We start from the raw sequence: 144,179 nt of genomic DNA, 5'->3' as shown, positions 1-144,179 counted from the left end.
GATGGATTCCCTTTGACACTGAGCGATCATCGCTGACATGTTTTTCCGCCTCCACCGCTCTCTGCTGTGTTTGTGTGTTGTGCTTGCTGTGCTGTTAATTTCAGCTGTCACAGGTGAGGATGACTCAGAGTACAGACAGTGGACTCAGGACTTTGTGGACTGGTGCCAGCGGAACCACCTCCTGATCAACGCCGCTAAAACCAAGGAGCTGGTGGTGGATTTCCGCAGGCGCAGACCCACCACACGGACACCGGTGAACATCCAGGGAGTGGACATTGAGATAGTGGACTCTTATAAGTACCTGGGTGTTCACCTAAACAATAAACTGGACTGGACTCATAACACTGATGCGCTCTACAGGAAGGGTCAGAGCAGACTCTACCTGCTGAGAAGGCTGAGGTCTTTTGGAGTGCAGGGGACACTCCTGAAGACCTTCTATGACTCTGTGGTGGCATCAGCCATCTTCTATGCAGCAGTATGTTGGAGCAGCAGCTTGTCTACAGCTGAGAGGAAGAGGATAGACAAGCTCATCAGGAAAGCCAGCTCTGTCCTAGGATGTCCTCTCGACTCAGTGCAGGTGGTGGGAGACAGAAGGACTCTGACCAAAATAACATCACTGATGGACAAGGTCTCCCATCCCATGCATGAAACTGTTGCTGAGCTGGAGAGCTCCTTCAGTGACAGACTGCTGCATCCTAAATGCACAAAGGAGCGTTACCGTAGATCCTTCCTCCCAGCAGCTGTAAGACTTTATAATCATCACTGCTCCCAACAAAAACCACAATAACCTACACAATGTAGGATAATATATAATATACTGTAAATAGTCCGGCCTGTTAAGGTTCAACACACAGGCACATCATGTACATTGTATATAGTGTTATTAGTATTAGTAGTATTAAGGTTAATATTGTTTGTTGATTTTATATATATTCTTTTCTTAATAGTGTGAATTATTATATCTTTATTTATATTTATAATAACTGCGGCTGCTGTTACACCCAAATTTCCCCTCTGTGGGACAATAAAGGCTGTTTCTTCTTCTTCTTCTTTATTTTTTTCTCTACTTCAGCTCTCCGGACCTACTGCTAACGAGCGCAGCTATTAGCACTGGTGACCGTCCGGTACCGGTGTTTCATCGAGTCGCGTTTCCCCATCAGATACTGTTTCCCCACCGTCTCCTCGCCGCTCCACGCTGCCCAAGCACCGCCCACGCGGCAAAAAGCGGTATCTGATGGCTGTCATTCGTTACCAGTTACCGTTCACCCAGTTTATTATAGGGGGAACGGTATCTAATGGGTGACATAAAGCAATCACATACCGTTCCCCCGGTAATAAACTGGGGGAACGGTAACTGATGACCCAATGACCGCCATCAGATACCACTTTATGGCGCGTGGGCGGCGAGGAGACGGTAGGGAAACAGTATCTGATGGGGAAACGCGACTCGACGGAACACCGGAAGGACCCCTTCCCCGTCAAAATATTTTTGATACTTTAATCCCTGATTAGTGACTAAATATAGACCTGAAGTAGCAACGTATTTAGGTAAATGCTTGTGAATATAAAGCATTACAGGATTACGCTCACGCAGCCCCCAGTTTTTCAACATAAACACTGATAGCACAACAACAGCAGTCAGCTGTTTTATGTGCAGTCTGTCTGCACAAGCACAAAGAGGCGGAGCCGGTGAGCTCAGATGGAGTGGACGAAATGTTTTTCTAGCGTCCAGATCAGTGTTAATTTTGTTGACGAAATATTTTCGTTATAGTTTTCGTAGACAAACCTTTTTTTCATGACGATAACGAGACGATAACTAAATAAAAACTATCTAAAATGATGAAAACGATAACAAAATTAATTGACATTTTCGTCAACGAATGAAAACGAGACGAAAATGCTTGGCGGGGACGAAATCAAATCAGAACTTATTTAATTTTGTGAAAGGGCGGGACAAGTGAGGAAAGCATCCAATCAAAACTGAGTAAATTTTGTGACAGGGCGGGACAAGTTAGGAAAACATCCAATCAAACGCACAGATGCACAAATTTGCTCTAAACCTGGGAAGACCAAACTAGCCTGTGATTGGTCGTTACTTCCGATAGAACTAAGTTATGTAAACAATGTCAGCAGGGAGAAAGAAGAGCCGATGTATGGACACATTTGTCCTTTGACGTTGTGACAAGCAAAACGATGTGTAAACCATGTGGGGCGACTATCTCGGGTTAAAACATGACAATTTTTAAACGACATCTGCAAACCAGTCACCCAGATCTCCATGCAAAGGTCAGCATTTTAATGTCATGCAGGGTAAAGTGTTTTTCCCAGTTTGTGTTTAGAGAAAATCTCCACACCGCGGTGGATTAGCCTTTATAATCTTAGTCCTGAACACTGCCCTGTACCTTTCAGAGCGTCCTGCTGTAAAATGTTCGTATTATCTCAGTAAGGTGGTGTTAATGACCAGGTGTGCAGGTGAAACACTGTTAATATTATTAATAATATTGCATAACTTTTAAAAAATGTTTAATTTTGTGTAAGTGTGTATAATGACTAATTCAAGGGAACTGAAGAAAAAGCATTTACATTTTACACCCTTTATATTTTAGTCCACTAAATCGACTGTAGATTTAGTCGACTATATTCTTATGATAATTCTTCGACTAAAACTAAAACTATTCAGATGACTAAATTATGACTAAAACTAAATTACATTTTCGTCAAAAGACTATGACTAAAACTAAGTCAAAATTTGCTGTCAAAATTAACACTGGTTCAGATGAAGCCTTTCTCCCTGTAACCTCCATTAAACCTTTACTGGGAAACAGCTGGAGGTCCTTCATCAACCACCTGATCAGTAAGTGACGGAAAAGAGAACTTTGTAGCTGCTCCATCCACCCTGTTTGTTTCACACAGAGAAAAACTGCAGTACAGAAGTTAAAATATGCAGATGAACTGTTAATACGAAAAAAGTATTTCTTGTAACCCAGTTACTCGGGTAATCAATGGAATAATTGATAGAATACTTGATTGTTAAAATAATCAATAGTTGCAGCCCTAATGAAATTTGCAACATACCATAAGCCAATACATCACCTTCTTACATAGGAGCAGCAGCATTCAGGTGATAGAGCGATTAGTAAAGTTTATTCACATAGCGCTTTACACAGACAAAAAGTCACAAAGTGCTGTACAATAATTAAAACACAATATCAAAAAAAACCCCAGATAAAACACCATGTTAAAAACATATTAACATTCCCATATTAAAAGAAAAAGAATAAAAATAAAGTCAACAGAAAGCCTGGTTAAACAACGGTTTTCAACTGTTTAAGACTCCACAGAGTCAGCTAAATGGAGTTGGAGTGGTAAACAGTTCCAGAGCTTTGGTGCCACTGCCTGAAAAGCTCTGCCCCTCCCTGGCTCTTAGTTTTGTACGTGGGACAACTAAAAGATGTGCCATCCCTAGTTGTGATGGCCTTTTCTTGAATAGTGAGTTTGGATGGAGGAATTCTTGCACTAGAGAGGGTAGCTGAAACTTCCATCCTGATTTGCTCTGCTTCAGGTTGTGATAGTTTTATTTCTTATTGCTGTTTCTGTGGCCATGATGAGATCCACTATGGGCAGCTGTTGTGGGGATATGGCAAAATTGAGCCCTTTGGCTAGCATATTTTCTTCTGGTCTAGTGAGGACCGGTCTGATAGGTTTTTCACCCACTTCTCCTGGTTGTCATTGATTATGGTGTCTTCCTTTCACGTCTCATTCGAATTGCTTGAATGAGACGTGAAAGGTAATGTTACTGTAGAGATGCATGGCTGTATGTGTAGTGCTGCCCTTTTTCCTTTCTCCTCCTTTCTCATCCACCCTCCCCTCTCTAGGACTCAGGTGTCCCTCATTTCCCCAGTCTGCACCTGGGGTCACTCAACAATTAGGCCCTGAAATTATAAAAGCCAGTGTGTGCAGAACCCAGGGGAGGGAATGGTGAGATGAGAGCACCAGTAATGACTGAGAGCAGTGTGGACTAGTGATGTGTCTGTATACTCTCTAAGGTGTGCAGACACATTTGTCCCAGTTTTTCCTCTTTTGTTGCTCCCCATGTTACCCCAGACCTCAATGTGGGTATGTAACAGGTAACATTTTTTCTGAAAAATGTGCTGAACATACTTTAAACCAGAATGATAAAGATCTCAACATTTTCTTGCCATCTAAAGCTCTTTCAGACCACTATGGCTCACTTTATGTAAAATATCACAGACTGAGTCTAACATCTGTGGCCAAGGGAATCACACAGCACATTAAAAATGTCACAACACATTCTGCTCACCAGATTATACTCACTGAAACTTCATCCTCCTCTCCAAAATAAAATTTAAACTGATGCAACACCATGGTGATCCAGTGATTATCACTCACTGATGCATGACTTCTAACCTGGAGGTTTTGACCAGGATGTGTCCTTAAATGCAAATGTAGGACTGTGTTCTTGCATTTGCACAATATTTTTAAAATTAGAAAGATCGTGTCTCAGAGTGATGCTGAAAAGCTAATTCATGCATTTATTACTTCTAGGCTGGATTATTGTAAGTCTTTATCAAGATGTCCTAAAAGCTCCTTGTCACGGTGCGTAGAATAAATGCACAGAGGGAATGAGGGGTCAGTGGAAACAGCTGAACAAACAGGTGAACAAAATGACACTAACAAGACTCAGGGAAGTAAAACAAAATGCACAGGACAAAAGGACTGTCAAAATAAAGCAGGAAGTAACCAAACATTGTACACGCACACTTGACACATGAGGAGACTGGCACACAGAGGGAATCCAAATGTGACTAAACAGAACCCAACTACAACACATAGGCTGACGCAAGATGGGGAAACAACTAAACAGGGAAGACACAGACACCTGAAACACAAACAACGAAGACTTGACATGGAAGGAATAACAGACACCAGCATGCAAGAACACAGGGAGACAGATACACAGAGGAGCACAGACACAGGAGCACAAGGAAGATGAGAACACAGTGTTACACCCCAGTCTAGGGGTAAGGAGTGCAACACAAGGCTTGGATGGGTGACCCAGCCCCCAAAACTACAAACACAAACTCCATGTATAAGGTCAAGCCAGTTTATTTACTACCTTTTACCCAGGCACTAGGTAAAAGGATGCCAAACAGGAAATTTAAAAAAAACTAGAAAATAAACAGAAGCTTGGGCTCCGGGATGAGCCATGGCCGAAATAACAAACAAAACATCTTGTTCCCCAAGAAAGTGCTACCTAAACCCTACAAAAACAAACAAAAGACAATCACTAACCCTAACTCCCTAGCACCAAAACAGGAGAAAACAGTGCAAAGAAAATGGCAGCTCACCCCTTCTGCTTCACAAATCAAAAGAAAGTATTTACACATGGAAAACACAGGTTTTGAAGACTGAGGCCAGGACGGCCACACACTCTGCTGCTGCCCCTCAGGTAGCTCTCATCAACTGCCTTTTAAGCTGTCAGCTGGCGTTAAGGTCCAACCAGCAGTCGCCACGTTGTAAGCTGACCCTCCAGTGTCAGCCAATCATGAGAGGGGGGGGGTAGTGTTGTAGTCAAGACCACCTAACCCGAGACCAAGACAAGACCAAGACTTTTAGGGTCCGAGACCAGTCGAGACCAAGACCGAGGGGGGGCGAGACCGAGACAAGACCAAGACCAGTGCCTGACACTACATGACACAATAAAATGTGAAACATGATCAAAATCACTTCTCAAATTGATTTGAAAGATCCGCATTCCCATAAAATCATCCTGATATTAAACACTCACAGCTCAAATAAATATAACCATCTTTATTTAATACTCCTGGGTGACTTCCATCATTTATCACAGAATGTAAAACAATTATTCATAGTTCATCACAATAGTCTTAACTTTTCTCTGCCTTTCATAAACTATGCATAAAGTTGTGTTGTTTTTAAACCAACAACCTTTGTAAAAATGGGTGCTTTTTCAAAACCACATAGCTAAATGTGTAAAACTGAAAAAATGGCAAACACTCATCAACAGTAGGAACTAAAGCCTTTAATCTTATACAGATTAAAGCTGCAGGATGTAACTTTTATAAAAAATCTGGTTTTTACATATTTGTTAAAACTGTCACCATGTCAGACAGTATGAGACCGATAATCTACGAAAAATATGGAGCTCCTCCACCTCCTCCCTGAACCGCTCCCAGTCAAAAACAACCAGTCAGAGCCAGGAGGAGGGTCTTAGCACTGTCAATCACTCCTGGTGTATGCTGCTCAATGTAGTTGTGTGCGACACTTCAAGATTTGGTATCGATCCTATGCCAAGTAAACACAGGGCCATTATCACCAATACTGATACCAATACTTTTTAATAATTATGAAGAATTTCCATGAAGTTTAACTGGTTTGAGATTTTTTTCCTTTGGATCATTAATTAGTTAAAACCCAGGATAGAATTGGGCAAAGTTTATATGTAAGTAGAAAATACTTTATCAAAATAAAAGTTATTGTTCTGAAACAATAGAACAAAACAATTTTCCCCATACATTGATGTCTGGATTTTTTTTTCATAAATTAAGTGTACAAAATCACTCAAGAACAAATGCAAACTTTTTTCCAGGTAGATTTTTCAGAAAGTATAATAAAAAAATTTAATAAAAAATGTCCCTTCATTCACTAATTTTCTACAAATTTACATTTATCCATCCATCCATCCATTCGCTTCCGCACATCCTGTTAAGGGTCGCGGGGGGGCTGGAGCCTATCCCAGCTGTCATAGGGCGAGAGGCAGGGTACACCCTGAACAGGTCGCCAGCCTGTTGCAGGGCCAACACAGAGGGACAAACGACCTTTCACACTCACATTCATGCTCTCATTCACACCTATGGGCAATTTAGATTAGCCAATTAACCTAACCCCAGTAAGTGCATGTCATTGGAATGTGGGAGGAAACCGGAGTACCCGGAGGAAACCCACACAAGCACGGGAAGAACATGCAAACTCCACACAGAGAGAGGGAGAGGCCTGGGCCAAGGTGGAATCGAACCCAGGCCTTCCAGATGGTATTCTAACTGTGAGGCAGCAGTGCTAACCACTGCACCACCGTGCAATTTAAATTTTAAAATTTACATTTAAATTTGATTTAAATGTTTCATAGCAAAATCCTTTTTTTTTCCCAAATAAAATATGTTATGCATCACATGACAGTATAACAAAACACTGTGGGGAGGGGAGGAGCAAAGTGCTCTGTGCTGTGACAGGAGCCACACTTAGACAGTCAGCTCGCATCTTTGATGAAACCGCAGCACTGCATACAGGAGAGAAACTGAAGCCAAAGTATCGATCTCATCACACTGATATTGATCAATACCAATACCAATGTTGGCATCCATATTATCGATATCAGGATCAATCTGCCCACCACTAGCTCAATGTACTAATGGCGGAGAAACAACTTACTTACTTCTCTGCTGTTACCATTGGTGGTGGCCATGGTAACTTCAGGGTTCTAGCAAGAAATATTTCTCACCCCAGCGCTAACGCAAATGCTAATTAGTAAGCTAATGCTAACCACCAAATGCCGCTCCCACTTGTTAATTGAGTGATGGGGCCTAAGACATAACCAGAAAGCAGTAATCAGTTTTTTTGGACATGTAGTTACATTTCTCAAGGTGCATGTCAGGTTTGCTTCAGAGAGGATTTTCAGTTATACACAAAGGATCAATGCAGAACTCTAAATCAGGCCTTATTAGATTGATAGAATGATCATTTTTGCATATAATCCAGAAAAGTTACATTTATACATCAAGTAGTTAATGTGTCCCAGAGTGCCGTTTCCTTCCACTGTGTTTGCAGAAATCACATAAAAAAATACACAACAAAAACATAATCCAGATTCCTCAGCTGCTAATAGCATTTCCTACATTTGAATATCAGCCACCATATTGTGAGCATAAACTATCACGTTTTTAATGCAACAATAGGAAGTGACATCATCTTGCTGGGAACTGTAATATTTTATTCTTGAAGGCCTCTCATAGCTCTACTGGTGCTGAAAACTAATGTTTGACTATGGCTTTCTGAATACAAGTAGGGCTGCAACTATCAGTTATTTTAGTAATCAAGTATTTAATTGATTACTCCGTCAGTTAATCAAGTAATTGGATAAGAAATAATTTTTCATTTTAACAATTCATCAGCATATTTTAACTTCCGTACTGCAGATGTTTCTCTGTGTGAAACAAACAGGGTGGATGGAGCAGCTACAAAGTTCTCTGTTCTTCATGTTGCTGATCAGGTGGTTGATAAAAACATTTTGACGGATCCCCTCTGTACTGATGGTGGTGGAGGGGGCACCGAACGATTGCTAGTGCTAATGGCAGCCCCCCTTTCCCCAGTACACTGTGGTTATAGATCTGTTCTGGTGGCTACAGCTGACGTAAAGAAAAAAATAACAGCTGACATCCTCTGCACAACACTCGCGCACATTCAAACATGCGCACTCACAGCACAGAGAAGTGGGGGCGTGAAAAAACATCTCAGCGATCCACTCGTGTTAAAGGGTTGTTTTTGTTTTTTTTGGAAATGCTCCGCTTACACGGAGACACCTGAGCTGCAGAGCTGAAACCAAACATCAAAGAAACAAATTTGTGTCGAGGATTTTTAATAATCGAATTGCGTTATTCCAAGAATCGTTGCAGCCCTAAAACTTGCATTAAATTTTTAGTTTGTGTATCAAAATACATGAAGGTTGGTATTTACCTTTCATGCTGGGATTTTTTTGTTGAATCGGAAGCCTGAAATTTTCCTTTGATCTTCATTTTCCCTCTTACTTCTCTTCGTGTTCATGCGGTTATTTCGATTTATGCAGCACACGCGTGACCATAGTGAGATCAAACATACACATTGTGAATGAAACTGTCCGTGCTCTGTGGGAGATTGCAAACTGCGGTGAAATGATACATGCGTAAGCAGCGATAATAGCAGCGACCTAGCCGGGGCGGAGTCTGTGAGGTGCGCTCCTTTGAGAGGCAGAGGAGCGCAATCTTTGTGGGATTTGAATCAGTACGATTTGCATCCAATAAAAGCAAAGATGTTAACAAATAAATTGGACAGTATTCTGGCAATTTAGTGATATTTCCACAGCTGTGGTCTTGACTGGTCTTGAAATAAAATCCCGAGTCCGCAAGGTCCGAGTCCATGACAAGACCGAGACCAAATGCGGTCGAGTCCATGACAAGACCGAGACCATCAAAAAGCGGTCTCGAGACCAAGACCGATCTCGAGTACTACAACACTAGGGGGGGGGGGGGTCTGCAGGAACTCCCAGCCCCTTAAAGAGACAAAAACAACAGACACTGAAACAACAGCCAGGACCGGGGCACTGCAGAAGAGAGCCTTAGCGGACTGAAAGGTTGTTAACATGTTGGTGAGCAGACAAAAGGTTTTAACATGCTGGTTAGACTAGTGAGGGGCAAAACTACATCAGCGAAGTTTTTATAAAAACCACGATAGTAGCCAGCCATCCCGAGAAACCGGCAAAGCTCACGCGTAATGCGAGGCATGGGGAAGTCCACGATAGCCTGAATCTTGGCAACGAGGGGGCACACCTGCCCTTGTCCTACCTGCTTCCCTAGATAAGTTACTGTGGCCTTACCAAAGTCACACTTAGCCAGGTTTAAGGTTAAGGATGCTCCCTTCAGCCATTCGAAAATGTGTTGGAGGTCTTAATGTGTTCAGGCCAGGTGCTGTAGTAGGCTACAATAACGCCTAGATACACTTCACAGTTCGTAACACCAGCTAAGACTAGATGCATGAGGCATTGGAACGTGGCAGGAGTGTTCCAGAGACCAAAAGGCATGACCTCGTACTGTAGGAAATAGTCAGGGGTGATGAAAACAGATCTCTGATGCACGAGGCGTTAAAGGGCTATTGGCAGGTTCCCCTAACAAGTCAAGCTTTGTGACAAAGCTTGCAGATCCAACCCTCTCATTCGAGGTAGAGGGTAGGAGTCAGACTTAGTAAAACTCTTCACTTTCTGGAAATCTTGACAGAAACAAGGCATTTTGTTAACTTTCGGCACGAGGAGACATGGAGAACGCCATGCGCTGGAGCTAGGGATAGCTAAGCCGTTTTCTAGCATGTAAGCAACCTCTTGCTGGAACAGTGCACATTTGGTAGGGTTCACTCAGTAACCATGCTGTTTAATTGGAGGATGATTCCCTACATCAATGTCATGTTTAGGACATTAGTGTGAGATGGAGTGTCGTCAAACATAGGAAGATTATTTTTAAATCAAGTGGCACACATCTTGTTGTGCAGATTCATTCAAATGTCTCAGGTGAGATCTAAGATCTTTTAATATCTCAGAGTTTCGGAGGCGGGAGCAAGGCTCAACACAAGTGAAATGCAAGCCATCACTTTCAGGGGTATACTGAGATGGTGGTGCTGGCACAGCAGCAGCCAAGGCTGACAGTGCCGCGGGAGACAACGAAGCATTTTCACCTGCACTGCAAGTGATATAAGATATAAGGCTTCATTATGTTGATGTGGCATACACGAGATTTTTTCCTGCGGTCTGGGGTGCCTACTGTACAACATAATCAGTGTCACTCAGTTTCTCTTTCACTATGTGGGGCCCGCAGAATTTTGCCTGGAGAGAGGATCCACGGATGGGCAGGAGAGTCAGGACTTAATCCCCGACCTGGGAATGTCTCTGTACAGACTTTTTATTAAAACTTTTTTCATCTTTCCCTGTGATGCAGAGAGAGTACTGTGCACTGTTTTGCATGCTTTATGCAGGTGCTCCTAAAAGCCGGTCGAGATAGATGACTGCCCCTCCCTGAGCCTGGTACTGCTGGAGGTTTATTCCTTTTAAAAGGGAGTCTTTTCTTCCCAGTGTCACTAAGTGCTTGCTCATAGGGGGTCATTTTGATTGTTTGGTTTTCTGTGTAATTATTGTAGGGTCTTACCCTTACAAAATAAATAAATAAAGCACCTTGGGGTGACTTTTTTTGTGGTTTGGTGTTTATATAAATAAAACTGAACTGAATTGAACTAAACATTTAAAATGTTTAAAAGTGAACCTGAGTCTGTTCTAAAAACAAAAATGTAGAATATAATAACGTGTAAATAGAAAACTGCTATAACTTTGACAGAGTCACAAAAGAGCCCGATCAAAGCATGAAGCTTCCACTGATTTTCCTGAAGTCAGGATTGTGTTTGCAAGCGTGGCAGGAAAGTGCAGCAGATGGTTGAAATCAGTACCTGGCGGCTTAGCGGTCTGTGTGCATGTTCTGCTTAGTGTGGCATGTTTTCTGTCTCTGCTGCTGTTCTCTACAAACAAGACAAAAACTGAACAGAGTGGCCATGGACAGAGCAGTGCCATCAGTCAGGTGCTGCTTCATGTTTATAGATGACTGCCAACACCCACATCTCTGTCTTTGTCCTGTTCGACCCTGCTCCTTTTCTGTCTCTTTGTACTTACTGTCCTCCGTCAGTTACGACACACTGTTTAGTATTCTTGTCAGCCACAGTGTTTGGCTTGCAGTCCATCACACACAGGCTGGAGGAGCCAGAGCTGATGATTTATCTTTTCTAACAGGAAAAACAGACAGGACACACAAGCTCACTGTGTCCTCTCCTGTGGTTTCATTTGGAGGACGACATGTTGTGGTCATGTCCAATGTCACATATCAAGATTAAGGGTTTCTACATCATTCCCGTTGGGATCAATGTTTTCTCACAGGTATTAGGAAAGATGAACAAGGGGTGGACCTGACTGAGAAACTGTGGGACACTGCACACCCATGCACCCATTCAACTTGAGCCTGAGACCAGGGAAGTGTTTACTGAGCACAGAATCACGTGAGCAGGAGGCTCATTTTCTCAGACTTCTATACAATCAGACTTCTTTTTACAACTATAGGCATCACCCACCAATGGACATTAGAAAGAATGCAGTCTTTTATTATCACTATTTTTTTCTTTTTTTAAATGCAGGTTTCTGGTGTCAGCAGCTCAATAAAAATCTCCAAAAAAAAAGCAAAAATAAATTAAAACCGCAAGCAGTGATGATCGGGCCCTCGCACCCGTGGCGCACGTCAACCCGTGGCGCAGTCAAAGGTTTTTTGATTGTGATGGTGTACAAGTCTGTAGCAAGTTTATGTCGTTTATGGGAAAATATCTCTTTTGCTCTCCATATAGACCCAATGGAATATTTGGGGGGTGCTCACGGCTCCAGCGTGCAAAATAGGGCATGGGTTTTAGGGTTAATAAAATCCTCTGAATTGCTTGTACAGTGGGTGTATGTGTTTGAGTGCGTAAGGCCCATTTGGAACATCTTTTGTCCAGTATAGTGTGTTCTATGAAGAATTTTATATTGTAAAAGTTGTACTTGGGGTCTTTTAGTCATTTTGAAGATATTTAAACATATTTCTGTCCATAAATTTTGATCCAGGTTAACAGAAAGATCATGCTCCCATTTTGCAATTGGGAGGGAAAATGAATCATCAGTTTTTAGTAATAATTTATATAATTTTGACAACAATTTTGGCGTACAGAGGTTAAGAAATTCTGTTACCCATGTAGGCATTTCTAGATTCAATTTATTAAGGTTAAATCTTCCCTGTAAGATGGACTTAAGTTGTTGATATTCCAGAAATCTACCGTTGCCAATTCTATATTTTGATGTAAGTTCTTGGAATGTAATAAGGTTTCCATCTTGGATAATATGTTCTAACTTATTTATCCCCTTATCATGCCATAATGGAAAATTCAGCATTTTCTTTTTCTGACAAATATCTGGATTGTTCCAGATGGGTGTTAGTGCCCTCCTGATATTGTCGTGGGTTTGTCGGCCCTCTATTTTTAATAAGGGGATATGATTTAATCGTACCAAGTCTGAGAGCCTGGCGGAAAAATTTATGCCTAAATATCTAATAGTTCCTGACTTTAGTGGGGTCCTAGAAGTTCTATGGAAATTACAATTCAGGGGCAAAACTGTTGATTTACTCCAATTGATAGAGTAATCAGATATCGATGAGAACTTATCTATTAGTGTGATAGTCTTCAAAAGAGAAGCTTGTGAATTCCCAGGGAAAAGTAATACATCATCAGCATAAAGGCTAATTTTATGGTCCATATTTTCAGTTTGAATTCCTTTAATATTTGCATTTTGACGAATTGCTGCTGCTAGTGGCTCAATGAAAATGATAAAAAGAGAGGGAGGGAGTGGGCAGCCCTGCCTGGTGCCCCTCTGCAGACTGAAGCTTTGGGAAATGAGATCATTTGTCCTAACACGTGCATTTGCGGAGCTGTGTAGTGTTGTGATCCAGTTTATAAAGGATGAACCAAATCCAAATTTTTGTAGAACTGCTAGTAATAATCTCCAATTTACCCGATCAAATGCCTTTTCTGCATCTAAAGACACAACTGTCGTCTCTAATTTGTTAATAGAACAATAGTCTATTATATTTATCAGTCGACGTGTATTATTAGCTGAGTGCCGACCCTTGATAAAGCCTGTTTGATCTGGATGTACAATAAATGGAGTAATACTTTCTAATCTTTTGGCAAGGGCTTTGCAGATTATTTTAAGATCTACATTAATGCGAGAGATTGGGTGGTAGCTGGATGGGAGTGTGGGGTCTTTGCCTGGTTTAAGAAGCAGGCTGATGTTAGCAGAGTTCATGTTTGGAGATATGTGATCATTCTGAATCTGAGTTACCATTCTGAAAAAAATGGGTGCTAGCTCAGACCAAAATTCTCTATAAAACTCTGCTGGAAAACCATCTGGGCCTGTGGCTTTATTATTTGGGAGATGCTGTACTGCTTCAATAAGTTCAGATAATGAAAGAGGTAAATCCAGAGCTGCAGCCTGTTCGTCATTTAGTTTTGGTAGATTTATATTGTTAAGAAATTCTTCAATTTCAGTATCAGATGGATTAATCTGTGGTGAGTACACTCAAAAAAAGGAATTTAGGTTGTCATTACATTTTTTTTTTTTTATTCAATTTATTTCGAACAATCAATATAAAATAAAAAAAAAAACAACAACGAAAAATAAATAAACGTTTAGGAAAATAAAACATACATATATCCATATATGCATACATACACATATTCACCTATATATCAAATGCAAATCAAACATCAATAAATAAATAAAATAAAATGACATATAACATTAAAAAAATATGTTCTTTTAACAAAATAATTTCATGTTTCAAAGGCAAACGTGATAAAATCATGTCAGATAAGCATGAAATTTAACAACCTAACGTTCATGAAATTCAGTCATGTTGAGATAACATGATTCAATGTAGTCAGATGATCTTCTGCCGAAGACGGAGCAGCGAGATCACGGGAGCTCACACGAGTTGACAACCCATTTGGTGTGCCCGGGAAATTTCCAGCAGCAGTTATCAAGCGAAGAAGGAAGTTGGCAGACTTTTAATCATTTTCCGCAATATTTGGTCGCGTAACATGTTTATGTTAGCTAAAGTGACGATAGTTAGCTGGCAATTATTCGTGTTTCTCCACCATTTGCGCCAACATTTTGCCTGTTCCATGCTTGTATGTGGCACATTATTTTATGTTGTGTAGATTAAATAGGTTAATTTTAGGCACAAACAATGCTTCGTTTTAACTGTGCAGCTCCTGGAGCGATGTCGCTCGCGCTCCATTCATTTTTTCCTATAGAACTTGTGTGATGAGGCCACCATGGCTTAACACAAGTTCCATAGGAAATGAATGGAGAGGGAGCGACGGATTTCCATCATTTGGTCAAAACGACCCTTTAACACGAGTGGATCATCGCTGACAAGTTTTTCCATGCCTCCACAGCTCTGTGCTGTGAGCGTGTGTTGTGCTCGCTGTGCAGAGGTCAGCTGTTATTTTTTCTTTGTCAGCTGAAGCCACCGTTAGCAGCCATCGTTCAGTGCCGGTCTTGTACGAAATTCTGTTCCCATGTGAAAATCTGTTCCCCCTGTGTCGGGAGCATGCACTGCAGCCAGAGAGGCGGATCGAACTGTCTTCAACAAACCTTATTTGGTATTTTCCCCAGTGATTTATGTACAACCTTCCCTATCACCCCTAAAGTGCTCTATATTTCCAGTTATTATCATGAGACCTATACCAAAAGTTTGAATACATGTATAGATGCACCTCTGCTCAGGATGAATTAAATATTTAATGGTTGACAATTTATCTGATCTCTTTCAGAACATCACTTGTCTGTTGTTCATCTGCATGAGTACCGGTGAAGGGAGTCATCGGCCATCAAGTTTTTGATTTCAGTGGTTAACAGTAAGTTTTACCAGATCTGATTTGACTAATTCTAATGTTGGAGTGCTTATAAAGCTAAACCTGCATGTGAAGAAGCCAAAAAAAGCAGAAGTAAATTACTGCCCCAGCTATCCAGCCGGTGAAACAGCAGAGACACTGGAAGAGTTGAGAGTGACGCTCCTTTCAGAAGTAAAAAAGAGAAACAATCATCAGAAGTTGGCAGAAATGATGGACAAGACCTTTGCACTCAGAAGGCAAGAGGTATTTGGAGAGGCCCCCATGATAGCAACAAGGTGGCGAGCTCTCTTCCATGTTTGTGACATAAGTGGATGAATGCATAAAAGAACAAGCCCCACTGCATGCAATGTGTCACAATACATATTGGCAGACTCTGAGAAGTTACTCATACTGATGTGGATTCACTGAAGGCCAGCAACTGTAGCCTAAGGCTACATTCACACTGCAGCCTGAAGTGACCCAAATCTGATTTTTTTTTTTTTTTTTTTTTTGCCTGTATCTTATCTTTTCATGTCAGTCTGAACAACACTGGATTTCACAAAAAAATCGGAATTGAGCATTAAGGCCTGCACTGTGAATGTAGCCTTGTTCTTTCTGACAAAGAAAGTTCATGTATAGATAAATACATGTATTATGCATTTACATTTCTTAAACAGAACTGCTATCTCAAATGTGTACCAAAGGTGACGGTACAGTGCCAAACTAAGTTGTGTCTACCTTTTTGTTTTTTTGTAGGTGAGTGCAGAGTTCAAGAGAATCACAACAATCCATTTGCAGTCAACATTCTTCTCCAGGCTTGATGTTCAATCTGCACACCTAATGAAGGCGTATGCCAAGAAAGGAGGAGTTCAAGGGAGAAGAATCAAGACGATCCTGGCACCCATAACCCAGGTATGATACCAGTGTAAAAGTGACATTACTGAAAACTTGTCTATTGTAGAAATGACTGAGCACCACATCCTTTGTTAAACTAGAAGGATGTAAACTGTTTTGGAGTGGTCTACTTTTCACATATTTCAGGCATAAATATTTCTTAGATGACATCTTCAACTAGGTGTTAAAATAAAATGTTAAAATAATTCATTTTAATCATGGCGTGATGAAAGGAAAACACAAAGTAGTAAAAAGAGTTAAGTAATAGATTCTTAAAGATCTTTTAAACAGACTATCCCTGATCAAACAATCTAAGCTGTATAAAATGTTAGCCACTGATCACTTTTATGTTATGACTTCCTTTGAATTTAGTTAAGTTTCCAAGTGTGTGAACCTACACTGCTGGATTGTTGAAATTGTGTTTTCACTGTTTTCTTCTTTTTCTGATCTGCATATTAAGAATGAAACTATTGAAGTCAGAAGAGAATGCATCCTCAAAGGTCTCTGCATGTACCTGAATGAAGACCCAGAGAAGCTGGTGAAGGAATAACTGGTATGTTAATTTACCTATGTGTTTATGATAGAGATGATCAGAGGTGGAGTTAATTGGGCTTCCTGTGTATTCCTATTAGATTTAAAATTATGTTAAGAGAAGGTCATTAAAACTCTTCTTTTTCTTCTTTCTCTTGGTTAAATTTCCAGTTTCCAATTTATTTATAATGCACATTTAAAAATAACAAAACGTTGACCAGACATTTAAAAAGCTCTTGTTAGAAACTGAGCTATCAGCATCTACTGCTACGTTGCCAGTTTTGGAGGCTTCAGATGGACACTGTTTCTCTCTGGCACCTACAGGTGGCACGAACTCTTATTTTGAAAGGAAACTGACATCAATTAGCACCATACTGTGGCACAATCGCAAACCGCCCCTACATACTAGACATTTACAACCCATTGTTACTCTAAATTGAATCACTTGCTGTTGTTGAGGGTCACTTGAAGAAGGGGGAAGGTACAAGCACCGACTTGTGGGGGCTGGGTGATCGAGTTTTTAAGAAATCTCGATATATTTTCATATGCGATATAAGATGAGACAATATCATTTATATTGATATAGTCATGTTACAATCATACTTGTTTGTCTCTGAAAAACTTCACACTGCCTCACCTCTCTCCCTCACCGCTTCACCCATAAATAATGCAGGAAGCGACAGCATGGCAGTGTTGCCAAATTAGCGAATTTGTCACTAGATTTAGTGGCTTTTCAGACCCCGCTGGTGACTTTTTTTTTTTTAAAAACCAAAAAGCAACTCGCGACCAATGTAGCGACTTTTCTTGGTGATGTCGCCGATTTTTGGAGAGTTTTGGAAACCTTAAATCCTCCGCTGTCGCTGTGTTTTGTGTACATAACAGCCTACTGTGTCCATTTATATGCTTTGGCATCGCCTGGACCCCCAAGAGTCCCTGGCCATACCACAACTAGATAGCATAATTTAGTTTGTACTGTAAGTCATGTGACCTTAATAGCGGAGGTGGGTCTTTTTTGTGTGCATGCATTGTCATGGCATTTACTCCTTCATGGGAACAAGACAGGTTCTGCACATGGAAGATGTTTGGTTTGTATACAGAGTTGCTATGGTGGGCTTTGTACTCGCCCATAAGTATGACTGTTTAGGAATGACAGGCAATGTGGCAGGCCCTCCAAGCAAACTTGCAAATTGAGGGTGGCTGGCCATGGAATACTGGGCCTGTTTGGGATTCAACCTCTGTCCTTGTCTTTCTGACAATAACAAACACACATACCCTACTTTAGCTCCTAGTTTTTCCTGTAATGAGTCAATATACCTTTTCCAAATTGGAAAATCTAACGCTGGACTCACAATTACCACAGACAGGCCTACGGTGGAGCTTAGTTGTTGGAAGTATTTCACCATGACTCAGTCAAATTTTTATGTTAATTGGTTATTTGATTACATGTTTTTTGTTATGAATATGGATTAGGGTAGTGAAAGCTGTTTTACATACTGTAAAGATTGTGTACTGTAAATATGAATGCAGTGCAAATCAATTTAAGAAATCTTTATTCTTTTTTGCAGGATGTCAATGAAGGTGCTCAAACGGCCATAGCAGAGACTGCGTTTGAAATCTTTGTCCTTCAAGCAGAAGGTGCAGAGCCTGGTGATGACCCCATGGATGTTGGGAGTGGAAGTGATGAGTAACTTGGACAGTGTATCTTTTGCTGTAGTGATGTTGCTGGGTCTTGTCTATGCGCTAAGAAAGGCAAGAGAGTTTATTCCTTGCCCATGTAAAAGTAAATCCATTACATTTTTGGAAATAAGATAAGATAGTGTTTATTCGTCACATGCACAGTTATACACAGTACAATGCACAGTGAAATGTATTTTGTACCTGCAACCATATATACACACATATAAATAAGAATAAAAATAAAAATAAGTAATTCACACTATACACTATACTCTATATACTATATACTATACACACTTTTACGTGGAATTAAAGATTATAAATTATAATATTTACATTGTGCAATGATAGTCCAGTTAGGGCTCAGAGTTGAGCAGACGGATGGCTTGTGGGTAAAAACTCTTCTTCAACCTTTCAGTCTTAGCCCTCAGGCAGCGGTAACGCCGGCCTGATGGGAGCAGGGAGAAGAGAGTGTCCGGGGTGGCTGGGCTGTTTTAGGATCTTCATGGCCCTCAGCCTGCTCTGCTTGGTGTAAATGTCCTGCAGGTTGGGGAGGGTGGTTCTGATGGTCCGTTCAGCTGAACGAACCACCCTTTTTAGGGCCATGAAGTCCTGCTTGGTGCAGTTTCCCATCCAGGTGGTGATGCTCCCACGCATGATGCTCTTGATGGTGCAGGTGTAAAAGTTCCTGAGCACCTTGAGTGGGAGCTTGAAGTCTCTCAGCCGCCTGAAGAGGTAGAGACGCTGTCTGGCCTTCTTCACAGTGATGTTTATGTGATGAGTCCAGGACAGGTCCTGTGAGATGGTCACTCCCAGGTATTTGAAAGTGTCCACTCTTTCCACCTCAGCACCACTGATGACAAGTGGATGGTAGTCCCTCTGCTGCTTCCTGCTGAAGTCCACGATCAGTTCCTTCATTTTGCTGACGTTGAGCAGGAGGTGGTTCTCCTGGCACCAGTTCTCCAGGCGGGAGACCTCTCTCCTGTAGGCTGTCTCTTCATTGTGGGAGATCAGTCCCACAACAGCAGTGTCGTCAGCAAACTTGATGACGTTGGACTCTGACGTGGCCTCGCAGTCATGGGTGTACAGTGAGTACAGCAGAGGGCTGAGCACACAGCCTTGGGGGGATCCGGTGTTGAGGGTGAGGGAGGATGAGGTGAGGTGACCCACTCGTACCACCTGTTGTCTGCTGGTCAGGAAGCTGTGAACCCACCTGCACAGGGATGGGCCCAGGCCCAGGTCCAGCAGCTTAGAGACCAGCCCGCAGAGAACTATGGTGTTGAATGCTGAGCTGTAATCTACAAACAGCACTCTCACATAGTTCCCCTTACCACTGTCTATGTGCGAAAGGGTCTTGTGGAGGAGGAAGTTTATGGCGTCGTCTGTGGATCTGTCTGGCCGGTATGCGAACTGTAGTGGGTCCAGGGTGGTGGGCAGTGAGGAGGTGATGAATGTCTTGATGAGTCTCTCAAAACACTTCATCACCACAGAGGTGAGTGCTATGGGCCTGAAGTCATTGGGGCTGCTGGGGTGTGGTTTCTTTGGGACAGGGACTATGATGGACTTTTTAAAGCAGGTGGGAATCTTACACAGTTTCAGTGAGAGGTTGAATATCACTGTAAACACAGGTGCCAGCTGGTCAGCGCAGGTCTTAAGGACACGTCCACTAATACCGTCTGGTCCAGCCGCTTTCCTGGTGTTTACACGTCTAAACGCCCTCCTCACGTCGCGCTCCGTCACAGTGAGTGTCTCCGCCCCTCCGGCCGGGAGCGCAGCGGGCTGTCGACTTCCCGACTCGAAGCGCGCAAAGAAGTTGTTGAGTTCATCAGCCAGAGAAGCATCGGCACTCACCGGGGGTGTGTGTGGTGCTTTGTAGTCCGTGATGGTGCATAGTCCCTGCCACAGTCCCCTGGAGTCAGACTGTTGTAGTTGCTGTTCCAGTCTGCGGCCGTAGCGATGTTTGGCCTCTTTCACAGCTCTGCGGACATTGTATGATGCAACCTTGTAGTCCTCCATGTTCCCAGAGGCGAGGCCAGAGTTGTAGGCAGCGGTGCGGGACCTCAGGGCGTCGCGGACAGGTTTATCCACCCACGGCTTCTGGTTGGGAAAAGTCCTGATGGTCCTCCTAAGTGAAGTGTCATCAACAACTTTCCCAATAAATCCCACAACAGTTTCCGTAAACTCCTCGATGTCTCCGCCCGCGCTGCTGCGAAACATGTCCCAGTCGGTTGAATCCAACGCACCCTGCAGAGCGGCCTCTGTTTGATCAGACCACCGTGTCACTTCTCTCACAGCAGGGGGTTCCTGCCTGAGCTGTTGTTTGTATTTCAGCATGAGAAGGACAGAGGTGTGGTCAGACTTCCCAAAAGGCGGAAGAGGCTTTGCTTTGTAGCCCTCTTTGAATAGAGAGTAGCAGTGGTCTAGGGTCCTCTCTCCTCTGGTGGGGCAGTCTATGTGTTGAGTAAACTCCGGTATTACCTTTTCCAAGTTTGCACTGTTAAAGTCCCCGGCTACGATGAGAGCCGCATCACGCTGGTTAGCCTGATAGGTGGAAAGCCTCATGTAGCTCGGATAGTGCAGTGTTTGTGTCCGCCTGAGGTAGAATATAGACGGCGCTGAAGATGACCGAAGTGAACTCGCGGGGCAGGTAGTGGGGGCGGCATTTCAGGGTTAGGAGCTCCAGGTTAGGCGAACATGATTGTTTCAGAGGGACAACATTCCTACTGTCACACCAGTTGTTATTAATCATTAGGCACACACCTCCTCCTCTTGATTTTCCAGACTCACTCGTTCTGTCCGTGCGATGAACACTGAAGAACTCCGACGGCTGTACGGCGTGGTCCGGTATGAGGGGGGTCAGCCATGTCTCCGTGAGACAGATGATGTTGCAGTCCCTTATGTCCCTCTGAAACTGTATCCTGGCCCTGAGTTCGTCCAGCTTGTTATCCAGTGACTGGACATTAGCCAACAGGATGCTCGGCAGTGGCGTTTGGTGCACTCTGCGCCTCAGCCTCTCTCTTACGCCGGCTCTTTTCCCTCGGGGCCTTGTCCGTGACCTGGGTGCTCCGCGCCATCCTTTGTTTGAGCTGGCCCACTGGAAACGCAGGATCTCCTGGGGCCAAGCCGGGTCGGGAGAAAAAGGTGTCAGAATACAGCCAGAGTGCTGTATTCTGATATTAAAAAGAGTCTGTCTGTCATACGTGATATGACACAGAGCAGGCGGAATTATAAAGTCCAGAATTAAAGCTAAAGCTAATAGATACAAAGAAAGCGTAGGAGCAGGTACGAGGGCTGCTGACCTCACCGGCGCCATCTTGTTCGTTATACAATTGTATTTTTTCTAATTTGTTGTGTATTCTTTCCACCCTTTCAACCAGTACTGTTAAAACACTTAATTTATTAACACTAAAAAACTATTCTTTAAAGTAGCATAATTCAATCATGGAAAGTATTTCCACAAGATTAAATTGCTTTCTTTCAGCATAAAGCAAATTTGTTAGGCTAACTTAATTTCCATGAATTGGATCAAGTTAATTAAGTAGTGTAGGTATACCACTGTAAAATAAGTTGAATTCAACTAAATTTGAATTCATCTGAAACAAGTAAATTCATTTAGTTGGTCCAAAACGTTACAAATTAGTTGGGCTGGCTCTATTAAATTAAATTGGGCCCAACTATAGTAAATAGGTTGAATCAACCTTAATAAAATTAAGTTGAACCAACACAGGTGCTTTAAATTGGAGCAACAGAATTACATAATGCTGAAACAAAGTAAAGTAATCATGTGGAAATCTTTTCCATGATTTTTTTATGTTAATCCAAAGAGTTATTTTTTTGAGTGTATAAGACTTCGTAAAAGTCTTTAAAGGAGTTATTTATTTGTTGTGGGTCATGAGTAATGTTACCAATTGGGTCTTTAATAGAAAAAATAGCTGTTTTTTCTTTATTTAGTTTTAATTGGTTGGCCAGGAATTTTCCAGATTTATTTCACACACACATACACACACACACACACACCCTTAATCACACATTAAGACTTTAAATTCGAGATCATCTGATATTTAAAGAGAAGAATTTACAGCAACCCTGCTTAGTGTTTGAAGCTCCACCAAATCCACAACAATGCCACATTAAAATTCCAGATTAATAATCTTTATCTCCAATGTTTTAGTCCACCAGGCTTCATGCTGCAGGTCAGTTTCCTCTTCCTGTTTCTTTGATGTTTAAAAAATAAAAATCTAACATCGCTGGACTTCCCCAGCATAATGACATTATTGTACTCCTGCAGTCATTTCAATGGAAGAGCTGCACAAACACTTCTGAATAAACACATTTTTTAGAGTTCTTGTTACTAAATGGTGGTTCCTACTAAAGCTGATAATGAATCTGAATGTTTTACATTTTTTGGTTTCATTGTTTGCTAGAAATCAGGAACCTGTGTTTCAAGAGGTTCTACAGTTTGGGGGAGAGTTTGCTTGACTTTTAGACTGTGAAAAAATATTTCAGTTTGCATTGACATCCATTTGCCAAATCCAAATTTGATTTGGATTTGACTAGATTTGCATCTTTTTCAAAGGCTGAATGTAATCACATGACAACTTTGGTTCATGTTTGTTCTGACAACATTTAGGAAAAATTGAGTTTGTAAAAGACAGAGACAAAGCTTCCATCATCATCACTGATGGCCGATCATCTTCAGTATAGACAGAGATTAAACTATAGATTAGACTTTGTGAGCTCACCTGTGCGAGGCCAAACCTGCCCTGCAATGATGCAGTTTTCCACTGGATGACCATCTGACTGCACATGATGTCTCTTTCTCAGTCTCTGAAGTTCAAACCATCAATGTTCATAATCCACAACAAGAGCGCAAGGTCTCCAAAGGTACTCCCATAGAAGCTCGGAATAGTCTTTGAATTAAATACAATAGCTGGCCAGCAATAAAAGAAAATAGAGCTCTATATACACTGCTCAAAAAAATAAAGGGAACACTTAAACAACACAATATAACTCCAAGTACATCAAAATTCTGTGAAATCAAGCGTCAATCAGTGTTGCTTCCTAAGCAACACTGATTGACAATCAATTTCACATGCTGTTGTGCAAATGGAATAAACAGGTGGAAATTATTGGCAATTAGCAAGACACACTCAATAAAGGAGTGGTTCTGCAGGTGGGAACCACAGACCACTTCTTAGTACTTATGCTTTCTGGCTGATGTTTTTGTCACTTTTGAATGTTGGTGGTGCTTTCACACTCGTGGTAGCATGAGACGGACTCTACAACCCACACAAGTGGCTCAGGTAGTGCAGCTCATCCAGGATGGCACATCAATGCGAGCTGTGGCGAGAAGGTTTGCTGTGTCTGTCAGCGTACTGTCCAGAGGCTGGAGGCGCTACCAGGAGACAGGCCAGTACACTAGGAGACGTGGAGAAGGCCGTAGGAGGGCAACAACCCAGCAGCAGGACCGCTACCTCTGCCTTTGTGCAAGGAGGAACAGGAGGAACACTGCCAGAGCCCTGCAAAATGACCTCCAGCAGGCCACAAATGTCCATGTGTCCGCACAAACGGTTAGAAACCGACTCCATGAGGATGGTATGAGGGCCCGACGTCCACAGATGGGGGTTGTGCTCACAGCCCAACACCATGCAGGATTGCTTGGCATTTGCCAGAGAACACCAGGATTGGCAAATTCACCACTGGCACCCTGTGCTCTTCACAGATCAAAACAGGTTCACACTGAGCACATGTGACAGAGTCTGGAGACGCAGTGGAGAGTGATCTGCTGCCTGCAACATCCTTCAGCATGACCGATTTGGCAGTGGGCCAGTAATGGTGTGGGGTGGAATTTCTTTGGAGGGCCACACAGCCCTCCATGTGCTCGCCAGAGGTAGCATGACTGCCATTAGGTACCGAGATGAGATCCTCAGACCCCTTGTGAGACCATATGCTGGTGCGGTTGGCCCTGGGTTCCTCCTAGTGCAGGACAATGCTAGACCTCATGTGGCTGGAGTGTGTCAGCAGTTCCTGCAAGATGAAGGCATTGAAGCTATGGACTGGCCCGCCTGTTCCCCAGACCTGAATCTGATTGAGCACATCTGGGACATTGTGTCTCGCTCCATACACCAGCGTCACATTGCACCACAGACTGTCCAAGAGCTGGCGGATGCTTTAGTCCAGGTCTGGGAGGAGATCCCTCAGGACACCATCAGCCACCTCATCAGGAGCATGCCCAGGCATTGTAGGGAGGTCATACAGGCACGTGGAGGCCACACACATTCAACTTGGTACAGAACAAAGTATTCAATGAGAATATTTCATTCATTCACATCTAGGATGTGTTATTTGAGTGTTCCCTTTATTTTTTTGAGTAGTGAATATTGAACCTGATTGTTCCATTTATGTTTAGTTATCTATTATTTATTTTTAATTTTGTGAAGGGAACTAAAAATTTCATTGCTCAGTCTAACCACTGTGTTTTGCAATGTACAATAAACTTCTTGAATTTTGAATCTTAAATCTTGAATATATTACTATGAGGTCATTATCATTCATTATCATTATTCAAGACCTTGTATGTGAGAAGAAGGATTTTAAATACTTTCCTGGCTCTAACAGGGAGCCAGTATGAGAGAAATATGCTCTCTTTCTAGTCCCTGTTTTGGATCAATTGAAGGCTTTTCAGAGAACTTTAAGAGCAACCTGATAATAAGAATAATCAGTAAACAAGAACAGAACTTCTCTCCTCTCTACATTTAAGATATCATTTTGAAGCATTTAACATGTTAGTGATGTGTTGTTTTTTCATTGCTCATGCCTTTTGGATTAAAGGTGTTTACATGTGGTACAAGTTGTTTTATACAAGAGTTTGTGGTAAAACATCAACTTCAGTGCTCACAGTTGAGAATTTTCTGATCTGAGAAACATAAGCATCCCTTATTTAATCAGACAAACTTCTGAGTCGGACCTGATGTGACCTCCACATACTGAGACTTTGTCTAGACGCCCATTAAGTGCTTCCACTGTCTGTCAATCTGAGTTAGGTCTATCTCCATAATTAACTTTCCCGCTCTGTTTCTCTTTTCCATCAAACTTCTTCCTGCCTAAGCCTCCCGCTCTCACAACCTTCTCCCTCTCTGGAGGCATAAAATTGGAGGAGATAATGGAGGATCACAAATTAAAGCTTAGACCTGATGAGCACACACACATTGATTTAGTCCAAGTGAGTCATACTAAGAGCACTTAGCTTAGCATGGATGTTCAGTCTAATCTGTGTTTAAGTGTGAAAAACAGGAGGAAGTCCTCCTCTATATGGTCAAGCATTTAAATAAATTAGATTTGAATCATTAATATTTCTATCAAACAAGCTCAATGGTTAAAAACAACTGTAAAAACTTGTGTAGAACAGAGTTTTCCTCCCTATTCAGTTCAAAGAGTTATTTGAACCTGTTGACTTAGAAAAGTTTCCACTGGTCAGATTAATAATGCAGGGTTATTTATCTGAAATCTGAGCTGAAAGGCAAACAGATTCTCCTCAGGCTTTAAAGAACAGAAGAATTATTTTATGATAAAAAGTGATGTGATTAGAAATCAGTTGACTAGATTATAGTATCTATCACATAATGAATAACATTATTTTTTTTATTTTTTTTATTATTATGTGGAAAATCAAGAGGAGGAGGTGTGTGCCTAATGATTAATAACAACTGGTGTGACAGTAGGAATGTTGTCCCTCTGAAACAATCATGTTCACCTAACCTGGAGCTCCTAACCCTGAAATGCCGCCCCGACTACCTGCCCCGCGAGTTCACTTCGGTCATCTTCAGCGCCGTCTATATTCCACCTCAGGCGGACACAAACACTGCACTATCCGAGCTACATGAGGCTATTTCCACCTATCAGGCTAACCAGCGTGATGCGGCTCTCATCGTAGCCGGGGACTTTAACAGTGCAAACTTGAAAAAGGTAATACCGGAGTTTATTCAACACAGCGACTGCCCCACCAGAGGAGAGAGGACCCTAGACCACTGCTACTCTCCATTCAAAGAGGGCTACAAAGCAAAGCCTCTTCCGCCTTTTGGGAAGTCTGACCACACCTCTGTCCTTCTCATGCCAAAATACAAACAACGGCTCAGGCAGGAACCCCCTGCTGTGAGAGAAGTGACACGGTGGTCTGATTAAACAGAGGCCGCTCTGCAGGGTGCGTTGGATTCAACCGACTGGGACATATTTCGCAGCAGCGCGGGCGGAGACATCGAGGAGTTTACGGAAACTGTTGTGGGATTTATTGGGAAAGTTGTTGATGACACTTCACTTAGGAGGACCATCAGGACTTTTCCCAACCAGAAGCCGTGGGTGGATAAATCTGTCCGCGACGCCCTGAGGTCCCGCACCGTTGCCTACAACTCCGGCCTCGCCTCTGGGAACATGGAGGACTACAAGGTTGCATCATACAATGTCCGCAGAGCGGTGAAAGAGGCGAAACATCACTACGGCCGCAGACTGGAACAGCAACTACAACAGTCTGACTCCAGGGGACTGTGGCAGGGACTACGCACCATCACGGACTACAAAGCACCACACACACACCCGGTGAGTGCCGACGCTTCTCTGGCTGATGAACTCAACAACTTCTTTGCGCGCTTTGAGTCGGGAAGCCGACAGCCCGCTGCGCTCCCGGCCGGAGGGGCGGAGACACTCACTGTGACGGAGCGCGACGTGAGGAGGGCGTTTAGACGTGTAAACACCAGGAAAGCGGCTGGACCAGACGGTATTAGTGGACGTGTCCTTAACACCTGCGCTGACCAGCTGGCACCTGTGTTTACACTGATATTCAACCTCTCACTGAAACTGTGTGTGATTCCCACCTGCTTTAAAAAGTCCATCATAGTCCCTGTCCCAAAGAAACCACACCCCAGCAGCCCCAATGACTTCAGGCCCATAGCACTCACCTCTGTGGTGATGAAGTGTTTTGAGAGACTCATCAAGACATTCATCACCTCCTCACTGCCCACCACCCTCGACCCACTACAGTTTGCATACCGGCCAGACAGATCCACAGATGACGCCATATCCTTCCTCCTCCACAAGACCCTTTCACACATAGACACTGGTAAGGGGAACTATGTGAGAGTGCTGTTTGTAGATTACAGCTCAGCATTCAACACCATAGTTCCCTCCAGGCTGGTCTCTAAGCTGCTGGACCTGGGCCTAGGCCCATCCCTGTGCAGGTGGGTTCACAGCTTCCTGACTAGCAGACCACAGGTGGTACGAGTGGGTCACCTCACCTCATCCTCCCTCACCCTCAACACCGGATCCCCCCAAGGCTGTGTGCTCAGCCCTCTGCTGTACTCACTGTACACCCATGACTGCGAGGCCACGTCAGAGTCCAACGTCATCATCAAGTTTGCTGACGACACTGCTGTTGTGGGACTAATCTCCCACAATGAAGAGACAGCCTACAGGATAGAGGTCTCCCGCCTGGAGAACTGGTGCCAGGAGAACCACCTCCTGCTCAACGTCAGCAAAACGAAGGAACTGATTGTGGACTTCAGCAGGAAGCAGCAGAGGGACTACCATCCACTTGTCATCAGTGGTGCTGAGGTGGAAAGAGTGGACACTTTCAAATACCTGGGAGTGACCATCTCACAGGACCTGTCCTGGACTCATCACATAAACATCACTGTGAAGAAGGCCAGACAGCGTCTCTACCTCCTCAGGCGGCTGAGAGACTTCAAGCTCCCACTCAAGGTGCTCAGGAACTTTTACACCTGCACCATCGAGAGCATCATGCGTGGGAGCATCACCACCTGGATGGGAAACTGCACCAAGCAGGACTTCATGGCCCTAAAAAGGGTGGTTCGTTCAGCTGAACGGACCATCAGAACCACCCTCCCCAACCTGCAGGACATTTACACCAAGCAGTGCAGGCTGAGGGCCATGAAGATCCTAAAACAGCCCAGCCACCCCGGACACTCTCTCTTCTCCCTGCTCCCATCAGGCCGGCGTTACCGCTGCCTGAGGGCTAAGACTGAAAGGTTGAAGAAGAGTTTTTACCCACAAGCCATCCGTCTGCTCAACTCTGAGCCCTAACTGGACCATTATTGCACAATGTAAATATTATAATTTATAAAAGTGTGTATAGTGTATAGTATATAGAGTATAGTGTATAGTGTGAATTACTTTTTTTATTTTTATTCTTCTTATTTATATGTGTGTGTATATATGGTTGCAGGTACAAAATACATTTCACTGTGCATTGTACTGTGTATAATTCAATTTCAATTCAATTTTATTTATATAGCGCCAAATCACAACAAACTGTCGCCTCAAGGCGCTTTGTAATGTGGGTAAAGACCCTACAATAATACAGAGAAAACCCAACAGTCAAAACGACCCCCTATGAGCAAGCACTTGGCGACAGTGGAAAGGAAAAACTCCCTTTTAACAGGAAGAAACCTCCAGCAGAACCAGGCTCAGGGAGGGGCAGTCATCTGCCGCGACCGGTTGGGCTGAGGGGAGAGAAAGACATGCTGTGGAAGAGAGCCAGAGATTAATATCAATTAATGATTAAATGCAGAGTGGAGTATAAACAAAGTAAATAAGGTGAATGAGAAACAGTGCATTATGTGAACCCCCCAGCAGACTAGGCCTATAGCAGCATAACTAAGGGATGGTTCAGGGTCACCTGATCCAGCCCTAACTATAAGCTTTATCATAAAGGAAAGTTTTAAGCCTAATCTTAAAAATAGAGAGGGTGTCTGTCTCCCGAATCCAAGCTGGAAGCTGGTTCCACAGAAGAGGCGCCTGAAAGCTGAAGGCTCTGCCTCCCATTCTACTCTTAAGTATCCTAGGAACCACAAGTAAGCCAGCAGTCTGAGAGCGAAGTGCTCTGTTGGGGTGATATGGTACTATGAGGTCTTTGAGATAAGATGGTGCCTGATTATTCAAGACCTTGTATGTGAGGAGAAGAATTTTAAATTCTATTCTAGATTTAACAGGGAGCCAATGAAGAGAAGCCAATATGGGAGAAATATGCTCTCTCTTTCTAGTCCCTGTCAGTACTCTAGCTGCAGCATTTTGGATCAGCTGAAGGCTTTTCAGGGAGCTTTTAGGACAGCCTGATAATAATGAATTACAATAATCCAGCCTAGAAGTAATAAATGCATGAATTAGCTTTTCAGCATCACTCTGAGAAAGGATGTTTCTAATTTTAGAAATATTGCGCAAATGCAAAAAAGCGGTCCTACATATTTGTTTAATATGTGCATTGAAGGACATATCCTGGTCAAAAATGACTCCAAGATTTCTCACAGTGTTACTGGAGGCCAAAGTAATGCCATCCAGAGTAAGTATCTGGTTAGACACCATGTTTCTAAGATTTGTGGGGCCGAGAACAAGAATTTCAGTTTTATCTGAATTTAGAAGCAGGAAATTAGAGGTCATCCAGGCCTTAATGTCTTTAAGACATTCCTGCAGTTTAAATAATTGATGTGTGTCATCTGGCTTCATTGATAGGTAAAGCTGAGTATCATCTGCATAACAATGAAAATTGATGCAGTGCTTTCTAATAATACTGCCTAAGGGAAGCATGTATAATGTAAATAAAATTGGTCCTAGCACAGAACCCTGTGGAACTCCATAATTAACCTTACTGTCTGAAGAAGACTCCCCATTTACATGAACAAATTGGAGTCTATGAGATAAATATGATTCAAACCACTGCAGTGCAGTACCTTTAATACCTATAGCAAGCTCTAATCTCTGTAATAAAATGTTATGGTCAACAGTATCAAAAGCTGCACTGAGGTCCAACAGGACAAGAACAGAGATGAGTCCACTGTCAGAGGCTGTAAGAAGATCATTTGTAACCTTCACTAATGCTGTTTCTGTACTGTGATGAATTCTGAAACCTGACTGAAACTCTTCAAATAAACCGTTCCTCTGCAGATGATCAGTTAGCTGTTTTACAACTACTCTTTCAAGAATCTTTGAGAGAAAAAGAAGGTTGGAGATTGGCCTATAATTAGCTAAGACAGCTGGGTCAAGTGATGGCTTTTTAAGTAGAGGTTTAATTACAGCCACCTTGAAGGTCTGTGGTACACAGCCAACTAATAAAGACTGATTGATCATTTTTAAGATTGAAGCATCAATAAATGGAAAGACTTCTTTGAACAGTCTAGTAGGAATGGGATCTAACAAACATGTTGCTGGTTTGGAGGAAGTAACTATTGAAGTTAACTCTGAAAGATCAACTGGAGCAAAAGAGTCTAAACAAATACCAGCAGTGCTGAAAGCAGCCGAACATGAAGAATAATCTTTGAGATGGTTATGAGTAATTTTTTCTCGAATGTCTAAAATTTTATTTGTAAAGAAATCCATGAAGTCACTACTAGTTAACGTGAAAGGAATACTCGGCTCTACAGAGCTCTGACTCTTTGTCAGCCTGGCTACAGTGCTGAAAAGAAACCTGGGGTTGTTCTTATTTTCTTCAATTAATGATGAATAGTAAGATGTCTTAGCTTTACGGAGGGCTTTTTTATAGAGCAACAAACTCTTTTTCCAGGCTAAATGAGCATCTTCTAATTTAGTGAGACGCCATTCCCTCTCCAGCTTTCGGGTTATCTGCTTTAAGCTGTGCGTTTGTGAATTATACCACGGAGTCAGGCACTTCTGATTTGAAGCTTTCCTTTTCAGAGGAGCCACAGTATCCAAAGTCATACGCAGTGAGGATGTAAAACTATTGACGAGATAATCGACCCTTGGCCCTCAGGAGGGATCATCAGCCCTCCTTTGAATTGATTTTCCAAGATGGCGCCACTGTGTACGGGCTGCCGTCAGCTGTTCTGTGTATTGTTTGCTGTCGCTCTGTTCCTGGTAGTCATCTGCCCAGATGTCTCCGCTTTGATCACCTACGATCGGCAGACACTTCTAAACCTCCAGTTTGTTTTGGTACCAGCATATACTGTAAAGAAAAACTCAACGATTTTTCCTCCACACCTATCGGATGTACCTGAGAATTTGCGCCGGCTGCCCAGTGCTCCGGTCCCCAACAAACGCCAGAGGAGACGCGGAAAGCGGGGAGGTATCGCGGTGCGGGTCAAAACTTACCTGAGACTCCTAGGTTTGTCTGTTCATTACCCCCTGGATGGTGGTCTTTGCCGCCTCAAGGCTGTTGGGCTGCCTGTGGATTTCGGGCGTCGCTGGATCAGGCCGATTGTCCCACCTGTCATCCTGGAGACTCGGCGTCCCTCGTCCTGGCGCAGGATGCGGGATCGTGGAGGCGGCGTAAACCATGCTAACCTTCGCCTGTTGAAGCGGGCCCCGGCCTCAGCTAACAAGGATCTGGTCATCCGAATGGCCCTACTAAATGCTAGATCGTTAGCCAACAAAACTTTCCTTCTCAATGACTTTTTCATCGCACAGCAGTTGGATTTTATGTTTGTGACTGAGACGTGGCTTCATGCTGGTGAGTCTGCACCTTTTTCCGAACTTTTACCTCCCGGCTGTTCTTTCTTCAGCTCCCCGCGGATCTCTGGAAAAGGTGGAGGACTTGCTTCAATATTTAAATGCAGTTTTCGCTGTCGTCAGGTCTCGGCAGACCTGTACGCCAGCTTTGAACTGCAGCTGTTGGAGATAAACTCTTCCCCCTCGGTGCTCTGCGCGGTGATTTACCGACCACCGAAGTGCACGAAGGACTTCATCGGTGACTTTGCTGACTTGCTGACGGGTCTCATACTAAAATATGACCGTATTTTAATTGTTGGTGACTTTAATATTCATGTGTGTTGTGAGAGTGGTCCACTGGTTAAAGAATTTGCCTCGCTTATTGACTCTTTTAACTTAACACAACTCGTGTGTGGTCCCACTCATGAAAAAGGTCACACATTGGATCTGGTGTTGTCTTATGGACTTAGAGTCTGCATCACAGAGATACGTGACTGTGGTATATCGGACCATTTTCCTGTTTTATTTACAGCAGCGCTCCCCAGCTCTGGGATAAATAGAGTATCCTCTACACGTCGTGTGCGCTTGGTTAACTCTTCATGCGCTGCTGATTTTGCAGCTGCTTTTAAAAACTCTGACTTAAGCAATTTGGATTTTTGCTTGAGCCTGAATACCGAGGACTTCACTAACTCTTTTATATCTGCTTGCACTGCTGTACTGGACTGTATTGCCCCTTTTACAACCAAACGCACCAAACCTTCCTCCCAGCCCTGGCTGGATGAGACAACCCGCGCTCTCAGACGTGAGTGCAGACGCGCTGAGAGAAGGTGGAAGAAGGATAAGCTCCATGTCTCCTTAGAGATCCTGCGTAACTGTTTATTGAAATACCAGAAAGCAGTAAAATATGCAAAGTCTGCTTATTTCTCTAACATTGTTTCAAGTAACAGTCGTCTCTGGAGCTTGAAAAAGGCGACTGGACTTCTTTTTGTTTCTTGAAGACGTTTCACCTCTCATCCGAAAGGCTTCTTCAGTTCTCAACCAAATGGTGGAGAGACCCAGGTATTTAAACCCCTGTGGGCGTAGTCCCCTGGAGGTGGTTATGACCCTCTATTGATCATGTGCTTGAACACATGTGCCCAGGTGTGAAGGGGGCGTGGGTCATATTTAATCAGTGGTTTCAGTTGAAACCAATTTAGGACTCCGCTCCATTGTTTCCTGTGGCCTATTGAGGTCACTGGAACAAAGGTGTGAATGGGGGTTGAGACGTCTGGGAAGGGAGCTCAGGACAGCACTGTAAGCGGGGGAAAGTTGGTGACGTAATCCACCTCCTCTGTTCAATGATGGTTGTTCACAGTGGACATAGATGGCTTCTTTCACTCCTCTTTCAAACCATCTGTTTTCCCTGTCCAAAATGTGGACATTGGCATCCTCAAAAGAGTGCCCTTTTTCCTTCAGATGCAGATGTACTGCTGAATCTTGTCCTGTCGAGGTGGCTCTTCTATGTTGTGCCATTCGTTTGTGAAGAGGCTGTTTGGTTTCACCAATGTAGAGGTCCGAGCATTCTTCACTGCACTGAACAGCATACACTACATCGCTGATCTTGTGTTTGGCGGGTTTGTCCTTGGGATGAACCAGTTTTTGTCTTAGGGTGTGACTTGGTTTGAAGTATACTGAGATGTCATGCTTGGAGAAAATTCTTCTGAGTTTCTCTGACAAGCCTGACACATATGGGATGACAATGTTGTTCCTCTTGTCCTTCCTATTCTCTGTAGTTTGTGTTTGGCCTTCATTCCTGTGCATCTTAGCTGATTTGATGAAGGCCCAGTTGGGGTAACCGCATGTTTTGAGGGCTTTCTTAATGTGTGTGTGTTCCTTATGCTTCCCTTCTGCCTTAGAGGGAACACTTTCCGCACGGTGTTGTAGGGTCCTGATCACCCCAAGTTTGTGTTCCAGAGGGTGGTGGGAGTCAAAGAGGAGATACTGGTCTGTGTGTGTGGGCTTCCGATAAACTTCAATGTTGAGGCTTCCATCTTCCTCGATAAGCACCGCACAGTCCAGGAATGGTAACTTGTTATCTCTGGTGTCCTCCCTGGTAAAACGTATGTATTTATCCACTGAGTTAATGTGACGAGTGAAGGCTTCTACTTCTTGGGTTTTGATTTTGACCCAGGTGTCATCTATATATCTGTACCAGTGGCTAGGTGCCTTCCCTTTGAAAGAACCAAGGGCTTTACTTTCCACTTCCTCCATGTAAAGGTTGGCTACAATGGGAGACACTGGGGAGCCCATGGCACATCCATGCTTCTGTCTGTAGAATCCATCATTGTATTTAAAATATGTTGTGGTAAGGCAGAGATCTAAAAGTGCACAAATCTGATCTGGGGTGAAGCTGGTTCTGTTCAGTAAGGAATCGTCTTCCTGTAGTCGTCTTCTGACGGTCTCCACTGCCTCAGTTGTAGGTATGCAAGTGAAAAGTGAAACCACATCAAAGGACACCATGGTTTCATCTGGATCCAGTACAAGATTCTGGACCTTGTTAGTAAAATCTGTAGAGTTTTCAATGTGGTGGGGTGTGATGCCAACAAGCGGTGATAAGATGGTGGCGAGGTGTTTGGAAATGTTGTAGGTGACCGAGTTTATACTGCTGATAATGGGTCGAAGTGGGACTCCTTCTTTGTGGATCTTTGGGAGTCCATAAATGCATGGAGTGGCTTCTCCAGGGTACAGGCGGTAGTAAGTGGGGCGGTCAATGGCTTTTTCCTTTTCAAGTTGTTGCAGGCAGCAAACAACTTTTTTCTTGTAGTTGCTTGTGGGATCACGTCTCAAGACCTCATAAGTATTGTTGTCACTGAGGAGTGTAGTAATTTTGTTGTGGTAATCCGATGAATTCAGCACAACCGTGCACCTCCCCTTGTCGGCTGGCAGTATGGTGATGTTTTGATCCTTGCTTAGGGCTGTGATGGCCTTCTTCTCCTGAATGGTGAGGTTGGATGGAGGAAGTCTTGCACTGGAGAGAGTGGCTGAAACTGTCCATTGACCGCCCCACTTACTACCGCCTGTACCCTGGAGAAGCCACTCCATGCATTTATGGACTCCCAAAGATCCACAAAGAAGGAGTCCCACTTCGACCCATTATCAGCAGTATAAACTCGGTCACCTACAACATTTCCAAACACCTCGCCACCATCTTATCACCGCTTGTTGGCATCACACCCCACCACATTGAAAACTCTACAGATTTTACTAACAAGGTCCAGAATCTTGTACTGGATCCAGATGAAACCATGGTGTCCTTTGATGTGGTTTCACTTTTCACTTGCATACCTACAACTGAGGCAGTGGAGACCGTCAGAAGACGACTACAGGAAGACGATTCCTTACTGAACAGAACCAGCTTCACCCCAGATCAGATTTGTGCACTTTTAGATCTCTGCCTTACCACAACATATTTTAAATACAATGATGGATTCTACAGACAGAAGCATGGATGTGCCATGGGCTCCCCAGTGTCTCCCATTGTAGCCAACCTTTACATGGAGGAAGTGGAAAGTAAAGCCCTTGGTTCTTTCAAAGGGAAGGCACCTAGCCACTGGTACAGATATGTAGATGACACCTGGGTCAAAATCAAAACCCAAGAAGTAGAAGCCTTCACTCGTCACATTAACTCAGTGGATAAATACATACGTTTTACCAGGGAGGACACCAGAGATAACAAGTTACCATTCCTGGACTGTGCGGTGCTTATCGAGGAAGATGGAAGCCTCAACATTGAAGTTTATCGGAAGCCCACACACACAGACCAGTATCTCCTCTTTGACTCCCACCACCCTCTGGAACACAAACTTGGGGTGATCAGGACCCTACAACACCGTGCGGAAAGTGTTCCCTCTAAGGCAGAAGGGAAGCATAAGGAACACACACACATTAAGAAAGCCCTCAAAACATGCGGTTACCCCAACTGGGCCTTCATCAAATCAGCTAAGATGCACAGGAATGAAGGCCAAACACAAACTACAGAGAATAGGAAGGACAAGAGGAACAACATTGTCATCCCATATGTGTCAGGCTTGTCAGAGAAACTCAGAAGAATTTTCTCCAAGCATGACATCTCAGTATACTTCAAACCAAGTCACACCCTAAGACAAAAACTGGTTCATCCCAAGGACAAACCCGCCAAACACAAGATCAGCGATGTAGTGTATGCTGTTCAGTGCAGTGAAGAATGCTCGGACCTCTACATTGGTGAAACCAAACAGCCTCTTCACAAACGAATGGCACAACATAGAAGAGCCACCTCGACAGGACAAGATTCAGCAGTACATCTGCATCTGAAGGAAAAAGGGCACTCTTTTGAGGATGCCAATGTCCACATTTTGGACAGGGAAAACAGATGGTTTGAAAGAGGAGTGAAAGAAGCCATCTATGTCCACTGTGAACAACCATCATTGAACAGAGGAGGTGGATTACGTCACCAACTTTCCCCCGCTTACAGTGCTGTCCTGAGCTCCCTTCCCAGACGTCTCAACCCCCATTCACACCTTTGTTCCAGTGACCTCAATAGGCCACAGGAAACAATGGAGCGGAGTCCTAAATTGGTTTCAACTGAAACCACTGATTAAATATGACCCACGCCCCCTTCACACCTGGGCACATGTGTTCAAGCACATGATCAATAGAGGGTCATAACCACCTCCAGGGGACTACGCCCACAGGGGTTTAAATACCTGGGTCTCTCCACCATTTGGTTGAGAACTGAAGAAGCCTTTCGGATGATAGGTGAAACGTCTTCAAGAAACAAAAAGAAGTCCAGTCGCCTTTTTCAAGCTCCAGAGACTACTATGACCTGGATAACTGAGAATCTACACAGTCAAGTAACAGTCACAGGCCTCATTTTCTTTTTAGTGTTTTTAATTCACTCGCTGATCCTCGCTGTAATGTGAACCAAGCGAAGGTCTGTCCTGCACTGAGCGAAAACTTTAAGAAATTTTTTGTGGAAAAAATTTCTTCCCTCAGGCCTTCATCACCTCAGCCTGAAACAGACTCATCTGCACCTCCTCCCAGCAGAGCTGTCTTTGAGCAGTTTGAGCCTGTCACACTCTCCACACTAAAGGAGGTGATTCAAAATATGAGACCTGTAAACTCTCCCACAGACTGTGTTCCATCTCGCCTTTTTAGAGAGGCTTTTGATTCAGTGGGACCAACTATACTGGCTCTAATTAACAGTTCTCTTGCATCTGGTTGTGTTCCAGCTGCCTTTAAACATGCAGTTGTACAGCCTCTAATCAAGAAGAAGAACCTTGACCCTGATGTTCTTTCAAATTACAGACCAATTTCTAAATTACCATTTTTATCAAAGGTTCTTGAAAAAGTTGTTTTTAAGCAACTTCAAGCATTTTTAAGTGAACATGGAATGTGGGAAAAGTTTCAGTCAGGTTTTAGAATGCGTCACAGCACAGAGACAGCTCTTTTAAGAGTTTTTAACGATCTGCTTTTAACTGTGGACTCTGGTAGTCCTGCAGTTTTAGTACTTCTAGATCTGTCAGCTGCCTTTGACACTGTGGACCACAAGATCCTTCTATCCCGCCTAGAACATGAAATTGGCATTAAAGGCACGGTTCTGACTTGGTTCAGATCTTATCTTACTGATAGAAGTTTCTCTGTCCATCTAGGAAACTGTTTTTCTACCACAGCAAAGCTTTCTTGTGGAGTGTCTCAGGGGTCCATTCTGGGCCCAATTCTTTTTTCATTGTATATGTTGCCTCTAGGGTCGATTTTTAGGAAACATAATATTTGTTTCCACTGTTTTGCTGACGACATCCAGGTGTATATGCCCATCAAACTGAACAGCAGAGATCCATGGGAACCCCTGCTGAACTGTCTCAGTGACATTAAGTCCTGGATGAGAAACAATTTCCTAAATCTTAATGAAAGCAAAACCGAGGTCATATGCTTTGGTAAATTTGACCCCTCAAGCTACTCCTCTGGCACTCCGAGTCATTTGGCTCCTCACTGTCGTGATGCTGTGAAAAATCTGGGTGTCATTTTAGATAGTAGTTTTAAAATGGAGAAGCAAGTAAGTGCTGTTACCAAAATCAGTTTTTACCAACTCAGAGTCATTGCCAAGGTAAAACCTTATCTCCCACAGCAGGACCTGGAAAAAGTTATTCATGCTTTTATTACTTCCCGCCTGGACTACTGTAATTCGCTGTACTTTGGCATAGATCAGTCATCTGTGCGCCGCCTGCAGGTAGTCCAGAATGCGGCAGCTCGTCTTTTAACCGGTTTAAAAAAGCATGAACACATTACCCCAGTCCTGTCATCCCTTCACTGGCTCCCTGTCCGTTTTAGAATCGATTTTAAGATTTTATTGCTTACTTTTAAAGCCTTAAACGGACTGGCACCTTTGTATCTGTCTGAGCTGCTTCACTGTCACACCCCTGTAAGAGCTCTGAGGTCATCGAACCAGCTGCTCTTACAGAGGCCTAAAACTAGACTAAAACAGAGAGGTGATCGAGCTTTTGCAGCAGCAGCACCAAAGCTATGGAACGATCTACCTCTCCATATCCGCACAGCTCAGACGATACACACATTTAAATCTCTATTAAAAACACATTTCTTTTCCTTGGCATTTGGCTGCAGTGCTACCTCCTTTTAGATGATTGTTTTATGGTATTTTATGGTACTTGTTTTAAACGTTTTAATTTTTAATTTTCTTATGTTATTTATTGTTCTTAATGTTTTTATTTATTTATTTTTATTTTATTATTTTATTTATTTATTTATATATTTTTATTTTTATTTAGTATAGTCCTTGGGGTTACAGATCTTGTACAGCACTTTGGTCAACGTCGTTGTTTTAAATGTGCTTTATAAATAAACTTGACTTGACTTGACTTGACTTGACCTCACTGGGAGCAGAGTTTAGGTAGCTGCTCTGCACTGTGTTGGCACTGAAGAGCATAACAATGAAGGAATTAGATCCTTAAACTTAGTTACAGCACTTTCAGAAAGACTTCTACTGTAATAAAACTTATTCCCCACTGCTGTGTAATCCATTAAAGTAAATGTAAATGTTACTAAGAAATGATCAGACAGGAGGGGGCTTTCAGGGAATACTGTTAGGTCTTCAGTTTCTATGCCATATGTTAGGACAAGATCCAGAGTATGATTAAAGTGGTGGGTGGGCTCCTTTACATTTTGAGAGAAGCCAATTGAATCTAACAATAGATTAAATGCAGTGTTGAGGCTGTCATTCTCAGCATCTACATGGATGTTAAAATCACCCACTATAATTATTTTATCTGAACTGAGCACTAAATCAGATAAAAAGTCTGAGAAATCAGACAGAAACTCTGAGTAAGGACCAGGTGGACGATAGATAATAACAAATAAAACAGGTTTTTGATTTTCCCAATTAGGATGGACAAGACTAAGAGTCAGGCTTTCAAAAGAATGAAAACTTTGTCTGGGTCTTTGATTAATTAATAAGCTGGAATTGAAGATTGCAGCTAATTCTCCTCCTCGACCTGTGCTTCGAGCATTCTGACAGTTACTGTGACTCGGGGGTGTTGATTCATTTAAACTAACATATTCATCCTGCTGTAACCAGGTTTCTGTAAGGCAGAATAAATCAATACGTTGATCAATTATTAAATCATTTACTAATAGGGACTTGGAAGAGAGAGACCTAATGTTTAACAATCCACATTTAATTGTTTTATTCTTTGGTGCAGTTGATGAAGCTGTATTATTTATTGTTTTTGAATTTTTATGCTTAAATAGTTTTTTGCTGATTTTAGCTTTGGTTTTTGGTGGTCTGGGAGCAGGCACCGACTCTATGGGGATGGGGTTTTGGGGGGATGGCAGGAGGAGAGAAGCTGCAGAGAGGCGTGTAAGACTGCAACTCTGCTTCCTGGTCTCAACCCTGGGTAGTCAGTTTTTAGGAGGGTTAATAAATTTGGCCAGATTTCTAGAAATGAGAGCTGCTCCATCCAAAGTGGGATGGATGCCGTCTCTCCTAACAAGACCAGGTTTTCCCCAGAAACTTTGCCAATTATCTATGAAGCCCACGTCATTTTTTGGACACCACTCAGACAGCCAGCGATTCAAGGAGAACATGCGGCTAAACATGTCGCTCCTGGTCTGATTGGGGAGGGGCCCAGAGAAAACTACAACTGTGCATGTGACAAATAAACACTATCTTAATCTTAATCTTAATCTTATTTTTGTGTACTAAGAGCTGTTTTTTGTCAGCACAGGCTGTCTTATACAAAAATGACCTTTTCTTTTTCTCCATGCTACAGTTTCATAAAGCTGTGCATTGTCCAAATAAGATGAACTTACCACTTAGCCAATGAAAATAAACTGATACCTGCTGATATTTGGTGCTTTTAGAGCTCCTGAGGATTTGTCGCTACATCAGCTCAGCCCCAATAAACGGTCAGTCTGTGGGCCCTCTTGAAGATGCTGCAGTGACGTTAGTGAGCTGTGTGTCATTTTGTGCTGCACTGTAAGCTGCATTCAAACAGGATTAGTGTTTAGAGGAGGTCAGTTAATTTCATTTCTGCAGTGAAGATGTTAATCCTGTCCAGATCAACCCTGGCTGTGTTTTTCATCTATAAACCTCAAGATGTTTCACATACCTGTTGCAGACAGATGGATGTGTGTGATAATGTGTTACTTTAAAATGTTTGCATTCTCTTTCAGTTGTATATGACAGGCTAGACGTGGTGAGGCAGAAGACAACATCTAAACACCAAATGACAGGATGTACTGATTTATGATTTTGAACCACCTACATGTACCAGACACTTTTTCTACATTCCCTCCTTCCTGCTCACATACCGGCCTTCATTCCCCTAACTTTCCAAATCCAACTACTATACCCTACTTACCTCCTTACCCACCTACTTTCCTGTCTACCTTCAGTCCCTACCTTCCTTCAAACCTGGTTAAGACTCTGATCACACAGTTAGGTTCATTTGCTACCCTGAGGAGTCTGGGTATATCTTGTACATGCTTTGGCTTTACATTCTGATTGTAATGGCAGTCCATGTTTGAGTTCACTTGTCTCTCACCTTAAATTTATAATTGGTGTACATGAGTGTGCAAATGAAGACTGGAGGATGAGTTGCACAGTAGTGTCATGCCTGAAGTGCAGTACAGATATTTATGTGCATGTATGTAGCCATTGAACACATCTGTAGAGTCTGTTCCCTGCACTAATGATGAGACAAGCATCTGCATTATAATTAGATCTGATAGATCAGGGTTTGGCCACTGATATTGGCTCTATAAAGTTGATGAAGCCAACACAAACCAAAATGAGGCAGGTTGGTTTTATTTTGACGTCACCAGCTATCCACCATACTTGTCTTTCTGGGGTTTGATGCAAAGAAGGTATTCATACAGCAGCTAAATCAGAGCTTTTCACCTTAAATAGTTTCAGGAACAAATAATGCCTTAACACTAAAAATATGAATTATTAAGGATAATTCTATCTTCCACTTTAAGTCTTTGTAAATTCTCAGTCATCCAGGAAGCCTCAAGAGCTTGAAAAAAAGACATTTCTTCTTCAGTTCTAAAACCAAATGTCGGAGAGTCCCATCACATGAACCAAGGTATAAAAAATGTGGCAGGTTTCTCAGAGAAAGTCAGGAGAAATGTCTCCAAGCATAACATCCCTGTCTATAACATATTATTCTAGGATAAAAACTGGTCCATCCCAAGGACAAAACTCCCAAGCACAAGCTAAGCACCATAGTGTCTGCTGTGTAGTGCAGTGAGGAGTGCTTGGACCTCTACATTGGAGAAACCAAACAGCCTCTTCACAAATGCATGGCAAAACATAGAAGAGCCATCTCAACAGGACAAGACTCAGGTGTACATCTGCACCTAAAGGAGAAAGGGCACTCTTTGAGGATGCCAGTGTTCACATTTTGGACCGAGAAGACAGATGGTTTGAAAGAGGAGTTAAAGAAGCATTTATGTCCACTGTGAACCACCATCATTGAACAGAAGAGGTGGCTTACAGCACCAGTTGTCAGCCACCTATAATGCAGTCTTAAGTTTCCATCCCAGGCATCAAACCCCTGGTAACATTGACCCATGCCTTTTTTTTTGCACCTTGGTTCACGTGATGACATACATGATTAATAGTGGGGCAACGACCACCTCCAAAGGAGACAAGAGTTTAAATACCTGGGGAGTCCCAGGTATTTAAACTTGGTTTTCACCTTTTTTAAGCTCTTGAGGCTTCCACTCTAAACCTTAACAGCTGAAAGTGTGCTCACATAGAGTAACATGCTAAAAACTGAACCAATGTGCAAAAAACAGCAAAGCATGCTCCTCAGAATTGGAGATAATTATTAGATTGGATAATTATAGGATAAAGATCTCTGTTATCTGGATTCACTTAACGTAATATCAGGAATCAGGATCAGTAGTCACATGATGCTGGTTATCAGCTCACTAAGTTAACCCAGGGTTTAACCTGAAAGAGGCAGGGCTGGCATCTGACCAATTGCAAACATAGATAAGTGGACTGATTTTACAAAGCAAGATAAAACTGTGACATTAGAAAAAGGTTACACAGACTACAGATTGAAAGTAACACAACTGTCAAGTTGTCTCAAATTTTTGTGCAACTTTCCCCAACTTGAAAAAAGGAATACATCTTCTGGAGTTTAGGATAACTGTGTTTCACTCGGAATGACTTCACACTGAACACCCTCCTTTTTGTTTTCCTTTCTTATATTCGGAATTTACAAGGGGTAATATGCAGTCACCTTCGTAGTGCAGTGAGTTAGGTGAAAAACATTTAAAGGAAAAAAAAAAATACAAATACAAGCAATCAACACAAGCCCGTGCACACTTACACGCACATTGCTTAATATAAATAAAAGTATCCCACCTACAATACACAAACCTCCGTAGAAAAGTACTCCCATTAAAAATATGCCCGTTTAAAATGACCGCTTCAATATATATATAAAATTCACCTGGACATATAACCAACAACCTTAATTGTGACATCTCATAGCCATATTACAAACATTGTTTAAACTATAACCCGAATCAATTTACAACCGAATACGACGATAACTAAACCAGCGCGATCTCAGACTTAGCGTCTGAGATCGCCACATGTAAACAACATGTAAACAACAACACATGTAAACAACAACAACCGTCAAAGCACATTCACATGACAGAGTATTAGCAGCGCTGCACCTATGAGGCCCACTTCAAACAGAGGCATTGTACGCTCTTACCGGCTGCCTCTCCAGTGTTTAGATGTATTGTTTGCACAAATCCTCCGGCGTACTCCACTCTCGTTCTGTTTTAGCTTCCGTGTTAATTTGTTTGAACGGCGCGGGGCGGGTCATGTGACATTGCGCACTAAAATAGAGTCAGCTGTAATATTACGTAACACCCGACTCAGCTGTGAGTCACGTGACATCGATTCAGATTCCCCTGCCCACTATTATTTATTTACATTTTACCTTATTATTATTTTTATTTTAATTTTCCTTTATTATATATTTTTTCTTTTGTTCACCTATTACCCTTTTTCCTGAAACAAAAGTTAAAAATCAGGTTTGACTTGACAACAACAGTGTGTGTGAAAAGAAAAGCTCTGGAGAGCAATATTATAGTAAAAGTAAGAGCTGCTAAAATTTAGCCTGTTTGAAGCCTGGAAATAAAGCTGGTAAAAATGGCGACTGTGTGAGTAAATAGACTGATCAACATCACAGCTGTGTAATTAAAACATGGAAGAATTTGATGGATTCTAATCAAGTCTTCCATTAAATTAATGAAATTAAGATGGATGGATGATATTTTTTGTGAAATATTTCAGAGTTTGCTGAGGAGGCTCTGATTGGCTGTAGGAAGTAGATGATTGAGTCTTCTCACTGGGATGTCTTGGTGAATACGACTGCTCCGAGTCATCAGTCTTTAAGTATCACTAAATCAATGCCGACTGCAGCATAAAGTTTACTACTGTTGTTACATGTTGTTCTGGTTATGTGTTGAAGAAATCCCTCGCCGACACAGTCTCAATGAATAACATAAGGTTTATTACAAAAAAGACAATGTCAAACAGACATTGTCTTTTTTGTAATAAAAAAGACAATGTCAAACAGACGCTCGAGACATCTGGGTGACAGAAAGCCAATGATCTTCTGCACACTGAACAAAGAAACTTACAGCCTTATATAGGCTTTAACATCTGATAAACATGTTGTCACACCTAGACTGGTTTCTACCAGTTTTTGGTGGGACTCAAAGACCCCCAATAAATACCTTTCCTTTTTTGGTAAAGATAAGCAATGCAGATGAGCTCCCAAACTGAGAGGCCCCTTGCTGGAATTTTCCTACACCTTTAGGAGACAACATAAATGCAGTTTCACATAGGCATTTCAGACACTACACTACTGCAAACTGAAAATTTATTATGTTTCTTGAAACAGGTTGCTCTTGCAAATGAGACACTGAGTCTCAATGGGACTACCTGTATTTAAAAAAAAAATTAAACAAAAGAGTAAGATGAAGGAAAAATACTTTTTGCGCTCTTGTAGGATTGTGCTGATAAAACGTGTGTGTGTGTGTGTGTGTGTGTGGTGGTTGGGGGCGGGGGGTGTCTCTCCCTGAACTTTGCTGCATTTGGATTCTTTGAATGTGTCAGATGAAACGTTCAAGTTAAAAGTGTGTTTGTGTAGTTTCTTCATGTTTGTCTTCTTGCTGTCAAGTCAAACTTGACCTACAGTACACACAGAGACTTTTATCTACTTTTTAATTGTTCTGCTTTTTTGAACCTTTTAATATGTCACCTTCACCTGAAACAAACGGGTTACATACAGATCTAAAGAAGAGCTCCATGCCCCTCATGGGGAGGTCATTAACAGCATCAGGGACTGCATCATGGATTACATCAATTTTTGCTTGGAAAACACTGTGCCCATCAGGAAGGTATGGGAATGACTTGACCCAGTTTTTTAACAGGTTTTAACAGTCACCCACCTCTCCTCTAGTCCAGTCCCCCCTGCTATCAGCCCCACCATGTTTTACTGACTGCCAGCCTTTCTTCTTGGGACCTCATACCTCTCAGCTCTCAGCCATTATCCACATCCTTCACTTCAGAGGACTCCATCCCACAGCCCCCCTCTCCCACCTCCATCTTGTCCCTCTCAACTCTTCAGGTGAGAAACAAACTTTGAAACCTCAAGGTGCGGAAGGCTGCAGGTCCAGCTGGCATCAGCTCCAGGCTCCTGAGGTGCTGCGCAGATCAACTGTGTGGCATCATGGGATACATGTTCAACCTAAGCCTGAAGCTGGGGAAAGCACCACAATTGTGGAAGACCTTCTGTGTGGTACCAGTACCAAAGACCAAGCATCCAAAGGATCTCAGCAGCTACAGGCCAGTAGCCCTGACGTTGCATCTAAAGAAGATCCTCAAGAGGCTCTTCTTGAGGAAGAGCCTCTAACCCTAACCCTAACCTGGTGAAGTCTTCATTGGATCCGCTGCAGTTTGCCTACCGGCCTGGCATCAGGGTGGATGATGCCATCATTCTGACCAACCCGCAGAAGCCCTGTGAGAATCATGTTTTTTGATTTCTCCAGTGCTTTTAACACCATTCAGCCAGGTCTTCTTTTTTTTTTAGAACTTTTTATTTAAGTTTACACAATTAACATTACCAGGGACAAGTGATTAGACCCACACAAGTCACAGACAAACCGAGAATAACTCAAAAAAAAAAAACGAAGTAAAATGGGAGATTAATATATATATATATATATATATATATATATATATATATATATATATATAATAAAGTAAAAAAAAAAACAAAGCACAGATTTCCTTTTTGATGGAGCCCATTTCACAAACCTTTGTGTTACCTATATAGGTTAAGGACAAAGGTATACTTTACCCATGTTCCATCTCTGATTAAAAAGATCCATTTTCATTTGTAAAGATGCACTCATTTTCTCCATTATATACACCTTTTTCATGCTCTGTTTCCACTCAATTACAGTTTGTGATTTCACATTGTTCCAGTTATAATTTTCTTGGCAATTAACAATAGAATGTAGAATATATCTTTGATAAGCATTGAAACCATCATCTGGCATAACACAAAACAGGTAGAACAGAGCACTTTAAGGGATTTCCCTTTTTACAATTTTCTCCATCTCTTCCTTAACATTTTTCCAGTTCTCAAAAATGACTGGACAATCCCAAAAAATGTGTGTGTGTGTGATCACCCATTTTGCCGCACTGTCTCCAGCATAAAGCTGCTGAGGAACCCTTTACAAATTTTGAAATAGTCGGAGGTGTATGAAAGTATCGGATTTTGAGTTTCCAGTCGAATTCTTTCCACTGCTGACTATTTATTCCTTTGTGACTGCGGTCACAGAGTTTAACTCACAATTTGTCTTCTATTATTGTATTAGTTTCTAATTCCCATTTTTCTTTGCTTTTATTTGTATTTGCAAGTAGATCTGTTGAGAGTTTTTTATAGAGATGAGAGACATGTTTCAGTCTCTCATCTCAGTCGGCACCCCGATTCCCCACACCCCAGCACAGGGCAGGCTCAGGTGGACCCGGGGCCCCGGTGACAGCACCATGGAGCACCGCAGAGCCCGAGATCGGCACCACAGGCCCCGCCACAGAGGGCAGCATGCTCCACTCCAGATACTCATTCACTCAACGAGGGACACAAACAAGAGACAAGACAAACTGGCCCAATCCAGCCAAGGCCAGCAGCCATCACCCCAAGCACCCCGGCCACACCCCAAGACCGTAAGGCAGCACCCACACAAGCCCCCCACCACCATCAACCAGGACAAGCACACGGATGCCACAAGAAGGCAGCTGCAGGATTCCAGTCCCAGGGGCTATTGGACACACACGGGCCCCGGGAGTCCGCCCCAGACCACCCACAAAGCACACCAGGAGCAGAGCCCTCAGCTCCTTTTTTTTTTTTTTTTTTTTTTTTTTTTTTTTTTCTCAGCTCTCAGCGGAGACGGTCGCACTTTTCTTCTCTCCCCAGCCCTTCCTTTTTCCCCTGCTTTGCTGCTTGCTGCTTTAGAGCCTCTCTTCACACAACTTCCGAACTGGAATTTATAATTATGGATCTGGTCAGCTGGTCTCTCAACGCCATTGTTTTTGATCAAATTTTCACCATGAGGAGATTTAGGGAAGGAGAACCTTATTCCCTCTTATCAATTGACATTCCAGCTGGCTACGTTATGGATTCCTGTGTGGTGTGGAAGATGACGTGCCTGGCCATATTGTCAATGGAATACACACACATTTGGCTTATTGACACTGGGGTTTCTCCGAATTGGACCGGGAGATACCTGGTTTGTCGTTGCAATTCAGGAAGTCTAGGCAGCTGTCTGGCCTTGGTAAGGCTGCTTATGACGAGAACGTGGGAAGGGTACAGACTCAAACTCAGACTCTGTATATCTGGAGCTGATTCTGAGGGGTAAGATCTTGGAGATGTATGTATCTGTTTCTGCACGGCGAAGGAACGAACCAAGAAGATTCGGATGAATTGGATTTTTCGCCACAGAGAGGTGCCAGTAAGACTGAAGGCTGTCAACAATTTAATCAGTACAGTCTGTACCAAAACAAGTCATAGAATCAGGAATTTGGCTCCCTGACGTTCTTGGACTGCCGCTTATCAAATTGTCTCCGGGATGTTTGTAAACAGATGCTCTACGCCCCCGCCGTCCTGTCTTCTTCTGACCTGTGTTGGACTGATCTCCCTGACCTAGCCGCTGATGAACTCTACATCTTATCAGAACTGTTAGCTGAGGAGGGAGTTTGAGTCAGCCCCACAGTAGCCCGACCACCCCCCCTCACCCCCCGCCTCCGCTGGCTCCCCTGTCCATCCCTCCCCACCCTAGTGCTCCCATGCTATATGTTTCTGCTCTGTCGCAGAGGTTTTTGTAACCTTATACTGTGTATGTGTGAATGTATACAAAGTATGAGATGATTTTTTTCCTCACTCATCCCTATATGTTTTCACTATTGTTTCTGTCTTTTTAATGGCAGCGCCTCCAGAAGGGGGGCAGCATGGCCACAGTTCACCTATCGCCCCATGTTTGTTCTGTTTGTCTTCTTGGATGGGTGTTCTGTTAACTGTAATTTCCCCATTGTGGGATCAATAAAGTATCATCATCATCATCATCATCATCATCAACCACCCCCGCTAAGTAATGGAGCTGATCAGTGGGAACCAGAGAGTCAAATTCATCCAATTGGTTTTTAGCAGAAGAAGACATTCTCTCTAAGCTAACATGATCTAATAGTAGATTTCTGTATTGAGTAATACACAGTTTATTTTTTGATTTCCAATTCATGAGGATAGTTTTCTTAGCGATGCACAAGGCGCTAAGAACTATGTGTGATATATATGACTCCATCACTAATTCACTGACGTCACCTAAAATACACAGTCTGGGGGAAGTTGGAACACGACAGCTAAACCATGTAGATAGATCTTTGCATATCCTCTGCCAGAACTTCTGAACAGGAATACAAGACCACAGAGCATGCATATAGTTCTCTGAATTGCTTGTGCAGTGGGTGCATATGTTTGAGTGTGTAAGGCCCATTTGGAACATCCTTTGTCCAGTATAGTGCGTTCTATGGAGAATTTTATCTTGTATAAGTTGTAATTGGGAATTTTTAGTCATTTTGAAGATATTTAAGCATATTTCTGTCCAGAAGTTTTGGTCCGGGCTGATAGAAAGATCACGTTCCCATTTTGTAATCGGGAGGGAGACTGAATCATCAGTTTTTAATAATAATTTATATAATTTTGATAACAATTTGGGGGTACAGAGGTTTAGAAGTTCAGATACCCATGTAGGTATTTCTAAATTCAGTTGATTGAGATTAAATTTTCCCTGCAGGATAGATTTCAGTTGTTGATATTCGAGAAATCTATTGTTGCCCATTCCATATTTTAATATAAGTTCATGGAATGTCATAAGGTTTCCATCTTGGATAATATGTTCTAACTTATTTATCCCCTTATCACGCCATAACGGAAAATTCAGCATTTTTTTTTTCTGACAAATATCTGGGTTGTTCCAAATGGGCGTTAATTTACAGGGGATAAGTGAAGACTTAGTTATTTTTAAAAATTCCCACCAGGCTGACAGAGAGGTGTTAATACTAAGACTTTTAAAGCAGTTATGATGCTTAATACTGGGGCTAATGAAAGGTAGATCTGAGATTTTTACTTTTCCGCAGAGTGCCTGCTCTAAATCCAACCATGGGTTGTCTAATGAATTTGATTTGATCTACTTTGAAATGTACTGCAATCTACTGCCTAAGAAATAGAAATAAAACTTTGGTAGCTCTAGACCACCATAGTGTTTTGGCTTTTGTAAAGTTTTCAAACTAATTCGCGATGGTTTGTTTTTCCATAGGAATTTTGAGATGTTTGAGTCTAGTGACTTAAACCAAGCAACAGAAGGTTTATTAGGGATCAGTGAGAATAGATAATTAATTTTTGGTAAAACCATCATTTTAATGGCAGCAACTCTCCCCATAAGTGATATAGGTAAACTATTCCAACGTGATAAGTCATCCTCTATTGTTTTTAACAGGGGGATATGATTTAATCGTACCAAGTCTGAGAGCCTGGCGGAAAAATTGATGCCTAAATATCTAATATTACCTGATTTTAGTGGAGTCCTGGAGGTATTCTGAAAGTTACAATTCAAAGGCAAAACTGTTGATTTAGCCCAATTGATAGAGTAATCTGATATAGATGAAAACTTATCTATTAGTGAGATTGTCTTCAGAAGAGAGGATTGTGAACTCCCAAGGAAAAGTAATACATCATCAGCATAAAGGCATTTTTTATGATCTGTATTTTCAGTTTGAATCCCTTTAATATTTGCATGTTGACGTATTGCTGCTGCAAGCGGCTCAATAAAAATGATACAAAGTGAGGGAGAGAGTGGGCAACCCTGCCTGGTACCCCTCTGCAGATTAAAGCTTTGGGAAATAATATCATTTGTCCTAACACGTGCATTTGGAGAGCTGTATAGTGTTCTGATCCAGTTTATAAAGGATGAACCAAATCCAAATTTGTGTAGGACCACTAATAAAAATTTCCAGTTTACCCTGTCAAATGCTTTCTCTGCATCTAAAGATATAATTGTGGTTTCTAATTTGTTAGTAGAACAATAGTCTATTACGTTTATTAGTCTGCATGTATTATTGGCTGAATGTCAACCCTTGATAAAGCCTGTTTGGTCTGGATGTATAATAAGTGGAGTAATATTTTCTAATCTTCTGGCCAGGACCTTGCAAATTAATTTAAGATCTACATTAATAAGAGAGATTGGGCGGTAACTAGATGGGAGTGTGGGGTCTTTGCCTGGTTTAAGAAGCAGGCTGATGTTAGCAGAGTTTATATTTGGAGATAATGTGTGATCATTCTGAATCTGAGTCACCATTCTGAAAAAAATGGGTGCTAGGTCAGACCAAAATTCTTTATAAAACTCTGCTGGAAAACCATCTTGGCCTGGGGCTTTATTATTTGGGAGATGCTTTAAGGCTTCCTGGAATTCAGACATTGAAAGTGGTGAATCCAGAGCTGCAACCTGTTCCTCATTTAGTTTAGGTAGATTTATATTGTTAAGAAATTCTTCAATGGTAGCATCAGATGGATTAATCTGTGATGAGTATAAGGTTTCATAAAAAGAGTTATTTATTTGTTGTGGGTCATGAGTAATGTTACCAGTTGAATCTTTAATGGAATAAATAGCTGTTTTTTCTTTGTTTAGTTTTAACTGGTTGGCCAGAAATTTTCCAGATTTATTTCCATGCTCAAAGTTTTCCAAACGCAGTCTCTGCAACATAAATTGTGTCCTTTTATCAATTATTTCATTTAACTCCAGTTTCAGTTTCCTCAGGTTTTTAATTATATGTTCTTGTGGTGAAGCAGCATAGGCTGTTTCTAAAGATTTAATTTTCTGTTCTAATTCTAACACAAGTATGTTTTCTTTATTTTTCCTATGCGAGCAGTAAGATATTATTTTGCCCCGCATTACTGCCTTTCCTGCTTCCCAAAGAACACATGTTGGTATTCCTGGCATATCATTATGTCCTAAATATGTTGCCCACTCTTTTTTAGAATAATAGAATGCCTTTATTGTCATTATACAGGATGTACAATGAGAGTTTGAAATAGTTAATGAAGTCTTGTTCTTTAAGTAATGATGTATTAAATCTCCAGTTCCTGGTTGGTGGTGTGACTCTCTTCTGTGTCAGAGACATAGACACCGGTGCATGATCACTGATCGTGATAGGGTGAATCTGGGTGTCTGTGATATCCGTCATCATGGAACTGCTATAGAAGATAGTCTATGCGAGAGTGAGACTTGTGCACTGCTGAGAAAAAAGTAAAATCTCTCAGAGTGGGGTGATGTGAACGCCAAGCATCGCAAAGACCAAAATCCTTCATGTACTGTTTAAGAATGTCTGCAGACTGCCAGCTCCTCTGACTCACTGCTGTACTGAGCCTGTCAATATCTGGATTAAGTACCAGGTTGAAGTCTCCTCCTATTATAAGTGTGGCGTCAGAGTGATCAGAGAGTGAGGTGAAAAAAAGCATGGAAGAAGGAGGGGTCATCAACATTTGGCCCATATATACTAGCAATACAAAAATCTATATTCTGGATGGATAAATTGAGTATTATAAATCTACCATCTGGGTCAATTGTAGTGTTGTTAATGTTAAAGTTTACCTTCCTGTTAATCAATATAGCTACACCTCTTTGTTTGGAATTGTAGCAGGCTGAGTACACATGAGGGAACTGTGGAGAGGAGAGAGTGTGTGCAGATGTTTTGGACACATGTGTCTCCTGTAGAAACACAACATCTGCTTTTAAGTCTTTTAACTGATTACAAATTTTTAGTCTCTTTTCCCTCGAACCAGCGCCGTGTACATTCCATGAGATAAACCTCAGTGTGCTCATGTTTAAACTAACTGATGGATTGTTGTGCGTTTACTAAAGATGGGTATGTGTGTGTATGCACATTGTATATTGGTGTGTGTGTGTGTATATGCTGTATGTTGGTATCTGTGTGTATACGCTATATGTTGGTGTGCATGTGTATACACTGTATGTAGATGTGAAAACTGCAGCATTGACAGTGAAGTAAGCATATTGTTGAGTGCAGAAAGACGTGAAAAAGGAAAAAGGCTAAAAACAAAAAAGTGATCTAAGTGAAACAGAACTTTGTAAACACCAAAATACCATTTTTAAAAATACAAAAGGGGAAAGAAAAACTACAACAGCAACAAAAGATCACGGCACTATGCTGATTAATCCGGCGTTAATGATGCTATTTAGACAACTGTGTATACATTTCGAATACTAGTAGAGAAGAGACTGGAAAAAACAAAAACCTCAGAGAAAGGTGTGGACACAGATCACCCGTTTGATCAGTAGAGCCATGGCGTTGTACTCTGGTCTCGGTAAAGCTGACTGTTAACATAAAGTTTATCCACCGCGATCACAGCCCGGGAGCATCCCTGCATGAACTTCTTTCGGATCGGGAACAGGACCTTGCTTTGCTCCAGGATCTCTTGGAAACTGATCGTTGACGCTGAAGTCGGTTCCTCTCAGCTCCGGGCCGCGGCTCTTCACCAGCTCTTTTTGTTTGTAATGCTCAAATTTGGCCACGATCGGTCTGGGTCTGCGTCCGTCGGGTCGCTTTCCTCCCAGGCGGTGGACACTGTGGAAGGCGATGGTCTTCACGGTGTCCTCGGGGAGCTTCAGGTGGGTCTGAATGAAGGATTTCACCATTACTTCTGGGTCTTCTTCAGCCTTTTCTGGGATGCCTGAGAACACGAGGTTGTCTCTCATGCTGCGGGCCTGGAGCTCAATAACGGTTTCCTTTATTTTTTTATTTTCTTCCGAGAGCTGGGTCATTCCCTCGGTGAGGGATTTCACCGACTCCCTGAGTGCGGCGTTTTCAGCAGCGAGTGTTTCCACCTGCTGCTGACTGAACTCTACAGACTCCCGCAAGGCCTGAAACTCCTTGTGGAGGATTTCAACCAGGGCCAGGTGGGCATCAAAGCTGGACAGTTTGTTATTTATGGACTCCAGAATGTCCACCACGTTGCTGGTTTGTGGAGAAGTTGCCTCTGGGGAGTCTTCAGGGCGACTTCTTTTGGTGGATGGAGCTCCTTTGCTGCTGGAGGGAGTCGGCATCCTGTCCAGTTTGCCCATGATGATCCGCTCGAAACACTCATCAACATACACCTGCAAGCCGTCCAGATCCTCTTTGTCATGCTCCAGAGTGCTAAAGTCGGAGAAAGAGAAAAAAAAAGTGAGTAGAATTTTTAATTGCCTATGACACTGTCTAACAAGGCGTTTGGCGGAGAAAACTAATCAATAGAGTTGTAGCAGTCAGTGACGGATACTGCCGAGATCTCGCGGGTTCTCACGTTACAGCATACCCCCCCCCAGGCATTCCTCATTTGTTTAATTAGTTTATTATAGTTTGCATCAAACAGTTTTGTCGTTTCAGTTGTTAGAATAATTCCCAAGTACCTAAATCCATGTTTGGATCAGTGGAATGACACAGTTTCATCGAGTTGATCTGGCCATCTGCCTGATATCGTCATGGCCTCTGATTTAGTTTGATTTATTTTGTATCCAGAGATGTCTCCATACTCTTTTACACACTGCAAAAGGCAAGGTATTGAAGTAAGAGGATGTTTTATAAAGAGCAAGATGTCGTCGGCAAAGAGGGAAATTTTATGAATTCTCCCCCCACCGTCTTTAATCCCTTCAATTAGAATATCTTGCCGTATAGCCTTCACTAGCGGTTCAATGCTGAGAGCGAAGAGGATGGGTGAGAGAGAATCACCTTGTCTCACTCCTCTCTCTATGTCAAAAAAAATCAGAGCAGTGTCCATTAACTCTAATTTTTGATTTGGGATTCTTATTCAACAACTGAACAGTTTGCAGACGACATGACTCTCATCGGACTCATCTCAGACGGGGACGAGTCGGCCTACAGGATGGAGGTCAAACGTCTGGTGTCCTGGTGCAGCCACAATAACCTGGTACTGAACGCCCAGAAGACAGTGGAGATTATAGTGGACTTTAGGAAGCACACAGCCCCTCTACCCTCCATCATCCTGACTGACACCCCCATCACCACAGTGGACTCTTCTCGCTTCCTGGGAACTACCATCACCCAGGACCTCAAGTGGGAGCCCACCATCACCTCTGTCATCAAAAAGGCCCAGCAGAGGATGTACTTCCTGCGGCAGTTGAAGAAATTCAACTTGCCAGCAAGGACCATGGTGCAGTTCTATACTGCCATCATTGAGTCCATCCTTACCTCCTCCATCACTGTGTGGTACGCTGGAGCCACCACTAGGGACAAACAGAGACTACAGCGCGTTGTGCACTCTGCTGAGAAGGTGATTGGCTGTAAACTCCCATCTCTCCAGGACCTGTACACCTCCAGGACACTGGGGCGTGCAGGTCGGATCACAGCCGACCACTCTCACCCTGGGCACAGACTTTTTGACCCTCTCCCCTCAGGCAGGAGGCTACGGTCCATACGGACCAGAACCTCCCGCCATAAGAACAGTTTCTTCCCCTCTGCTGTTGGACTCATGAACAATTACCCTAAGACTGTTACCACCACCCTCCACAAACGCTGATGACCCTATGTCTATGCACCTGTCTGATTGCACTGATGTACATATTAGTGGAATATAGCTTACATTTTTTATCTTTTAATTAGTCTCTGCACTGTATATTTTGTAATTTTGTAATATTGTGTTATAGTTATAGCTCTAGTATCTCTGTATATTTGCAATTTGTATACTTGTATATTGTCTTATAGTTTTTATACTTATTTGTTTTTTTCTGTAAGCACGAAGTACCGCAGCAATTTCCTAATGCTGTGAACCTGTTCACCCATATGGCAATAAAAACCTTCTGATTTTGATTCTGATTCTGATTCTGAAACCAACTAGTAAACTTTTCTCCAAAGCCCATCTCAATTAATGTTTGTTTAAGAAATTGCCAATCTACCCGATCGAACGCTTTCTCAGCATCTAAGCTGAGAAGCATTGATGTATGTGCATCTTTTGCCATAAATGACTCCAAGTTTAATGCTCTCCTTATATTATTTATCTCTTGACGGCCTGAAATGAACCCTGTCTGATCTGGTTTTATTAATTTCGTAATATATTTTTGTATTCTACTTGCTAAAATAGATGTTAATATTTTATAGTCCACACATAAGAGGCTAATAGGACGGTAGCTAGAGCAGAATAGTGGATCTTTTCCTTCTTTATGCAAGACTGTGATGATAGCCTCCGACCATGACTCTGGAGGATTTCCTGAATTTAACACATAATTATATAGTTTGCATAGCACAGGGATAAGGTCATTAACAAACACTTTATATTATTCTCCTGCAAACCCATCTATTCCAGGCGACTTATTTTTTTTAAATGAACAATCATTTCTTTCACCTCTTTTTCTGTAATTGGTTTTACTAGCATAGAAGCTTCCTCGGCTGTCAGTTTGTCTAATTTAACATTTTTAAAGAAATTACGTATTTTTTCTTCTTTTAATTTCAGAAGTTGACCTTTTACAATTGTTCATAATATTTAGCAAATGTGTCTGAAATTGCTTTAGGGGAAGTTTATACCTCCCCAGAATGGAGTTGTCTAATTTTAGGGACTATATGGCTAGCTTGTGCTTTTTGTATTTGAAATGATAATAATCTACTCGCTTTGTTTCCAAATTCATAGTATTTCCTATCAATAAACCTAAGGGCACCCTCTGCCTTGTAATTCAATAACTCATCTAATTTTATTCTGTTTTCTTTGAGTTTATTAAGTATTTCTTGTTTTTCACCTTGTTTATGTTTATTTTCCAATCTCTTAATTTCATTTTCTAATTCTACTTGTTCCTTAAGTCTGTCTTTCTTCAACTTTGATCCTATAGATATTTTGCCTCTTATTGTAGCTTTACCTGCATCCCACAAAATAGAAGAAGACACCATTCCATTGTCATTTGAAGTAAAATATTCAAGTATCGCTGATCTTATTTCTTCTCTTCTGCCTGTATCTGCTAGTAACGAGACATTAATTCTCCAATCCCAAGTCAAGTGCCATTGTAACTGGGCTGTGGTCTGAGATGGTCATTGGCTCAATCACACATTTTTTAACTCGGTATACCACTGTTTTTTAAATTAAAAAATGATCTAACCGCGAGTAGCTCCCGTGTACTTGTGACATAAAGGTGAAGTCTTTCTCACTAGGATGCAGGTGGCACCATGCATCTGTCAGTCCTAATTCCTTTATCATATTTAATAGACCTTTAGACATTCTAGATTGGGGTTTAGAAGATGTTGGTAATTTATCTAGTCTATTATTCAGTACACAGTTAAAGTCTCCACCCATCAAAAATAAACCTTCACAGTTATCAGCAACCAAATGGGCCAACTTCCTGAAAAAGTGTGGGCAGTCTTCATTCAGTGCGTAGGTATTCAAAACTGTTATTTTGAGTCCATCGATTGTCCCTATGACCATAATATAGCGTCCCTCTTCATCCTGATAAATCTTTTCACAATGGAAATGTACAGATCCACTAAAAAGTATAGCTACCCCTCTCTTTTTGTATTTCTTATATGAACTGCTGTAAACCTGATCTACTCATCCTCTTTTGAGATTCTATTTCTGTGAGGTGTGTTTTTTTTAAGTAGAGCGATATCGCACTGCATTTTTTAATTGACTCATTATCTTTTTTCTTTTAGTTGGGTTATTTATTCCTTTTATGTTATATGTACTTAGGTTAAGCAATGTCATTATTATATTTGTATCTTTTCATATATCAATCTCCTGTCCACTCATCAGCATCTATTAGACATAGAAAGTAAAAATAATATAGCTCCAAGAATGTAAAACTATACAAAGAAAAAAAAAATAAACAAACAAAAACCACTAGCCTCAGGTAGAACACAACAAATCAGAGCCAGGCTGGGGGCGGGGCAAATGACCAGGCCCTTTATACCCAAATAATAAAGCTCATCATAACATCATTTTACAACATACACATATCTACAACAGTGTGCATGTGTATGTTATGAAATGCCACTCATGTTAGCTTAGTCCGAAAAAATGCTCCACTACGTTAAAAATATTTTTCCAGACTTGCCTGTTCTTAATGCAGCCGTTCACACCAACTGCGTCATTTCACAGGACGTATTTGCGGCATTTATTTTTTTGGATCAAGTTTGATTTTTCTGACTTTTGCAAGCGAACAAACAGATCTGACCAATCAGAGCGCTGCATTTAGCAACATTTGAGTTCATAGCTCAAAACACAGCGATGTACTGAATATACAGTGATGTGGGAACAGTAAACTCATACTATTTTACCTCAGACACACAGCTACACGCTGTTCTGAGTCAGTCGGCTCTCTGAAATTATTCTCTGCCTCCTCACATGTGATCCCAGCTCTGCCAACAACAACTGCCCACTGACATCCTAAAGTATGCGCGAAAGCGGCCACGATGCAGCTTCAACTCCGGGATCAAACCATGAAACTCTCCCTGCTGCTGCTTTCTTATGAGTTGGATGAACCCAGAGTCTCTGCTTCTTCCTTCTCTTGTTTAGAAACATCACAACCTCATTACATCATCATTTGATGTCGACTTCCCTTCTTTCACAGTGCGTTTTATGAGGGCGATTTATTCGCAAAAACGCAACGCATCCGGTGTGTATATAGGTTACACTGTAGACATTTAAACATAGACGCCTCGTTGACTGGGTTGGCCTGCTGATGTTACGTAACTGTGTGTCCGCCATATTGGAGGAGGCAAAGCTGCACTGTGAACTAATACAAGTGAATGGACTGAACTTCATAAAGCACCTTTCTTAAAGTGTTATTTAAGATAAGATAAGAGATAAGATAAGATAAAACTTTAATGATCCCAAATTTGCGCATTACAGCAGCTCAGTACAGAAAACTAAAAATAGAATAGAATAAAATAAAATAGAAAAACACTATACACATATACATAAGCACTATATACAGAAAATATATAGTCAATACCCACATGTACATATACACACATATACACACACACATCAAAACACTATATACAGATATCAAAATATTATATACATTTGTAGCCGGTAAGGTACACAGCATACACGGTATGCATTATATGGGTGAGTGTAATAAATAAAATGTATCTGGACTGTATGGATAAAGTGATGCAGAGGAGGTAAAGTGTCCAAGTGACTCAAGACATTATGAAGTGTTGTACAGTCTAACTGCTGTTGGGATGAATGACCTGCGAAAGCGCTCCTTCCTGCAGCGAGGATGTTTCAGTCTCTGACTGAAGGAGCTGCTCAGTTCACCCACGGTCTCATGCAGAGGGTGATGGGGGTTGTTCATGATGGATGTCAGCTTTGCTAACATCCTCCTCTCACCCATCACCATCACAGACTCCAGAGGACATCCCAACACAGAGCTAGACCTCCGCACCAGTTTGTCGATCCTGCTCCTGTCCCTTTCGGTGCATCCACCCCCCCAGCAGGCCACTGCATAGAAAAGGGCAGATGCTACCACTGTGTCATAAAAGGTCTTTAACAGAGTCCTGCAGACACCAAAGGACCTCAGTCTCCTCAGCAGGTGGAGTCGACTCTGGCCCTTCTTATACAGGACATCTGTGTTTGTACTCCAGTCCAACTTGTTATTGAGATGAACACCCAGGTATTTGTAGGAGACAACTGTCTCAATGTCCTTTCCCTGGATGTTCACCGGTGCTGTAGGGGGTGGCTTCCTCCTGAAGTCTATGATCATCTCCTTCGTCTTGCTGGCGTTGATTTGGAGTGCGTTGTTCTCACACCAGCCGACAAAGTCACTGATGACCCCCCTGTATTCCTGGTCGTTCCCATCTGATACACATCCAATGATGGCCGTATCATCTGAGAACTTCTGTAGGTGGCAGTGGTCCGAGTTGTACCTGAAGTCTGAGGTGTACAGACTGAACAGAAAGGGTGAGAGGACCGTGCCCTGTGGCGCCCCCGTGCTGCAGACTACCACATCAGACATACAATCATGGCACCTCACATACTGTGGTCTGTTGGTGAGGTAGTCGATGGTCCATGCCGTCAGCTGACTGTCTACTCCGGCTCCCTCCATCTTCCCTCTCAGTAGTGCAGGCTGGATGGTGTTGAAAGCACTGGAGAAGTCAAAGAACATGACCCTCACAGTGTTTCCTGCCTGCTCTAGGTGAGAGAGGGATCTGTGCAGCAGGTAGATGATGGCATCGTCCACCCCAATGCCGGGCTGGTAGGCGAACTGCAGGGGGTCCAGCGCTGAGCTCACCAGTGGGCGGAGGTGATGAAGGATGAGCCTCTCCATGGTCTTCATCAGGTGAGAAGTCAGGGCCACAGGTCTGTAGTGGTTGGACTCCCTGGGCTGTGCGATCTTTGGCACTGGAACTATGCAGGAAGTCTTCCACAGTTCAGGAACCCTCTCCAGATTCAGGCTCAGGTTGAAGATATGCAGTACCACCTGACAGAGCTGGTCTGCACAATCCCTGAGCAGTCTGGGGCTGATTCCATCTGGACCCGCTGCCTTCCTGATCTTCGTCTTTCTGAGCTGACTTCTCACCTGGTCAGTTGTGAGGTGGATGTGAGGCTGGGTTGGGGTGGGTGATGGGGCTGGCTCCGCTGTAGGTGAGGGTGAGGAGAGTGCAGGCAATGATAGCACTACACCAGGAGAGAGGGGGGTCAGCATACGGAGGGGGGCAGATGGGAGCTGAGGGGTGGGGGAGGTGGTCAACGACCCAGAGTCAAATCTATTGAAAAACAGGTTTAGGTCGTTAGCCCAAGCCCCGGTCAGCAGACACTGTGGCTCCTCCATTGTCCTTGAAGTGGCCAGAGATTTTTTTCATGTTTCTCCAGACTTCTCGGACTTTGTTATGTTGGAGCTGTTCCTCCATCTTCCTCCTGAAGCTCTCTTTGCCTCTCCGGATCTTGTATTTCACATCCTTTTGCACTCTCCTCAGTTCCTCCTTGTCTCCAGATCTGAAGGCCCTCTTCTTCTCGTTCAGCAGGGCCTTCAGCTCTGGGGTCACCCACGGTTTATTGTTGGAGAAGCACCGTACCTTCTTGGTTGGCACAGTGTTCTCCACACAGAAGTTCATGTAGTCTGTGATGCAGTGGGTGAGGGCGTCAATGTCCTCACCCTGAGGCCTGCAGAGTTCCTGCCAGTCTGTAGATTCAAAACAGTCTCTCAGGGCCTCACTGCAGTCCTCAGACCACAGTCTTATTATCTTCTTGGTGGGGGGTTTCTTCTTCACAATGGGGGTGTAGGTGGGGTGAAGAATGACCGGGTTGTGGTCTGAGTGGGAGTACATCCGCAGGATGATTTGACCTGGAGTATCAATACGACCAGCATTGTCAGGAAGGCCCAACAGAGACTGCATTTCCTGAGGGTTCTTAGGAGCAACTATCTGACCCAGAATCTGCTGGTGTCCTTCTACCGTTGCTGTGTAGAGAGCATCCTGACCTACTGTCTGTGCGTGTGGTTTAACAGCTGCACAGCAGCAGACAGGAAAACACTCCAGCGAATCATCAACACGGCTCAAAAGATCATAGGCTGTCCCCTGCCCTCCCTCCAGGAACTGTTCAATGCCCGCTGCCAGAGGAGGGCACAGAACATCCTCCAGGACCCCTCACACCCTGGACACTCCTTGTTTCAGCTACTGCCATCAGGCAGACGTTTCAGGACAATGAAGGCCAGAACAAACAGACTGAGGAACAGCTTTTATGCCAGGGCTATCATTGAACTGAACTCTGTGTGGTTTGGACAGTGATGTGGGGTGGTAGTGCTGACTGTGTGTGTGCGTTGGTGTGTGTATTGGGGCTAGATTCATCTTAATTTACTATTGTGCACTGTATTTTAGTAATCATTTTTATCACTCATATTTTTATTATTTTATTAATTATTGTCTGAGGCACCTACAAAGGAATGCATTTTAAATTTCGTTGTGCAACTTCTGTGTACAATGACAATAAAGATTCTGATTCTGATTCTGATTCTGAGTGGCCAAGTGGGGGTAGAGGTGATGAGCTGTAAGCCTCCTTTGTGTTGGCAAACAGCAGGTCTAGAGTTTTATTGTCCCTTGTGTGGCAGTCAACATATTGGGTGAAGTTAGGGAGAGATGATAATCAGGGACTGCGGATGTGCCGTCTGTAACTGAGAGACGGTGGTGTGGATGTCCTCACAGGCTGCTGTAGCGTCGGCCGACGGCGGGATGTAAACAGTTAACACAATAACATGTGAAAACTCCCGGGCCAGGTGGTATGGCCGAACACTAACCGCTAACAGTTCAATGTCTTTGGTACAGCGCTGCTCCTTCACAGTGATGTGTCCTGGGTTACACCATCTCTCATTAACGTACATCGCCAGTCCCCCACCTCTCCTCTTACCACTCTCCCTCATGCTCCGATCCGCTCTCACCAGCTGAAAGCCCTCCAATGTTACGACGGAGTCAGGTGTGTGATCCGTGAGCCAAGTCTCCGTGAACAGCAGGAGGCTGCTCTGCTGGTACTCCCACTGCAGTCTGGTTAGCGCCGTCAGCTCTTCCATCTTGTTGGGTAAAGATCTTACGTTGCCCATGAGAATAGATGGAATGCTCGGTTTGTACCGTCTCCTCCTCTCCCGGTACTTCGCTCCAGCTCTGCATCCCCTCCTCCGACGCCGTAATTCCTTCGGAATCTCGGGTCTCTCCTCCAGGAGTATGCTCCTGTTGCACAGGGCTAACAGCTGATCCCGGCTGTAAACAATAGAGTGGCTCACCGGTTCTCCAGATGAAGTGGTGAAAAGTCCCAAAAAGAGTATAAGGAATGCCACTACTCTAATGAAACTTTGCAGGTCCATGGCGGGTTTGATATCCGATATAACTACGAAACTAAGAGTCTGAAAGAAAACCTTAAAATACAAGAAAAACACACAAGAAAGGGAAGTAACCTGGGAGCTGCAGTAACAGGCTGCCTACCGTGGCGCCATCATGGAAAAAAAAAAAAAAAAAAAAAAAAAAAAAGTTTAAGTTAATGCATTCATTCACACATTCAAATATGCACTAATCTACTCTGGGAAACTGTTAGGCACAAAAAAAATAATTTGGTTTCAAAATGTTAGAATGGCCAAATATGATCAAAAACAATTCCTCAGTCTTACCTGTGAAAGGTAATCCCATGTGATCCCGTTTTCACTGTAAAATGGTTCGAACAACTCCATTCAGCACCAGAGTGCAGCATCTCTCTCATGTTATGTTGGCCGCTTTTGCCTCCTCTAATATGGCGGCGACGTTGGCGTATGAGTCAGCGCTCAATGTGGCGTCTACGTATATATGTGTATGGGTTATATGACAAGTTTGCATCCGAAAGATTCGGAATTTCGTGTCGTTTTTATGCAACGCATCCGGTGTGAAACAGCCTTTAGTTTACAATCTGTTGCCAAGTGACTGATGATGACGTTGGTGGACGGTTGGTGACGCGTTTTACCCACAATACACTCGGAGAAAATATCGGCGATTCACTTGAAAATTTGCGTGTCATAAAGTTAAATGTAAGAGTGAAAATAAAGCCAGTCATGCAGCTACTACACCTACTACATCACTAAAGTCAGTCGGTCTTATAAAGTTTTGAGCAACCATGACTCAGTCCTGACTGTGGCAACCTTTAAAACCCCTGTGTAAAACATGAATGATGGGTGATGTACTGTATAGTGGGCGGTATACTGTGCACATCATGATACAATCAGGAGAGGGCCCACCTTCTCCACCTCGCCTCGGACGCAACAGAAGCCTGGCTACCTGAAATCTTATCCTCCTCCTTCTTTCTCCCATTCGGGCCCCCTCTAGGCCCAGGCCGGGGGCTTGTCGCCCTCCCAGCCCCCCCAGAAGCTCCGCCCCTGCTCAGCACTATATATTACCTTAATAGCTTCTGTCCAAAATCCTATTTATGCAATTGTTATACCTCTGCCCTCTTATTATTCGTTTTCCTCTTCCTCCTCCATCATGGCCTTCAGCTGGATCTGCCGGTCTGGACTGGAGTGAACGGTGCGCTCTTTCAATTTTGAAATCCAAATTGGGTGGTAACTTTAGGAAGCAGGCTTTTCACAAAGGCTTTCACATCGCCATCTTCTTTCCCTTCCGGTATCTGGAATATACGTAGGTTGTTTCGTCTTAGCCTATTTTGTAAATCATCACATATGGCTGTGAGTTGTTTTTCACATTGAAGCAGATATCGCATTACACGATGCTGTCTTGCTCCTGTTTCCTCCACCTCGCTCATTCTCCTTCCAGCTCACAAATTCTTTGCTGATGGTCACCAAGTTGGCCTTTAATGTCGGTCACAGCTTTTTCTAAGCGCTCAAGTGTCTGTGCTGTTTGTTTATGTCCCCTGTTTCCTCAGTTTCTCTATTAGTCTTGGTCTCGCACATTGCCTGCACCTTGCCGCTAGTAGTATCCAAGCTAGCGCTGTCCTCGCTCGGTGTTTTATCAGTTTCTTTCAAATACTTTTGTTTTCCATGTCCTCTAGTTCTTAGGGCAGAGGACATCTTGTTTGATAGTTAAATTATTTTCTGAGGGCCTTAAATATCTGCACTTGTCACATTTTTCTAGTTTTTTCTGATGGAGCCTAAATCCTAGCCTCTTACTCTTATCATGACGTCACCGGAAGTCCTCTCAAACAGGACTTCTGAGGGACAAGCTGGAGCTGTCAGGAGTTGACCACCACATGTCCCAATGGATACTGGACTACAGCAGTGGCCGCCCAGAATATGTGAGGACACGGGGTTGTGTTTCCGACAGGCTGGTCTGCAGTATGGGGGCCACACAGGGAACTGTGCTGGCACCGTTCCTCTTCACCCTCTACACTGCAGACTTTTCCATCAACGCCCCACACTGCCATCTACAGAAGTTCTCTGACGACTCTGCCATAGTTGGCCTCATCACAGGTGAGGATGACTCAGAGTACAAACAGTAGACCCAGGACTTTGTGGACTGGTGCCAGCGGAACCACCTCCTGATTAACGCTGCTAAAACTGAGAAGCTGGTGGTGGATTTCTGCAGGTGCAGACCCACCACATTGACACCAGTGAACATCCAGGGAGTGGACATTGAGATAGTGAATTCTTATAAGTACCTGGGTGTTCACCTGAACAATAAACTGGACTGGACTCACAACACTGATGCGCTTTACAGGAAGGGTCAGAGCAGACTCTACCTGCTGAGAAGGCTGAGGTCTTTTGGAGAGCAGGGGGCACTCCTGAAGACCTTCTACGACTCTGTTGTAGCATCAGCCATTTTCTATGCTGTAATATGTTGGAGCAGCAGCTTATCTGCAGCTGAGAGGAAGCAGTTAGATAAGCTCATCAAGAAGGCCAGCTCAGTCCTAGGATGTCCTCTCGACCCAGTGCAGGTGGTGGGAGACAGAAGGACTCTAAACTAAAATAACATCATTGATGGACAATGTCTCCTACCCCATGCACGAAGCTGTTGCTGAATTGGAGAGCTCCTTCAGTGACAGACTGTTGCATCCTACAGTAAATGCACAAAGGAGCATTACCGCAAGTCCTTCCTCCTATCACTGCTCCCAACAAAATCAATAGGTATTATATCAATGTTGGCATTTGCACAATCATTTACTCTGTTCTTACTTACTCTTAAATTACATTCTGCTGTTATTGCACATTTCGACTCAGTTGCACATCCATGGGATTGTGAGTCTGATATAGTCTTGTATATTGTATACTAATAATAATAATAAGGGTTAGGGTTTATTATTATTATTATTATTATTATTATTATCCCTGTTATTGCCAAACTTGTTTTTTATATATTGTTTTTAACATTTTAAGAACTTCTTGTGTGAACGTTTATATCTTTTGCTGCTGGTACACTGGAATTTCCCCTTTGTGGGACAATAAAGGCTGTTTCTATTCTATTCGATTCTATGATCTCCATAAACAGAAATCAATGAGCATGCGGATTTTTGATGCAGGAATCTTTCTGGTTTCTGTTTGCAGTGCTACTCACCAATCATGTTTGAGCAGGTAAACGGGACATGGTTGAAATACTGTTTTGAAACCATATTATCAATGCATGCCTCACACTCTGGAAGCCACACTCACTAGAGGCAAAACAGACCGTAAATATGCAAATGAGAGCTGAAACATGAAAACGCCTTTATTCAGTGCAAAGTCAATAGAGAGCCCAGTGTGGGCGGGGCTTAAATGTTCTCTGTCTTTATTGGCTGTGGTCTTAAGATCATTTAGCTTTTCAAATTTATTATCAATATTCTCCAATCTCATTGTACATTCTGTATAATGACAATAAAGGATTTGTTATCCTTTGGCCACAGTGTCAGAAGATCAGCTGATTTTCATTCTTTTGAAAGCCTGACTCTTAGTCTTGTCCATCCTAATTGGGAAAATCAAAAACCTGTTTTATTTATTATTATCTATCGTCCACCTGGTCCCTACTTAGAGTTTCTGTCTGATTTCTCAGACTTTTTATCTGATTTAGTGCTCAGTTCAGATAAAATAATTATAGTGGGTGATTTTAACATCCATGTAGATGCTGAGAATGACAGCCTCAACACTGCATTTAATCTATTGTTAGATTCAATTGGCTTCTCTCAAAATGTAAAGGAGCCCACCCACCACTTTAATCATACTCTGGATCTTGTCCTGACATATGGCATAGAAACTGAAGACTTAACAGTATTCCCTGAAAGCCCCCTCCTGTCTGATCATATCTTAGTAACATTTACATTTACTTTAATGGATTACACAGCAGTGGGGAATATGTTTTATTACAGTAGAAGTCTTTCTGAAAGTGCTGTAACTAAGTTTAAGGATCTAATTCCTTCATTGTTATGCTCTTCAGTGCCAACACAGTGCAGAGCAGCTACCTAAACTCTGCTCCCAGTGAGGTTGATTATCTCGTCAATAGTTTTACATCCTCACTGCGTATGACTTTGGATACTGTGGCTCCTCTGAAAAGGAAAGCTTCAAATCAGAAGTGCCTGACTCCGTGGTATAATTCACAAACGCACAGCTTAAAGCAGATAACCCGAAAGCTGGAGAGGGAATGGCGTCTCACTAAATTAGAAGATGCTCATTTAGCCTGGAAAAAGAGTTTGTTGCTCTATAAAAAAGCCCTCTGTAAAGCTAGGACGTCTTACTATTCATCATTAATTGAAGAAAATAAGAACAACCCCAGGTTTGTTTTCAGCACTGTAGCCAGGCTGACAAAGAGTCAGAGCTCTGTAGAGCCGAGTATTCCTTTCACATTAACTAGTAGTGACTTCATGGATTTCTTTACAAATAAAATTTTAGACATTAGAGAAAAAATTATTCATAACCATCTCAAAGATTATTCTTCATGTTCGGCTGCTTTCAGCACTGCTGGTATTTGTTTAGACTCTTTTGCTCCAGTTGATCTTTCAGAGTTAACTTCAATAGTTACTTCCTCCAAACCAGCAACATGTTTGTTAGATCCCATTCCTACTAGACTGTTCAAAGAAGTCTTTCCAATTATTGATGCTTCAATCTTAAAAATGATCAATCAGTCTTTATTAGTTGGCTATGTACCACAGACCTTCAAGGTGGCTGTAATTAAACCTCTGCTTAAAAAGCCATCACTTGACCCAGCTGTCTTAGCTAATTATAGGCCAATCTCCAACCTTCCTTTTCTCTCAAAGATTCTTGAAAGAGTAGTTGTAAAACAGCTAACTGATCATCTGCAGAGGAACGGTTTATTTGAAGAGTTTCAGTCAGGTTTCAGAATTCATCACAGTACAGAAACAGCATTAGTGAAGGTTACCAATGATCTTCTTAGAGCCTCTGACAGTGGACTCATCTCTGTTCTTGTCCTGTTGGACCTCAGTGCAGCTTTTGATACTGTTGACCATAACATTTTATTACAGAGATTAGAGCTTGCTATAGGTATTAAAGGTACTGCACTGCAGTGGTTTGAATCATATTTATCTCATAGACTCCAATTTGTTCATGTAAATGGGGAGTCTTCTTCACACACTAAGGTTAATTATGGAGTTCCACAGGGTTCTGTGCTAGGACCAATTTTATTTACATTATACATGCTTCTCTTAGGCAGTATTATTAGAAAGCACTGCATCAATTTTCATTGTTATGCAGATGATACTCAGCTTTACCTATCAATGAAGCCAGATGACACACATCAATTAGTTAAACTGCAGGAATGTCTTAAAGACATTAAGGCCTGGATGACCTCTAATTTCCTGCTTCTAAATTCAGATCAAACTGAAGTTCTTGTTCTCGGCCCCACAAATCTTAGAAACATGGTGTCTAACCAGATACTTACTCTGGATGGCATTACTTTGGCCTCCAGTAACACTGTGAGAAATCTTGGAGTCATTTTTGACCAGGATATGTCCTTCAATGCACATATTAAACAAATATGTAGGACCGCTTTTTTGCATTTGCGCAATATTTCTAAAATTAGAAACATCCTTTCTCAGAGTGATGCTGAAAAGCTCATTCATGCATTTATTACTTCTAGGCTGGATTATTGTAATTCATTATTATCAGGCTGTCCTAAAAGCTTCCTGAAAAGCCTTCAGCTGATCCAAAATGCTGCAGCTAGAGTACTGACAGGGACTAGAAAGAGAGAGCATATTTCTCCCATATTGGCTTCTCTTCATTGGCTCCCTGTTAAATCTAGAATAGAATTTAAAATTCTTCTCCTCACATACAAGGTCTTGAATAATCAGGCACCATCTTATCTCAAAGACCTCATAGTACCATATCACCCCAACAGAGCACTTCTCTCTCAGACTGCTGGCTTACTTGTGGTTCCTAGGATACTTAAGAGTAGAATGGGAGGCAGAGCCTTCAGCTTTCAGGCCCCTCTTCTGTGGAACCAGCTCCCAGCTTGGATTCAGGAGACAGACACCCTCTCTATTTTTAAGATTAGGCTTAAAACTTTCCTTTATGATCAAGCTTATAGTTAGGGCTGGATCAGGTGACCCTGAACCATCCCTTAGTTATGCTGCTATAGGCCTAGTCTGCTGGGGGGTTCACATAATGCACTGTTACTCATTCACCTTATTTACTTTGTTTATACTCCACTCTGAATTTAATCATTAATTGATATTAATCTCTGGCTCTCTTCCACAGCATGTCTTTCTCTCCCCTCAGCCCAACTGGTCGCGGCAGATGACTGCCCCTCCCTGAGCCTGGTTCTGCTGGAGGTTTCTTCCTGTTAAAGGGAGTTTTTCCTTCCCACTGTCACCAAGTGCTGCTCATAGGGGGTCATTTTGACTGTTGGGTTTTCTCTGTATTATTATAGGGTCTTTACCCACAATACAAAGCGCCTTGAGGCGACAGTTTGTTGTGATTTGGCGCTATATAAATAAAATTGAATTGAATTGAATTGAATTGAATTGAATTGGTTCACAGATTGTGATGTCAGGCTGGGAAATGTTTCAAATATTCATAAAATAAAAAGGGGGAGCTGTGTTATTTCACAGCTCCCACCATCAATCAATTTTTGTTTCTTGATGATGTTTCACCTCCCATCCAAAAGGCTTCTTCAGTTCTCAAACCAAATGGTGGAGAGACCCAGGTATTTAAACATCTGTGGCTGTAGTTCCCTGGAGGTGGTTATGACCCTCTATTGTTCATGTGCATAATCACATGTGCCAAGATGTGAGAGGAGGCGTGGGTCATTACAGTCAGTGGTTTTAGATGAAACCAATTTAGGACTTCGCTCCATTGTTTCATGTGACCTATTGAGGTAACAACAAAGGTTACACCTTTGTTCCAGTAAAAAGAAGTCCAGTCACCTTATTTCAAGCTCCAGAGACTACTATGACCTGGATAACTGAGAACCTACACTGACATACATGTTGGTCTAAAAAGTGCTAAAGAACGAAGGAGAAACCTCTCACAAGCTCCTGTTGGGCTGAGATTATAAATGCTTCTTGCTAAGTTTCACATTCATTTGCAAAACTACTTTCTGTCTTTTTTTTTTTGGCTGCAGAATCTGCTGCATTTTAACGGTCAGATGTGAAGAGCTGCCTTCTGTGACGAAGAGAAATGTGGACTGGTCCTGTTCTAAGGTGAAGTAATGAGTACAATATCCTGACTGTACAGGCAGCACACAGGTGAATCACATTTATAAAAACAGATTCAGGATCAGCTGTTTGGAGGTTCCTGAGTGAAACTGCTGGTAGATATTTGGTGAAGAAACACACCTTCTGCATTCAAGGCTGAATGTGTCAGCAACTCAGTGTGCAGCATCAGTGCCCCCATGTGGTGACAGGAAATACCGCACAGTGTGCAGGTGGCAGTTCACCTGTGACTCAGTGTATATAAAAAAACACCTGAGAAATGCCTTCCAGCTGAGTCAGTGTGTTTAAGTTCTCAGTGACCAGCAGATAAACTGCAGGTGGTGGAGCCACATTCGATATCAGAGCTCAGAGATATGATGCAGGCTGAGTTCAAAGGTCACTCTGATATCAGTCAATGAAGGCTGCGCTCCAGAAGGGGGCGCTCTACTGCAAAACACAGCCAGATGCAGGTAAAGGTTTCCTGTTTTCTCCAGCAGACTTTCTGTGGTTTTTCTGTGTCTGGGAAACAAAAGGCAGGTGTGTGATGTCCTTCAGGTGAGTCAGTGACTCCACCTCACCTGTGCACATTTCTACAATAATGTTCAATGAGTCGAAACAAGGCAGGAAACACTTCAGCATGTAAAAAAATATCAGGAAATACAATCTTGAATATTTTTGAATCTCCTATCTTCGGTCTCACTCTCTCCCCCTCTTTCTGGTGTATGGCGCCCCCTCCTGTCCCTATATGTGTCTGTTTATCCTGAAAGAAGTTGAAGGGAACTCTTCAGCTGTTTTCTTTGTTTTGGTTCTGAATGATTGACATGTTTTTGTTTCGGTTAAAATGAGCAACTCCAAAGCAACAGCATCTCCACTGAAACAGAAAATCTCGGGAAGAAACTTTAAAAAACGAACAAAGCAGATGCTTTTCTGTAAAACGTTCTCTGAAAACTATATTTCATGGTGACATCACTCCATCTCCTCCCAGATTAAACAGATGGTTTTATCTTTTTATCTTTGATCTTTCTGTCCGATGAGTTAAAAATAAACGTGATGCAGAGTAAAATCCAGCTCTGCATGTGAGGGACTTTTTTTTTTTTTTAAGAAATAAGAAACTGAAGAAGAGAAGCTGAGCAGAATGAAGAGCTGAACAATGATTTATGGTCACGTTGCTTCTCAGTTTTTTTTTTTAGTGCAAAAATAAAAGCATAAAAGAAATCAAACTGGTAAATCAAAAGGTGAGTACTCATTAAGCAGTGATATTCAGCCAGCAGATATCACAGCTGCTGAGATTTCTCCGTGTTTTTTGCTCTTTTAATTTTAAATGTTGAAAACGCTGTTACAAAGAGTTGACTGTAAAACAGCTGTGATTTTAATTTAAAAGGAGACAAACAACACAAAGCTGTTGGTCAAATTTCAAATTAAATATCAGAATCCGATAAAAAAAATGGTGTGCCCTTCTTATTCTTATTCTTCTTATTCTGGTCTCATATTAAACTTGTATATAAATCATGATATAGCTGCAGGTGGTTTCCTGCTGCTCAGGTGTTTCATTATAACCAAAACACACACTGTCTGAGGTGCAATAATAAACCACGTGATTCAATAACGTGAGTAGGCAGCTGATAAAGTTTTTTTTTAAACTCCAGCTCTCCTGTCTGCATGGACATTATGTATCTGCGCATGCGCTGTGGCGCCCGTCTCTGTGATCTCTCTCCTCGCTCTGTGTGGCTGTCTCTCTCTCTCTCTCTCTGGGAAAAACCCGAGCAGGAGGAGAGCAGCAGGAGGGGAGGAGGAGGAGAAGGACTCCTTCTTCTTCTTCTTGTTCCGATTCGGCGGCGGTGAAGCGTTATTGGAGTAAATGACAAAAAGCTCCCAGTGCGCGGCGGTGAAGGCAGACAGACGCACGCGGATGTGCCTCCGGAAGCGCAGCGGAAACCGCCCCGCGGACCTCCTTCATGCTGCCCAGATTGTGAGTATGAGCTCGGCTGCAGCGGAGGCAGGGACGGAGGGCGCTACGTTCACTTTAAGCCCCTGTGCGGGCTCCCGTCCACGGCCGCGCTCCTCCGCGCTCTGCCGGAAGGTCGCTCTCGGTGATTCCTCCCCCCCCCCTGCTAATAAACGGGCAATTTACAGGGAGGAGGAGGAGAACTCGTGTCTTTTTTCCTGCTTCCTCTGTGAATGACATTGGACCGACAGCTCGCAGGGGGAGGAATGGAGGAGAGGAAGTGGTTACTACTTTATTTCTCTTTCTTTCACTCAGTGTTTTTTTTTCTTTCAGCTCTCATGTGTGCGCTGCCAAAGTGAGGAAGACCTCCACTGTTTAACTGAGGAAGGCCCAGTCCAGACAAGCAGGAACAAACTTTACTCAGTCAGGCTGGAGCTCTGTTTGGATCTGCTGGTGTTTTGACAGAGGCTCAGATGTTCTGACAGATGTTCCGGTTTTCTGACAGATGTGATGTTCTTAGAAAGAACACAGTTAAGATGGTCAGCATTGTTCCACGTCTGATGGAGTTGATTTTGTTGCATCCTTGTTGCATGTGCAGCTCCGGCGTGAACTCACTGGCTGCTCAGGGCAGATCTTAAATTAATGCAGTGGTTTCCCGCATACAAGCTTTACATGGGCAGTGTTGTTTTACTAGCAGACAATCTCCTCGCTCTTATTTTGAAAGTTCAGTTACTGTTAACCAGCTAGCTCTGCCCCTTCCTGTCTTGATTGCCTTTCTGATTATGCTATATATCATTCAGCTTCCTCTGTCAGCCTGCTCTTCCTCCATTGTTGGACTGCAGCTGGTGATGGTGGTCCTGGTTCTGTTCTGGAGGGTCACTCAGACAGAACCTGCAGCAGATTGAGTCCTGAAAGTGGAACCAGGACCAGCAGCTGCAGGTCAACATGGAAAAGAGGCTGATAATTGATTTAATAATGTATTTGGGAAAGCGTGTGCATGCATGTAGCCCGTCACCCCAGGATGCACCCTGATGATGTGAACCAGTATGGTGTATTTTGATTGGGAACATGAAAACATTTAGAGGTGTAGTTCTGAGTGATTAGTCTAAAACAAACAATAACAAGTCTTAGTGAACAGGATATTAATCAGTCCTGAGACCCCTGCTTTCGACATATCATTGGGAGTACCTGAGTGGATGACTCAGTTTTAAACGTTTCACTTTTTAACCATAACTTTATTCATACACACACAGTGTTATCTATGATGGCTCACTTTTATCAATGCAACTAAATCCAAAATACTCCCAAAATAAGGGCAGAGAAAGTTTTGCAATTTTTTGGCCCTATGCCACTGGTCTGCCTTATATGGGCTACACCTGGCCCACAGAATGTGTCAGTACCATAAATGAGCTGTAAGTGCCAAAAGTGGCCCAGATGAGATTTTTAAACACTGACAAGCTCAGTCCTGATTTCTGCCTATGTGGAAAAAGTCTGAAGCTTTTTGTGAGCTGATTGAAATTTGAGTGAGATATCAGCTGGGCCTGAAGAAAAGTTTGAAATAATAAATAAATAAATTTGTAGGTGTAGAGTGTAAAAGAAGGTGATCAGATCCTGACGGAGGCGAATAAAACCAGAGCAAAGCTGAAACTCTGAATTCTTATGATAAAGTTGTAGAATTTGTTGTAGGAAAGAAGAAAGTTTGGAATCAATCATAGTCACTGATATAGTCTTTTTTGTGTGTCTGTGAGGTATTTTGAAACGGTTAGAAATATTACTAATGCAGTAACTCTTATTATGATTATGAGCTTTGTTGAATAGAAAAGGTTAACCCTGCTCGTAGGATGATCATGTGTGTCTAACATGGAATTAAACCATAAACCCTGGCAGTGTCGGTGCCTTGCTCTGTCCAGGTCACAGCAGAGAGTTGAATTAAATTCAGAGAAACGTTTGGGACAAACAGACATGAAGTATTCCTTCAGCTTTCCTTACAGTGGTCAGGGTGCACTTCCTTCCTTTCCTCAGTGCGTGGATGTATAACTGATGATGACTCCTACAGCTCATGTCAGGATAAGCTGCAGTATGGGGATTTATAGGAATGTTGTTGTTATGACCATATAAGGTGCTGGCTCTGGTTTCAAGAGGAAGAGACACTGAAAAGCAGAAATGAATGTGTTGTTGCGTTTAAGGAATCATTTTTCGAGCACAGATTTTACATGTAAGCCCTTCTGAGTCAAGTAAACACCTGTCCATTATCATTACTGCTTCATGTCCACCCTGCTTCCATTCTTATGTGTCTGAGCATATCAAATGTCAGCATGCATCCCTTCTTTATCCTCATTAACTCAGGTCTTTGGGTCCTTCCTGTTGCTGTTTCAGATTACATATTCAGCTTAAAAAAACCTGTCAGAGGTGATGTTTGGAGGTCATTGCAGTGATGTGTGTTGGTGTGAAAATTGTTTAAGGTTTCATTAAACATGCTGTGCTGCTCTTCATGAGGATATTTTCATCCAGTCTGTGGTTAACTTTCAGACTGGACATTTAGATTAAAGCACCTCTCAGATCAGATCGGAGGAGCAGGAGGTTTTTTTCTGTTTTCCTGTTGCCAGTTGGTACACACTTCCTCTTCCTGTGTCTTTCTTCATTGTGTCTGTTGCTTACTTCCTCTTTTTCAGACTGGTCATGTCCTTCCCTTCTGTCTCTCTGTTTCTGCCTTTCAGGCCATCTTTACTGATGTATGTGTGCGTGTGTCTGTTTCCCTTCCATCAGACGCTGCTGCTTTATCAGCCTTTTACAGTGACGGCATTCAAACACAGTAATAGTCATTCAGAGAACCATAACAGTGATGAGAGAGCCTCACTCTGCATGCAAAACTGGAGAGTACATTAAGCAGCGGTGGGACTCATGGAGGAACTCGTGATAACCATATGTTACTCAAGATGACGATCACAGTACCATGACTCTGTGTTACTCAATGCACTGCATACAGGCAAGGAAACTGCTAAAGAAAAACACCTAGAGTGGGTTCTAAATAAGGCCTTAAGTATTTTCATCTCCTCTCAGTCCACAAATAAACATTGAAACAATATGTAGTTATTCATATTACAACATATACATTGAGTCAGCTTGCATTCATCTGAATTAATGTTTGGAGGCTGTGGCTCAGCTGTGGTAGAGTGGATTGTCTTCTAATTGGAAGGTCAGTGGTTTGAGCTCTGGCTCCTTCATTCTGCATGGTGACGTGTCCTTGGACACAATACTGAACGCTGAGGTGTCCCTCAGTGTGAGTGTGACTGTGGCTTGTAGTCAGAGTAGAATACTGGAAGGAAATGAGGTGCAGTTTGCAGTGAGAGTCCATTTTACAGCCTTAATTTCCCCAAAATGGTCATTATTAGTTTTCCTGTTGAAACAGATATGAACAGTGATGAACCTCAGTGTCATGTTTCAGGAATTTAAACAGATTTTACTCTGTTAGGAGACATTTTTGTAAACAACCACTCAGGTTAGGGCAAGGTTGTGTTTCAGCCACATTACCTTTCCATTCCATCCTTATCATTTTATTTTATTTATATTTTTTATTTTTATTTATTTATTTTCTTATTTCTACCTTGTATTATTTCTTATTTCGGCACGTGGAGAATGGCTCCAACAAAATTTCATTGTATTGTGCAATGACAATAAAGATATCTTACATCCTTTGTCCTCATCCCCAATCGGTCGCAGCAGACTGCTGTTTGATGACTGGACTTCTTGAGTTTGTATTTTTGGTGTGTGTAGTTTCACCTCATGTTACCCTTCACTAATTTCAGTCCAACTGATGGCTGGAATCATTTAACAGAAAATGAAGTCCTGTTAAAGTCAAGTTGAATTATACTCAGCCCCAGCTGCTCTCAGACAGCAACAGTAAGCTCCATCTCCATTTCTGATGGGGAGGGGGTGGTGGTGTTCAGGAGAGTCTGGGGCCTGATCAGCTTTTAGTGTGAAGTTGAAATAAATTCATCTCTGCTTTGCAGATGCATATTCACCTCTGTTTGTGCCACTCATGAATCTGCATCAGTTCTGGTGTTTGCAGAGGTTTTGTATGAAATCGCACTGCGTGGAAACTTCACTGTGTGTTTGCTTGAACACTATTAAAGTTTTAACTGATTTACAAAGAAAATAAAAGAGTCGTTGTAACTGCTGTGAAAGCCTTCGACCCCCTTCTGGGCCCGGTGTCAGTGTTCCTGTGTTGCTCACTGAAAGTTCTATAAGTTTTTCAAAATGTCTTTACTGTTTTCACACTTGCGTACACACAGACTCACTGTGGCCTTTTTTCTCTCCTGTGTGTGTGTGTGTGTGTCTGTGTGTATGTTTGTGTAAACTGTGTTTTTTCACATTCATTCATGTATATCTGCATGTTTTTGGATTGTATGTGTGTTTATGGCATGTTTGCATGTGCATTTGTGCATTTCCCTTTTTGTGTGTGTGTGTGTGTGTGTGTGTGTGTGTGTGTGTGTGTGTGTGGGGATAAAGCAGAGGTCCGGGCCTGAAGGGTGGATGACATGCATGTGCCCGGCCTGCTAACATCGCTGAGGAAGCGCACTAACCGACTGGCCGCTCTCTCGACATGGCGGATGTTCTGGTAAAGCCCTCTGACTGTTTCTCCTCTCTGTGTTTATCTCTCTCTGAATATCAGAAACAGGTCCTGTCTTATCAGAAGCTGCCCCTTTAGCATTAACGAGGTCACACTAGCTCTCAGCCGTCCAAATTAACTCAAAGGAGTTCAAGAGCTGTCTCCTGTACTCACTTGCCACACAAAGATAATCATTACTTTATGGATATGACTTTGCAGCAGTAGCCTGGAAAAGCTCCTTTCCTGTTTCAACATGCACAGAGTTGAAACTGAATGTAATTTGATGCTCATGATTTCATCTGTCTAATTGAAATGAGTAAAACTCAGCCCAGACCAGAAGTACATGTAAGGAGTTTGTACATAATGTCATGTAGAGGAAAGAGGACTTGAGTCAAGCAAACAGCTGGGCTGTGAAGATGTTCTGATCTGCTGTGTAGATGTAGCTTCAGGACTGTCGGGTTCCTTTTCCTGCGAAAGAGAGAAACTTTGACAAGTTGAGACTGGACTGACTGCAGAGATGTGCAAGTTCAAGAATGTAAGTGCTGCTTTTTAGCAGCTTTTCCTTCTTTTCATGCCTTCATGGTGTGAATAGGGCCATGCAGTCATCACGGCAGGGTTGGGTTTGTGTGTGTGTGTGTGTGTGTGTGTGTGTGTGTGTGTGTGTGTGTGTGTGTGTGAGTGTGTGGACACCAGGTCTGATTCATCAAGTTTCAGAGAGAAACCAAGAACCCCTGTGTGTCACAATACCTCTGATTCCGCTTCCTGTCCCCCACCCTTCGTCTCTTCCTCCTTTACGGGAGTGAAGGCGTGTTGACTGATGGGAGTCATTGTGGCTGTTAGCAAGCGGCTCAAAGAAAAGAGAAAGAAGGACTTGTTTGTTGGTTGGTCCACCGTTGAATCGTCTTGTCTTTGGTGAGTGGCTGAATGCTTTCTGTGTGCTGGGGTTTAATGTAGCAGACTCTGGTTACTCTGGGCACTCCTGGGACCTTAGATCTGATAGATGCAGATCCAGTGTGCTTCACTCTCTGCTGTCGATACTGGTGATTGTCTACCAAAATGAAGGTTCATAATGCAGATTTTAAAATTATTAAAAAAACCCATCTATCGGTCACTGGGAAAGGCTCTGACAGACGTCTTTAGATAATGTGGAAAATGCGTCATCATCAACCGTATTTCTCAGTTCCTGAAAAGCTACAAACTCAGAGGTGCTGATTTTCATGTTTTGGCTCATAAACAACAGTTAGCATGTTCTGAATTTGAAAGTTCTAGATAGATTTCACAGTTTTTAGATGAACTTTCAGGGACTGAAATTCACATTTCAAAGCTGTGGGCATTCCACCTTAAATGATTTATACTCTGAGCAGGGATAGCACATGCCAGTCTTTACTTAGAGTGTGATTTGCTGTGTGTGTTTGTGTTTTGTGGGCTTTCTCTCTCTTGCCTGGGCTTTTACAAACCCAGCATTTTGTTTCACCTTTAGAAGCTTGAGCTGCAGCTCGATTCTTTGGATTGTCGCTTCACTTTAATAACATTGCTGTTACGTGTCTGAGGATCCTGACGAACAGCACTGAAGCTGCTGCTTGTTCTGGGGTCCCATTTTGTTTTGGTACATGAAATGTTTGTTTGTTTTGCTTGGAATAGATGCAGTTAAAAATAACAAGTTAATTCTAAAATCAATCACTACGAGGTGCTGAAGATAGAGCTGAGTGTGAAGGTAAAGCAGTCTATCTATGGTCCTGCACTCCCCGCAGTTCGTGTGGCCATTAGCTGTGGGTAGTGACGTGAGATTGAGGCATTAGAAAGATGCCCAGAGTAGAGCAGCTACTCCTCTGCATTGAAAGGAGCCAGCTGAGGTGTTTCATGTCCAGCTGAGTTCCAAGGGCACTGCTGCGTCTGCTGCTTAAATCATAGGAGTCTTTTTGTAGTTCTTTCTTTCTGAGGGTTAGCTGATGGAGAAAGAGTGTGTGTTTATTTCTGGAGTCAAACATTAAGTAAATTTCTTTAACAGTAACTTTTCTATAATTCTGTCTGTTTCTTATTTTGGACAGAAGCTGTGCTCAGAGTGTTTCAGTGGGATGTTAACATCCTTGTAGTCTTAAAATGGGCTTGTGGCAGCCTGTTTGGTTGCAGACTGTGTGTGTGTGTGTGTGTGTGTGTGTGTGTGTGTGTGTGTGTGTGTGTGTGCGTGTGCGTGTGCGCACACGTGCTCTGTATAAACGTGCAGTAGCCTAGTTGTGTGTATGTTTAGACAGGCATCTCCTTATAAGGAAAGGGGGTGAATCTGGAGTTTGATGTGGTTTGATGTGGTTTGTCGATGCTCAGCTGAAAACCTCGAATGTGTCACCTCAGAGCAGTTCGGCTGATTTAGAGACCCACTTACTGTGTTTGAGTGTGACTGCTGGAAAAGAAAAGTGTGTGTGTGTGTGTGTGTGTGTGCGTGCGTGTGCGTGTGCGTGTGTGTCTGTTCAACATGTCGAGGCATGAGGTTTTGGAGGTGCTCCTTTCCTTTTTTCTCCCCCAGGTGACTCGCTGAAGTCCACCTGTGCTGTCAGCCTTGTCTCTTTTATATGGTGAAACATAAAAATGTGTCTTGTTCATATTTTTCCCTTCGAAACGAACCTTTCATGTCTGCAGCAGCCAGGAAAACTGAGCTGTGAAAAAAGTGACAGCCGTTGTATTTTAAACCAAACCAAACACTTTAACTAAGTAATTTTATTGGCCTAACAAATGAAGACAAACCACAAAAGAAAACATATTTTAGGTCTAAAACTGATACTAAATTACTGATATTTTCTTTGTGGGATTTGAGTTGCAGCCTCTGGAGTGAGCGCTGGAATGAGCACCACCCAAGCCTATCCCAGCTGTTGTAGTGTGAGAGGCGGGGTACACCTGGACAGGTCACCAGTCTGTCGCAGGGTTAACACAGAGAGACAGACAACCATTCACACTCACATTCTTACCTACAGTCAGGTTAGCATCACCAGTTAAGATGAACCTATGCATGTGTTTGGACTGTGGGAACAGAGTGCCATCTGTGAAACAGGAAACTGTTTGTAAACTGTACCTGCAGCAAAGGTAAAGGTATTACTCTAATTGAGAGGACATGAAGAAGCAGATCAAACATCAGATGGCATTTTAAAGGTTCGCATGGTTTTTAATACCTTCTGCTGAAAACGCAACATTCAGTTGATCAAATGACTAATCAACGATCAGTCGATCAATTGATCGACTGATCGTTGTCGCTACCAATCTCTGAATTTCACTGACATTCCGACTCTGATTCGTGTTCCTGGACAGAATCTGTAGATTTATGTCCTTTATCACTTTTGTCTTCAGCTAACTGCTGTGTCAAAAAGACGCTTTAAAGATTAGAAACAGAACAACAGGAGTCTGTCTGTCTTTTGATCTGTCAACACACGCACGCACGCAGAGGGTGGTGAGATTATGACATGATAATCTTTCAGATTAATACTTGAAATGAGCACTTAATTACTTAAACCCTGTTGGCAGGCACAGCTCTGTGTGTGTGTGTGTGTGTGTGTGTGTGTGTGTGTGTGTGTGTGTGTGTGTGTGTGTGTGTGAGCCCAGCTGTGCAGAGACAAACTGTGATCACAGTGAAGGTATAAAAAAGATTTTAAATCCCAGCTTGCTCATGTGGCGAGCGTACGGACTTTTACAACCAAACACACATCATGCGACCATCAGGCTTCAGGTCACCACTGTGCACCTTGAACTTCACATCACATTAACTGTGAATAACAACTAAACGTTCACGCAAAAACTTATGTTCTAGTTCAGGATGAATCTGGTGATAGTGAGCACCGATCAATAATCTCTAATTCTTACTGTGAGATGGGGAGTCATTCTTTATGTGTAAGAAACATCAGGCTCCACTTAAACACTTTGCTTTAATAAGTTTCATTTATTTTCCCTGGTGTAATTTAAGCTCAGTGTGAGAGTCTTTTCCCTGCTCTAATAACAATACTACTAAATACTGCTAATACTACTAAACTAAATATTATACTTATAGTAATACTAATAAAAGTTACAAAGTGTTTCACAAGACAACATAGAAAAGAAACAGCAACTGGCAGTAAAGAGGTTAAAAAGCAAAAATTTAAATCAAAAACAGGTCAATTTAAAGCAAATATAAAATAATTAAAAAGATCGCTGATGAAACATAGAAATAGACAAAATAGAAATGGCTGAAAGTGGAGGCCCAGAGAAGGCCTGCTTATAAAAATATGTCTTTAAAGACAAGAAGGAGCTCATCTGTGTTTAATCAGACACAAAAAGAAAAACCTCCAGCCTGCTGACCCTCTGCTGGCAGCTTCAGACACACAACAACTTAAGATCAGCTATGTCACTGATACCTGATCCAGCTTTTTGAGCCATGATCTGACCAATATGTGACAGATATCAGAGACTGACATCTTTCTGCAGAAGCTCCTGTGAGACTTTCCTGGACTCTGTCAGAATAACCTGATCCAAGTGTTCAGATTTCACTCCATTAGTTGACTTTGTTAAACCTCATACCAGATCTATACTACAGTCGCTGCAGATCACTTCAAAGATATTCTGGTTGATCATTTTTTTGTCCTCTGACTGTGATACAAACAACCTCAGTATGGCACCGCAGTTCTTCCTATACTCTAGCACATGGGGCTTTCTGAATGGTGAAAGCTGTTTAACATTTGTTCAGGTGATGACTGAACTGGAAACATCAGAATGGTGACATTTGTTTTGATCGCACTGTAGTGGACGGTTATTAATCGTCTCTAAAACAAATGAACCGTTATACATGTCTGGCCTCTTCATTTCTACATGAGAAGTAAAAGTAAACTAGTGTGTGTGTGTGTGTGTGTGTGTGTGTGTGTGTGAGAGAGAGAGACACAATATGGGTGAAAAGACTGAGTGAGTGTGACTTCATGTTTTCTAAGAGTTTCATTTAGACAGAATTTTTAGAGAAAAACTAAAAAGAAATCCATCTCTCGTCTTTACCTCTAAACAAAACTGGTGTGCCAGGTGGAGAGGTTACACCTCTCATGGAGGGAGATAAAGAAAAATGAAAGAAAGAAGAGAAAGAAAGAAGAAGCTAATGGGCTCAGTATACTTGCCACTGTTGCACTTGTAAACTGTACTGGACGCCAAAAGTGATGTCACATCCTCTGACACCTTCTGCACTTTGGTGTTTCAGCCAGTCGTGCAGCTCAGTTTTTCCTCAGCACCAGGCTGAAGACACAAATGTACAATTATGTTGGTTTGTACCACCATTTTAATGACATATCAGAGATTCACAGATTACACAGATTAGACAGAGGGAAATGTTGCAATAGTTTGAAAAGATGAGACTTTCTGGAAAAAAATGAAAAAAAAAAATAAAACAACTCTGTGATTTCTTTAGTTTTGACATCTTCTGCTCTTGTACCAGCACTGATATGGAGGTTTTGTCTGAGTGGCGATACTTATCATTCAGGAGAATGCTGCAGCGAGTACATGCACCCTCAGCGCTGTATAAACGGTACAGAACTGTGGCGACATCACAATTTGCGTGCGACTCGAGCAATGTGGCGAGTGTAATGGGGCCCATAATGTGAGCAGACATATCACTTCCTCTTTTTCTTTTCTGTGTGTGTTTAATGGGATCATCGGGTCAGAGTGTTAATCTGATTAAACTGGAAGCCTTAAAGATGTCTTTCTCACACACACAGAGTGTTAAAGGAGATCGGGTGAGTGATGAGAGTCTGTTTGGTCTTCTTTTCCTTAGATACTTCAGGTTAACTGTGTGTTTGTGTGTGTTTCAACCATGAATGTACTCATACACTGAATTTGTCGGCAGACACATGTTGCACTCTTGTTCACACACTAAGGAAAATACTGTCATGTCCATAAGTTTTGGACAAAGACACATGATTTAAAACCACAGTGGTTTTAAATCTAACCATCAGAATGTGACCGAAGTGCAGACTTTCAGCTTTGATTCAAGGTGTTAAATTACAGTACTGCATTAACTGTTCAGGAATTACAGCCATTTTCATACACAGTCCCCCGTTTTCAGAGGCTCGAAGTATTCAGATAACTCAACATAATTTTAAATATAAGGATTGTTTTTAATACTTGATGAAACCTGTGGACATCACCAAATGCTGTGTTCCCTACTTCAGATGCTCTTCATGCCTTTACTGCAGCACCTTCAGCTGCTGCTTGTTTTTTTCTTTGGGGGACGTCTGATTTGGTTGTGAAATGGTTGTGATCAGACAGACACATAACATTAACTCCAGGTACACAGACTAGTTTTATCAGATGGTCATTTTTTAAATCTAAAAACATGTTTCTATGTTTATCTGTCAGCTATAACTGATGTCTGTGAATCACTGTGAGCTGCATGCTGAGATTATTCCTACGAGCCTCTGGTCAGTCTGAACTTACTGTTCAACATGCCTGGGCAGTACCGTGCTGCAGAGGTTAGTCAGAAAAGTCTGGGTTTGAATCTGCTGCTTGGAGGAGTTTGTAAAGCTTTAAGTTGAATTTCTGCAGTGTTTATGACTGTCACAGCTTTGTTTACATATTTACATATTTACTCATCTCCTGCTCTGCTGCACGCTCATGCTCTCTGCAGCATCTCTGCAGCATTGGCATCAAAAACACGGCTGTCCTGAGTGAACAGCTGGAGATTGACATTAGCTGAGCTTCATTCAAATTTAAATGAAACAAATACACCCAGCTTGATGATGACAGCTTTGACCTGGAGTTAAACACCCTGTGTGTGTGTGTGTGTGTGTGTGTGTGTGTGTGTGTGTGTGTGTGTGTGTGTGTGTGTGTGTGTGTGTGTGTGTGTGTGTGAGTGTGTGACTGTCAGTGTGGACTGACTGAGATTATTTCAGAATTTTACTGCAGTGCTTTCATTCTTTATTTACTTACAAGTTGTTACATTTTTCTCAGTTTTTTGTTTTCATACGAATGCAGCTGGTACAAATTCATTCAGTAAAATAATTTATAAACTAAGACTCCTCTAACACATGCTAAACATCAGACTGTGTGAGTTTCATCTGATGGTTTCACATGATGGTGCAGAAGTCTGAAGTAGTCTTCCTACGTACTTATTCCATCCTCTCTGTTTAATGGTTTCAGCTCCACTAGCAGACAATCAGCACACAGCAGGATGCTTCCTCCACCAGCAGCTACACTTTTCTTTCTGAATGCCTCCTGTTTACTCCTCCAATCACACATCTGCTTACTGTGATCAAACAGCTCCATTTTTGTCCCCTCTGACATTAACACTTTTGAGCAGAACCTGTTTCTTGTCCTTGTGGTCAGATACAAACTGAAGGCAGCTTCTCAGTCATAGACATGTAAAACTCTCTGATGATCCACTGATTTCGGTTCATGTTGGGCCTGAACTTTGCTGGTTTCTGGTTTCTTTGATCATCTGAACTGTCTTCCTGTCAGCTGGATCACTGTTTAGGTCTTTTTTGAAGGCTACAGTTGTTTATAAACTTGTCATTCTTAGACCTGCTCTACGCATTGTTTGCATTTAACTGAGTGTTTCAATCTAGTTCAGTGGAACAAACATTTTCTCTCTCAGCTGCAGTCATAACAGGACAGAAAGTGCAGAGGCCTTAAAAAAGATATGTTGGGACTTTCTTCAGTTACTAAGTTAATATCAGGAGGGTGTTACAGTTTTAACCCTTTGCTTATTTCAGAAAACCCCAAAGAGTTTATTTTCAGTCTTAAAGCTATTTGTTGTCTTAAAGCTTAAAGTTTTAAGTCTTAAAGCTATTTGTTGTCCAGTCATTCAGACCCACACAGAAATGATTTCAAACATGATGTTACCAAACTTTCACGTCCACGGCAAGTGTAAACAGTTTGTGGCCGTGATTCTCCTCAAAATCATGTTACAAATCTCAAAGTAATGTGACTTTCCATCCATCCATCTTCGTCTGCTTCTCCAGTTCGGGGTCGTCGGGGGGCTGGAGCCTATCCCAGCTGTTATGGAGAGGCAGGTATACCTGTACAGGTCACTTTTCTATTACAGGGTTAACACAGAGAGGTTATCCATACGTGTGACTATGCGTGTGAACGCATAGTCACACGTATGGATAATTTAGAATTACTAGTTAACTTAGCATGCATGTCTTTGGACTGTGGGAGGAAGCCGGAGAACCTGAGAGAACCCACAAAGGCACAGAAAGAACCCACCCAGCAGGTGAATTCAAACCCAGTACCTTCTTGCTGTGAGGCAACAGTGCTAACCACCAGTGGAACTTTTATTTCAAGAGAATAAAAAAACTAAAGCATATCTATTTAGATGTCAGAAATAAAAATGTGATTCAGAATAATTTAGACATTTTAGTCCAAAAGCATTTGTGTGTGTGTGTGTGTGAGAGAGTGAGAGAGAGTGAGAGAGAGTGTGTGAGAGAGAGAGAGAGATCGCAACTTGGTCACATGTTGGGTCTCTCACTTCCTCTCTTCTATTCACACCCTTTATTTTGTAAATCTCAGGTTTCTATTTCTTCTTTTATTTTTCATCTCTTTTTATATCTCGTCCTATTTTATGTTTGTCTTTTTTCCAAAGAAAGATTGAATCAGAGGTTCTGATTTCAGATTTTATTTTCACCTTCATGTTGTTTCAGATCAGCTGACTCTGATGTGATGAAGCCTTCAGGTCACTGAGATAAACTTTTGTTCTTCATCTCATTGTCAGATGATGAACAGGCAAACATTCCAATCTTGATCACTTCCTCTGGAGTTGACAGTCTTACATGGTAAAATGTTAAACGTATGTATACAGTGGCTTGCAAAAGTATTCATACCCCTCGAACTTTTTCCATACTTTGTCACATTACAACCACAAACATAAATATATTTCACTGGAATTTAATGTGAAAGACCAACACAAAGTGGTATACAATTGTGAAGTGGAACAAAAATTATACGTGATTCAAAACATTTTTTAATTCAATTCAATTTCAATTCAATTTTATTTATATAGCGCCAAATCACAACAAACTGTCGCCTCAAGGCGCTTTGTATTGTGGGTAAAGACCCTACAATAATACAGAGAAAACCCAACAGTCAAAACGACCCCCTATGAGCAGCACTTGGTCAAGTCAAGTCAAGTCAAGTCAAGTTTATTTATAAAGCACATTTAAAACAACGACGTTGACCAAAGTGCTGTACAAGACAGTGGAAAGGAAAAACTCCCTTTTAACAGGAAGAAACCTCCAGCAGAACCAGGCTCAGGGAGGGGCAGTTTATTTTTACAAATAAAAAACTGAAAAGTGCGGTGTGCAAAAGTATTGAGCCCCCCTGAGTCAATACTATGTGGAACCACCTTTTGCTGCAGTTACAGCTGCAAGTCTTTTAGGGTATGTCTCCACCAGCTTTGCGCATCTACAATAGTGACAGAAATTTTTGCCCATTCTTCTTTGCAAAACAGCTCAAGCTCAGTCAGATTAGATGGAGAGCATTTGTGAACAGCAGTTTTCAGATCTTGCCACAAATTCTCGATTGGTCTGAACTTTGACTGGGCCGTTCTAACACATGAATATGTTTGGTTTGAAACCATTCCATTGTAGCCCTGGCTTTATGTTTAGGGTCGTTGTCCTGCTGAAAGGTGAACCTCCGCCCCAGTCTCAAGTCTTTTGCAGACTCCAACAGGTTTGCCTCCAAGATTGTCCTGTATTTGGCTCCATCCATCTTCCCATCAACTCTGACCAACTTCCCTGTCCCTGCTGAAGAGAAGCAGCCCCAGAGCATGATGATGCTGCCACCACCATATTTGACAGTGGGGATGGTGTGTTCAGAGTGATGTGCAGTGTTAATTCTCCACCACACATAGCGTTTTGCATTTTTTCCTAAAAGTTCAAGTTTGGTCTCATCTGACCAACGCACCTTGTTCAACATGTTTGCTGGTTCCCCAACATGGCTTCTGGCAAACTGCAAACGGGACTTTTTATGGTTTTCTTTTAACAATGGCTTTCTTCTTGCCTCTCTTCCATAAAGACCAGATTTGTGCAGTACATGACTAATAGTTGTCCTGTGGACAGATTCCCCCACCTGAGCTGTGGATCTCTGCATTTGGTCCAGATTCACCATGGGCCTCTTGGCTGCATCTCTGATCAGTGCTCTCCTTGTTTGGCCTGTAAGTTTAGGTGGACGGCCTTGTCTTGGTAGGTTTACAGTTGTGCCATACTCTTTCCATTTCCAGATAAAAGATTGAACAGTGCTCCGTGAGATGTTCAAAGCTTGGGAAATCTTTTTTATAGCCTAAGCCTGCTTTAAACTTCTCCACAACCTTATTCCTGACCTGTCTGCTGTGTTCTTTGGACTTCATGATGCTGTTTACTCCCCAATATTCTTATAACCAACCTCTGAGGCCATCACAGAGCAGCTGTATTTGTACTGAGATTAGATTACACACAGGTGGACTCTTTTTAGTCATTAGCAGTCATCAGGCAACTTCTGAATGCAATTGGTTGCACTCAGAGAAAAGGGGGCTGAATACTTTTGCGCACCGCACTTTTCAGTTTTTTATTTGTAAAAACTGTTTTGAATCATGTATATTTTTTTTTTCCACTTCACAATTGTATACCACTTTGTGTTGGTCTTTCACATTAAATTCCAGTGAAATATATTTATGTTTGTGGTTGTAATGTGAACAATAAGTTTGGGTTAAGGGTTTGAATCCCAGTCGGGGCATGCATCCAGTAATGCTAGACCCCCATGCTACCCAAACCTACCTTGGAATATGAGTGAGAGACATATAACTGAAGCCACACTGGCTTGGATTTTACCCGAATTAACAAGGTCCGTGTCAGGTGTTGAGGAACCAGGGCATACTGATGATAAGTGGGCTACTGAAACAAGAATATGGCATAAATGGACACGAGATGAGAATTGGGAATTGTTGGAATGCTACTATGCATGTAATCCCAGTGAAAGGGGTTACATAAAGAGGATGTGGGACCTATGGGTTCTTTGACATCCAACATACAGACTGACATTGACACAGCTAGTAGCTCAGTGTTCCAACATCCACAAGAAGCAACTGCTATCACAGCTAGAGATTGATGTGGTGCAATACAAATGCTACAGCAAGGGGGAGCAGAATGTCCAGCCAGGGGGGGAGATATCATCCCCACACTTCAAGATTGGGTACCAAGCCCCAAGAACAACTGGTACATTGAATGCCAGAGCAGCTGATCTGAAAGAGAAGATCATGGCTGGAAACACTGATCCTTAAGAAGTTTGCCTATAAGATGAACAGACACGAGGAGCAGTACTCTCCATGGAAAAGAAGACCAGAAGCTAAGATCAAGGCAGCATGGAGGGAGGTTAGCCAGCTATCAGAGCTGCAGAAAGGTGTGATGAAGAAAGGGATGCCTAAGAAGTACAACAAGCTGTCCACATCTGAGGCCATAGAAACTGACTAGCAAAGACTCTCAGTCTTGGCTAACCACTTGAAGAGGTATACCAGAGACATAGAAGCCAGGAGAATAAATCAAATGTTCCTTCACTGAATCATCTAAGGTGTACTCTCAGAGGCAGGGGAACAATATAAGAACAGCCCCCCCCCCCCCCCCCCCACTCACTAAGGCTGGAGATGAAGAAATACTGGAAGAATATACGGGAGAAGGAGGGATGCAACACAACAACACTGCTCAGTGGCTAGTGTATCTAAGAGAAGACCACAGCAGCCTCCCTGAACAGGATCCAGTAACCATCACAGTGGCAGACATCCAAGAAAGAGTCTAAAATATGAAGAGCACAAATGAACCAGCTGCTAATGGCTAAGACACACCCTGAATGGCTGACCAAAGGCCATGCTGATCCCCAGAAGGGACCAGTCCCATCCAACTACCGGCTAGTAATCTGTCGCAGTACCGCATCCTTTCAGGCATCAGAGTACCGAAGATGAACAGGCACATGGCTCAATACATGAGTGGGGCCCAGAAAAGAATTGGTAGAAGTACCAGAGGAGCAAAACACCAGCTACTGGTAGATAGGCCAGTCACTCAAGACTGTAAGACCAGACTGACCAACCTGTGCACCACCTGGATTGATTACAAGAAAGCATATGACTCAGTGCCTCACACATGGATCCTGGAATACCTAGAACTATACAAGATCAACAAGACCCTAAGACCCTAATCATGAACTCAATAGGGATGTGGAGAACAACACTAGAGGCCAACTTCAAGCCAATTACACAAGTCACAGTCAACTGTGGGATTTAACAAGGGGGTGCTCTGTCCCCGCTGCTGTTCTGCATAGGCTCGAACTCCCTCAGCCATTAACAAGACTGACTAGGGATACCAACTATGGAATGGAGTAAACATCGTCCATCTCATATATATGGACAACTGCTATAAAAAATTAAAAGAATACTTTGAAAACATATCAGATCTCAATGGGGGGGAAAAATTGTGTTGTTAGGAATTAAAGGATTGCACATTCAATTCAATTCAATTTTATTTATATAGCATGAAATCACAACAAACAGTTGCCTCAAAGTACTTTATATTGTAAGGTAAAGACCCTACAATAATTACAGAGAAAACCCAACAGTCAAAATGACCCCCTATGAGCAAGCACTAGGCGACAGTGGGAAGGAAAAACTCACTTTTAACAGGAAGAAACCTCCGACAGAACCAGGCTCAGGGAGGGGCAGTCATCTGCTGCGACCGGTTGGGGCTGAAGGAAGAGAGACAGGACAAATGACATGCTGTGGAAGAGAGACAAAGATTAATAACTAAAGATTAAATGCAGAGTGGGGTATAAACAGAGTAAAAAGAGGTGAATGAAAGAAACACTTGGTGCATGATGGGAACCTCCCAGAAGCCTAGGCCTATAGCAGCATAACTAAGGGAGGGTTCAGGGTCACCTGATCCAGCCCTAACTATAAGCTTTATCATAAAGGAAAGCTTTAAGCCTAATCTTAAAAATAGAGAGGGTGTCTGTCTCCTGAATCCAAGCTGGGAGCTGGTTCCACAGAAGAGGGGCCTGAAAGCTGAAGGCTCTGCCTCCCATTCTACTCTTAATTATTCTAGGAACCACCAGTAAGCCATCAGTAAGCCACAAAGGTGAAGGTAGTTCTTATACACTTTCCTGTGCACTGTGCAGGAAACAGCATTAAAATAGAGCCATCACATCCTGACTGGTGGCATGGTGGTTAGCATTGTTGCCTCACAGCAAGAAAGTCCTAGGTTCTGTGTGGAGTCTGCATGTTCTCCCTGTGTCTATGTGGGTTCTTTCCGGGTACTCCAATTTCCTCCCACAGTCCAAAGACATGCAGTTACTGGGGTTAGGTTAATTGGTGATTCTAAATTGCCCATAGGTATGAATGGTTGTCTGTCTCTCTGTGTCAGCCCTGCAACACGCTGGCAACTTGTCGTGGGTGTACCCTGCTTCTCTCCCTATGACAGCTGGAATATTCTACAGCCTCCCCACAACCCTGAAAAGGATGAGCGGAAGAAAATGGATGGATGGACATCCTGGCGGAAATGAAGATAATCAGCTAAAGCTTTGCAGTTTTAAACTCAAACTTTTGTCTTTTTTTTCAAAGGAAAGCTGGTTCACCGTGTAAACTGCTTGCTCCCAGGTGGGGATGGTCCAGTTTGTTTGAAGTGGGCTTGTTTTAGGTTCCACGCCTCAGCAGTGCATTACCTGCAGCAGGTGGCAGTAGGCCATGCCCTCCAAGCAGACATAGAGTAAAGCCAGTATTGCCGTGGACACAGATTTTACACACCTGAAAGAATCAGTATGTAAGTGGATATGCTGATTCTTCAACAAAACAAACAAACAAACAAACAAAAAACACTTCGTTAATATAAACTCTATAAAAACTTCTGTTTCTCTATTGCAAATAGATTTACCTTAAAAAAGATCAAAAATATTGCTTCCACATTAACCTCTGAAAAGGGTTTCACCATAATGCCTTTTCTGGTATTACTGTGAGTATCTTTCTGTACAGTACACAGGTCCAATCCCGGCTGAACAAGGGGCAGAGCTCACCATGGGGGGAGGTCGCAGCGAGACCTCGGCACTGACCGGGACGGGAGGGGGGCGAGGCACGGCTACTATCCAAAATTCTCAGCGGTCAAACGCCTGTTGCTTCTGCTGGTGCTGCTGCTGCAGCTGTTCATGGTGAGACACACACCTGCCTTCCCTGCTGTAAGCACACCTGTGGTCAGTGCTGTCTTTAAATGAGGCCATAACCTCATCATGTGTGACTGTTTTTTGTGTTGTTTTATACATATGTGAGCTTGTGTGTGTATGTTTCCTGTCTGAAATGTCAGTCTCACTGTCAGGAATGAAGAGGAGAGGCGGAAGTGGAGGAGGAGGAAGAAGATACCACAGGATGCCAAGATGGAAACCATACCAAACTGTGAAGCTTGGTGAGTTGTTGCGATTGTTCTTCATTTGAATGTGACAGCAGTGTGTCACAATGATGGGATCTTTCTCTGCTAGACTTCAAAAACATGAACAAGAGGAGGTGTATGGCATCAGTAGGCATTTATCACAGTAACCATGTGTGCTGTGTCTCACAGTGCACTGCAGAAAAATGCCACCAGAGGGCAATATGATCTCTGCTGAGCTCAGTGAGCTGTGAAACATGGTGACTGAGTATTACACAGTTTGGGAGTATTTTGGGTTTAGTCCTGCTGAGTAAAGTGGGCCAGAACAACACAGGTGAATCTGTGTGATTTATTTACCTGCAGAAATTTGTGGCTAAAGAGAAATACTTAAGACTGGATCTTAGTTCAGCTTATGAAGCTTTTTGAGTCCACACGTCTAATCTGACTGCAGTTATGTCAGTTTATTCTGTAATAGTCTTTACAAACTGACAGACAGGTGTAACCATTTAGTCAGTTAACCTCTCATACCTGTAGCTAAAAGGAATTCTGTCCAAAAAGTGATTAAATCAGAAATATCTAAATAGCTATACATCTAGTTTTGTATCAGCTAACTGTAGTGCAGGAAAAGGTGAACATATACAGTGGGTCCAAACATTTGACTGGTATTGTACAAATAAGCAAATGAAGATGACCGAAGTTTTTCATTCTTATTCCTCAGCACTAAACCATCATTAGAAGAGATCCGGCAATGGTCTCAGTCCTTCGACAAGCTGATGAGGAACCCAGCAGGTCGAAATGTTTTCCGGGAGTTCCTGCGAACAGAGTACAGTGAGGAGAACATGTTGTTTTGGCTCGCCTGTGAGGACCTCAAACAGGAAATCAACAAGAGTGCCATTGAGGAAAAAGCTCGTTCCATCTATGAAGACTACATTTCTATACTGTCGCCAAGAGAGGTGAAAGTGTTTTTTAAGATGGGGTTACACCTCTCATTATTACAAACTGTTTGGAGGACCATTTTCAGTCTGTTAACTGCATGTACAGCCACTTAAAATGACCAGCCGATCTTTGACCGGACCTTGGTGAGTCTGTGGCCGATGCTTGGCCAAAATGAGATCCCCCGCTCATGACGTAGGCAGTGCGACCACGAGTGGTCTGTATGTGCTTGTGTACGCTGCTCTAAAGAAATATGGCAGAAATATGTGGAGCTCTGTTCAAAACATTTAGGGCGAAGATTCAGTGAAAGCTGCTTTAGGGGAGGGACCCAGAGATTTGGCACTTACAGCTACAGGAAATAATCCCATGCTGCTGATGTGCTGGCTTTCCAAATAAATTAACAGTCACAGCGGCATCGATCGCAGTTATGCTGCTTACTTTCAGCTGGAATTATGTGGGTCTTTTACTTGATGAGGTGTCTGTCACTAAACAAAGTTTATCTCTTCTGTGATTCATTTGAATCCTCTGCTTCGCTGTGAAAATGATCAAATGCAACAACAGACACATATTGCATTTGATGTTCCGCAAAAGTGTTCAACTGAATACTGCAATATTTATTTATGTATTTATTTATTTATAGATACAAAAACTGTGTATGCTGACAGGCAGGAGAGAATTAACATGGAGTTAGTGTTCAGTCTGGTTGTCGCATGTAATGACAATGGAAACAGCTCTCCCAGCCCCCACAAACAGAAATTCAAACCAAACCTCAGACATCCCTCTATAGTTTTTTTTTAATCACTGTGTGTGTGTGTGTGTGTGTGTGTGTGTGTGTGTGTGTGTGTGTGTGTGTGTGTGTGTGTGTGTGTGTGTGTGTGTGTGTGTGTGGATAAGTCTTCACATATCTTCTGCCAGAACCCCTAAATAGGTGTGCACAACCATATAGCATGCATATAATTCTCAGCATGGTTGCCTGAACAGTGGGTTCATATATTTGTGTCTCTGAGGCCCATTTGGAACATCCTGTGTCCCGTATAATGTATTCTATGGAGAATTTTGTATTGTAAAAGTTGTAAATTTGGACTTTTAGTCATTTTGAAGGTGTTTAACATATATGTGTCCAGAAGTTTTAATCTGGGTTGATGGAAAGATTTTGCTCCCATTTTGCAGTTGGGAAGGAAATTGAATCATTAATTTTTAACAATAGCTTATATATTTTTGATAACAATTTAGGGGTACAGAGATTTGGGAATTCTGTTACTCATACAGGGATTTCTAAATTCTGATAATTTAAATTTAATCTTGCCTGTATGATGGACCTCAATCATTGATATTCCAGACAAATTACTGTTGCCGATTCCATATTTTGAAATGACATAAAGGTTCTATCTTGAATAACATGTTCTAGACTTTTTTATTCCTTTCTCTTGCCATGCTGAAAATGCAGTGCTTTCTTTTTCTGACATATATGTGGATTGTTCCAAATGGGTGTCAGTTTACACGGGATAAGTGAAGACTTGGTTATTTTAAAAAATTCCCACCAGGCTATCAGAGAGGTGTTTATATTAAGGCTTTTATAGCAATTATGATTCTTAATACTGTAGTTAATGAAAGGTATATCTGAGATTTTTGCTTGTTCTAGGTCCAACCACTGGCTTTCTAATGAACTTGATTTGATCCAGTTTGAAACATATTGCAACCTATTGGCGAAGAAGTAGTGATAAAAATTTGGTAACTCTAGACCACCACTGTATTTTGGCTTTTGTATAATTTTTAAACTTATTTGTGATGGTTTGTTTTTCCATAGAAATTCTGTCATGTTTGAGTATAGTGACTTAAACCAAGCAACAGAAGGTTCATTAGGGATCCGTGAGAACAAATAGTTGATTTTTGGTAAAACCATCATTTAACATTGGAATAGTTTTACTTATATCGTTTTTAATTGAGGAATGTGATTTTAACCGTACAAAGTCTGAGAGTTTGGCGGAAAAATTTATACATAAATATTATTGTTACCTGTCTGTAGTGAGGTGATGGTGGTGTTCTGAATTACAATTCAGAGGCAAAACAGTTGATTTACTCCAGTTGATGGAGTAATCAGATATAGGTGAGAACTTATATGTTAGTGTGATCATCTTCGGAAGAGAAGCTTGTGAGTTTCCAAGGAAGAGTAATACATCATCAGCATAAAAGTTTATCTTACAATCTGTATTTTCTGTTTGAATTCCTTTAATATTTTCCATCCATCCATCCATCCATCCATTCTCTCCCGCTTATCCGGGGCCGGGTCGCGGGGGCAGGAGCCTAAGCAAAGAAGCCCAGGCTTCCCTCTCCCCAGCCACCTCCTCCAGCTCATCCGGAGGGACCCCAAGGCGGTCCCAGGCCAGCCGAGAGATATAATCCCTCCAGCGTGTCCTGGGTCTACCACGGGGCCTCCTCCCGGTGGGACATGCCCGGAACACTTCACCCAAGAGGCAGCCAGGAGGCATCCTAATCAGATGCCCGAGCCACCTCAACTGGCTCCTTTCGATGTGGAGGAGCAGTGGCTCTACTCTGAGCCCCTCCCGGATGGCCGCACTCCTCACCTTATCTCTAAGGGAGAGGCCAGCCACCCTTCGAAGGAAACTCATTTCTGCCGCTTGTATTCGCGATCTTATTCTTTCGGTCACTACCCAAAGCTCGTGGCCATAGGTGAGGGTAGGAACGTAGATCGACCGGTAAATTGAGAGCTTCGCTTTTACACTAAGCTCTCTCTTCACCACGACAGACCGGTGCAGCGTCCGCATCACTGCAGAAGCAGCCCCGATCCATCTGTCGATCTCCCGCTCCCTTCTCCCATCACTCGTGAACAAGATCCCGAGATACGTGAACTCCTCCGCTTGGGGCAAAAACTCGTTCCTGAGCAGGAGAGGGCACTCCACCTTTTTCCGGCTGAGGACCATGGCCTCAGACTTAGAGGTGCTGATTCTCATGCCGGCCGCTTCACACTCGGCTGCAAACCGTTCCACTGCGAGCTGGAGGCCACCCCCTGATGAAGCCAACAGAACCGCATCATCCGCAAAAAGCAGAGATGAGACTCTGAGGCCACCAAGGAAGAAGCCTTCTGCCACCTGGCTACGCCTAGAAATTCTGTCCATAAAAAGTATGAACAGAATCGGTGACAAAGGGCAGCCCTGACGGAGTCCAACACCCACAGGAAACGAATCCGACTTATTACCGGCTATACGGACCAAGCTCACTGCGGTTGTACAAAGACCGAATGGCCCGCAACAACGGGCCAGACACCCCATACTCCCGCAGGACCTCCCAAAGGACACCCCGAGGGACATGGTCGAATGCCTTCTTCAAGTCCACAAAGCACATGTAGACTGGTTGGGCAAACTCCCACGCACACTCGAATATCCTTGAGAGGATAAAGAGCTGGTCCAGCGTTCCGCGACCAGGACGAAAACCGCATTGTTCCTCCTGGATCCGAGGTTCGACTAACGGACGGACCCTCCTTTCCAGCACCCTGGCATAGACCTTACTGGGGAGGCTGAGGAGTGTGATCCCCCGAAAGTTGGAGCACACCCTCCGGTCTCCCTTCTTAAAGATGGGGACCACCACCCCGGTCTGCCAATCCACTGGCACTGCCCCAGATCTCCACGCGATGTTGCAGAGGCGTGTCAACCAAGACAGCCCTACAACATCCAGAGCCTTCAGGAACTCAGGGCGAATCTCGTCCACCCCAGGGGCCCTGCCACCAAGGAGTTGTTTAACTGCCTTAGTGACCTCACCCCCAGTGATGGTCAAGTCATCTCCCTCGTCCCCAGACTCTGCTTCCACTACAGAAGGCGTGTCAGCGGGATTCAGGAGGTCCTCGAAGTATTCCTTCCACCGTCCGACTATAGCCTCAGTTAAAGTCAGCAGCACCCCACCCGCACTATAAACCGTGTGAGTGGAGCACTGCTTTCCCCTCCTGAGTCGCCTGACGGTTTGCCAGAATCGCTTCGATGCCGTCCGAAAGTCTCACCGAACTCCTCCCACACCCGAGTTTTTGCTTTGGCCACTGCTCGAGCTGCATTCCGCTTGGCCTGCCGATACCTGTCAGCTGCCTCTGGAGTCCCAGAGGCTAACCAAGCCCGATAGGACTCTTTCCTCAGCTTGATGGCTCCCTTCACCTCCGGTGACCACCATCTGGTTCGGGGGTTACCACCACGACAGGCACCAACCACCTTGCAGCCACAGCTCTGAGCAGCAGCCTCAACAATGGAGGTGCGGAACATGGTCCATTCGGACTCAATGTCCCCAGCCTCCCTCGGAATGCTGTCGAAGTTCTGCCGGAGGTGGGAGTTGAAGATCTCCCGGACCGGGGCTTCTGCCAGGCCTTCCCAGCACACCCTCACAATACGTTTAGGCGTGCCAGGTCTGTCCAGCATCTTCCCCTGCCACCTGATCCAACTCACCACCAGGTGGTGATCAGTTGACAGCTCAGCTCCTCTCTTCACCCGAGTGTCCAGAACATACGGCCGCAGATCTGATGATATGATTACAAAATCGATCATCGACCTGCGACCTAGGGTGTCTTGGTGCCATGTGCACTTATGGACATCCTTATGTTCGAACATGGTGTTTGTTATGGACAAACTGTGGTTTGCACAGAAGTCCAATAACAAAACACCATTCGGGTTCAGATCGGGCAGGCCGTTCCTCCCAATCACGCCCCTCCAGGTCTCACTGTCATTGCTCACGTGAGCGTTGATGTCTCCCAACAAGACTATGGAGTCCCCAGATGGAGCACTCTTCAGCACCCCACCCAGCGACTCCAAAAAGGGTGGGTACTCTGAACTGTCATTTGGCGCATAAGCGCAAACAACAGTCAGGACCCGTTCCCCAGCCCAAAGGCGCAGGGAAACTACCCTCTCGTCCACCGATGTAAACTCCAACGTACAGGCAGCAAGCCGGGGGGATACAAAAATACCCACCCCAGCTCGCCGCCTCTCACCGAGGCCAACTCCAGACTGGAACAGAGTCCAGCCCTTCTCCAGGAGACTGGTTCCAGAGACCAGGCCATGCGTTGAGGTGAGCCCAAATATATCTAGCTGGTATTGTCGGGTTTTTTTGCGGCTCTCTCCCCCTGTTGCTCTTACCAGGCGGAGGGGAGACTAATGGGAGCAAATGCACCTTGAGAAAAGCTCCACACTTCACAGAAACTCACTGGAGATGAGCAGGTTTCGTTTCCAGGATTTATTGAAGCACAAAGTTAAACAAAGTTCGAGATAGCAAAAAGTTAAACAAAATACAAGATAGCAAAAGTTAAACAAAATGCAAGAAAGCAAAAAGCCTCCCGAGAGTGAGTGCCTTGGTGCTGTTATAAGGTGGTAGAAAAGCAAAGACGTAGACGTCCAGAGTTTAACAGAATATAAAAAACAGAAGCCCTCTCGGGAGTGAGAGCCCAGCAGCCGCTGCAAACACGGGTGAGAGGAAGAGCAAAGAAGAGCGCTCCCTCCCAAGTTTGCCATGCCCTTATATAGCCCAATCTCACACCTCCTCCAGCTGTTATCAGGTGGAGGGGACATAGTAGCATGCTCCTCAGGCAACAGTTCTATACATCGGTCACGGGAGCTAGCAAAACACCCGACTTTCCCACGGCCCGAAGTCCAGGTGCGCTTTCACCCCTCCCTTCCAGGACTCACTCCGGCTACTCGCCCTCCCCTCGGGAGAAGCTGGGTCAAAAGTGCACTGTGTAAAAGGTGAAGCTCCTCACAAAGGTGGGGGCTAGCATTACTTAATGGAAAAATCCCAGGTCGCGGCAGGCCTTTTCCACCTACCTATGCAGTGCTCCAGTGTGTGAGTGACAATATAAGTGACAAATAATATATAATGTGACCATTAATTAGAGTGTGTGATTAATATATATAACAATACATGATATAAAAATATTGATATAAAATACTGATGTCATCAAGATAAAAATACACGACAGTATCTCTCAACCTCACGCACTAGCTCAGGCTCCTTCCCCACCAGAGAGGTGACATTCCATGTCCCAATAGCCAGTTTCGATAGCCGGGGATCAGTCCGCCACCGCCCGACACAAACTGCACCCGACCCCTACGACACCTCCTGCGGGTGGTGGGCCTACAGGAGGGCGGGCCCATGTAACCTCTTCGGGCTGCGCCCGGCCGAGCACCACGGGCTAATGCCCGGCCACCAGACGCTCTCCCTCGAGCTCCCTCCCCAGGCCTGGCTCCAGGGTGGGGCCCCGGTAACCCTATTCCAGGCAGGGTAAACTGTTCCCTTACTGTTTCAATCATAGGGGTCTTCTGAACCGCTCTTTGTCTGGACCCTCACCCAGGACCAGTTTGCCATGGGAGACCCTACCAGGGGGACAAGCCCCCGGACAACATAGCTCCTGGGATCACTGGGGCACCACGATAAGGTGACGATTCACGGAGGAGCTTTAATATTTTCATTTTGTCTAATTGCTGCTGCCAGTGGCTCAATAAAGATCACAAAAAGTGAGGGAGAGAGTGGGCTGCCCTGCCTGGTGCCTCTGCAGACAGCTTTGTCCTAACCCATGCATTGGGGGAGCTGTATACTGTTCTGATCCAGTTTATGAAGGATGAACCAAATGCAAATTTGTGTAGAACTGCTAAGAGAAATTTCCAATTTACCTTGTCAAATGCCGTCTCTGCATCTAAATAGACAACTGTAGTTTCTAATTTGTTAATGGAACAATAGTCTATGACATTTATTAGTCTGCGTGTATTATTGGCTGAGTGTTGACCTCGATAAAAACCTGTTTGATCAGGATTTATTAGGAATCATCTGATAATTTAGAATATGCTTTTTTTAGTTTATCTGGGTCAGCTTGGTCAGAAAACTGTTTCCAGGCTGCATTCATGAAAACTCCGACACTCACATCATTCTTAACTTGGGGCAATAGTGAGAGCATGGACTCTACTCATGAGAAATTGTCTGTTTCAACAGTAAAAATATAAACCAACAAAACTTGAATATCAAATTGGAAAATCTTAAATTTACAGAATTCACACAGTAGTCTAGCTGCCATTTTATTGGTAGTCTGCGAATGTCCCGTTCTGGAAGGCACCATGCTGATACTGTTGAAAGAAATATATTCAACAGCCAACTGTTCACAAGATAGCAGCATTACGTGCTAAATGTGTGTAATATTAAGGGCACACATGAACATCAACAGGGAGAAACATAAAGAAAAACATGAACTCCAAAACTCAATAAATTCTACAATACACTCTGCAATAAACTTCAGCCTCAGTGCAGCAGATTAATAACACCTACATGTGGTGTTTGAAAAAAACAAACTGAACTCTTTGAAGGAGTCAAAGCTCAAATCCAGCTGCATCCTGATGTTATCCACAAGATGAAGCTGGTTCGGTTTTGGAGCTAATTTGGTTAGATGCTCACTAATTAGACTTGCAGGGTCTTTGCAGCCTCTGTATACAACCTACCCAAGTGGCCGACCTCATGTCTGCATTTATGCTTGTGTAGCTGAATTATGTGTGATAATTACCTTGTGGTGATGTGCTGGTGTTTTATATGCAGTGCTGGCTGGGACTTTTTCCCCTCCTTGGTCCTTGCTCTTTAATGGTCCTCTTTAATGGTCCTCGCTCGTTATTCACAAAGTTGCTGGCTGAATCGACCCGACGAGTAGTCACATATCTCCAGAGGTGCACATCAGGTTCTGTCATAGGTTCAGAGTGGTTTGTGGAGCCGTTGTGCGCTTCTCAGGTGGACTTTGATGTTGGGGGGTTTTTTCCTGACTGAGAAGTGCTCCGCACGTGTTTTCCTCTTCCACAACAAGACACTCGCTTCTATCTGTGCTCTCATACTCAAATTCCATATGGGACTCCATTAATTTTTGAACCAGTATAGTGAGCACAGGCACGCACACCCAGGCACACAGTTGCCTGATGGCACTCCCAGCTTAAACTCATGGAAAAAAGAGATTTCATATCAATCCACAAGGCTTTTAAATAAAATGACAAATACGAAAACGAAGGTCATTTTATCTATTATTCAGTTAGTTTTAGTTAGTTTTGTAAACTCACAATACAGTTTTAGTTAGTTATCATTTTTTCCTTTTAATTATAGTTTTTATTTATTTCAGTTAATGAAAATGTTTTTTCAATTTCAGTTTTCATTATTTCACTCGTTTTCGTAAACTATAATAACCCTTGGGTGTACCCTGCCTCTCGCCCTGTGACAGCTGGGTATGCATATCTATTGGTATGGACAGGTATGTAGAAATTGTTTTTCATTTATGACTCTTGCTTTTGACAGTGAAGAAAAACCCCACAATAATAAAAAGTAAGTAAAATTTTATTTAGATAGCAAGATAAATGTCACAAAGTGCTTTACAAAAAAAAAAGCCAACATATTAAGACAAAAGGTTTCCCAAAAGCAAGTTGGATGCCACTGCTGCAGAAACTCAGTTCTCAGCCTTGTATGATGGACAGCCAGCAGGCCCTGGTCACATGACCTCAGGGACCGGCTGGGGACCTACAGATGTAAAAATGGAATCTGAAATTAATGGGGCGCTAGTGTAACTGAATTAGCAACGGTGTGACATGTGATCAACATAATCAGAATAAAACTTGCTGGGTAGCCATAATACTCCTGTTTTGGTCATGCAACATCCCTTCATTACCTCCGCCAAGGAGGTTATGTTTTCAGTCGCGTTGGTTTGTTTGTTTGTTTGTCAGCAGGATTACTCCAAAAGTTATGAACGGATTTCGATGAAATTTTGTGGAGTGGTTGGAAATGACAAGAGGAAGAACTGATTAAATTTTGGATCTGGATCCAGGAATTTTTTTAAGGATTCTTCACTATTGCGGGATAGGGGGTTATTGTTGTCTGGGAAAGATGAAAGATTATTTCACAGTATTTAGATACACGTATTACAGCGTCAGTGACCCTATGGCCTTGGTGGCGGTTTGCGCTCTCTGAGTGCTTCTAGTTCTTTAATGCAGTGAGCAGACACGCACAGTGAATATGTTAAAGCTACAATTGACAGAAATCTAGAAATAGCCCCCTCCAGCTCTCCCCTTACTGGTCTAAACCCCGCCCACCTGACAGACATAAGCTCAAAGTAAGTCCAGCCCTACACACTGGCATCAAACTCCAATAACCCAGGTGAAGCTGTTTATGCTACTCACCTGGTTAGCAATGAAAAGGCCTGTGATTTGCCCAGCTAAAAACAGAGATCCCACAGGAGGGGTCTCATTCCCATGCAACAAAGTGAGCTGTGCGAGTTACACGTAGAAACAGGTTCACTGAATTAACCAGGAACAGCTAGTTTTCTGTTTGCTCAGGCATCAAGGCTCATCATAGCTGTGAGGCAATGTATAACAGACTAATGGGAGAGCCTGGACACTTCAGGACTTCCCCGAGAATTCTGCAGTTGTTGATTTCCTCAGTATTAAAGAAATCCAGAGAAAATTCTTCATTCATGGCATCACAGCAAAAAAAAAAAAAAAAAAATGTTCATAGATTTTGCCAAACTTTGTTTTCCAAAATTTAAACAAACATATAAATGCAGCTTATGAACCATGATGTAATTCATTCAGATAGAGAGACATGATTGTCATTATGCAGTTGATACACACAACAAAATATGCTTGTGCAACCACTAAAAGATCAATGCTTACATCCACACACAGCAACTACACTAAAGTACTCACACATTTAGATAGGGTTCTAGCCAGCGGCTGACCGCCTGGCACTGCACCATGCTGAGGTCGTCTTGCGCCGGGCTGAGAATTTTACCGGTTCGCTATTGAAACTCTTCTGTCACTGCAATTAGCAAGCAGGCGCATGCTCCGCACACTCCACCCTGTCAGCATTACCAGACTGATTTTTTTTCTCTCTTGCTAGATTGCTGCACTATAGTATTATTTCCTGCAATTTGCAATCTACCACCGGGCACGGCCAGTTTTGTTCAAAATGTGCATGGGCGATCTCGCTACAGTCCTGTTCACATTTGATTTTAGCAACCAGCGTGAAACCGAGGGGGAAGTAGACAGAAAAGGGAGTTCAAAGGACGGCTTCCTATTAAGCATAATATCCCAGGAGTTTGCCTTGTTTCTTGTCTTCATAGACTCACAAGGATGATACTCGGGCATGTTGCTTAAGGAATGTTTATATTAACAATAGCTGCAGGTAAATGTGCACCTTATTTTCAGAGCATCACAACGCAGATTAGAGGGATCCGCATGCCCTAGCGTGGTCAAGTCACATGGTCCAATCAGATTCAGGTAACTTCAATGACCCACAGACCCTTTTACTGTTTGTAAACAATGATGACGTAGGTAGCGATGCCCACGCATTTTGGAAATGGAAGTACGGCGGAGTTCAATAGCGTTTCAATCTACAAAAAGGAATGATCAACAAAAGATCATGAAAACTACCTGCAAAAATAAATTTTGACCACCGGCAACCGACTCCGATCCCTGTGGTATGTTAGCAAGTGGCCCAGTAACGGTGGGCGGATATATACGTGTATTTGGTGGAGAAACCCAGCATATACACTGGAGAGAAGTTGCAGCGTGTACAAGTCACTGGATGCTTACAATTATGTTGTTTGTGGCTGAACATCAAATATCCTGATACAGACTCGGAGTTTAGTGTCTTGAAGGCAGAAATTCTTCCAAGTCAAAGACAAGGAAACAGGAGCGCTGTGTATGAGGCTCGGGTCATTGTAAACAAGTCAGAGAACTACGTCCTCACAGCGGATTGTACCTGCATGGCAGCGTGAGTACTTCATCAAACTGCTTTTCTAGCTTGTTAAGAGTTTTCTGACTGCAGATATTATTGATTTACAATGAAAAAAAAATATATATATACTGTTCCAGTCACACTGTGAGACTCGCTCAACCATTCATATGTGAGTCTGCTCAGACCTTTGACTGGCACTGCATTTTGTAATCTATAGTGCGATTAAATATTAATTTAAAAATCAGGACTCTGAGTCCAGCGATGCCTCACCTGTAAATAGCCACACTACAGTTTAAAAGCCAAATAGCCTACCAGCTAATGCTGATTACTTTAGATACCTGACATCCGTGGGATTCGGTACAACTTCAGTCCACTTTTGGTAGAGGAGAAATTCTGACAGCCAAACACGCAACAACAGACATTTTGATGCTGATATCGCTTTTAAATCACGTTTAAACTCTGAGCAGTCTCCTCATTCTTATTGATTTGAATGGAGCAGCAGTTCACTTCCGTTGCCAAAATGCGCGCGCATCCTTTGATGACATAGGCTGTAAAAGGGTCTATAGGACCAACCATTATCACAGAATATTACATACTTAATATTATCGAACTGTTCACTCTCACTGAATTAGCAAGCTGGAAACAGCCTGAAACAGCATGTAGCCTTTAGCATTAGCAAGCTAATTAGCATTAGCAAGCTAAAGCTTGTGTGTGTGTGTGCGTGCATGCGTGCGTGTGTGTGTAACTGTGGCTGCTTTATTTCATAAGTGCTCCATCTCTGGTGCATACATGTGTGTTGTATGTTTAAGGACACACACACACAAAATCTCTCACATAGCTGTACAAACACCGTGTTACCTTCTGCAAATGTTGAGGATTTTTATAGACACACACACACACACACACACACACACACACACACACACACACACACACACACACACACACACACACACAAACAGTCCTGAGATATCGAGACGTCCATTTGACAGAGAAGATTCATGCCTGGCTGTCTGCCTACATTTCTTGTGTGTGTGTGTGTGTGTGTGTGTGTGTGTGTGTGGATAGAATCAGAATCAGAATCAGAAGGTTTTTATTGCCATATGGGTGAACAGGTTCACAGCATTAGGAAATTGCTGCGGTACTTCGTGCTTACAGAAAAAAACAAATAAGTATAAAAACTATAAGACAATATACAAGTATACAAATTGCAAATATACAGAGATATTAGAGCTATAACTATAGCACAATATTACAAAATTACAAAATATACAGTGCAGAGACTAATTAAAAGATAAAAGAATGTAGACTATATTCCACTAATATGTACATCAGTGCAGTCAGACAGGTGCATAGACATAGGGTCATCAGCGTTTGTGGAGGGTGGTGGTAACAGTCTTAGGGTAATTGTTCATGAGTCCAACAGCAGAGGGGAAGAAACTGTTCTTATGGCGGGAGGTTCTGGTCCGTATGGACCGTAGCCTCCTGCCTGAGGGGAGAGGGTCAAAAAGTCTGTGCCCAGGGTGAGAGTGGTCGGCTGTGATCCGACCTGCACGCCCCAGTGTCCTGGAGGTGTACAGGTCCTGGAGAGATGGGAGGTTACAGCCAATCACCTTCTCAGCAGAGTGCACAACGCGCTGTAGTCTCTGTTTGTCCCTAGTGGTGGCTCCAGCGTACCACACAGTGATGGAGGAGGTGAGGATGGACTCAATGATGGCAGTATAGAACTGCACCATGGTCCTTGCTGGCAAGTTGAATTTCTTCAACTGCCGCAGGAAGTACATCCTCTGCTGGGCCTTTTTGACAACAGAGGTGATGGTGGGCTCCCACTTGAGGTCCTGGGTGATGGTAGTTCCCAGGAAGCGAAAAGAGTCCACTGTGGTGATGGGGGTGTCAGTCAGGATGATGGAGGGTAGAGGGGCTGTGTGCTTCCTAAAGTCCACTATAATCTCCACTGTCTTCTGGGCGTTCAGTACCAGGTTATTGTGGCTGCACCAGGACACCAGACGTTTGACCTCCATCCTGTAGGCCGACTCGTCCCCGTCTGAGATGAGTCCGATGAGAGTCATGTTGTCTGCAAACTTAATAAGCTTGACAGACTGGTGGTCAGAGGTGCAGCAGTTGGTATACAGGGAGAAGAGCAGAGGAGAGAGGACACAGCCCTGAGGAGTGCCAGTGCTGATGGTCCGGGAGTCCGAGACATTCTTCCCCAGCCTCACGTGCTGCTTCCTGTTCATCAGGAAGTCAATGATCCACCTGCAGATGGGATCAGGCACGTTCATCTGGGACAGCTTGTCTTGGAGGAGATCAGGGATGATGGTGTTGAAGGCAGAGCTGAAGTCCACAAACAGGATCCTGGCGTAGGTTCCCTGGGAGTCCAGATGCTGTAGGATGAAGTGCAGAGTCAGGTTGATGGTGTCGTCCACAGACCTGTTGGCTCTGTAGGCAAACTGCAGGGGGTCCAGAAGGGGGGCTGTGAGGGACTTGAGGTGGGACAGCACCAGACGCTCAAATGACTTCATGACCACAGAAGTCAGTGCCACAGGTCTGTAGTCATTTAGTCCAGTGATCCTTGGCTTCTTGGGGACAGGAACAATGGTAGTGGTTTTAAAGCAGACAGGCACGTGGCAAGCCTCCAGTGAGGAGTTGAAGATGTTCGTGAACAATGGGGCAAGCTCGTTAGCACAGTGTCTCAGTGTGGCAGGTGAGACACCATCTGGACCTGGAGCTTTGCGAGCTTTGACACTCCTGAACTGCTTTAGCACCTGGTCCTCCTGAATACAAAAGACTGTGGGGGTGGGGGAGGAGGGGGACTCTGGGGTGGGAGTCCTTGATGATGTGGGCTTCTCTGAGGTGTGGGGAGTGGGGGAGGTTGGGGGGTGAATATTTGTGTTGGCTGTATTGTAGTTGGGACTGGTGGAGGTGTGAAGGCTGCTGAACTGACCATCAAAACGACAATAGAACTCGTTCAGTCTATTTGCAGTTTGTAGGTCGTCTGTGGAGTGGGGGGTTTTAGGCTTGTAGTTGGTAATCTGCCTAAAGCTTTTCCATACAGAGGCCGCGTCGTTCTCTGAGATCTGCTGCTGTATATTCTCAGAGTGATGTGATCTAGCAGTGGCCACTTCCTTGCTAAACCTGTACTTGGCCTCTTTGTAGCAGTCTTTGTCCCCACTTTTAAAAGCCTCCCTCTTCTCTATCCACAGCTGCTTCAGTTTGGGAGTAAACCAGGGTTTGTCACTGTTATAACACACCCTGGTGCGTGATGGCACAATGCTGTCCTCGCAGAAGTGGATATACGAGGTTACAGTGTCCGTGTAGTCATCCAGACTGTCACAGGCAGCCCTCATTGAGTCCCAGTCTGTAGTTTCGAAGCATGTGCGGAGCTCCTCCACAGCCTCACGGGTCCACTGCTTTGTTGTCCTCACCACAGGTTTTGAGAGCTTCAGCCTCTGTCTGTACGCGGGGATCAGGTGGATCATGTCGTGGTCAGAGAGGCCGAGTGCAGCGCAGGGCACTGCGTGATAAGCCCCGCTTATCGTGCTGTAGCAGTGGTCTAGTGTCTTCTCCTCTCTGGTCGGACATGTGATATATTGTTTATATTTGGGAAGTTCCTGTCTCAGGCTGGCTTTATTAAAGTCCCCAAGTACGATGATAAGAGAGTCCGGGTATGTCCGCTCCATGCACAGAATCTGCTCTGTGAGCGCGCACTGGGCCTCGTGCACGTCCGCGTCCGGCGGGATGTAAACAGCAGCCAGTATGAATGAAGCGAACTCCCGCGGAGAGTAGAACGGTTTACAGTGAATGAAAAGATATTCCAGTGAGGGAGAGCAGTGCTTAGCAATCTGTGTCACATCCGTACACCAGCCACTGTTTATGTAGAAGCAGACTCCTCCACCTGTAGCCTTGCCGGAAAGCGCAGCTTGCCGGTCTGCGCGGAGGAGATGAAATCCCTCCAACTGGAGCGCGCAGTCCGGTATCTCCTCACACAGCCATGACTCCATGAAGCATAACACACAGGATATGGAAAAGTCTCTATTCATGCTCCTCATCAGTGTCAGTTCGTCCATTTTGTTCCTAAGTGAACGCACGTTGGAGAGGAAAATCCCAGGTAAGGCTGTGCGTAATCCACGTCTCCTTAGCCTCACAAGGACGCCAGCGCGCTTCCCTCTCTTTCGGCGTCTCACTTTCTGGGCCAGAGTGTGTAATAAATCCGCCGCAGATGCGACAAAAACAGGAAATAAATCCGAAGGTGTTGTGGACCTAATGTTGAAAAGCTCTTCTCTGGTGTAAGAATACCCAGAAGAGTGTCCAGACACAGAAATAACGCACAAAAACAAACAAAACAGAGCGCACCGAAGTACCAGGGCATCCATTCGCGGCGCCATCTTGGTAAACTAAAAAAAAAAAAAAAAAAAAAAAAGGCCTGATAGGGCCTGATACCTCATACTCTCAAAGCACCCCCTGCAGGACACCCCGAGGAATATGATCAAATGCCTTCTCAAGTCCACAAAAGACGTGGATTTGGCTGTACAAACTCCCACGCACCTTGAGAAATCATTGAAATGACAAAGAGCTGGTCCGGTGTTCAACACACAGGACAGAAACCACATTGTTCATTCTGTATCTCAGGTTCAACTAACAGTTGGACTCTACTCTGCAGTACCTTGGCATGGACCTTCCCAGGAAGGTCGAGGAGTGTGATACCCTGAAGGTAGAAAATATCCTCCTCTTTCTTGAAGAGGGGAGTCACCACCTCATACTGCCAGTCCAGAAGTATTGTCCTTTACTTCCATGCAATGTTGTATAGGCATTTCAACCATGACAGCCCTACAACATCCAGAGCCTTGAGAAACTCAGGGCAAATCTCATCTAGCCCAGAGGCCCAGCCACCAAGGAGTTATTTAACTATCTCAGTGATCTCACCCCCAGTGATGGCTGAGTCCTCATCTTTGTCTCCAGACTATTCTTCCATTACAGAAGGCATGTTGTGGGATTGAGGAGATCCTCCAAGTATTCCTTCCACTGCCTGACTCTATCCTCAGTTAAGGTCGGCAGCATCCTTAAGCACAGTGTGGGACAAATAAAGAATTATCTTATCTTATCTCGTCCCCACTGTGCACAGTGTCAGCTAAGAACTGCTTCCCCCTCCTGAGTCACTTGATCATTTGACAGAATTGCTTCAAGTCTGAATAAAAGTCTTGCTCCATGGTTGTGCCAAATTCCTCCCACACCTGAGTTTTCTTTTTTCAGCCATTACCAGAGCTGCGTTCTGCTTGGCCTGTCAGAACCTGTAAGCTGCCTCCAGAGTCTACAAGTCACCCAATAGGACTCTTCTTCAGTCTGACAACTCCCTTCACGTGTGGTGTCTACCATCTGGTTCAGGGGTTAGAGCCACAATGTGCACCAACTTTACAGGCACAATTCTGTACATCTATACAGCTGCCTCAGCAGCGGCGGTACAGGACAAAATTGCTGGTACCCTTTAGTTAAAGAAAGAAAAACCCACAATGAACACTGAAATAACCTGAAACTGACGAAAGTAATAATAATTAAAAATTTACTGAACATGAACTTATGAAAATCAGACATTGCTTTTAAATTGTGGTTCAACAGAATTATTTTTAAAAAAATAAAGCCGCAAGCGGCGACAATCGGGCCCTCGCACCCGGTGCGCGTCGACCCGTGGCATGCTCGGAGGTTGTCATGGATGGGAGAGTCACAGGCTCACCTGGATGCTATCAGCCCAGCAGGCTACCCATACTTTGCGTCGTTTGGCTGCCTAATATCTCCCGCGTCCACTAGGTGGCGTCTGCAAGCTCCCACTAATTAAAGTGTCATGATGCTGTATGTAATGCCTGCACCGTCAATGAAATTGTAATGATCATAGGATGATGATTAATAGTTTACTGCTGATTTCCTGTCATCAGTGGCGTTATGAGTGTGATACAAAGCTGGTAGATGGGTGTGTCCAGAGGCATTCACACTTTCATGAAGCATGTGAAGTTTGGGACAGATTGGACAATGTATCTTTGAGATGTGACATTTTGGTGTCTTGTGATATATGATTGAATTTGTTCAGTACATAAGAGGAAAAAAATGTCAAATTGCAGAAAGATTGTGTGAATGATTGTACAATATGTGTGACAATGTTGTGGTTTCTCCATAGAGACATGATGTAGATTTTTGCAGGGTGGCCACGGCTGCAGCGTGCAAAATGGGGCATGACTCTGATTTGACTTTTTTGATCAAGCTGATGTACAGAATGTTTGTACCCAATTTCATAGATTTTTGGGAAACTAAAGGCTTTGCTCTCCATATAAACCGAATACAATATTTGGGGGGTGATCATGGCTGCACCATGCAACATGGGGCATGGGTCTGATTGACTTTTTTGATCGTGATGGTGTACATAATGTATGTAACCAATTTCATACATTTCCAGCAAACTAAATCTTTTGCTTTCCATATAAACCCAATGCAGTATTTGGGGTGTGGTCAAGGCTGCGGCGTGCAAAATGGGGCATGAGCCTGATTGACTTTTTTGATCAGGATGATGCCAACAATGTTGAAACAAATTTTCATGCATTTCAGAGAAACTAATTCTGTGGGCCGCCATACAAATTTTCATTTACTTCTTCTGTAGGGGGCACTATTGCATCTATAGCCTTGAATCCGTGGTTATGGGTTGAGCCTGGGTCTGTACATGAGTGATTACATTTTTAGGCTGATTGGGCTAGCATGTGTGAATGAGTTCACAAACAATTTTTTTGGTGAGAGAGAAAAATGAAGGCCAACTTCATCGGCCTGGTGTGAGAAGGCCGTTGAATATTCTACAAAACCTTCAACAACTTTTGATGCCCTACTTGTCTAGATGATGCTGAGCCATGTTGGTCTCACTGGGTCAAATGCCCTAGGAGGAGTTGATTCAAATAGCAGGCCTGGAAATGGCAAAAATTGACACCTTCAATTGAAGATGGCCGGCTTCCTGTAGGCTTTCGGGTATGGGTCCAACAGACTTTTTTGCACGTCTTAGGATGTTACATGAGCCTGCACAATTTTAGATATGTAGATAAACTGTAGCTTTGGGGCTACTCAAAAAACATGGTATTTTATGATATTTCCAGGTCCCACTAGGTGGCGCGCTAACATTTAGGGACTTTACGCATATCATTGTGTTCAGGGCAGGAGGCTTATCAAACCACTGAAGTTTGACGCAGATTGGGCAATGTGGCTTTGAGTTACTGCCATTTTTGTCTTCATGGCGAAACATTGACCTTTGCCAGGGTCACGCCCTTTGGCAAAAACTCACAGTTTTGAAAACAATGTAAGGCCAACTCCTTAAGGCTTTCCAGGGGAAATTTCAGATGGTTCTGGTCAACCATCTTGGAGCTGTACCTCATGACATTTCCTGTTCCCACTAGGTGGTGCTGCGACTGTAATTAAGTATTGTCATATGTATGTGTTCATGGGCGGACCCTCATCCTACTGAAGAAGTTTGATCCAGATCGGATCATGTAGATTTGAATGAAAGGCAATCAAAATTTCCTGGTGAATGATCGAAATTCACTGTGGCATCACGGCCACATTCTCTGGTGAAAACTCACCATTTTTTAAATGTAGATCCCCCCGTGGTGTGTAGATCAGACAAAACAAATATGAAGTTGATAACATCCAAAATCTATGAGTTATTAGAGAAAGTATGAGGGCAGGAAATCGCTAAAGTCACCCATTTAATTCAAAATGACGGACTTCCTGTTGGATTTAGGGCATTGGACCCGGTGGTCTTTTTTGTTCATCTGGACATGTTACATATGTGTACCAAATTTCATATATGTACATGAAACACAGCAGTGGGACTTGAACTAAAGGTGGCGCTGTAGAGCCATTTTGAAAGGGCCATGCCTTAAATCATTAAAATACTCAAATTTTCACCAGACCTGACAGGTGTGCAAAATTTCTTTGCACACCTGTCAGGAGTTTTTGAGCATGTTTAGGCCCTCAAAAAAGCAATTCATTTGCCTAAATAATCCAAAGCAGATACAATAGGGCCTTCGCGCATTTCGTGTTCGGGCCCTAAAAAAACCAACTAATGAAACTGGCCTGGACAAAATTGATGGGACTCTTAGCAAAGACTGAAAATAAGTGAGAATAGGGATGTGTCAAAGATAAGACAAGGTAAGGTAAGATATCTTTATTGTCATTGCACAATACAATGAAATTTTGCTCAAACTAAGGCGTGTCCTGTAATCAGCATCACAGGTGTCTTATAACTTGTAATCAGTCAGTCTGCCTGTTTCAAGGGTGAAAACCAACCACTGTGTTTGGTATCATGGTGTGTAACACACCGAACATGGACCACAGAATGCTAAGGAGAGAGCTGTCTCAGGAGATGAGAAAAACAATTAATGAGAAGCATGTTAAAGATAAAGCCTACAAGACCATCTCCAAGCAGCTTGATGTTCCTGTGGCTAGAGTTGCACATATTATTCAGCAGTGTAAGGTCCTCGGGACTCTAGTCAACCTCCCTGGATGTAGCCGAGGAAAACTGATGCCAAATTGAAGAGACAGATAATATGAATAGAATAGAAAAGAATGCCTTTAATGTCATTATACAGGATGTACAATGAGATTGGAGAATGGTATGAATGGTAACAAAAGAGCCCAGAACAACTTCCAAAGAGATTAGAGGTGAACTCCAGGGTCACAGTACATCAGTGGCAGATTGCACCATCTGTCACAGTTTGAGCTAAAGTGTACTTAAAGGAAGACGGTTGAGGAGGACACCACTGTTGAAAGCAAATCATTAAAAAGGACTGGAATTTGCAAAAATGCATACTGACAAGCCACAAAGCTTCTGGGACAAAACTGGAGCTTTTTGTCAAGTCATATCAGCTCTAGGTTCACAGATGCAAAAATGAAGGATACAAAGAAAAGAACATTGTACCTACTGTGAAACATGTAGGAGGCTCAGTTATGTTCTGGTTCTGCTTTGCTGCATCTGCCACAGGGTGTCTTGAATCTGCGCAGTTACAATTAAATCTGAAGACCAGCAAGGCTTTCTGGAGTGAAATGTGCTGTCCAGTGTCAGAGAGCTTTGTCTTAGTTACAGGTCATGGGTCCTCCAACAGGATAATGACCCAAAACCCAGCTAGACACAGCTAACAGCCAGGAATGGCTAAGCACAAAACACTGGACTATCCTGAAGTTTCCTTCTGTGAGCCCTGATCTAAATCCTACTGAACATCTGTAGGAGGAGCTGAAACATGCAGTCTGGAGAAGGCACCATTCAAACCTGAGACAGCTGGAGCATTTTGCTCCTGAGGAATGGGCCAAAATACCTGTTGACTGGTACAGAAGTCTGATTGAGTTACAGAAATCCCGATTGCAGTGATTGCCTCAAAAGGTTGTCCAATAAAATATTAAGTTAAGTGTCCCATCATTTTTGTGCAGGTGAGATTCATTAGGTTTTTGTTTGTTTGTTTGTTTTTAAATAATTCTGTTGAACTACAATTCAAAAGTAATGTCTAATTTTCACAAGTTAATTTTCAGTAAATTTTTATTCATTCAATATAACTTTTGTCAGTTTTCAGTTATTTTAGTGACCCTTGTGGGTTTTTCCTTTTTTTCAAAAGAAGGGTCCCAATAATTTTGTCCAGATCTCTATGTATCATGATATATTCTGACTCAATATCTCTGGCCTTCCTTGGAATGTTGTTGAAGTTCTGCTGGAGGTAGAAGTTAAAGATTTCACAGACCAGAGCCTCTGACAGACTCTCACAGTAGATCCCTTATTTTACATTGGGTTTGCCAAGCATCCTTCCCTGCCACATAATTCAACTCACCACTAGGACTGTACCATATCACAATATCTGCAATAATATCAGTATAAAGTTTTATGTGATATAAAAGTGTCATATTGCAATACAGCAACACTATGCATTTACTTACCTCATGCCTGCAACAATGAGGCATGCAAAGACATGTCAGCCTACATCGATTTAGGAAAAAGGGACACTGGAGCACTCACTAACTGCACTCCATATAATTCAATTCAATTCAGTTTTATTTATATAGCACCAAATCACAACAAACAGTCACCTCAAGGCGCTTTGTATTGTGGGTAAAGACCCTACAATAATACAGAGAAAACCCAACAGTCCAAACGACCCCCTATGAGCAGCACTTGGTGACAGTGGGAAGGAAAAACTCCCTTTTAACAGGAAGAAACCTCCAGCAGAACCAGGCTCAGGGAGGGGCAGTCATCTGCTGTGAGGGGGCTGAGGGGAGAGAATAAAAAGATGCTGTGGAAGAGAGCCAGAGATTAATAACAATTAATGATTAAATGCAGAGTGGAGTATAAACAAAGTAAATAAGGCAAATCAAAAGAAACAGTGCATTATGGGAACCCTCCAGCAGCCTAGGCCTATAGCAGCATAACTACGGGGTGGTTCAGGGTCACCTGATCCAGCCCTAACTATAAGCTTGATCATAAAGGAAAGCTTTAAACCTAATCTTAAAAATAGAGAGGGTGTCTGTCTCCTGAATCCAAGCTGGGAGCTGGTTCCACAGAAGAGGGGCCTGAAAGCTGAAGGCTCTGCCTGCCATTCTACTCTTAAGTATCCTAGGAACCACAAGTAAGCCAGCAGTCTGAGAGTGAAGTGCTCTATTTGGGTGATATGGTACTATGAGATCTTTGAGATAAGATGGGGCCTGATTATTCAAGACCTTGTAGGTGAGAAGAAGAATTTTAAATTCTATTCTAGATTTAACAGGGAACCAATGACGAGAAGCCAATATGGGAGAAATCTGCTCTCTCTTTCTAGTCATAGTAATGAATCAAGTGTCTTAATGTCTTTAAGACATTCCTGCAGTTTAACTAATTGATGTGTGTCATCTGGCTTCATTGATAGGTAAAGCTGAGTATCATCTGCATAACAATGAAAATTGATGCAATGCTTTCTAATAATACTGCCTAAGGGAAGCATGTATAATGTAAATAAAATTGGTCCTAGCACAGAACCCTGTGGAACTCCATAATTAACCTTAGTGTGTGAAGAAGACTCCCCATTTACATGAACAAATTGGAGTCTTTTAGATAAATATGATTCAAACCACTGCAGTGCAGTACCTTTAATACCTATAGTATGCTCTAATCTCTGTAATAAAATGTTATGGTCAACAGTATCAAAAGCTGCACTGAGGTCCAACAGGACAAGTACAGAGATGAGTCCACTGTCAGAGGCTCTAAGAAGATCATTTGTAACCTTCACTAATGCTGTTTCTGTACTGTGATGAATTCTGAAACCTGACTGAAACTCTTCAAATAAACCGTTCCTCTGCAGATGATCAGTTAGCTGTTTTACAACTACTATTTCAAGAATCTTTGAGAGTCTAAACAAAGCAGCCGAACATGAAGATAAATCTTTGAGATGGTTATGAATAATTTTTTCTCTAATGTCTAAAATTTTATTTGTAAAGAAATCCATGAAGTCACTACTAGTTGAAGTGAAAGGAATACTCGGCTCTACAGAGCTCTGACTCTTTGTCAGCCTGGCTACAGTGCTGAAAACAAACCTGGGGTTGTTCTTATTTTCTTCAATTAATGATGAATAGTAAGATGTCCTAGCTTTACGGAGGGCTTTTTTATAGAGCAACAAACTCTTTTTCCAGGCTAAATGAGCATCTTCTAATTTAGTGAGACCCCATTCCCTCTCCAGCTTACGGGTTATCTGCTTTAAGCTGTGTGTTTGCGAATTATACCACAGAGTCAGGCACTTCTGATTTGAAGCTTTCCTTTTCAGAGGAGCCACAGTATCCAAAGTCGTATACAGTGAGGATGTAAAACTATTGACGAGATAATCTATCTCACTCTCACTGGGAGCAGAGTTTAGGTAGCTGCTCTGCACTGTGTTGGCACTGAAGAGCATTTCAATGAAGGAATTAGATCCTTAAACTTAGTTACAGCACTTTCAGAAAGACTTCTACTGTAATAAAACTTATTCCCCACTGCTGTATAATCCATCAAAGTAAATGTAAATGTTACTAAGAAATGATCAGACAGGAGGGGGCTTTCAGGGAATACTGTTAAGTCTTCAGTTTCTATGCCATATGTCAGGACAAGATCCAGAGTGTGATTAAAGTGGTGGGTTGGCTCTTTTACATTTTGAGAGAAGCCAATTGAATCTAACAATAGATTAAATGCAGTGTTGAGGCTGTCATTCTCAGCATCTACATGCTATATAACACAAAGAACAAATGGTGGATGGAAATTTCTGATGTGGTTACATAGTGGAAAAGCAGAGCCGAGTCGAGTCCAGTTATCTCAACCTCTAGTAGATGTCATGTCCTTTTTTCACATTGGGGAAATTGCACAGAAATCTTAAACAACTTGACAGACATATTGTACTAGTGTAAACAAGGTAGCACCAGCATTAGGGTAAGATGCACAGCATTAGATATGGTGTGTGTTTAGTGTGCAGTGTTCATTGTGTGATAAGGCTTTGTGCTGCTCAGTTGGTTTTTGCTTGTTTTGCTGCGTAGTCTTCTGCCTCATAGAAGGGGGACAAACAGGCCATGTGCTGGGTGTGTGGGCCCTCATAATGCAGGACACTTTCTTAATGCACCTACTGGTGTAGAATGTCTGTGATGTGAGGAAGCTGCAGCTGATTATTCTCTGGGCTGATTTAACCATACGCAGTGCCTTTTTATCTTCAGCAAACCACTGCTATGCCACATGGTGATGCAGGAGTTGAGGATGCTTTCCGCGGCACATCTGTAGAAGGAGGTGAGGGCTGAGGGACCCAGTCCAGCCTGCTTTAGCCAAGCAGTACATGGATAAGTGACTGTAGTTGTTATTATCATTTAAGCGTTAAGCAGTTATGCTGTACTTTTACTTTTGTGTTTACATTTGACTTCTGCTAGGTCACCGTATATAATGCCGTGTCACTACTATTGCACTATTAGCTGCTGGCACCTTGTGGCAATAGATTCACAGTTTGAATTAGGTAGTCTCTCATCAATGGCAGTCACTCCCTGGAAAGGAACGAAATTTCACTTCAGTTTACACTAATAAATAAAATACCACTGCCTACATGCTGCTGTCACCAATGAAACATTACTCAGTATTTTCTATGTCATAAGAAGTATCATCATTGAACATTTTCTGAAAAGGTGAGATCATTTTAAGGCTATATTGCCCACCCCTAGTCACCACCAGGTGGTGATCAGTTGACATCTCCTCTCTTCACCTAAATGTCCAAGACATACAGCAGCACTGACATGTGACCTAGAGGGTCCTGGTGTCACATGCACTCATGAACACCCTTGTGCTCAGTATTGTCCGTTATGGATAATCTGGTTTGTTAGTCCAATAACAACACTGGTTAAGTTCATATTTTGCTCCCAGTCACACCCCTCCAGGTCTCACTGTCATTGCCCACCTAAATGATGAAGTCCCCCATTAGGACAGTGCCTGGCAGGGGCACCTTCTTACACCCCCACCTAAGGACTCAAAGAATGCTGGGTAGTCTGAACTGCAGTTCGGAGCATGGGTGATGATAACAGTAAGCACCTGTTCCCTGACCTGAAGGTGCAAGGATCAGACCTCTCATCCAGTGGGGAAACCCCACGTGCAGGCACCATTGAGGCGGTACACTATTTAAATGTTGTTATAAACTGACTGTGTGACAGGTCTGAGGTGAGGAGTCTGCTGTTAGCTTCTATTAATCATGTCTCTATGTCGAGGTTGAACTGGGTCATTAATCGGACTGTTTCTTTATGCAGTGAAGCCTGAACTGGTTTGTTGGACATCGTCACCAGAGTAGCTTTTATAAGCTAAAAACATCTTGTTTTTTCTCTGCAGGTGAGTCTGGACGCTCGGGTTCGAGAGGTGATCAACAGGAAGATGCAGGAACCAACGCCACACACCTTTGAAGATGCGCAGCTGCAGATCTATACACTGATGCACAGGGACTCCTACCCACGATTCCTCTCCTCCAACATCTATAAGTCGCTTATTCACAGTGGCTCCCGTACCCCCTCAGAGTCCTAGTGCTAACTCTTTGGCATCTTCATCCATCCTGTGTTCATAGGATTGATGCCTAAAACATTTCACGCCCTCCAGTCCAAATCTTTCCAGCAGTGATCACTCCATCCTCCAATTCTCCAGTCTTCCCACTTACTCTTCTTCAGCTCATCATCTATCCTCTTCCTTTTGTTCTTTTTTCCTCTTGTTCATGCTCCTTCTCTTTATGATGGTGATTTATATTTTAGAGCACATGAATGACTGTCCCTGAATTTAAGCTAAACTGAGCTGATCCCTGCCATCTGTCCTGAAAAAAAGTTTTCCTTCACATCCATCTCTGTCTTCCTCCTTTCATCTTCTCCTGTCTTATCGCATTCATGGTTCCACCTTTCACCTGTTTCTTGACTCTTGAGCATACCAGGAAGTGATCAGGGACACTGAAGTATTTTTGGGATGTAATCTTTTGGAGATGTTTCAGACTGCTTTTTCAAATGCATTTCAGCAGGAGAAATATTCATCTGTGCCATCAGTTCTGTGTGGATTTTTACTAGCCTTGCCCCTCGCCTCAAGATTGTCCAACCACCTTTAACTTTGCCCACCTCATGCTTCAGGAATGATGGGAAAGTTAAAAAAAATATGGATGCTGTGTTGTTCCCTTTTCATTCTCTTTGAACTGGAAATACACGGCGCTCCTGCCCTCAAACTCTTTATCTTTGTTAGTATGTTGGATCAGTGACTTCACTTCTGAGCAAAGGGGGCCGCCGCTTCCTCCAGCTATTGATTTACAAATAATCACATGAATATTTTTTTTTATCAAAGAACTGAACATGGAGCATTTCACCTACGTTTGTTTGTCCCGCTTTCTCCTTGTCCTGGTTTTCCAGAAGAGGACAACTACTGTGAGACTGTTGTCCACCCAACATACACACACACATACATACACACACACACCTACACACACACGTGCGCACACACACACACACTGCAATAAAAACACTGGACCTTAGAAAACTCACACAGAGTATCAGTGTTACTATACTTATATGGACCTTTCAATAATCAATACGTTTCTTCCATTAACTGTCAGAGAGACAGATCTGTTTTAGAGTAAACAAAGACATAATGACCGCCTCACAAACAGTTAAATACAAAACTTTAAATGAAATGATTCAATAATCATCACCATCGTTTATTTAGGACACTATTTCCAAAAAATCATCAACTAAAAAAGGTCAGAGAGCTAAATAAAAATGAATAAGTGATGAAATGTAAAAAAGATGGCATATTGACTGAAGAGCTGCAGGCTGAAGTTTGTATTCTAATAAATGAACATTTTCACTGCCACATTTCACAAAGACCAATAGAAGAGGAAGAAAGTTCAGACATTAAATAAGTAACAATGAGAAATGATGCACATTTCATGGATACAAAGGTCATTTTGTGTGTACAGGATGGAGAACGTTTCACCCTCTGTTTGTTTATGATGAAGAGTAATGCACAGATGACCTGATTAAAGTTTGAATTTTTATCAGCTTCAAGTCAGAGGAGAACTGTAACTGAATGTAAATGAACTGAGCTGCAGTTAATGGAGAAAACATTTAAGAATCAGCCTTTTTGAGGCTAAAGCTATCGTCACATGGATGCTTATGGTCGCCACATTTCTGAAAGACTAAATCATTTATAACAGTCCCTGTAAGTATAGTAACACACAGACACACACTGGGGTGGCCTACCTGGGCACTGCTGCTGCTGACCTCTGTGACCTCTCACTTTTGACCTCACTACTGTCTGTGGCTCCTGATTGGCTGCAGGGGGCCTCTGGGCTCATCTGTGGTCGGTCCATTCAGGAAGGGGGATGGGAGGAAATCCCAGGTGCAAAAAAGAAGAGGAAACCCATGATGTGAAAAGGGTGCTTCCATGCAGTGCATCATGGGAACACTGATGTTTGTAGATGGAGGCAGAGGCAACAAGTTACAAACACGAGATGCCTCCGTCTTTAGTAGACTGGTCACTTGATTCATTTCTCTTCGTATTATTAATGTTATTTATTTTCTATATTGTTAAAACTGTGATTTTAATTGTACAAATACAAACAGAAACCTGAAGATAAAATGGGAAGCTGCTTGTTTTGTTAGCTGAGGCTTCACACTGAGACCAGGCTCATAGATTTCTCAGCTGTTTCACAGACTGAATCATTTCAGCTCAAAACATGTGCACACCTATGCTGAGCCCCGTTACCATGGTAACTGACCAGTAGCACCTACAAAGAAGAGAAAAAACAGCTTTATAAAACACAAAACCACATTCTTGACTTCATGCTTTTTCCCAATAATTATCCAGAGTGTACTCAACTTTTTAAGTCATTAACCATTTCAGGGTCCAAATCCTCCTCCTCTTCCAGATAAGAACAATGAGGCACCTCTGAGAGTTACAAACTGTCCACATAAAGTGCGACTGTTGTCCCAGCTGTTACATTAAAGTCTGATAAAATAGGATGTACAAAGTTTAGCCATGTTAGACGTTAGCAGGAAGTGAGCTAGCTGGTTTCCCATGTTACTGAAGGATTTCCAAAAAATGAAAACATTCAGCTCTGCTTTAACTTTTAAATAAGACAGAAATAAGAATAAGACAGAAAACCAAATATCAGGGCTAGCTGACATGTAATGATGTGCTACCTGAGGAGTATAACACGAAGCCAGATTGTGTTAGCAGGCTACATCACACTTAAAGTCAGAGGTTTCTGCGTCACAAAGGTGTGTCTTTTTTCCTGGATAAATCAACATGATAACTGATGCTGAACACATCACCTGGTGGGGAGCAGGTTATAGTCAGAGTTTTGGTTTAAAATCACCTGGAAGGGCCACATTTTCACTAAGTCTTTATTCAGTGTGATGCAGACTCTCTGCTGGGAGAATACATTTGATATGTCCAGCTTGTTACTGAAACCACTAAATGAAGCCCAGCTGTAAAGTTACAGCAGCTCAAACTGTGGGTCTCATTTTCGCTGAACGTGCATGGATTAGTTTGGTGATGCAGAAAATGTATACATGGTGTTGTACTAAATTCTAACCTGCTGCTGAGTCACTGCTGGAAACACAGACACACACCAAGAACACCTGTTCATACCTGTTCAATCAGTCACATTAATCTCACTGTGATCTGTAACAAACTGAAGCAATTTCCATGTGTCCATCATCAGGCTGTGGGACAGGAAGTTTTGTTTCAGTGGTTCCAGTTTCAGAGCTCTGATGTGCAGCCATCACCTTAGAAAAAAACAGCAGCTCTGAGAGTGACAGCCACAAAATCTTTCACTGCAATGCAAATTTTATTTTACCACTCTGTACCAAAAAGCACCAGATTAACTCATTTCTGCAGTGTTAATCTTGCAGATTATTTTACTGTTAGATTTTATCACCATCATCTGATAACATCTCTGATTGGAGTAGGCAGCGCCCACAGAGATTGCTTTGTGAGGAAGATGACCTTCACGTGACCTGTGAAATGCCCCTTTTATGTGAGAACGCTCAGACCCTGAAGCAGAGAGCCTGGCATGATAGACAGATCCCTGTTATCGCTAACTGGAGGTTTAGGTTTTGTTGAGCCAGCTAACACAAAGAAAGCCTGAATACTGTATGTTGAACTTCCTTCTTAGTCACACCACTCTGGTGGCTAACTACAGGACTATGGTCAGACAAGCATGAACACATTAGCAGGAGGAAGATGGAGTGCTCTCAGTAGAAGTCCATATTAAGGGTTCTCAATTGGTAGAGACAAACACCATCATATGGCAGGAAGAAGATGCCAAAAAACAGACCAAACTTCAGAGAACATCTGAGATGATCCATCCACAGCATGAGGTTATCATTAATGTGCTGCTGCATGGTTTAAGGTCAGCCACTTTCTAATATTTTATTTTCCACAGGGAACACAAAAATGTTCTAAGAACATGATAGCGTCCAAGAATGCAGTTTAATAAAATTCCCATGAACACAGAAAATGAAGAACATTTAGTGTTATTAGTGATAGAGCCAGCTTCCTAATTTTTAACTCTTTTCCCATGAAGTACTGATTATGTTCTCCTGAGGGACATTCTAGACAAAAATTAACCCTTGAAAAAATTTCTTGGTTCAAGTTTTTTTTTCTGAATAATTTGCAGGTTTTTAAAAATGCGAAGTGCTCATTTGTTAGTCACATGCAGCATTCAGTCTGTTTTCTGTCCAGAAAGACAGGAAGAGGCTTCTCTCATCTCTTCATGCTCATGTATGGAAAGAGCTCAGCAGTGTTTCCACAACAAATAGGATCCTTCTGAGTTCTGCCTTCCCACCATGCGTCATCCTACTCGTCAACACACTTCCAAACACCAGCAACATTTAGAAAAAACACCATGAGGCCTCTGCACTTTGTTTAAATATTCTGTCTTTGGTTGGAACATTAACCTCCATATTATTCAAACAAAGGTGATCAGAAAAAATGTCTTTTATTGTCTAATTACTATTTAATTCTCTAAAATGAGAAGTCCACAATGTGTCACTATTTTGACATCACCAGTGGGTGTGGCTAGAAGTGCAACATGTTGCCACGATCACTGATAGGTCTTTTCTCTGACAATACTTTCAAGTGTTGTTCATCTTTCACAGATATGTGCAACTATTATAATCTGCCCATCTACCAGATTTCTCCACCATCAGGTCATACTGCTTTCTCCAACCTTGTCTGTTTAGATCTTTGACCTTTTGGGGTATAAAGTGTCACCTTTGCGTTATAGCCAGAAAAACATTTCCTAAGGCTGTGCGAACATGTGTTGAATTTGAACAGCTGGATAGACGGATAATCTTAAACCATGAAAACCTTCAGTGATGGCTTACAGGGCAAAATCAGCATTATGAGCTCATCTGACTCCATCACAATTCAGATATTGTAATGCTTGAAGTGTCTAAAGAAAATGACAAGTTTTGTTGTCACTGGTTGGCTGTATTGCACAAACTAATGAGAATTAAAATATATTGAAAAGTAAAGAAGAGAGTTGGGGTTAGGTGGTAAAAGGGTCTATAGTGTTGGAGGAGGAGTGTTGTTTGTGAACTGTGAATGAACAGAAGAATAAAGGATCCCGCAGCATCGCATGAGCTCATCACTCTTTTGTCTGGATGAGCTAAAACTTGATCTTGACTAAACAATGATCAACAAGAAGGTATGTAAACCATCTGAGTTCTTCATATTTATCATAACGTAGTTTCTGACTTAAAAGTCATACTCACATGGCTTACATGATTCAGGTGTGACTGAAAACAAGAAATGTTCATTTACTGGAAGCAAACCCAAGCATGTTGTTAACGTCAAACCGGCACTGACTCCCATCTACAATCTAACAGAACAAATCTTTGGTGATTTTATTGATGGCTTTCCTTTTTTATTGATCTGCCATCTCTTCAATTATTCTGATATCTGAAATAAACCCTCAACCAAAACAATAAAAACAGTGATTTGATCTTCATCCAAGCTTTAATATGTTCAGCACATCATGGCAAAGAAAGGCACACTGTTTCTACAATGCCATACACAATAACTCAACCAATGGAAAACATCAACTGGCTTTTATCTCCTCAAATATATTACAGCATTTAGTTTGATATGTAAAAAGAAATTATACAAAAAAAAAAAAAATCCAACTTCAGTAACTTCAGTTTGCTTCTTAATGGATTCAAACACAGCCTGGTTTTCTTCAACACAACTAAAAAATACAAAGAGAAAGCGAGAGACCAATCAGAGTAAACCAAATCATAATGCACAGAAACCCAAAATCTGAAACTAAAATCCAAAGCAGCTCAGATGATTTGTCTCTGATTTCTGAGGTGCTCGACCAGTTCATAATCTCTGCTTAGGGCCAGATCAACAGGCACAGCTCAGTGAACACAAACTGCCAATCAAATTTATCAGGTTCACTAAGAGTTAATGAACTGCTCATGTGTGCTGTTTTAGCTTGCTCTTCCAACTGGAACAAAAATACATTCATGCTTTAAATTAACAGATTTTTTTTAAAGTAACGTATTTATTTATTTATTTTTTACTTATTTTGATAATTTGGGGGAGTTGGGGGGGCAAAAAGTTAAACAGAGTGCTGACTGAAGGTGAGCATGTAGTAGGAAGACGAGAAAGCTGTAGTTTAGCCTACGCTGACACCCTGTGGTGAGAGTTCGTTACTGTACATTTCCCTCAATTTCCACTCGGATGGAGGGTGACCTGGGGTCAACCATCCAAAGCAACAGACAGTGCAGAAGAGAGTGCAAGCAGGGTGGAGTAGGTGGAGATGAATGTTGGGGTGATTTGTGACAGAAGGAGAGCAGCAAGAGTGAAAGGGAAGGTTTACAACAGGGATCCTCACATCTAGGCCTCGAGAGCCGGTGACCTGCACCTTTTAGATGTGTCTCAGCTTCAACACACCTGAGTCAAATATAGAAGTCATTAGCAGGACTCTGGAGAACTTGACTGCATACTGAGGAGGTAATTCAGCCATTTGATTCAGTTGTGTTGGATCAGGGACACATCTAAAACCTGCAGGACACCAGCTCTCGAGGCCTGGATGTGAGGATCCCTGGTTTACAAGATGGTAGTAAGACCTGCTATGATGGATGATTTGGAGACTGGTGGCACTGACACAAATACAGGAGGCTAAGCTGGAGGTGGCAGAGCTAAAGATGTTCCTTGTGAGTGACCAGGATGGACAGGATCAGAGGGACAGCTCAAAGTTAAAGAGGCTGAGATGTTTTGGACATGTGCAGAGGAGGGATAGTGGATATATTAGACAAAGGATGATGAAGATGGAGCTGCCAGGCAGGAGGAAAAGAGGAAGACCTCAGAGAAGGTTCATGAATGCAGTGAAAGAGAACATGCAGAGGGTTGGTGTGACAGAGTAGGATGCTGGGATATGGTGATGGTGGCAGATGATCCACTGTGGTGCCCCCTAAAGGGAGCAGCGGAAAGAGGAGGATGATGATGATAAGGAAAAGGATGTATTACTTATTTGTCAGAAAGTAGGTATGTTTGCAGAAAAGTACGACAGAGTATTAGGGCCACATTTAGAAAAAAAACAAAAATCGTGCATTTCGAGAATAAAGTCAAAATTTTGAGACTAAAGTTGAAATACTATTTTGAGAAAAAAGTCGAAGTCATCATTTCAAGTCAAATAACAGCCTCGGCTGCTATACCCTCTACAAAATGCCTTGGGTAGATGAAGCAACTTGATCAGCTGTCTTAGGGGCGCTACACACGGGGAGCGATGTCACTCCCTCACCATTCATGGAACTTGTACGAAGCGATTGTGGCCTCATCGCACAAGTTCCATAGGAAATGAATGGAGAGCGAGCGATGTCGCTCCCCGTGTGGCGAGCCCCTTATTGTGACTTGTGATTCTGCAAATCCCCTCTGTACTGCACGAAGGTGCAATCATCGAAATCCTTGCATCTAACCATTGCCAGTTTGTGTGAGTTTCCTTCTGAGCGATGCAGCGTTCTGCACATCTCATTACCATCCTCATAGTCATCACTACATTGTGTTTGTGTACTAAAAGAGAAATAAATACCTTGTTACTAAAACCTATAGTATAGTTTCTCTAACTCATAATACGACACATTCTGGAGCTTATAGCAGACGTGGCGTGGCAGGTGTTTGACTTGAAACAACTTAAACCTGCACATTTCGACTTTTTTTCCCAAATTAGTATTTTGACTATTTTTCTTTGAAATTTTGACTTTATTCTTGAAATTTTGACTTTATTCTTGAAACAGTATTTCAACTTTTTTCTCAAAATTTCGACTTTTTTCTTGAAATTTTGACTTTATTCTCAAAATTTTGACTTTATTCTCAAAATGCACAATTATTTTTTTTTCTCAATGTGGCCCTAATACTCCTTCGTAGAAAATAAACTTTTATATGTTATTAAATAGTTTTTAGACAGTCCTGTCAGTAATGTTGATCAGTGTTAATGTCATTTCATTAGTCCTGTGTGATCAGATATCCATATAGCTTAGGGTTACCTTCCATCGGTTGCCACAGCTGTTACACAAAACAAAGGTGGTCATGGGCTCATCAGCGCTGCGGGTCTGCACCTGAACATGAGAACAAGGTGGTGAAAACCAGTCAAAGAACAGTGGATGATCAGCCTGTAGGTGTACTCGTACCTGCGTGTACGTGCAGCTCTTTCCGTGACACTTGCTGCAAATGAACATGTCGGTCTCAGTTCCTCCAACCTTTGATAGCTGATGCTCTCTGATGGACTCTTTTGTCAGAGCCTCTCTTATCTGCTTCAGCTCTGCACTCGCCATCTCCTGCAAACACACACACTTCAAATGCATCCTCTGATCCACTGACTACTCAGTATATTTACAGAGGCTGGATCAGTCTGCGGGTACATGCTGGATCAGCATGACAGACTTTTTGTGATCTCCATCTTCTCACTACATCCACAAAACCCCTCTTTGGTGTTCCTGTTTTCCTCTTACCTAGCAACTCAATTTTCAACATATTCCACCCAGAATACCCAGTATCTCTTTTCAAAAACACTGAGGAAATCTAAAACACAAGCAGATACATTTTATCCTTGCACTCCTCATGTCATTCTCAGCTTTCCTTAACAAAACACAAACGATCAAGATTTTTTTTTCTTCTAAGGTTGGTTTTAACTACCAGTTTAACTTGAGCAGAAAGTATGATTAAAGATGAGGTGTGTGGATGGTAAAGAAGGGTGAAGAGATATCAAACAATAAAAAAAAGGGGGGGGGGGGCAAACTGCTTTCATATCAGATTTAAAACCTGTTGTCAACGTGTTAGCCACCATCATGAGGTTATCACAGTGAGCCTCATTAAAAGCTTTTCCTCGTGTTTGAACCAACAGCTGTGCTGTGTTCAGTATCTCAAGTAATTTAAAAACAAAAAACAAAAAAAAATCCCAAATGAATGTGATGAAACTGACTCCAATTAGGAGGAGGTCATCAGGCTGTTGGGCCATTAAGCAAAAACACCTGAACGTCAGCTGCTGGAGAAGACTGCTGCAAAGAAGCCACAAGGGAGCAAGACAACAAAGAAGGAGGGGCATAATGAACACCAGTAAACTGCATCAAAGCACAAAAGATGTGGACTTTGGTCTTACAAGTCCAGACATGAAATGGTGGGTTCCAAATGAAGATTTTAATGAGATCTTCAGGTTTGTGTTAATCTGACTGAAGACATTTTCAGCTTGAGTATCTAGCAGCCTTTATAGCATCACACTAACCGTATATATATATATATATATATATATATATATATATATATATATATATATATATATATATATATATATATATATATATATATATTTCTATATATCTATATATATATTTCTATATATCTATATATCTATATATATATATCTATATAAAAAAGTTTTTGTTAGTTTTCAGAGCATTAGTTTTTATATTTGGTTTCATGGTTAGTTTTACTTTAGTTTTCGTCAGTTTTAGTTTTTCATACTTTGTCAGGTGCAAGAGTGACTATTGTGTAACAATAACTCGACAAAAGATACCGTTTAAAAATTGCATTCAACAACCAACTGTTCACAAAATAGCAGCATTACGTGTTTAATGTGTGTAATATTAAGGAAACACATGAATATCAACAAGGAGAAACATAAAGAAAAACATGAACTCCAAAACTGAATAAACTCTACAACACACTTCAGCGTCAGTGCAGAACACGTGGTGTAAAACATCAGAACACAGGGCATGTTGGACAAAAACAAACTGATTTCTTTGAAGGAGTCAAAGCTGAAATCCAGCTGCATCCTGATGTTCTCACCACATGAAGCTGCTTCTGCTTTGGAGCTGCTCGGAGAGCTAACTTTGCAGCCTCTGTACACAACCTAATTAAGTCGGCAACAATTTACACTTGTGTAGCTGGATTGTGTATGTATGTTGTGTATGCGGTCGCGTGCTGGTGTTTTATATGTGGTGCCGGCTGGGACTTTTTTGGTCCTCACTCTTTATGCTCAGTTTTTTGGCTGCAAACATATTTGTCCCTGTTTTTCCACTTTCTTCATTTCCTCACATCCATTCCGATAGTTTCAGCAGCTCCCTCCAGGAATTTGCTGACATTTGTGAGTCCTTATATTGATTTGATTTCATTATTATTCCTGATTGTTATTCTCTTACTGATAAATTCAAACACTGCAGCAAAAAGTAGCCAGAAACGCACAAGGACTGAATCAAAACCTTGTGGGCTGTGTGGACCCGACATCTAGTTTGATTTCTCCGGAGGCACACGTCAGGTTACGTTGAAGGATCAGTGCGGTTTCTCGGCAGACCACTGCCATTACTTTGTGGACCGATGCGGTGAGCACGCCCATGCATGCGCAAATGTTGCCCAATAGCGCTCCCAGCTTAAACTGTTAGAGCGTAAAAAAAATTATTTCATATCAATCCACAAGGGTTTTAAATAAAATTAAGAAAACAAAGGTCATTTTATCTATAATTTCTGTTAGTTTTAGTTAGTTTTGTAAACTCACAATACTGTTTTTTGCTTTTAATTATAGATTTTATATATTTCAGTTAATGAAAATGTTTTTTTTAGTTTCAGTTTTCATTTCATTTCATATTTAGTTAGTCTTCGTTAACTATAATAACCCTGTTTGTTACAAAGTTTACCAGCCGGCAGGAACCAGCCAAACTCGCAGGCAATTGGTCAGTTGGTTTCCTTGGACGCTTCACTACTACTGTAAGGACTGTAAAAGATGCGCCAGTAAACCAGAAAGCACTCAACAAGATATTAATTAAGTGGTCATTTCTGTTTTGGTATTAGGTTTGGGTCCGCTTGAGACATCATTTTGGTCCGGATCCGGACTGAGGTCTGCCTATTGGTGATATCTGCTCTATGAACATGTTTTTTTTCCTTTTTTTTTTTTAATCTTATTCTTACTAATGTGATTGAGAATTACTAAATTGAAAAGATGTACTTCTTATTTAGACTTTCAAAATAAACTAATATACAAGAAAGTAACTTATAGGATTAGACATTTACATTGAGCTGTATCACCAGTCTCCATCCTCAACACTTCAACTTCTATTTTAAGGAGGAAATGAGACACACCGACCTCAGCGGTCATACAGGCGATGCGCTGTGGCGAGATGTTTCCGCACAGCACATTACGGCGCAGGTCTGGGTTCTTCTGGTCCTTGAGGTTGGAGATGCGACTTCGTAGGCGGGTTTTGTATTTCATGTCTGTCGACTTAAACTCTTGGAAGATCTGTACACACAGCGAGCCGTCAAGGACCAACAATGTGCATGAAATGGGTTACAGCTAGAACCACAAGCAAACATTTATTTTAGTGTTATTGATGTTCAATAATACTGAAGCTTTAATGGGATAAACAAGATGTTGGTGGCTGGAAATTAAATATTGAGTCATGAATGAAATCTCATGCATGTGCATGCATCCCAAGCATGTCACACAGACAGACATGCTCATCAAACATGCTGAGACCCACCCTGTGAACGCCCTCACTAGAACACCTTTCACTCATCTGTTTGCTCATGAAATTGCACCATTAATGATGTGAAAGGATATGTTCTTCAATTTGAGCTGCCAGATGCTCGCAGTCAACTCCAATGGCCTCATGGTCATCTAAAAAAAACAACAACAAAAAAAAAAAAAAAAACTTTCTTTAGCTTCATGCACATTAACAGCAACACACAAAAAACAAAACACCTGATTATTAAAAAGCTGATAGCCTACAGATCATTTGGAGTAAGTGTAGATATTACTGATGACACTTCTCCCACAACTTTTTTAATTTAGACAATGTCACGATAGTGAACACTTTATATTGGTGGAAAAGCATTACAAGCTTTAGGAAAGCAGGGGAAAAAGCTGGTACTATCAGAATCCATCCCTCAGCAGTTCTCTCTAATCTGATAAAAACTTCTTACCAAAAAAAAAAAAAAAAAAAAAAAAAAAAAAAAATTGCTGACTGTGCCCAAAATAAGGTTTTACACATTTTCTTTTTGCCTCATTATCAGATGGTGCAGCAGATTCTTCTAACACTTCGTAATAATTGGTTCTCAAATCTGCTGTAATGTGGACTGGTTCTAAAGCAAAACTGGAGAAGAACCAGCACCACACCAGCACCAACACCGTGCTAATGAAAAGGTGGTAAAACTGGACCTTGACTTTAGAATATTTTGTTAACAATGTTTAAGTTATCCTTGATCTTGAACTCTTCTGGTCATTTGAAGCAGAATTATTAGGCTATCTGAGCATCTCTAAAAAGCTAAAGATCAGCAGCAGTTTTCCATACTAAGAACCTTCTGACCATTTTTGGCTTTAAAACTCTTCATCTTCTCACCGTCCGTCTGCAGCGCAGCCACCAGCAGCTCTCGACATTTGTTTCTCACGATGTCTGTGGTGATGGGGGCAGGGGGGAAGGAGGTGACCTGAGGGAAGGTGGGGGTGGTTGGTGAGGTTGGGGTGGATGGGGTCCCCCCAGAAGATTTACTGCTGAGGAAGAGCAGCAGGACAGAGAAGAGACATTTTATTTGACAGAAACTTCTGTTATTAAAGATGTGAACAAACTTGATGCACGCGTGACATCACCTTGTCCTGTAATAGTGATGTCACCAACAGTGACATCATCAGTGTGCAACAGACCTTTTTTCACTGCTCCCAGAGTCCTTGGAGGTGGATGAAGACCTCAAAGGAGAGCCATCTTTCTTCTTCTCCTCTGAACCATCTGTCAGATAAAAGCAAAGAGCAAACATGGCCATAGGAAGCATCATGCAGAAATTATTCTAGTTCCTGTTGGTACACTTATGCTTTCCAGTTTCTAAAACTTGATTATCCGTTTCTATTTGTTGTCACTAGAAAATGAAGCCATTTGGTCGGCACCAAGGTTATCATTAACGAAAACGAACAAAATAACAAAAACTGAAATTGAAAAAACATTTTTGTTAACTGAAATAAATAAAAACAATAATTAAAAGGAAAAAACAATAACTGTGTTTACAAACTAACTAAAAAGGAACTTATTGATAAAAATTATTATTGATAAAATGACCTTCGTTTTCCTGTTTCAGTTTATTTAAAGCCTTGTGGATATGAAATCATTTTCTCCGCTCTAGTCTCACAGAGTGAGGTGCCATACTCTGCTGAACTTTATTGTAGTGTTTTTTTTTTTGTAGAATTTATTGTAGGGTTTACTGTAGAGTTTATTGGGTTTTGGAGTTTGTTTTTCTTTGTTTCTCCCTGTTGATGTTCATGTGTGCCCTTAATATTACACACATTTAGCTAATAATGCTGCTAACTTGTGAACAGTTGGTTGTTGAATACAATTTTTTAAACGGTATCTTTTGTTGAGTTTTTATTAGGCAATAGTTACTTGGCACCTTGAATTTTGCACCTGACAAAGTATGAAAAACTCAAACTCAAACTAAAACTAATGAAAACTAAACTAAAACTGAGCAAACTAAATAAAACTAAACTACAATGTAAAATCCAAAACTATTATAACCTTGGTCAACACACACATACCCAGCAGTTTCTTCCAGGACTTGATAAGAGTTTTGGCCAAAGTCTGAACTTCTTCATCTGAACATTGTTTCCTCACAGCATTCACCGACATCCCGACTCTGGTGGACTACACACACACACACACACACACACACACACACACACACACACACACACACACACACACACACACACACACACACACACACACACACACACACACACACACAAAATATAGAAACACAGACATGGATGAACTGAACAGCAGGGTGTCCATGCTCAAAAGTACCAGGGGACTTCCTGGTATCACTAGTGATTAGCTTAGAAAATTTTAGGTTTATGCTCAGATGTTTTATGGGTTCAGTCCAACCAACAGGACAACAGAAGAAGTAGTTTATTATTTTCACTGGACATTAACCAGAATTTATATCAGGGAAAATTTTTGTGCCTACAAATTATGCCCGAGACTTAATTTTTTGGATTTGTGACTTATACTCATTACTACAGTCATTTAAAGGAAGCTCTTCAGAGCAATGATGAATGTATTTAGTTTAATTCATTCATAACATTCTGGACTTTAATATCTCAGGTTGGTTACAACAATCATAAACATCAAGTTTGGGGTAATTTTCTCAGTTCTCTGTGTTACCTTCAGATCAGTTAAACTGGATTTCCAGCACAGTGCAGGGGAACTTTAGGCCTTCTTGTATCAGATGGGCAGAGTTACTTACCTGTAGTGTCTCCAGAGACATCTTGATGTTCTTCAGTTCTCTTAGCAAGTCCAGAGCACTGTCCTGCAAGCAGAGTCACCTTTATATTCAATTTACATCATTTATTCTTTAATCAATGTGTTCTGAAGGCTTCCATCTGAATGTAAAACACTTTGAACCCAAACTTGTAGAAATTCACTCAAGAAAAAAAATTTCTGCTGATGTAGCAAATATCAGGATGCCAGTGGCCCTCCTAAAGACACTGAATCAGCAGTTTGGTGGTATTAAAGTTTGTTCAGCTGACAGTTTATGTTTGATGTGCACATTATCATTATTTAAGCACAGCTGGATCACACTCTTGTTTTTCTTTTGTCAAAGTACTAACCTTTCCAGTCAGACTGAATAGAAACTGACATTCAGGGTTTCTTTTTTGAATTTTTTTCTCTTCTAATTCAGTTCCAAACAAACACGTTTTCAACAACAAATTACACAAATCCAGCAGCTGCATGACTGATGTTCATGCAGATTCCATGGACAATCAGGAAAATCCAAAAGTGTTTCTGTGAGATGGCCCAGGAAGCTCAAAGAGAAGAAGTGCAGAAAATGAGAGAAATAGCAGAAAGCAGGACATAATTTAGAGAACGATGGAAAATAAAGATTTAAAAATGGAAAGGAGAACATACCATTAATGTGAATCCCATTTAGAACTCTAGTCAGAATCCTATCCACATGTATCTGTAGATCATCCTCCAAAAGAAAACCAAACAACTTTTATCCCACATGTATCAAACTAATCAAAGTGTTTCACTGTTTCCTTGATAAAACTCAACATCACCTCAAGCTGTGACTTACTGCAAATATGAACCAAGCTTAAAATAACCGTGGCAGACCAGAGATAAACGGCAGTGATTAGAAACCTTATAAAAACAACTGTTTATCACATTGGTTTCAAGCTAAAGGGTTAAATTACTCAAAAGCTAAAGGAAATCTGAACTATTCAGAGAGAAGGTAAAACTAAACACCTGTACAGCTGTTCATCACAGTGGATTGAACTGACATTTAGACAGCACTTTTCTAGCTTAGGTGACCACTAAGACCACATCAGGCCACATTTATCCACTTACATGCAAAACTTTATTCTATCCTGTGAACTCATTTTTCTACCTCCCATCTGTGACCAATTTAGAATCACCAATTAACTGGTGCTAATCACTGCACCACCATGCTGAACCAAAACTAAGGGACTTTTCTGAGTTTACTCAGAAAGAAAACTTCAAAGCAACTGACAGAAAGGCTTTAAAACTCAGAAACCAAAACTACAAACAAGCAGGAAAAAAAACAAATACAAAAACCAGCAGGCTCATTACTCTGAGCAGAAACCTGAGGTTCACCAACCCTCGACTAAAGCTCAGCCGTTCGAGTGCAAATTGTACTTGAAACAAATAACTGATCAATTTGCAATTGATGTTATTTACTATCACAAAATCTTTGGCAAATAAAACATTTGACACTGAATATGTGAGAAATGCTGCACACCTGAGGTAGACCAACATTTGCCTGCAGAGTTTTCTGCCATTCTTTAGACTTCCTGCCTGACAAAAGTACAACTATCCATTTACCGCAGGGCAAGTTCTGTTCATGACAGACCAAGTGAGCATCACAACTTTCTGTGTACTGATTACTGAAGACTTGATGAGGATTCTTCTCATCAACCAACATTGGTTGACTATTAGGGGGCAGCTGTACTGTAGATAAACTCCTAATCCAGCTGTGGAGCACAGTGGAGGCAGCATTATGGTCTGGAGCTGCTGCACTGTCTCCTTCCATCAGGGAACAATGAACTCAAACTGTATTAAGAAATGTTCCAGGTGCAGGGCAGCAGAGGACTGATCACTCCTCATTTGGTCTGACATCATCAGGTTCAAGCAAACAGAAAGAGTTAAAATAACAGTCTGAATTCTCTCAGCCCTAAAATGAAACAGCAGCCACATTTGGAGGGTTTGTGAAGTTGGCTTAGCTGACACATAGTGATGTGCTACCTGGTGCCTAGCTACAGAGCTATGGTTAGGTTCATATAAGCACATTAGCACAGTGAAGCTGGACGATGAGGGTTAAACTGTTCATGCTGAGGGTCTCTGATGGACAAATGCCATCATACAGCAGGAAGATAATGCTGAAAACAACAGACTAAACCTCAGCCCAGAGAACGTCTGAGATGATCCATCCACAGCACAAGGTTATCATTAATGTGCTACTGCATGGTTTGGATTACTCACTGTGAAAAAGTCCTGATCCTCAGCTTCATGTCCACACTGAGAGGGATTCTTTTCTACACCATGCGTTTTTAAAAACAGGGCATAAAAGATGTGGTGCACATGAAGAGAGCTGACAAAAAGCCAAAGAAGGGCTGGGGATGACCATTGCATAGTTTCTGGGGACTCAAGTCTAAAGCATTAAAAAGACCAGAGCCTCATCCAATGCAAATGTTCGGACCAGAAACAGGAGGACAGATGAGGTCATGCAATTTGTAGGAAGAAGGATTCAAAATTCCCCCTCATTTATGTTCAGGCTTCACGAGCTATCTGATGGAGCTTCAAGACTTTTTCCTGTTTTTGTGTGACTGAGATCAATCAGTTCAGGAAAATCCAAAAGCTCAAACTTGCACTTAAAAGTAATTGTGGTGATCAGAAGTGTGAAGACTACGAAAAACAGGAAGTGGTTGTAGGAGGTAAACTCCTAACATCAGAAAGGAAGCACATTCGGTCTGCTTATGACAGTTTTGTTTTTTTTTTAATCAAGAACCCCATAGCCCCAGAGCTGTGTGTGAGGGTGGCGGGACACCAGCAGCCCCAGAGCTGCTTCTGTCAGCATCTTCTCAATCCCATCTCAGAATGTTCTGGGTATGTTTGTTTGCTCTGTATCTGCATCATGCAGGTGAAGTTTAAACATGTTGGCCTCATTTTTAGGTCATAAAACTGCAATCTGAATATTTTCAGCGTCTGTAATGACGGAAATAAACAACTGATTCATGTGCAGGTGATGAGCTCTGAGCTGATTCCAGGTGTGTCTGTTTTAATTTCCTGATGTGATTTCAAACTGTTTCTAAAAGCCTTCAGCAGCATTCAAAGGGTTAACCTGAGCAACGAACAGCACCGCGTTTCCAGAATCTTCCTCCGTCAGCAGTTAAAGGTGGCTGCTCATCACCTGATGGATGTTTTTCCACTCACCGTGCTCTTCTTCTGCACCATTTTATCCAGCTTCCTGGCGATGCGCTCCACTTCCTGATTCCTCATCATTTCTGTGGCTTTCTGTTCGTCAATGCGCTGCGGAGTGAAGCTCCATGGATGGAGGGCAAACTCTTCCTCCGTCCTTCTCACTGCCCGCCCGTCGCCTCTCACAGCCGTTCGTTGTTGTGTGCTACCGAGGCATCTTGGGAGATGGAGTCTTCTTTTGTCTCCCAGCTAAAACTTGTAAAGAAGGCGTTTAAATTTTCCTCAGCAGATGAATATGAGGAGAACACGATGAAGCATTTTTTAAAGCACTTTGTTCATGTCTTTGAATATAAAAAAAATCTGCAGATAAATTCTCATTTTTCGTAAAAAATGATGAGCCGTCATGTGACGTGAAATCCTCGCATTTACACTCACTGACCACATTATTAGGAACATTTATACGAAAAAACAGCTGGACATTTTTCTAAGGTTACTTCAGAACTGAGGTTACACTTTAGAGGTGCAGTTATATTTAAAGGTGACCCCATTGGTATGCACGAAGAGATTAAAGTATATATTTTATTTATATAAAAACTGTATAGCACAGGTGCCCCAAATAAACCGATATTTTTATATTTCTCTGCAGTTTAATTGACGTGTTTTCAGACGTTTTATTGCATTCAGGTTTTATGATCACAGATATTTTTATTTAATGTTCATTTTTTTCTGAAGAAACATTTTTAATAAAACGGTGATTTGGAGAGATTGCTCAGGGACAGAAGTTCCTCTGGGGGGCGCTGTCTTCTTTAGAACCATGAAGCCTGTGTGTAGTTACTCCATCTCTCCTCCACAGCTGTAGCGCTATGTAACTTTGTGACATACACACACCCAGTTGCATGCTCACAGTAGAGCATGCAGTTTATTAACACCAGTCAGCTATAACTGATCACATGATTAGATTGACCTTATGTACAGATCTTAAAATCTGTGCACATCTTCATCTCCATTTCTGTCTGTCTGACTATCTTCATCAGTCACCACATCTTCCTCAGCATCTCTGCTCCCTGGATGTGTCCTCTGGATTCTACCTCTGTGGCATGGTTCCTCTCCTTCCTCCTCTCTGACCTGCTGTCCATCACTTATTCTCTTCTACAACAACATGTGATTCTGTCAGAGGAACATCAGAAAAACAGAGCTACGAATATTACAACACAAAGATTATTTACCACTTTTCTTAAAAGGTACAAACAATTTGTTCTATACAAGTTCCTAAAAATGATTCCCAGTAAAAAGTGTTTTTCACCAGTGAGATGCTAGGGGGCTTTTAATTTGAAAAGATTAAAGATTATTTATTGTTATTGTAAAATGTATGTATGTAAAATGAAAGTCAGGTGCACTCAAGAATCAAACTCAGTGAATTCAATAATATAAAGAATTTAAGTTATACCACAAATTATAAAACAGTCCATTTCACACAAGTGCACACAACACAAATCCCCCAGACTTTTCAGTATACCAGACATTCACTGCCACTATATACATTTTAAAAAGTTTATTCTCACACCCCAGTTTCATGCACCCTGCCTGGGGTGGGGACTGGCTAGTTGTTCGGGCCTGGGTTGGCTGCTTCCCTGGGTTGCTGCTGGCTCTGTGCTGGTGCCCACTTGCTCACACTGCTCATTGCTTCTGGACTCTTGCCCTTTGGCCATGGGGGCTCCATCTGGAGTCTCCCTCCTTCCTCCTCTGGAGTGTGCATGCGGTTGCCATCAGGATGTGTGGCCTCAGGTCTTCTGAGCTCCTAGTGGGCTGTGGATGGCCTGGGTCCCCTGGGTCCTTTCCTATTCGCTTCTGGATCACGGGGGCCATGGTTGCAGCTTCTTACCCTCATTGAGTACATTCCATGACAGAGGCGCATACACTCAGATTACTGCAACAGCAAAATTGTGTGTATGCGTGTATATGTATATGCATATACATATACACATATACACAAACATAAATATGTGAATGTGTGTATGTATGTATGTATGTATACAGTGGCTTGCAAAAGTATTCATACCCCTTGAACTTTTCCATATTTTGTCACATTACAACCACAAACAAATATATTTCACTGGAATTTAATGTGAAAGACCAACACAAAGTGGTATACAATTGTGAAGTGGAACAAAAATTATACATGATTCAAAACATTTTTTACAAATAAAACACTGAAAAGTGTGGTGTGCAAAAGTATTCAGCCCCCCTGAGTCAATACTTTGTGGAACCACCTTTTGACTGAGCTTGAGCTGTTTTCCAAAGAAAAATGGGCAAAAATTTCTGTCACTAGATGCGCGAAGCTGCTGGAGACATACCCTAAAAGTCTTGCAGCTGTAATTGCAGCAAAAGGTGGTACGCAAATTGTATGCAAATGGTGCCCAAATGTGCGATCAGTGCCTTTTTAAGGCTCCAGAAACAGGTGAGCTTGGAGGATGTTGCTGGCAAAAGACACAGTGATTGTAACATACCAACTCTGAGGTCTTGTTCCAGAGAATCATATTCATCTTTTTGGTATTTATTTGTAAGGAACATTGTTGTGTTACTCATATGTGAGGTCCTAAAAACATCTCTCCTCTTTACTGATACAGACTCATTTCTCACCAGCGAGGAAGAAGGAGCCAGCTCCACACAATACTTGGCAAACTTACTGAAGGACATTAGAAAGGCTCCAGCCATCCAGCTGAGAGGACACTTCCTGTCTCAGGTCATTACCAGCAGTGCCTCCATAGATCTGCTTTAAGTAGAAATGTCACTTCCTGGTGCCAAGGGTCAAAATGAAGGAAAGTGTTCACTTCCTGTTTCAGATGACACTTCATAGAGCAGGTTGGAGCAGAGAAACACTTCCTGGCGTCAGAGGTGACTTCGTATGAGTCTATACATCAAGACAAGAGGACATGTCCTAAATTCAGGTTTTCATTTATCCAGGACACAACCAACACTTCCTGCATGTAGAGATCTACTCGACGCAGAACAAACACCTCTCACTGTTAGAAGGTAATGTGAAATACTGCAGAACAGGAGAACCTCGGATACACTAAAATCCATTTAAGTAATAATTTAACCATTTCAGAACCTTTCAGAAACACCTGAGTTTATGGAACTCAGCAGAAAGCAGGCAGAATCAAGATGGCGCCGGTGTGTATGGGTAGCAGTCTGTCGCTGTCATTTTTGTTTATTTTTCTGCTGTTTCTAGTTCTCTGCACTAAAGAGATCATGTCGATGCTGGTTTATGATTGCCAAACACTTTTGGATCTTCGGCCACCTATTAAAAATTTAGTTATCTGTGATCATGGCGGACAGTATTCGTTGCCTCCATTCCTGACACAAATTCCAACTTACCTGTGCCGAGCTTCGGCTCTGCCCTCTCGGGGATGGTGTTGCCGTCGCCGCAGTAGATGCGCAGGATGGCTGGTAAAGCTGAAGATTTCTCAGCTGCGACTTTCTACTGTTTTCTGGGGAAAGTATGGATTATCTCCACATTGCTTTGTGTTCTGGCACTTCCTGGATCCCATTGATGCCTGCTTGGTACCTGTGGTTGGCCTGGATGAGGTGCTTCAACCCCACCGCCCCTATTCACGGACTGAATTTTCGGAACTTGAGGTTAGTGCATCGTGGTCCAGCCGAAAGTCAGGCTTCAGTTCCAGTTCCTGTCAGATTTGGCATGGTAAATGCCAGATCACTGGTAAATAAAACTTTTATCCTTTGGGATTTTTCGGCTCCCATGCCCTAGATTTCCTCTGTGTGACTGAGACATGGCTGAGTACCGATGAGACTAGCACTCTGTCCAAACTCTTATCAGCTGATTGTTGCTATTTTAACTCCCCTAGGACTCTGATGAGAGGAAGTGGCACAGTGGCTGTTTATAAAAAGGACTATAAATGTAAGCAGTGTTTTTTATCGACTTCATTCTCCAGTTTTGAATTGACACTATTTGAGGTGGGTCGCTCTAACCCGGTACTGTGTGTTGTCATCTACCAACCCCCAAATAACATTAAGGACTTCATAACCGAGTTCTCTGATTTTTTGGCTGTAATCATGTCTAATTATGATCGTGTATTATTATTGGAGATTTTAATATCCATGTGTGTTGTCCTGATAAACCATTGGTAAAAGACTTTTTAAATCTTATTTACTCTTTAAATTTGGTGCAATATGTATCTGGTCCTACACACAAACTTAGACACACACTGGATCTTGCTCTCTCTCATGGTCTTCCTGTGTTAAACCAGGAGATTTGCAACACTGCCTTCTCTGATCACACGCCTGTGTTATTTGAAGTTGGGTTGTCTCAAACTACAGTCAAAACTTGCACCCCTGTTTGGCGCTGTCGGATCTTCAGCCCTTCCACTGCTTATCAGTTCTCTGCTGTTTTCTGCAGTTCTGTACTCCCCCTGATTCTATTTCTTCTGATCCGGAGAAGCTCAGTGTCTGGTTTAATTCCTCCTGTCAAACCATCTTGGACTCCGTGGCTCCACTAAAATCTAAACAGCCCAAAGCTAGATCTGAGCCCTGGTTCAATGATAGAATTCAAGCAGTCAGACGGGAGTGTCGCAGAGCTGAACGCAAGTGGAAGAAGGACAGGCTGCAGGTGTCATGTCAAATTGTAAAGGCCTGTTGGCGCTGTTACCAAAACACTGTTAAAGAGGCTAAAGATAAAACTGAAAAAACACAAATCTTAGAAACATGGTGTCAAACCAGATACTTACTCTGGATGGCATGTGAGAAATCTTTGACCAGGATATGTCCTTCAATGCACATATTAAACAAATATGTAGGACCGCTTTTTTGCATTTGCACAATATTTCTAAAATTAGAAACATCCTTTCTCAGAGTGATGCTGAAAAGCTAATTGATGCATTTTTTACTTCTAGGCTGGACTATTGTAATTCATTGTTATCAGGCTGTCCTAAAAGCTCCCTGAAAAGCCTTCAGCTGATCCAAAATGCTGCAGCTAGAGTACTGACAGGGACTAGAAAGAGAGAGCAGATTTCTCCCATATTGGGTTCTCGTCATTGGCTCCCTGTTAAATCTAGAATAGAATTTAAAATCCTTCTCCTCACATACAAGGTCTTGAATAATCAGGCACCATCTTATCTCAAAGATCTCATAGTACCATATCACCCAAACAGAGCACTTCGCTCTCAGACTGCTGGCTTACTTGTGGTTCCTAGGATACTTAAGAGTAGAATGGGAGGCAGAGCCTTCATCTTTCAGGCGCCTCTTCTGTGGAACCAGCTTCCAAATTGGATTCGGGAGACAGACACCCTCTCTATTTTTAAGATTAGGCTTAAAACGTTCCTTTTTGATCAAGCCTATAGTTAGGGCTGGATCAGGTGACCCTGAACCATCCCTTAGTTATGCTGCTATAGGCCTAGTCTGCTGGGGGGGTTCACATAATGCACTGTTTCTTTTCATTCACCTTACTTACTTTGTTTATACTCCGCTTTGCATTTAATCATTATTTGATATTAATCTCTGGCTGTCTTCAACAACATGTCTTTTCTCTCCCTTCAACCCAACCGGTCGCGGCAGATGGCTGCCCCTCCCTGAGCCTGGTTCTGCTGGAGGTTTCTTCCTGTTAAAAGGGAGTTTTTCCTTCCCACTGTCACCAAGTGCTGCTCATAGGGGGTCGTTTTGACTGTTGGGTTTTCTCTGTATTATTGTAGGGTCTTTACCCACAATACAAAGCGCCTTGAGGCGACTGTTTGTTGGGATTTGGCGCTATATAAATAAAATTGAATTGAATTGAATTGAATTGAATTGAATTGAATTGAATTGAATTGAGGCTAAAAAAGAATACCTGTCAAATATCATTGCATCCAAAGCCCATAACCCACGCCTGTTATTTAAAACTATCAGCTCCACTCTGAATGCTTCACATTCTGCCTGTTTTGAAACTCTTCTGATATGTGCAATAAGGTTTTGCACTTTTTTATTGATAAGGGCTCTCATTACGGCCCCTGTCTCCTTCTGCCTCTGTCCCATGTTCTGCTGTATTTAACCAGTTTGAACCTGTGACTCTGGCATTCTTAGAGCATGTAGTTTGTGATATTAAGCCCTCAGGTTCTCCCCGTGATGCTGCTCCTCTTAGATTTTTTTAACCCCTTAACTGGCAAGGGCCCGGTGACGGGCCGTTTGTAGTCCCTTTTATATGGCAGGCTAGACCCTCCCATTTTTATTGACACGTCATTCGGCCAATCATGTAACTGGCTGCACCAAATCACCTGACAAAGCTACGTGACGCCCTCTGAGTATTATTGGCTCTGGGAAACCCATTTCTTAACATGATTGGCCGAATGAGGTGTCAGTCAAAATGGGCGGGTCTAGCCTGCCATATAAATGCACTTCATTCGGCCCGCGGACCAGACGCAGCCGATTAATAGGCTATGAAATGGGTTGTTCAGAGCCAATAATAACCAGAGGGTGTTATTTAGTTGTTTCAGGTGATTTTATTTGCTGCCAGTTAAGGGGTTAAAGAGGTTTTTCCTAGTATAGGACAATCAGTCCTTGTCATCATTAATAACAGTTTGTCTTCCAGTGTGGTCCCTGTAAACTTTAAACATCCAGTCGTACAACCTTTAATTAAGAAATGTGGCCTTGATCAATCTGTGCTTGGTAACTTTAGGCCCATCTCTAAGCTGCCTTTTATTTCTAAAATTTTATAGAAGATTGTTTATGTAACCCAGCGGTAGTTTGGTTTCAGTGCTGTAAGAGTTTGTGTCATAATGGTATGTATGCAAAGTATGTTAAGATCATCTTGTGGGAAGGATGATTCAGTTTTACGACTGTTTTACAACAGTCGACTTGGAAGTTAATCCCGGCGGGAGGGGCTAAGAGCTCACTTGGTCTGTGAGTCGCACAGAGCAAACTTGTGTGAGCCATCATAGCATTTTATATGCAACAGCCTTAAAGTTTGTGTTCATCGTCCTGCTAGTGTGGAGAAGTTTGTTTTGGGTTTCCAAGCGAGACCGCCATCTTGCCCAGCCGGGGCTACTGAGGAGAGGGAGTGGCTATGTTCACATGAGCCTCTGGACCACCAAGTATTTGGAACCAAGTACTCGCAGACACACTCCACACATACACTGCTCAAAAAAATAAAGGGAACACTCAAATAACACATCCTAGATCTGAATGAATGAAATATTCTCATTGAATACTTTGTTCTGTACAAAGTTGAATGTGCTGACAACAAAATCACACAAAAATCATCAATGGAAATCAAATTTATTAACCAATGGAGGCCTGGATTTGGAGTCACAAACAAATTAAAGTGAAAAAAACACACTACAGGCTGATCCAACTTTGATGTAATGTCCTTAAAACAAGTCAATATGAGGCTCAGTATTGTGTGTGGCCACCACGTGCCTGTATGACCTCCCTACAATGCCTGGGCATGCTCCTGATGAGGTGGCGGATGGTCTCCTGAGGGATCTCCTCCCAGACCTGGACTAAAGCATCTGCCAACTCCTGGACAGTCTGTGGTGCAACGTGACGGTGGTGGATGGAGCGAGACATGACGTCCCAGATGTGCTCAATCGGATTCAGGTCTGGGGAACGGGCGGGCCAGTCCATAGCTTCAATGCCTTCATCTTGCAGGAACTGCTGACACACTCCAGCCACATGAGGTCTAGCATTGTCCTGCACTAGGAGGAACCCAGGGCCAACCGCACCAGCATATGGTCTCACAAGGGGTCTGAGGATCTCATCTCGGTACCTAATGGCAGTCATGCTACCTCTGGCGAGCACATGGAGGGCTGTGTGGCCCTCCAAAGAATTCCACCCACACCATTACTGACCCACTGCCAAATCGGTCATGCTGAAGGATGTTGCAGGCAGCAGATCACTCTCCACTGCGTCTCCAGACTCTGTCACATCTGTCACATGTGCTCAGTGTGAACCTGCTTTCATCTGTGAAGAGCACAGGGTGCCAGTGGTGAATTTGCCAATCCTGGTGTTCTCTGGCAAATGCCAAGCATCCTACACGGTGTTGGGCTGTGAGCACAACCCCCATCTGTGGGACGTTGGGCCCTCATACATCCTCATTGAGGTCGGTTTCTAACCGTTTGTGCGGACACATGGACATTTGTGGCCTGCTGGAGGTCACTTTGCAGGCTCTGGCAGTGCTCCTCCTGTTCCTCCTTCCACAAAGGCGGAGGTAGCGGTCCTGCTGCTGGGTTGTTGCCCTCCTACGGCCTTCTCCATGTCTCTGGTGTACTGGCCGTCGGTCCTGGTAGCGCCTCCAGCCTCTGGACCACTACGCTGACAGACACAGCAAAACCTTCTCACACAGCTCGCATTGATGTGCCATCCTGGATGAGCTGCACTACCTGAGCCACTTGTGTGGGTTGTAGAGTCCGTCTCATGCTACCACGAGTGTGAAAGCACCACCAACATTCAAAAGTGACCAAAACATCAGACAGAAAGCATAAGTACTAAGAAGTGGTCTGTGGTTCCCACCTGCAGAACCACTCCTTTATTGAGTGTGTCTTGCTAATTGCCAATAATTTCCACCTGTTTATTCCATTTGCACAACAGCATGTGAAATTGATTGTCAATCAGTGTTGCTTCCTAAGTGGACAGTTTGATTTCACAGAATTTTGATGTACTTGGAGTTATATTGTGTTGTTTAAGTGTTCCCTTTATTTTTTTTGAGCAGTGTATATAGAGCTCTATTTTCTTTTATTGCTGGCCAGCTATTGTATTTAATTCAAAGACTATTCCGAGCTTCTATGGGAGTACCTTTGGAGACCTTACGCTCTTGTTGTGGATTATGAACATTGATGGTTTGAACTTCAGAGACTGAGAAAGAGACATCATGTGCAGTCAGATGGTCATCCAGTGGAAAACTGCATCATTGCAGGGCAGGTTTGGCCTCGCACAGGTGAGCTCACAAAGTCTAATCTATAGTTTAATCTCTGTCTATACTGAAGATAATCGGCCATCAATGATGATGATGGAAGCTTTGTCTCTGTCTTTTACAAACTCAATTTTTCCTAAATGTTGAGTTCAGAACAAACATGAACCAAAGTTGTCATGTGATTACATCCAGCCTTTAAAAAAATGCAAATCTAGTCAAATCCAAATCAAATTTGGATTTGGCAAATGGATGTCAATGCAAACTGAAATATTTTTTCACAGTCTAAAAGTCAAGCAAACTCTCCCCCAAACTGTAGAACCTCTTGAAACACAGTTTCCTGATTTCTAGCAAACAATGAAACCAAAAAATGTAAAACATTCAGATTCATTATCAGCTTTAGTAGGAACCACCATTTACTAACAAGAACTCTGAAAAATGTGTTTATTCAGAAGTGTTTGTGCAGCTCTTCCATTGAAATGACTGCAGGAGTACAATAATGTCATTATGCTGGGGAAGTCCAGCGATGATAGATTTTTATTTTTTAAACATCAAAGAAACAGGAAGAGGAAACTGACCTGCAGCATGAAGCCTGGTGGACTGAAACATTGGAGATAAAGATTATTAATCTGGAATTTTAATGTGGCATTGTTGTGGATTTGGTGGAGCTTCAAACACAAAGCAGGCTTGCTGTAAATGCTTCTCTTTAAATATCAGATGATCTGGAATTTAAAGTCTTAATGTGTGATTAAGGGTGTGTGTGTGTGTGTGTGTGTGTGTATGTGTGAGTGAGTGAGTGAGTGAGTGAGAGAGAGAGAGATAGAGAAACAGGCCTGCTGGGACCATGACATTTTCTATAAATACTAATTGTATTACTTTTCAGCCAGTTTTTATATGGCTGCTTATTGTTAGTGCATGTAAACCTCACACAAGTTTTATTGCCACACTGACTGGAAAAGAAAAGGTTTAACTAAACCCACTGGAACTTGAAGGGTTGACGTGTTTTGCACAAATAGGTAGGTAGGCCTGAACTGTGTTTTTGACCCACTCTCAGGACCAAAGGATTTTATAGTATTATTATTTTCTTTGGTCACAGTTAGCTGTGTTTATATTGCCTGATGCTATTCATGTTATATTTAGCTGTGGCTGACCATGTGGAGTGTGGAGGAATGAGGACCCAAGTGCAGGACGTGGAGGCTGAGTGTGTTAACTTAAAGAGAGCCATTTTATTACAGGTTGAAAATCCATGTAATCCAAATGAATAACAAAAGAGAACTGAGGAATCAAAACAACTAAACTTCTGTGCTAGGACCAATTTTATTTACATTATACATGCTTCCCTTAAGCAGTATTATTAGAAAGCTTTGCATAAATTTTCATTGTTATGCAGATGATACTCAGCTCTATCTAGCTATCAATGAAGCCAGATGACACACATCAATTAAACTGCACGAATGTCTCAAAGACATTAAGGCCTGGATGACCTCTAATTTCCTGCTTCTAAATTCAGATAAAACTGAAGTTCTTGTACTCGGCCCCACAAATCTTAGAAACATGGTGTCAAACCAGATACTTACTCTGGATGGCATTACTTTGGCCTCCAGTAACACTGTGAGGAATCCTGGAGTCATTTTTGACCAGGATATGTCATTCAATGCACATATTAAACAAATATGTAAGTCTCCTTTTTTGCATGTGCGCAATATTTCTGAAATTAGAAAGAGCCTTTCTCAGAGTGATGCTGAAAAGCTAATTGATGCATTTATTACTTCTAGGCTGGACTATTGTAATTCACTACTATCAGGCTGTCCTAAAAGCTCCCTGAAAAGCCTTCAGCTGATCCAAAATGCTGCATCTAGAATACTGACAGGGACTAGAAAGAGAGAGCAGATTTCTCCCATATTGGCTTCTCTTCATTGGCTCCCTGTTAAATCTAGAATAGAATTTAAAATCCTTCTCCTCACATACAAGGTCTTGAATAATCAGGCACCATCTTATCTCAAAGACCTCATAGTATCATATCACCCCAACAGAGCATTTCGCTCTCAGACTGCTGGCTTACTTGTGGTTCCTAGGATACTTAAGAGTAGAATGGGAGGCAGAGGCTTCAGCTTTCAGGCGCCTCTTCTGTGGAACCAGCTTCCAGCTTGGATTTGGGAGACAGACACCCTCTCTATTT

The 144,179-nt window shown here is 42.5% G+C and overlaps 2 protein-coding genes across 8 annotated transcripts; one reads left to right on the top strand and one right to left on the bottom strand.

The window, feature by feature from the left end:
• Positions 1-70,812: 70,812 nt before the first annotated feature.
• Positions 70,813-117,766, top strand: rgs19 (regulator of G protein signaling 19). 6 transcript variants are annotated; one of them, XM_030734272.1, is made up of 7 exons: positions 70,879-71,016; positions 75,502-75,610; positions 89,169-89,367; positions 89,577-89,749; positions 89,902-90,000; positions 90,680-90,914; positions 115,493-117,766. In XM_030734272.1, the coding sequence occupies exons 4-7, from the start codon at positions 89,619-89,621 to the stop codon at positions 115,679-115,681; spliced, it is 654 nt and encodes a 217-aa protein (XP_030590132.1). In that variant the 5' UTR covers positions 70,879-71,016; positions 75,502-75,610; positions 89,169-89,367; positions 89,577-89,618; the 3' UTR covers positions 115,682-117,766. The 6 variants fall into 6 exon arrangements, with proteins under 6 accessions (XP_030590129.1, XP_030590128.1, XP_030590132.1 ...); XM_030734271.1 differs by lacking the exon at positions 89,169-89,367; XM_030734269.1 differs by lacking the exons at positions 75,502-75,610; positions 89,169-89,367 and having other exon boundaries at positions 70,813-71,016; positions 89,914-90,000.
• Positions 117,767-121,134: 3,368 nt separating this feature from the next.
• On the bottom strand, positions 121,135-133,299 carry tcea2 (transcription elongation factor A (SII), 2). Of its 2 annotated transcripts, none has more exons than XM_030734123.1 (10): positions 133,123-133,299; positions 129,917-129,979; positions 129,207-129,312; positions 128,328-128,409; positions 128,026-128,177; positions 127,248-127,304; positions 126,774-126,928; positions 123,829-123,975; positions 123,685-123,756; positions 121,135-121,382 (listed from the first exon to the last, which is right to left on the bottom strand). In XM_030734123.1, exons 1-10 carry the CDS (start codon positions 133,189-133,191, stop codon positions 121,374-121,376), a joined length of 912 nt encoding a protein of 303 aa, XP_030589983.1. In that variant the 5' UTR covers positions 133,192-133,299; the 3' UTR covers positions 121,135-121,373. The 2 variants fall into 2 exon arrangements, with proteins under 2 accessions (XP_030589983.1, XP_030589985.1); XM_030734125.1 differs by having other exon boundaries at positions 128,026-128,174.
• Positions 133,300-144,179: the final 10,880 nt, after the last annotated feature.

Source organism: Archocentrus centrarchus, chromosome 7 (assembly GCF_007364275.1).
Source record: "Archocentrus centrarchus isolate MPI-CPG fArcCen1 chromosome 7, fArcCen1, whole genome shotgun sequence".
Taxonomy (NCBI): domain Eukaryota; kingdom Metazoa; phylum Chordata; class Actinopteri; order Cichliformes; family Cichlidae; genus Archocentrus; species Archocentrus centrarchus.
This window is presented reverse-complemented; position numbering and strand designations above follow the sequence as displayed.

Bases quoted from the DNA above. Each gene is read 5' to 3' on its own strand.
- tcea2 (XM_030734123.1), bottom strand. From the start codon at position 133,191: ATGATGAGGAATCAGGAAGTGGAGCGCATCGCCAGGAAGCTGGATAAA. The intron at 128,178-128,327 runs GTCTGTTGCACA...GCTCTTCCTCAG, and splicing joins TCTGGGAGCAGTGAAAAAAG to CAGTAAATCTTCTGGGGGGA. The intron at 123,976-126,773 runs GTCGGTGTGTCT...GTGTGTTTGCAG, and splicing joins TCGCCTGTATGACCGCTGAG to GAGATGGCGAGTGCAGAGCT.
- rgs19 (XM_030734268.1), top strand. From the start codon at position 70,906: ATGACAAAAAGCTCCCAGTGCGCGGCGGTGAAGGCAGACAGACGCACG. The intron at 71,017-89,576 runs GTGAGTATGAGC...CTTTCTGTACAG, and splicing joins TCCTTCATGCTGCCCAGATT to TACACAGGTCCAATCCCGGC. The intron at 90,001-90,679 runs GTGAGTTGTTGC...CTTATTCCTCAG, and splicing joins ATACCAAACTGTGAAGCTTG to CACTAAACCATCATTAGAAG.